General features: G+C 41.4%; 2 protein-coding genes, 2 long non-coding RNA genes and 1 pseudogene across 9 annotated transcripts in view; all 5 read right to left on the bottom strand.

Moving 5' to 3' along the window:
- Positions 1-46,922, bottom strand: part of LOC106731227 (transport and Golgi organization protein 1 homolog) — a 48,395-nt gene extending 1,473 nt beyond the window's left edge. Inside the window, exons 1-13 of one of the 6 annotated variants that reach the window (XR_004325136.1) lie at positions 44,794-45,770; positions 38,715-38,909; positions 36,784-36,883; positions 35,946-36,075; positions 35,241-35,363; positions 34,666-34,799; positions 8,217-8,348; positions 6,836-6,857; positions 5,248-5,336; positions 4,724-4,801; positions 4,529-4,636; positions 2,791-2,863; positions 573-709 (exon numbers count right to left, since the gene is read on the bottom strand). Coding sequence is in view for 1 of the 6 variants with exons in the window: in XM_032494514.1 (XP_032350405.1) it covers positions 705-709; positions 2,791-2,863; positions 4,529-4,636; positions 4,724-4,801; positions 5,248-5,336; positions 6,836-6,857; positions 8,217-8,348; positions 12,643-12,705 (570 nt within the window). In the remaining 5 variants the exon portion in view is untranslated. Of the gene's footprint in view, positions 710-2,790; positions 2,864-4,528; positions 4,637-4,723; positions 4,802-5,247; positions 5,337-6,835; positions 6,858-8,216; positions 8,349-12,642; positions 12,771-34,665; positions 34,800-35,240; positions 35,364-35,945; positions 36,076-36,783; positions 36,884-38,714; positions 38,910-44,793; positions 45,771-45,849; positions 45,986-46,799 lie in introns of those variants that run through there. The other 5 variants (XR_004325135.1, XR_004325138.1, XR_004325137.1 and 2 more) reach the window with 5 other exon arrangements.
- On the bottom strand, positions 16,965-32,916 carry LOC116668061. The gene is made up of 3 exons (XR_004325139.1): positions 32,906-32,916; positions 25,470-25,478; positions 16,965-19,153 (listed from the first exon to the last, which is right to left on the bottom strand). It is a non-coding gene; the product is annotated as an uncharacterized LOC116668061 (long non-coding RNA).
- Positions 46,923-65,708: 18,786 nt separating the features above from the next.
- On the bottom strand, positions 65,709-110,445 carry LOC106730144. Its single transcript, XR_004325133.1, has 6 exons — positions 108,300-110,445; positions 106,988-107,108; positions 92,882-93,745; positions 90,600-90,642; positions 89,942-90,252; positions 65,709-67,743 (listed from the first exon to the last, which is right to left on the bottom strand). It is a non-coding gene; the product is annotated as an uncharacterized LOC106730144 (long non-coding RNA).
- Positions 110,446-112,531: 2,086 nt separating this feature from the next.
- Positions 112,532-117,650, bottom strand: LOC116668099 (annotated as a pseudogene).
- A 4,083-nt stretch (positions 117,651-121,733) lies between these two features.
- LOC116668098 (saccharopine dehydrogenase-like oxidoreductase) lies at positions 121,734-126,342 on the bottom strand. Its single transcript, XM_032494654.1, has 3 exons — positions 126,033-126,342; positions 125,110-125,222; positions 121,734-121,850 (listed from the first exon to the last, which is right to left on the bottom strand). The coding sequence occupies exons 1-3, from the start codon at positions 126,136-126,138 to the stop codon at positions 121,734-121,736; spliced, it is 336 nt and encodes a 111-aa protein (XP_032350545.1). The 5' UTR covers positions 126,139-126,342.
- Between the last annotated feature and the right edge of the window lie 17,837 nt (positions 126,343-144,179).

The following is a 144,179-nucleotide window of genomic DNA, read 5'->3' as shown; positions in this document are numbered from 1 at the left end:
TTAGCTGGGATCCACGAGAGCTATATGCCAGAAACAAAGGTGGACAGGAGACACACGGGCCTCACGAAAGCTGGCTGCACTGACTGATCTCAGCTGCTAACCGGGTTAACAGGATGTAGCGCTGCTGGCGCCCTGACCACCTGCCAGCTGTAATGCCCACCTTCTCTGCAGCAAGTTAACCTCACACGAGGCCTCAAATTTTCTCTATTTTCTACCCAATGTCTAGAGTTTATTAAAAATGATAGACACATGGCAGGTCATGACACTTTGATGTGGTTGAAACCTAAGGACAATAAAAATGGACCTAGGGGGATCCAGATAATGAAGTGACTAAATCTGGTCCAAGAACCCGCTAAAATCTCAAACTAAATACAAACAAGACTCTGGTAACCAGTTAGAATGAACAGAAGCAGCAGATTACAGAAATCAAGGTCGAAAAATAAATGCACATCTGTACTGATTGAATATGGTAAAGAAAATATGGTGGTAAGTATTCTGAAACGTATTACAATATCCACATAACTCCACACATTCATTCACACATTGTCATAATTAACACGGGAATGTCTTACCCTTCAGTGTCCATAGATCTCTGTCCACTGATTTCATCAAGGACACTTACTTTCTTCACCTGCCTTTGGAAACCGTCTTCCTCACGTTCTTTCAGAGATCCCGATGCAGCATGGTGGTCTTGCATTTTCTTTTTACCCTCTATAAACATAAAACAACTGGCTTTGTGTGTGCACATGTGCACTCAAGAGCTTGGCTGTGCTGGGGAGTGGAGAAAGGAGAGAATTCTGAAGGCAGGAATCCCCTTTTTACCTTCCCAGTGCAAATTCATTGCTATTACAGGCATGTTTCATTTTATTGCCCTCCCTGGTAATGCATATTTTTAAACAATTGAAGATTTGTAACAACCCTGAGTACAGCAATTCCATTGGTGACATTTTTTTCTGGCAGCATTTGCTCATTTCTTATCTCTGTGTCACATTTTTGTAGTTTCTGAAATATTTGGTTCTTTATCATTTTAATTAAAACAGGCATGACATTCCTTTAAGGCAAAGCCTAATCCAGCGGAAGTCCCTAGTTCTCAGCAATTCTATAAACCCTGAGAGAGGTGAAGAGGCTTCAGAATAAAAGTGTGAAGCCAGCAGGGGTTGGCCCATGAAGTTTAAGGCAAGATTCCATCTCCACTGCATACCTGTGCAAGGTAAGGCGGGAAGAGCTGACCCAGAGGCTGCTGCAAGTGCTCCAGGAGATGAAGCTAAGGCAGCTAATGAAGGTGGCTGCACTAAACAACAGGTTTTCAATGCAGAGAACTGCAAGGGGAGGCCACCCAGCACCATCACAGCTGGAGAGAAGTCAGCGCCTGGCATCAAGGCTTCAATGGACAGGCTGATTTTCCCGTTAGCGGCTAACGAAGCCAATATTCATTTAACATTATGAAAATCCTATGTCCCATGAGAATCAAGTGAAATCTACTCTGTGCTCTATAAATAGAACAAAGCCTGAATGACAGCACATCTATTTACAACATGAATATTTTAGCCCATTGTTGAGACCTACTGCTCAGAAAACAAAACAAAACACACAAAAAAAATTCTTTCAAAATATTACTGCTCATGGACAATGCACAAGTCATCCAGGAGCTCTGATGGAGATGCATGAGATGAATGCTGTTTCCATGCTTAACACGACATCTATTCTGCAGCCCATGAATCAGGAGTAATTATGACTTTCAAGTCTTATTATTTAAGAAATACATTTTGGAAGGCTTTAGCTGCCATAGACAGTGACACCAATGATGGGTCTGGGCAAATGAATGGAAAATTTTCTGGAAAGGATTCACCATTTTACATGCCATTAAGAACATTCGTGATTCATGGGAAGAAGTCAAAATATCAACATGAACTGGGGTTTGGAAGGAATTGATTCCAATCCTGATGTGTGACTTTGAGGGGCTCAAGAATTCAGTGCAGGAAGGAGCTGCAGATGTGCTGAAAATAGCAGGAGAACTAGAGTTACAAGTGGAGCCTGAAGATATGACTGATTGGCTGCAACCTCATGATAAAATGTGCATGAATGAGGAGCTGCTTCTTATGGACAAGCAAAGAAATTGGTTTCTTGAGATGGAATCTACTGGTGAAGATGCTGTGAAGAAGGTTGAAATAACAAAGGACTTAGAAGAGCGTATGAACTTAGCTGATAAATTACCACAGGGTTTGAGAGGACTGACTCCAATTTGGAAAGAAGTTCTACTGTGTGTAAAATGTGTCAAATTGCCTGCGACAGAGGACTTGTTCCTGAAAGGAAGAGAGAATCCTGTCACAAACTTCACTGTGGTCTTATGTTAAGAAATTGCAAAAGCCACACCGATCTTCAGCAACTGCCACAATGACCAGTCAGCAGCCACCAACATTAATTCAAGACCATCCACCAAAATGACTGTAACTCAATAAAAAAAAAGTTAAAAAAAAAGACCATCCACCAACAAAAAGATTACACCTCACTAAAGGCTCCAATGATGGCTAGCAGTTTTTAGTAATAAAGAGTATTTTCATTAAGTTATGAACATTGGGGTTTTTAGACACAGTGGTATTGCTCACTTAATAGACTACAGTATAGTGTAAACTTAACTGTTATTTGCACTGGAAAACCAAAAAAAAAAAAACCCAAAAAATTATTTGACTCTCTTTATTATATTTATTTTATTCTAGGGGTCTAGAACTGAAGCCACAACATCTCCCAGGAAGCCTGCATATGAGGCTTTCTTCCCAACAAGCAACATACCTTCCAAGCTGCAGTCCACAGTCATCACAGCACTCTGCATCGAACCCTCAGATCTGGTTTTCAAAACACGTGGCTGCAAGACAGATGTGAGAAAAGATGTTCAAGAAGTACTGCTCCACAGCAATGTGAATGTACTTAAGAGGATCGTACACTTGGAATCGGCTAAGACAGGCCATCTGCTTTATGTGCGCTACAGCACAATTAGACACTGACACAGTGACGCTCAGCTTTCTGCTGTAAGGATCTCTGGGGTGAGTAACATTTCTTACTCTCTTCTTGCTGCTCAGCTGGACGTCCTCCCGCACATGCACTTCTTCAGGTTTCATTGCAGCTTCATGGACACGAGCTTTATTAAGAGCAATTTCAACCTAAAACATTCTCACTGATGACTAAATTCCCAAGTAAAATAATCTGAACAGATATCAACATTTAACCTTCTAAGACATGAAATTGTTGTTCCTTGTGAAAGCTAACGTGTACAGTGAAAATCCTGCTGCTAATGGAGGCATTTCCCTCTGAAATTCCTGAAGTGTTCATTGAAATAGTGTCTTTCAAGGTCTCTGGAGATGTTCCTTTTTCCCGTATCTTCACACAGGACAGAAACAAAGCATGTGCTAAGATTTCAATGAAAACTCAGGGTGATATGCTTAAAAAGTGTGTAACTTTTTTTAAAAAACAAATTATTTTGTTAAGTACAAAACAAACCATAGAAAATAAATATATCAGCCCTGGTACATGTCCAAAGACTTTGGTGAGCATTCTCTCCAGAAGATATTAAGGCAGTGAAATGGTTCTGAACATACAAATTTTAAAAAGAAAGGAAAACAAGTGTCATACGTCCCCTTATACATGCTTGAAAGCATCTGGGACTTTCCCTGAATTTCAGTTTGGGGTCGTAGACAGTGTCTGCTCCATTTGAGAGTTTACAGCAGACGGGGCCTCTTCCTTCAGGTTCTAGCACTGGGCATCCTAGCAGCTCGTTCTGACCCCCTGCGTCTTGCATTTCCTTCTTCAGCTGGTCCTCTTCCATTGCCAGCCTGTCAAGCTCTTCCAGCAAGTCTTGGTTGTTCTGATGGGCAGTTGCTTCTCTTCAACCCAAGTGGAATCCTGTCCCTTCTCAGCCAGTACCCACAGCCACCCCTAAGTTTCCTGTGATGGCAGCTGATCCAGGCTGGGCCCAGGACAAATGTCAAGCCCATGAAGAAATGCAGAACAAAGAGAGACCTTCAGGCACAGGTATTCCCTAGCCTCCACAGACTTCTTCCTCACTGGACAATGGAAGACATGGCTGGACGACAAGCGGAAAGCAAGGGTGGGAAACTGCTCATGTCAAAGAGCTCACAAATCAGTGTCCCTGGTGGAACATAAAGTTTACCCAAATTCACATGGAAAATTCTGTTTAACCTAAACAGGGCAAGGGCCTGTACAGCTCAGCTAGTAACTTCCTTCACCTCTCCGGTGTTTCCTGGCATTTTCTATTTATCTTGGAGGGCAGTGTGAGTGGAGAGAAAACTCCCTAGGTTGTGAAAATAAGACATATTTCCTAGCCTCTGAAGTTAAAAAGTCACGGAGGTTTTAGTCCGTGAAATTCTGGATCGTTGTTCACAGGGAGGTTCTGCTCCCAGGCTCCCACACTCTACTGTGGCCAAAAGCAAGAGGAGCGGGAGCGCGCAGCTCGCCCAGGGCACAAGAAGCCTCAGGAGCCCAGCTGTGGTCAGCACAGCAGCCAAACTCTTACCGAGCGCAGACGCTTGGCGTTCTGGTCCCTCGCTGCCTGCAGTTTAGCTCGAGCAATTTGAATCATGTCATTCAAATATTCATTATCCTTCTCAATAGTTTTCAAGTTCTTCAAAAAAACATATTTAATCAGTAACAATTACTCATTACTTTCATTTGTTTTCAGAATGTAATCTAGGTAAGAAGAGGTTTGTACCTTAAACTTCAGTGCTTCCTCAGAGAGCACCTTCTTTTGCCTAATGGTCTTCTCTAAGCATTTCTTTGCATCATTGGTCTATGAAAATATGTAAGAAAGGAAACAGAATTACAAATATTAATCACACCGCTAGCCTAACCTATCTTGTGTGTGACCCCTTCCACTAATACAGAAAGTGGTGCTTTACAACTACGACACTTGCTTTATTTATTTTTTTTACTGAAATACAGTTACAATGTGTTGGTTTCTCATGTACAGCATCATGTTTCAGTCACACATATATATACCTGTATTTGTCTTCACATTCTTTTTCATTATAGATTACAAGATATCAAGTAGAGTTCCCTGTGCTCTACAGAAAACGTTTTTTTATCTAGGGCACTTGCTTTGAACCTAGACCTCTTATAGAACATATGGAACAGGACAGTAGGATGAAAAAAAAGAGAGCCAAATAACTGAACTACCAAAGGGGGAAGGAACTGAAGGTGAAATCACAAAAAAAAATATCAAAAGGACAACAATACCTTCTGCTTCCAAGCAGATATATTTTCTGCAAGTTCTCTGTTTTCTTTCTCAAGACTCTTGATCTTTCCAGTTATCTGCTTTAAAGTAACTAAAAGGAGATGAAGAAATTTCTCATATTGTCAGGAAAACCCAGTAGAATAGAATTATCCCGACTTAGCAGCAGCAGAGACATATCTCTGGCTGGCACTATGAGTATAATTAACTTTTTAGCTTTACTACTGTGCCTAAAGGAAGCAAATCTTAGTGGCATTCTAAATGTGAGATCATTGAGATTCCTAGTTTAATTTTTTTCAAAGATGCAGAAACACAATAAAAAGTCTTCCCCTAAATTCTCTCCCAGCTATAAGCACCATTCTTAGAAAATTCAATCATTCAAATACTTCTGACATCACCAGAGATGAAAAAGAAAAACCAAGCATCCTGTCCCCTTAACATTCTCTCCTCCAATTACTAAGGTAAGTAAACATGCCCCTGCTTAAAAAAAAAAGAAAAAAAATAGAACCCTTATCCCATGCAGGTTCACCCCACAGCCAGGCCCTATCTGCAGCACCACAGAAGGCAAGTTCAAAACGTCGCCTGACTGGGCCTGCACAGGCCTCCAGTGTCTTCCTGCTGCCTGGCAGATCGTCTTCATGAAAACCATGCTGGGGGCCCTGGAGGACAAGGTCACTGGAATTAAGCACTTTGGTACCATGTGGGCTTCCCCACCTAGTCACTGGAGAACCTGGATAACACACAATCCCTAAATGACAAGCTTTTCCACCCCCAGGATGAGAATATTCCCATCACTGATTCAGGAAAACAGCACACATAAAGCAGCCAGCCACAGGCGACTCCACGTGTGATGCTCTACAACGCAGCCCTCAGCTCCAGGCTCCTCTCTCGGGCATCTAAGTCCCTCATCTGACCGCACAGCGCACACGCATCTTCTCTTTGCCCAGCGGGGACGCTCTGATGCTGAGATCCCTCCGCTCAGCACCAGCCCTTCTGCATCCACCGTCACCAACAGCAGCCCTCGAGGGCCTACTGAGCACAGGGCAGCCACCCTGCCCACCACACACAGCCCTACTCGATCAGCAGAGCCTATGAAGCCTGCACAGAAAGCAGCATCCTCAGGCTGAATCACTTCCGTTAAGTCCCCACTGCCATGAATGGCCCCCTTCACTTCTGAGTCACAGCCCACGGTTTCCCCTCGGCTGTGACACACACACCTGGCCACACCTCAGCCTAGAGAGTCCTGACAGGCTCCAGTGGTGTTTCAGCATCTTTCCTTTTCACCAAGAGCCAGGTCACGTCAGGTAGTCACTCTGAACATTAGACTCTTTTCATCACCTGCTTCCAAAAGGCTTTATGCAAAATTAAACTCATCCTAGTCTCCCTACTCCTCAGACCCTCCTGGTCTCTTACCTCAATAGATGCCAACTTCCTCTACAGTGTCATTTAGACACCATCCCAGGAGTAAAATTTTCAAGAGTTAAGAAGTCTGACATCGGAAGTCATTGTGTTTACTCTTAGTTGAATGAAAACCCACATCGGATCCCAGTATTGAGAAAATATTACAAAGGAAACTAAACCCTAGTACCTTACCTTGAGTCACTGGAGGCTCTACCTAGGAGAGGAAGAGATATTACATTTGAAGTCAAAACATATAATGAGTAAATCTATAATTTCTAATAAACTATCAAAACAGTAATCATTGAAATCACAATTATCATTTTGGTTCAGCATAACAATATGATTAAAAATCAGGAAAAATCAGAATTTCCTACTTAAGGCATGGTCTTTCACTCACCATTTCTGATAGCACAATGGTAAATAACTTATTTTAGAACAAAAGATCTGTTTACATTCTATTAAATAATCACCACTCTATTCAATTTTCATAATGCATATTCATATTTAACAACACTGAACTATATTATTTTCATAATATGTTGTTGTAATGCATCATTTATCTAATTTTTTTTTTGTCAAACCAATCATCCACACTTAAGTCCAGAACCTGGATTGTTGTATAATCTTCAAAAGAGAGAGAGAGACAGAGAGGAGAAAACTAAAAGAAAAATAAAGGCAAAATCTTTATACTAAGGTTAAGATGCACCCCTTTCATTCACTGAAAGGTTTTCTGAAATCTTTTACAGAGTTGACTGTTGAATTGATAAGCAATTGTAACATATGAGGTCGTAAGATTTGTCAAGACCACTAAAAACAAATGGACATCAGATGAGACATCAGATGAGAATGAAAGTGAGCAATGGCTGTAGTAAAAGCACATGCAGCAGCAGGACGGACAGCGACCATTTTCAAGAAGCGAACGTGCTTCTTGACTCAGACACAAGTCATCATCTGAGGAGTAATAACTCAGTAAAACCCAGGCAGGACTCCACTGTAATACCATGTAGACACATTTCCCTGACCCTTAACACATATTTTCTTCATTCAAAACTTTAAGTGATGATCAGAGACTGAGGCCAGCCCCTAACCTTGCCAAGATATTGGAGCATCATCACAGTGTCGAAGCTCCAGTGGCAATAATGTGGCAATAGAAGAATGCATACATGGAGGGCAAACAGAAAACCACAGATGTTCCCTTAACTTCACACTTGCTCAGGAACACTGAGCTTCCCTGTCCCCTGTCACCCAACACACAGGCAGGGGCAGGTGGAGAGATAGATGGGCTCACCAAATACTTAACCTTCCTGTTTTGTTATTGAAGAGAAGATTTTATGAATTGCCATTGTCTCATTGAGAATATACTGTTGTCTTGCTCAATGAGTTCTTACTATAAAGATTTTGCAACAAATTTCCATTTCAAAACTAATTTCTGTTCAAGTTAGTAATCTAAAAGGAAACAAAGAAAAGACTCCTGGATTCTGGCCCAGGCAGGCAAATAAAATGTCCAGTGACTATAAAAATTCCTGTTAGGTGTGATTAAAAGGACACTGTCAGGTACTTTAGTAATACTCACAGAACGGATGGTCCTCCAGACAAACAAGAGGAAACTGGAAACATCCCAGGCGACAACAAGAAGAAGAAGCTTCCACAGAAGTTCATAAACATCAGACCCAGGATGGATAAGGAGAATCAGAGTGTGGAGGATCTGAAAAGATATTGGAGATAATGAGGAACCTCAAAGACATTAGCAGTTTATCTGTCACAGGGAATCATCTTTAGAAACCCTCAACCACATCCTCAAATAGCTCCACCGAGAGGCGAGAAGGGACACTTGAGTTCAAAGGAGCTCTTGGGAGTGTGGACATGTTTACTGCCTTCATTTGGTAATAGTTTCACTGCTGCACACATACGTCAAATACCTGATAAACAAAATGTTAGAGATTTGACTTTGCTGACAGGCACATTGCAAATATTTTTAAAATAGTTAACAGAACTTAACTTATGAATGTAGAAGCCAACTTGAAATTGAAAATAAACAAACACAAACCTACATGGCATGGGACACCTCCATCTTCTATTGGATGTTCATGAAGTACCTGGACAAACCCCTATGTAGTGTCCCCAAAAATACACCCAACATGTATGGGGAAAGAGCAATGAAGGTATGTGTTAAAATACAGAGAGATGTACAGAGATGTATTTCTACATTTATAGACTGGACATGAGTGAGAAAGCAGACCAGCTCTTAGAATAATGTCAAAATTACTATTCCAGCAAAAATTAATGATATATTTTAGCCCAACTATCTAAAAACCATGGAGGTTTTCTTCAATATTCACTTTGGTTCTGAACCAGAGCACGTAATGTCAGACTTCTGAAATAAAAAAGGATTTGTATAATAAGAGTTTTAATCATATTGTACAAGATTACTCAAAGAATGAAGTTATATAAAAAGAGAACTCAAAATAATCAGTACAAATAATTTACATGCATATTTCACAGTACTGTACCTACATCCATTAACAGCCACCAAGAAAATTAATTTGTATTTCTGGAATGTACAGTCACCAAAACAAAAGTCAAACACATAGTTTTGTAAAAACTAGATTTATAAGTATTATAGGAGGGAATAAATGCGCAATGTAATTTGTACTTATCTAGATACCAAGTTTCAGTCTTGTGCAAATAAAGTCTCTCTAGAAAGCAGCCTCTGAATCAGTAACACTGTCATTGTCAGCTCTCACAGTTGGGGTCAGTAAAATGTGTGCTGGTGGAAAACGTGCACCGTCTTTGCATAGCTGCCGTCTGAGAGAGCAGTGGGTCTCAGCACAAAGGAGAGACACGCAGATCAAAGACACAAAAACAAACACCATCTAGTTGCTAACTGGTAAAACCCCCTCCACCGTGGGCATGCTTGTTACACACGGCACTGTCTGAGCGCTGACGTCAGCAGCTGCCTCCTACCTAGAGTCTATCCACCAGGGCCGATGGACTCAGGTTCTGTCAGCGGCCATGAGCAATGGTGGAGAAGGACAAGTTAGTTTATCCAAATGCTCAAAGATGTGGTAGGGAAAGAGGGCTGACTAACCTGTGAGAACTCAGCCTCATTCCCTTTGAGGGAAAAAATCCAAACAAAGATGACCTATAAATGCCCTACTTAGTAGGCTCAAAAGAAACAGAACAGACTCTTCTTTGGGTGGAGTGTTCATGTGGCGTTGATTCTGCTTCAGTGCAAAGATTGTTCCTGACACTCGGTTTTTCCAGGTCTGTAAGAATCTGGTGGAAGCCTATCACAACAAACCCACTTAAATCCATGAGGTGTTCTCAGTCTTTCTTTTTTAGGGTGTGGAGGTGATTTTTCCTGACACAGTAAAAATTTTACAACATGTATCTGAATTTTCTTTATATTTGGACAATTCTAAGGACATGAAGGACACTTTCTGCTTTGGGAAAATCAACATTCTTCACAAGGACACGTCACTAAAAAAAAAAAAAAGACAACTCGTCCACTTCCTGGTCACATCCCTCCTGAGTATTTCCTCATTATAAACATCACAGCAGGTTGCAGCCACTGATTTTCACATCAGCTCAGTTCTCAGGGCTCCTCCATCAACCTAGCTGGACACAGAGTCCCTGGGGGCAGCCTCCAAGATGAAAAGGAAAGTGATAACTAAGAATTTGCTAGAAGTCCAATAAAAATAAAAGCAAAAATAAACAAATGGGACCTAATTAAACTTAGAAGCTTTTGCATAGCAATGGAAACCATAAGCAAAACAAAAAGACAACCTACAGAATGGGAGAAAATCTTTGCAAAAGATGAAACTGATGAGGGCTTAATTGCCAGAATATATAAACAGCTCATACAACTAAATAAGAAAAAAAAACCTCAATCCAAAAATGGGCAGAAGACCTAAACAAGCAACTGTCCAGTGAAGACATACAAATGGCTAACAGGCACATGAAAAAATGCTCATTATCACTAATTATCAGAGAAATGCAAATCAAAACTACAATGAGGTATCACCTCACACCAGTCAGAATGGCCACCATTCAAAAGTCCACAAATGACAAATGTTGGAGAGGCTGTGTAGAAAAGGGAACTCTCCTACACTGCTGGTGGGAATGCAGGTTGGTGCAGCCACTGTGCAAAACAGTTTGGAGATTCCTCAAAAGACTAGGAATAGACTTACCATATGACCTAATAATCCCACTCCTGGGCATATGTCCAGAAGGAACCCCACTTCAAAAAGACACCTGCACCCCAATGTTCATAGCAGCACTATTTACAATAGCCAAGACATGGAAACAGCCTAAATGTCCATCAACAGATGACTGGATATAGAAGAGGTGGTATATTTATACAATGCAATACTATTCGGCCATAAAAAAACAATATAATGCCATTTGCAGCAACATGGATGTCCCTAGAGAATGTCATTCTAAGTGAAGTAAGCCAAAAAGAGAAAGAAAAATACCATGAGATTGCTCATATGTGGAATCCAAACAAAAAAAAAAAAGAGCATAAATACAAAACAGAAACAGACTCACAGACATAGAATACAAACTTGTGGTTGCCAAGGGGCTGGGGGGTGGGAAGGGACAGACTGGGAGTTTGAAATTTGTAGATACCAACAGGCATATGCAGAATAGATAAACAAGATTATACTGTATAGCACAGGGAAATATATACAAGATCTGGTGGTAGTTCACAGAGAAAAAAAATTGTGATAATGAATATATGTATGTTCATATATAACTGAAAAACTGTGCTCTACACTAGAATTTGACACAATATTGTAAAATGACTATAACTCAATAAAAAATGTAAAAAAAAAAGCAGCTGTGGTATATTTCATACAATGGACTACTACTCAGCCATAAAAATGGTAAAATGATGCCATTTGCAGTAACAGGGAATGGATGGACCTGGAGAATGTCATTCTAAGTGAAGTAGTCAGAAAGCAAAAGAAAAATACCATATGATATCACTTATATGTGGAATCAAAAAAAAAAAAAGACAAACTTATTTACAAAACGGAAACAGACTTACAGCATAGAAAACAAACTTATGGATACCAGAGGAGAAGGGAGTGGGAAGAGAAAAATTGGAAGTTTGAGATGCATGGATACTAATCTATATAAAGTAGACAACAACTAGTTTACACTGTACAGCACAGGGAACTCTATTTAATATCTTGTAGTAATTTATGGTAAAAAAAATATGGAAATGAATATATGTATTTTCCCATATGACTGAAGCATTCTGTTGTACACGAGAAATGGACAACATGGTAAACTGACTATACTTCAGTAAAAATATTTTAAAATTTATAGGGCTATTGAGTATTTTTGTTACATTAAAATTTCTGAAAAGAATACACTTCAAAGAAAACAAAGTTGCTGTAAGTTAACAAACCAGAAAGCACAGAGCACAGATGACATTTCCCTGTTTAACAGACCAGCACCAATCTAGTGCTGAGACCCCACTGCTCCCAGGACTGCCAGACGTCACCACCAGGAAGGGCGCACGCACAGGAGAGCGCACCGCACGGGGACGGCACCAGAACACGCACAACTTGAAGCAGGATCCTGACAAGCTTTCCAGGAGCCAGTCTCACTATGACTTCTAGTAAATAGGAGTTTCTCGCTTTTTAAAAAACTGCTTTACTGAGATATAATTCCCCCATTCCCTCATTTGAGGCATACAACTCAATGGCTTTTAGGATGTTCACACTTCCTTCTTTGATGCAATAAAGTAACTATTTCAGGTTTCATCCTGTCAACCTGCTGTTTGGTCCAAGAGGTCCTGACAGGACTCAGATCTTGAGGACTGCCGGTGGCCAGGGCCGCTCTAGGCTGGTCAAGAAACCTGTCCTGAGAGCCTCGGGCTTCACCAATGATGCGTTCCCATCAAGGACCCCATGAGAAAGCAGCTAGTTAACCGCAGTGTGAAAGAGCCCAGGAAAAAGGAGGACACCTGATGCCCGATGTTTACTCACATTTGAATTTTCATATCCAGTGCACCCCAGCATGTGGGACCAGAACATCCTCATCACCTCCATGTCCTGGTCCTCTCAGGGCCTTGAGGTCCCCAGGCAGGAGGAGGGGAGGGGAGGGAGGGGAGGGGAGGGTTGGGAAGGGGAGGGGAGGGGGTGGGGGATGGGTGGGGAGGGAGTGTGACAGGTAGAGGGGTTGGGCACTTGAGAGGAGAAGAAGGGGGGTCACAGAAAGGATGAGGGCCAATCAAGCTCTTGAGGGGAGGAAGGAGGGTTCAGTCAGGTCAGGAGGTCAGCAGGTCAGGAAAACAAACAGCAGGCAAGCCGACTCTCAGGAGCAGCTGGAGGGGACGAGACGCCTCCCTCCAAGCCTTCTCCTGTCTGAACGCTGCCTTAGCAACGCCAGTGCTTTATGACCTCTCTTGACCAATCACCTGCCTTTGCCCCTGGCACCTCACAGTGGACATTTTGGGTGACCTCACTTTTACAATGCGCCCCGCCTAACTGATCCCCCACCACCAACTGCCAGCCAACCCTGGGTCCTCTCTGAAAACTTTTCTGACCATATGCTTTCTGGTCCTGCACAACCGATGTCCCCTGCCCTCTACTTCCGGGCTGCTCCCTCCTCCTTTTCCAAATTCCCAGGATTTCCCTTGGGCAGTGGCTGAAAAACATATTAGGTAGACAATGACAGAACCAAGAGGAATCAAATATACAGGCAGGGTGGGAGGTCCTCACTCCCCTTCGCTCAGCACTGCACACAAAATGCAGAGAGAACGTCCACAAGACGGAGATCTTAACAGCACACCATCTTAATCACATCGCCACACCCATGTGGCTGTCCTTATCTGTAGTACACCTGTAGGTGACACATTAATTTTAAGTACGTATGTCACATGCATAAAAATAAGCCCTATGATTTTTGCCAAAAATATATAAAACTATAAAAAATAATTATATATTGTCACACCCCCTACACTGCACTTGGGTGATTCACTTACACCCAGGTTCAAGGAGGCAGAAACTACCCGGGTGGGACAGAAGCAAAGTTGTGCTTTGGGGCAGTACTGGCTGTGAGGGGGCCTGAGAAACCCTTTTGGGGCGGTGGGAAGACTTGGTGTCTAGATATGGGGGGTGGTTGTGTTCACTCAATCAAGAAATACTGAGCATATGGGGCCTGCCAGTCTCAAGAGTCGGAGAGACCCTCGTGTCTGTCCCCGTGAAGTGGCCAACTGCTGACAGTGAGGAAGGGATGAGGTGCCTGCAGTGGCCACCAGAGTCCAGTGAGAGGGCCCCGCACTCATCCAGGCTTTGGGCCCCAGCCCTGCCAGCTGCCCCCAGGAGCCCCAATTCCAGGCAAACTCTGAGGGGGGCCGAGGGCAGCAGCTCGCTCCTAAGTCTCAGGAGCTCCCACAGTCTGCCCAGTGCTCTAAGTGAGAAAAGGGCAGGGGGGCAGTCAGTGGTTTGGGACGCTCTGCCATTGACAAAGAGGAGTTGGGTGAAAATACCTGGCTCCTTACACGTCCCTCAATCCAATCCCCCAGGAGCCCCTTAAGCCCACAGGGCCCTCCCTCCTTCCAGCTGGGGCAAGTGGCCAGCTCTGCAGCAGCTCTGGGGCCCAGGCTGGGCCAACTGGTCAAGGGCCACCAACAGGTCAAGGTATGACTGTGCTGCCCAGGAAGAGGGGGGACAGCAGTGAAGCAGTAAGTACCAGCAGGAGCAGCCTCTGTAACCGGGCTCCTCCACTGTGAGCAGGGCCGGGGCCAAAATGTGGCAGTGAGGGTGGGAGGGCTGGGAGAGGTGCGGCCCTATGGCCCTGGACAGGGCTGGACCAGAGCCCAGGGCCTGAGGGCCTGGGGGGAGAGACAGAGAGAGACGGGCAGGGAGAGAGACAGTGCATGACAGAGAGAGGTGGGAGTCAAGTCCTAGAGAGTGACAGACAGTGACAGGGGGGAACAGGGTAGGGAGAGCAGATAAAAGACAAGGCAAGAAGGAAAGAGGGAGCCAGCCCACAGTGCATGGTGGGGGACAAAGGGCCAGGGTGGCCTGACTCTGGGAAGGGGCCCAGAGTGGAGGGGGCAGAAAAGGCAGGAATCCTGGCATCACAGTCTCTCCCACGCTAAGGCTCTCACCTCCCTGGAGCTGAGCTCCCCAGGGGTCACTGTACTTGCAAAGACTGGTACGTCCCATTTTCCTTGGGACTGCTGGTACCAGCCTCTGTGTCTGTCCCTGTCGGGGCTGACATCCAGGAGAATGGGCTGCCCCTTGGGAGGAAACTCCAGAGCCTGCCCTGTGGGGAGTTGACCCCGACTCCTCACAGACCCAGTGGGGCTGCGTTTCCAACCGCACTGCTGGGCCTTCCTGGTCCCACAGCCAGGCTTCAGGTGCTATGCTGGCTCCAGGATCCCCTGGCCTAGAGGGACTGAGTCCCATCCAGGGTGAGCAGGCTTCAGGGACCCTGGGTCTTCTCCTACTGTCAACCAGAATTCCTTCCAACTCTCAGGAGTCGGGACCCCCTATAAATCAATTAACATCAGGTCAAAGGTATTGAGGTCTCAAACTAAGCAATAAAATGTGCCATCTGACCAAATTCAAAGTGCAGTGTTCCAACTACACAACATTCTCAATAATCCATTTTATGGATGAGAAGACAGAAGGGATGTGAATCACCTAAGGGTCTCGGGGCTGGAAAGCACTGTAACTTTACCCTGAACCAAGGTCTACCTTGGAAAGGGATCCACCTGGAGCCCATCCTGTGACCTGCTCCCTGAGGTTCTGAGGAAGACTGTTGGCTTTTCCTTGGGAAATTCCTCTTGCAATGACATTAAGTCATGCATCAGTCAGGACAAACGGTGAGGATGTGTTCACGAGGGATCCTGACTCTTAACAGCAAGTCAACTTTGTCTCAGGAAATGGGTCTTCTATCATTAATTCAGGCACCAAGGTAAATAAGAGTAAAAACATAAAATCCATTCATACATGTGAGTATTTAATTTAAAATATAAATAACTTAATGAACTATATAAATGGATGCACTGCATTGGTCCATGACAAACAGGACATTACGTACATTCATTACAAAGAAGTGCTGTCATGGGTGGGGATGTGGTGACAAGAGCAGGGTCATTTTTAGCAGGGAAGGGGGTCCTACAGCTCTCAGTACAGGGTGGGTAAGTTCACAGTGCTTCTCCTCATGACCAAACTCTCAACACACACACACATGCAAACACACATCACACACATGCACACACACACACACAAAGGCAAATAAATGCACATAGATCCTAAAATGACCATCTTACCTTCTGATCAGAAAAAAAGACAAAGATATGTGCTCACACCACCTAACAACACACTGAGCACACACACAGTCCCATAATAACTTCTTAATACTTCAGTTCTATGAGCCTCTGAAGTTCCCCTCACTTGTGCTCACCATCATCTAACAGAAAGAAATCATAAACAATACTTCAAGTCTGATTCATTACAGTTCTTCTAGGAACTTATATTATTGCAAGTGTCAGAAGAATATACAATTCACAATTTCAGATGGAATTTTTGGCTCAGTAGTTTTCATGGTTAAATGCTTCCACTGACTACACAAAATTATTGGCTCTACTTTTCTTGTTCTGTGCTTTCTATGCCAACTAAAATTTCCCTATACATCTAATTATTTTGGATTTCAGTCAGTGGCCTGATAGTGCATTTTGTAGGTAAGGTAAAGTGTGATTTTGTTCCTATAGATCGCTATCTATCGATGAGCATTTTATTCTTTTAGTATTAAGTAGAACAACTGACTTCCAATCTACAGCTTTTCCTGTAGCTGGAGAAACACTAATAAAGCTTACACTGATGTCACTCACCAATACACTACCAGACTCACAGCTTGTCCTGACCGCACTCTGACCTCCTCTAGTCAGTGTCCAGGAAAATCAAGCCCACACACGTGCGGGTGTGACTCTATAGGGACAGCATGCCCACCTTCTCCATTTACTTACTCTTAGTTGTCACTACTTTCCTATTATTTGACCTAGAAGTTGCCCTCCTCCTACCCCTACCCTGAGCCTCTCAAAAGAGTAACCTAAAAACTAAACTCTTCACATGGCACAAACTGTAATCTCATTACTAGTAGCCATAAGGTTAGCCTATGAATGAATTTAAAAGGATTAGAATGAATGTATAATTAGTTTAAACAAAAACATTTTGACTCATAAAATTATAATTAACTTCATAATTATCAAATGGCATTAGTCTATATTACTATTCTCTTTGCATTTACAGTATCCTATATATGGATACTAATATATATCACACTTAACATCCCCATTACTATGCTCAGATGGCACAATATCATCATTTTTCATTACAGCCGCTGTCACCACACTCAGCACCCATTCTACGTGAGCTGGCATAACACCTGCCATCAGTGCTCCCCGCCTGTGCGGCTGCACCGGGACCGTCACTAACAGCTGTGGGATCCAGCGCCTGCGGTACTGATTATGTACAAAATCTTAACCTTCTTCAAGGCTAAAACTCATTATTCCAAACATTATAGTAATACAATTAACATGATTATCAAAAATTATATCCTCTGAATTAACACTAAACCTTATGGCCTATTAACCAGACTTATCAGCTTATTGTTCCTGAATCAACTGACACAGCCTCTACTTTTCACTAGCCTCCTCTCTGTTAGTGCCTCCACTTGCATCAACAACGTCTCTTCTTCCACCAGCACACACAGCCAGCCGATTTCATCCATCCCAGCAATCATTAACCCCCGAAACTGTATCATCACAAGTACCCTTACTACAAACATCCTTAGACTTTCACACTTCACAACTGACCACATTCTAGAGTTTTAATCAAAACAACATGAGTCAAAACCCTAATTATTTACTACCCACTGAGAAAATCAGACAAGATGATTAAATTCAGGACTCTGTTTCTTACTGTATGTACTCCTTGGATCACTTCCACTTGTCACTGCACTAATTTTTACCCAGAATCTTGTAGGTTCCTTAACACTTTATAATAATTCAACACTAAACTCAGGCAGCATCCATTTCCTAATCTGGTGTTTCCCTATGACTGACACGTGTAAGAACATTTACAGTAAGCAGACCCCTTTAGGACCTGCTCCTTTGGTTCCCAAGGGCATAACTGGAGTTTGCATTCCTGGACCCAGAGCACCTGCAGTCATGCTGCTCACACTAGGCAGCTGGGGCACATCACACATTATAATATTCAATCCCTTGGAAAACCAGATGGTATATCCTGTCCTTATACTATCTTTATGAGGAATGATCATAACGAGCCCCATCTGTCTGTGCCAGACAGACGTACAGCCGCTCCCTGCAGGGCTCCCCACCAGCCACACACAGCAGGAGCTGTGGGCATCTGTGCTCAGACAGCATGATGTCACAGCGGTGCTCCAGCCCTGACAACCACCCATGCCTTACGTCATGGTCTGAACCACGTGTCAGGCACCCAGGCACGGGGTTCAGCACCGGGACGAGGAGTCCCCTCAGCTGGGGTGAAAACCAGCGAGCTTGCTGGGGCGCTGTAAGACGCGGAGCCACTGCTCTTGAAGAGCCTGTGCAGAGACCCGCTGACTCCCCGTCACGGCAGGGACACAGCAGGCTGAACACTGCCTGGGGCTCCGGCCGGCTGGCAGGGGTGGCTCAGGGGGACCCCCGGACTCCCCCAGGCTCCTGCTCCCGCCCTCCGTGTTCTGGTGCTGCTCCCCACTCAGGCGGAGGCCTCCACTGCCAGTGAGCGTGCACACCGTGGGAGAAAGTGGCGCTGGCCTGGGTGCGGCCCTGCCTCTGAAAGACGGCCGGCAGTCACGGCCAGCTAGAGTGTCCCTGCACACCCTCTGCAGGGAACAGTACTAGCACAGGACAGGGGCTGCCAGCACCAGAACTCACTTTCCTGTGCACACCTGATGGGGTGGGGCCAGCTCAGTGGTGCGGCCCCAATCTCTCTGGCCCCGACCCACTCTCTAGCCAAGGTGTGCACACTGGGGAAAAGGTAAAACCAGTACAGAAGGGCCACTGCAAGCCCTCAGGCCTCAGCCACATTCCAAACCAAAGCAGAGACTGCCCTCACACCCAGGAGAACCCAACTCCCACAGAGATCCTGCTCCAGCCCAACGGGACCCTGTGCCACCGCTGATAGGGCTGGTAACAGTCATGGAGCAGAGGAGAAGCCCCTGCTCGAACCTGGAACTGGCTCCAGTCCCTCTGACTCCAGCCCTGCTGCCCCACTGCAGCGGCTGCCAGCACGTCCCGGGGGAAGAGAGCAGCCCAGGATCACTTCAGGTCCAGCTCTTCCCAACAAATCCCCTGGGCACAAAAGACTGCACAGGAGTGCTCTCACACAAGGACACCTTTCATTCTGGGGCAGGTTAACTGTTTCGCCTAATTTCACAGAGATACAGAAAGTTAAAATGAGAAGACACAAGAACACGTTTTAAATGAAAGAATAACAAAATAACCATAATGAAAAGAAACTTACCTGACAAAGAGGTCAAAGCAATAGCAATAAGAATGATAACTGAACTGGGAGAAAGAACAGATGAGCACAGGGAGAACTTTTTAAAAAATATAAAAAAGAACCAATCAGAGAACTGCAGGTAATACAGAAGCTCAGGCAATGCAGATGACCCATTAGCAATCCAGAAGACAGAATGAAAAACACCCAATCAAAAAAGCAAGAAGAAAAGGCCTGTTACATGAGTTTAAGGCACTTCTGAGACAGCATCAAGCATAGTAACACTCACATTACAGGGGCCCCTGCAGGGAGAGAGAGAAAGGCTGAGAAAACATTGGATAAAATTAAGGCTGAAAACTTCCCTAATCTGAAGAAGGAAACGAATATCCAGGCACAGGAATCAGAGAGTCTCAAACAGGATCAGCTGAGACAGACCTACATCAAGACATATCATCATTCAAAAAGCAAAATTTAAAGACAATGACAGAATTCTGAAGGCAGCAAGAAAAAAGGAGTGTCACAGAAAGGAAATCCCTCATGAGCCTATCAGCTGTTTTTTCTACTGCACATATTTTTCAAATTTATGTACCTGCACTGTTCATTGTCTCTAAAAAGCTTTAGCTTTTTAAACTTAAGTAGTTATTAAAGGAATAAATCCAAACACAAAATAAAAATTCAAAAAGATACACACACCCCACTATTAACAGGAACACTATTTACAACTGCCAAGACATGAAAGCATCCCAAGTGCACGTCAACAGATGAATGGATAAAGGAGATGCACCGTATGTAGGTAATGGAATACAATTCGCCCATAAGACAGGAGGGTATTTTTCCATTTGTGGTCTTTTATTCATTTATTTTTTTCACTTCAAAACCCAGAATTTTAGAACTGGCATAAACATATCCATTGCATCAAAACCAACAAAATACCTAGAAATAAACTTAACCAAGGAGGTTACCTATATTCTGAAAACTGTAAAACACTAATGAAGGAAACTGAAAATGATACAAACAAATGGAAAGATATCTTGTGCTCTTGGATTGGAAGCAACAACATTATCAAAACGGCCATCTACCCAAAGGAATCTACAGATCCAATGCAACCCCTGTCAACACTCATGGCATTTTTCACAGAACTAGAATAGACAATTCCAAAATTTATGTATAACAATAAAAGACCCCTAACAGCCAAAGCAATCTTGTATGTTTTTTTTTTTCCTGCTCTCTTCTTTTTTGTTCCTTTCCTGCGGTTTGATGACTAGAGAAGTTCCTTTAACATTTGTTGTAAAGCTGGTTTGGAGGTGCTGAATTCTTTTAGCTTTTGTCTATCTGTGAAGCTTTTGATTTCTGCATCAAGTCTGAACATGAGCCTTTCTGGATAGAGTATTCTTCACTGTAAATTTTTCTCTTTTATCACTTTAAATATGTCGTGCCACCCCCTTCTGGTCTGTAGATTTTCTGCTGAGAAATCAGCTGATAACCTTACGTGAGTTCCCTTGTGTGTTGTTTTGTTGCTTTTCTCATGCTGATTTTAACATTTTCTCCTTATTTTTAATTTTTGTCACTTTGATGACTATGTGCCTTGGTGTGTTCCTCTCTGTGTTGATCCAGGACTTGGGTGACTGTTTCCTTTCCCAAGCTGGGAAAGTTTTTGGTTATTATCTCATAAAAATCTTTCTCAGGTCCTTTCTCTCTCTCTTCTCTTTCAGGGAACCCTATAATGCGAATATTAGTGTGCTCCATGTTGTCCCAGAGTTCTCTTAAACTGTCTTCATTCCTTTTCATTTTTTTTTCTGTTCTGCAGTAGTGATTTCCACTAATCTGTCTTCTAGCTCACTGATCAGTTCTGCTTCATTTAGTCTATTCTTGGTTCCTTCTAGTGTGTTAGATCATTAAAATCATTTCAGTGATTTTATTCTTCAACTGTTTGGGTATTCTTTATATTTTCCAACTTTTTGCTAAAAATTTTGCTCTGTGCATCTGTACTCCTCTTCAGTTCTCTAAACATCTTCACCATCATCACTTTAAAACTTTCTCAGATAAATTGCCTATCTCCTCATCACTCATTTCTTCTTCTGGGATTTTATCTTGTGCCTTGGCCTGGGAGATACTGTCTGCTGCCTCATTCTGTCTTTCTATATGTATTTTTAGGTAGGTTAAGTTACATTTCTTGACCTTGAAGAAGCAGCCCTCTGTGTGAGATGTCCTATGTGTCTCAGCAGTACGCTCCTCTCTTGTCACCCAAGGGCCAAGGTCCAGCCAGTTCCAGCGTGGAACCTGGCTTGTGTGTGGACTCCTTCCACAGGTTTTGGGACTGCTGTTTTCTTCTTTCTAGTATCTTCTCCCTGGTGGATAAGGCTGGACTAGAGGCTTGTGCAGGTTTCCTGGCTGGAGAAACCAGTGCCTGCCCACTGCTGGGTGATGCTCGGTCCTGGACTTCTGGTGGGTAGGGCTGTGTCTAGAGGCCTTTGTGGCTCAGGAAGTCTGATGGGTGGGGCTGGTCTTGGTTCTAATGATCCAATCAAGATGTCAGCCTCCAGGAAAGCTCATGTAGATGAACACTCCCAGAATGTCTTCTACCAGCTTTTATGTCCCCTGGGTGAGCCACAGGTGTCCTCCATGTCCCCAGGAGACCTTCCAAAGCCAACAGGCAGGTCTGGCTCAGGTTCCTATGAAATCACTACCGCTGCCCTTGAACCTGACACACATGAGGTTGTGTGTATGCGTCCCAAGAGAATGAAGTCTGTTTCCCCCAGTCCCATGGAACTCCTAGAGCTAAGCCCCAATGGCCTTCAAAACCAGATGTCCTGGGGTCTCCTCCTCCCAAAGCGGGAATCCTGGGCTGCAGAACCTGACGTGGAGTTTAGAACTCTCAATCCGGTGGAAGGTCTCTGTGATTTATTCTTCAGCTTCTGGTTCAGCCACCCTGAAGTGTATGGGGCCTGATTATATCATGAGAATGCCTCTTGTACCGTCCTGCTGTGGTTCCCTTCTTATATTTCCAGTTGAAGATTTTTTTGCTAGGTTCCAGTCTTTTATTTGATGCTTGTTTAGCAGTCAGTTGTGGTTTCACTGCGGTTGCGAGGAGAGGTCATGGAGGCCTATCAGCTGTTTTTCAACAGTCATTGCAGGCCAGAAGGAACAGTCATGATATATTTAAATTACTTAAAGGGAAAAACCTAGAACCTAGGCTACTCTACTCAGCAAAGTTATTAATCACAATTGAAAGACAGTTAAAGAGCTTCTCAGATGAGCAAAAACTAAGAGTTCATCAATCCTAAACTGACCTTACAAGATGTATTAAAGGGTTTTCTTTATGTGAAACAGAGTAAGAAATAAGAACTTGTGTGAAGGGGAAAATCCCACTTTAAGGGCAAAAATGGAGCAATGGCTGTGAATTAACCACTTAAACAAGCTATTACAAAGACTAAAAGACAAAAATTGTAAAAGCAACTATAATTACAGTAAACACTTATATGAGGCATATGAAGATGTAAAAAATGAAATCAAAAACAAAGAAAAAGGGTGGGAGAGTAAAACAGTAGATCATTTAGAATTTATATGACCTTAAATGACAATCACTTTAAGACAATCAGATATTGTAATGGAGCAAAGTATATGAACTTCATGGTAACCATAAATCAAAAACCTACATTAGATGCATAAAAACAAACTACAGAAACACAAATATAACAACAAAGAAAATCAACTAACCATAAGAGAATAGTATGAAGGAAGAAAGAGAACTACAAAAACACTTGGCAAGGCAGAAGGATAGACGATTAACACTACACAAATAAGCTTGCATTTCTTGACACTAACAATGAAATGGTAGGAAAATAAAGTAAAAAAAAAAAATCACATCCAAAACAATAAAATACTTAGGAAAAAATTTGGCCAAGCAGGTGAGACTATACATGAAGAACTACAAAACATTGATTCAAGAAATGAAAGATGACTTAAAGAAATGGAAAGATATCCTATATTCTTGGATTGGAAGAATTAATATTGTTAAAATGGCCATACTGTCCAAGGCAATCTACAGATTTAATGCAATCTCTATCAAGTTACCAAGGACATTTTTCACAGAACTACAGCAAATAATCGTAAAATTTATATGGAATCATAAAAGATGCAGACTTGCCAAAGCATTATTGAAGAAAAAGAATAAAGCTAGAGGAATGACCCTCCAAACTTCAGACAATACGGCAGAGCTACAGTAATCAAAACAGTGTGGTGCTGGCATAAAAACAGACATATGGATCAATGGAACAGAATAGAGAGCCCAGAAATAAACACACAGACCTACAGTTCATCTTCGGCAAAGGAGGGAAGATATACAGTGGAGAAAAGACAGTCTCTTCAGCAAGTGGTGTTGGGAAAACTGGACAGTAGCATGTAAATGAATGAAGTTAGGACCCTCCCTCACACCATACATAAAAATAAACTCAAAATGGCTTAAAGATTGAAATATAAGACATAACACCATAAAACTCCTAGAATAGAACATAGGCAAAACATTCTCTGACATAAATTACAGCAATGTGTTCTTAGGTCAGTCTCCCAAGGCAAGAAATAAAAGTACAAATAAACAGATGGGACCTAATCAAACTTCTAAAGTTTTTGCACAGCAAACCATAAAGAAAATGAAAAGACAAACTATGACACTAAAGAAAACATCTGCAATCAATGTGACCAAAAAGGGCTTAATTTCCAAAATATACAAACAGCACATAAAACTCAGTAACAACAACAAAACAGATGACTCAAACCCCAAAATAGGCTTAAGACCTAGTCATTTCTCCAAAGAAAACTACTAATGGCCAACAGGCACATGAAAAGATGCTGAACATTGCTAATTATTAGAGAAATTCACATCAAAACTACAATGAGATATCACCTCACACCAGTCAGAATGGCCATCATTAAAATGTCTACAAATAACAAATGCTGGAGACATTGGGCAAAGGAAACTCTCCTACACTGCTGGTGGTACTGCAAATTGGTACAACTACTATGAAAAACAGTATGGATGTTCCTTAAAAAACTAAAAGTAGAGCTACCATGTGACCCAACAATCCCATTCTTGGGCTTATCCAGAGAAAGCACTCAATTAGAATGATATATGCATCCCAATGTTCAAGCAGCATTATTTACAGTGGCCAAGACAGGGAAGCAACCTACATGTTCCTTGTCAGATAAATGGATAAAGAAGTGTTTTATATATACATATATTTTATACACACACACACTAGAATACTACTCAGCCATTAAAAAAAAGAATGAAATGATACTATTTGCAGCAACGTGCATGGACCTAGAGATTACACTAAGTAAGCAGGTTACAGAAAGATAAATACCACGTGATATTTATATGTGGAATTTAAAACATGCCACAAGTGAACTTATTTACAAAACAGAACAGACTCAGAGACATAAAAAACAAACTTATGATTACCAAGTGGAAAGCAAGAAGGAAGATACATTAGATGTTTGGGATAAGCAGATACAAACAACAACAGATAAAAACTACTACATATGAAACAAATAAAAAACAAGGTCTTCCTGTACAGCACAGGAAAACCTTTCCAAAATCCTGTAATAAACCACAATAAAAAAGAATACGAAAAGGAATATATACATATATTATACACACAACTAAAGGACTATGCTGTACATATTCAAACAAAGTATTATTATATGAATTAAGCCATTATGTAAACATAACAGAATAACAGTAGACTATACTGGAAAATACAGTACTGGTCAAGATTCAAAAATAACTGTAAATTATCCCATTAGCAGAAAAGCAATGATAAAATAATGATTAAGTAGGATAAATGTAAAAAGGTATTTAATAAACTTCATCAACCAGTCATGAAAATAACTCTTAGCAAAACTGTAAAAGAAAGCAACTTCCATGACAAAGTGAAAATAATCAAAACAGTCTGGTGTTGGCTTGGAAACAGACACGTGTATCAATGGAACAGAATAAAGCTCATCAATAAACCAGTGCATATATCATCAATAATTTACAACAAGGGAGTCAAAAATATACAATGGGGAAAGGACAGTTTCTTCACTAAGTGGTGTGGGGAAACCTGTATAGCTACGTGCAAAAGAACGAAAATGGACCCCTATCTTATTACCATACCCAAAATTCAACTCCAAATGCATGAAGGACTTGAATGTAAGACCTGAAACCATAAAACTACTATAAGAAATCATAGGCAGTAAGCTCCCTGACATCAATCTTGGTGATGAGCTTTTGGATTTGACACCAAAAGCAAAGGAAACAAAAATAAAGATAAGCAAGTGGGATTATATCAAACTAAAAACTTCTGCGCAGCAAAGGAAATTAACAAAAACATGAAAAAGTACCTTACTAAGTGGGAGAAGAGAACTGCTAATAATATATCCGAAAAGGAGCTAATATACAAAATATATTAAAAAGCTCCTACAACTCAGTAACAACAACAAAACAAAAAACCCCAATCTGATTAAAACATGAAAAGGATCAATATCACTAGTCAACAGGGAAACAGGAATCAATACCACAACAAGGTATCACCTCCCATGTGTTAGGATGGCTGTTATCAAAAAGACAAGACAGTAACAAGTGTTGGCAAGACATGGAGAAAAGGGAAACCTGTGACTGTTGGGAATATAAATTAGTGGAGCCACAATATAAAATCACATGGAGGTTTCCCAAAATATTAAACATAGGGCTACAATATGATCCAGCAATTCCATTCTTATTTCTCTGAAAGAAATGAAAACACTAATTTGAGAGGAGATCTGCATGCCCATCTTCACTGCAGCACTGATTGCAACAATCAAGATACAGAAACAACTGAAGTGTCCATCAAGGGATGAATGGAGGAAGAAAATCTGGTATGCATGTATATATCTGACAACACACTATTAAGTCACCAAAAAGAATGAAATTTTGCTATTTGCATCAACATGGATTGACCCTGAGGGCATTATGCTAAATGAAATAAATTAGACAAAGAGAAACATGCATGATTTCACTTACAGGTGGGAACTAAGACAAAACCAAAAACAAGCTCACAGATACAGAGAACAGACTGGTGGTTGCCAGGTGTGGGGAGGAGAAGAGGGGCCAATACTGGTGAACGCGGCCAATAGATATAAACTTCCACTTACAAAATAAATAACGTGGGGTCATGACACATACAATGTGGTCACTATAAGTAATAACACCACATAAAATATTTGGTATTACTAAGGGAGTAAAATCTTATCACAAGAAAAAAATGTGTAAATATATATAATGATGGAAGTTAACTAAACTCACTGTGGTTATCACTTCACAATATATATACAAATCAAATTATGATGTTGTTTACCAGAACCTAATATAAAGTTCTATGTCTACTATATCTCAATAAAAACAAACAAACCAAACTGCTATGCAATTTGTAAAAGGATATATTGGGATAATGTGAACATTTAGCAATAGTAGTAGTAGTAATAGTAGTAGTAGCAGTAGTAGTAGTAGTAGTAATAATGATGATGATGATGATGATGATGATGATGATGATGATGATGATGATGGTGGTGGTGGTGGTGATGATGATGGCAACCCAGGGCACATCCTTTGGTGATGATTGTGCTAAGGGCTTAATTCACATTATCTCACTTATAAGACAATCAATCGTAAAAAGATCTGTATCATAGGTAACTTTACAAAGAATGAAATTGTGGCTTGGAGAAGTTAAGCAATTTTCCCAAGACCGCAAGAGGCAGAGCCAGGTCTCAGACCTGTCTTGGAACCAGAACAAAAGTGCACAGACCTTCATCCTACAAGACTACGTCTTACAACTTAATCACTTCTGATTCCAGCCACTTCAAGTCTCTGAACTTCAATTTTCATTTACATATAAAACTTAGGATATGAAAACCTGCATTGCTTATCCTGAAAAGCTGTATTGAGAAAGAACGGGGTTAATGATGCTTTGAAAACTGTAATAAGATGAATAAAAACCAGGAAGACAGGCAGTGGTCACAGCGTGGTGGCAGCACCAGCCCCAGCAGCCTGGTCAGAGCATCAGCACAGGGTAGCTCTGGTCTCCACACAAGATAAAAATTGGACACTCCATTGTTCTTAGGCATCTTCCTGCTAAATAAAAATATCTAAGTGAAACTTAAATGAACTACAGCACATCCAGAATTGGCTCAGTAATAGTGTTGAGGGTTTGATGTGTGTGTTTTGTTTTGCTACATAGAAGAGGGACGCTATTATTAACTCTGAGCAACTGTCTAGTTGTGGTTCTGTAACAAAAATATACTTTGGGTCCTATTCTTGCTATTTCCGGAGTGGGTGAGGACAGGGGGGGTGGCGGGGGGTGGGCTTACTCTACCGCACAGTAACGTATGTCCGCTCTAACACCCCATCCTGATGAGTCAGCACAAGCACTTTAGGATGAGCAATGTGGGAATAAAGAGAAGGCATCCTGCACCGGGCATTAAGTTTCACAGAGTCCAGGTGCCCTAGTACAGAAATCACACACTCAGCAGTCCAAGAAAATGCAAACAGCACAGGAGAGGAACATAAAAAGACAGCAAGTTCTTGCCTTTTGTTCAGAAACAAAAGTGACAATTCTATTCTGCTTTACAGAAACCTGAAACTGTGCAGGCATGTCCTGCGGGGGGCTGCAATTACCCAGGTCACTTCAGCTGTAGTTACTCCTCCCCCTGCAGTAGAAGAACTCTAGTAAAGACTGCCATCTTTATTTCTTTACCAACATAAATTCCATTAATAGTATTGTTCAAGTTCTTTGGGAAGAAATAGACTGAAAACTGGTTTTTTACTAGACAGAAATGCAAAAAGCAAGGTGCAGAGAAAGGAAACAGAAAAATGAATCTAACATGATTGAGCATGAGTCCAGTAATGTTTAGAATCCAGACAGGAAAAAACACACTCTGAACACCATGAACCAGAAAGAAAACAAAAGGAAAGAAAGCAATTTCCTGAATCTGATTATCTAAGTGAACTAATAATGGAATAGAAAAGAACAAATCTGACTCCACCTTAGATCTGTTCCTTTGTCTTTAACCCTCTGCATTGTTTCCTAGGCTTAGTCTTGCTGGCTCTGCACCTTTTATACAACAATGTTGCCAATAGCCTGATATATATAGGAGAGCCTATTCTCAAGGGTCTGACCTTTAAGGATATTTAAGGATGTTTCCAATCATATAAAGATAGTAAGTTGCAACATAGAAAATAACATTTGTTTTGTTGGAGGTTTACAGAAACACCATGATCTGACCCAGGTGGACAGGTGAAAGAACACAGGATTCCAAGAACAAAGAATTCCTACACTAAGAAGTTTGCAACAACCAAGAACTCCCCCCCTCTTCTTAGTATAAAAGGAGCCTGAATTCTGACTTGCAGAAGATGGTTCTCCAGGACATCAGTCTACCATCTTCTGGGTCAGCCAACTATCTGAATAAAGTCACTATTTCTTGCCCCAACACCTTGTCTTCTGATTTATTGGCCTGTTGTGCAGTGAGCAGAATAAGTTTGGACTCATTAACAATAATGATATAATTAATGAGCAAATATTTAAAGAGTTTTCTCTGTAACTGGAACCAGATGCCAGCTTTCACCCCTTCTATTCAATATGTACTGAAGACACTGTCAGGATAATAATGCAGTGACAACAACAATAAAATAGGCATAAAGGTCAAATTTTAAGCAAGAAAACTGTCATTGTATGTGCATGACATTATTATATGCATGGAAAATCCACCATAATCCAAAGACACTTACAATTAGTAAGTGAATTAAAGCATGGTTACTGGATTGAGGACCAGTATAAAATCAACCAGATTTTTCTGTCTGTAAGCAAGAAACAAAGTAAAATTAACCTGTAAACAGCAGACCAGGAAATGGGTATCCACAGGAGAAAAGAATCAATAAAAGATTAACTTACACAACATTAAAAAATAACGCTTCAGGCCTTGTTGTGCCTGGTCTGCCCACTCCACAGGGGCTGTGAGGCCTCCCCAGCCAGGCTGGGTCCAGCCCGGGCTGCAGGGCACTCACTATGCACAGGCCGGGCAGGAGCCCAACATCGGCCTCCCTCTGCAGCTGGCACTCGCACAACACTGGCCCTAGTCGGATGTCCAGTGCCTCTGAGCCCAGGGGCTCTGGGTAATAGAAATTTTAAAAATAAGTCTTCAAATCAGTATGAGAAAAACACAAAGAACCAACAGGAAAGTGAGCAGACAATATGAAGAAAAATAAGCCCAGGAGGCTGACAGAACTCCTGAAAGGTAACTCTCCTGATTGCAGGGCCAGGTGAGAGGACCCCAGCAGGGCCCCAGGACAAGATGCTAGGAGGCAGGACCACCAGGGAGGTGACAGAGCCCCCTGCTGTGGGGGAGGGTCGCAGGCACAGGACTTCCAGTGGGGGCTCCAGGTCTCCTGCCTCAGTCTTGGCCCCCACTGCACTGCCAAGCATAGCCCCAAGTCATCACCCCCAAGCTGGGGAGGATTCTGATTGGCCAGGTCAGAGTCATACAAAATGTGACTGTCACATGAGAGTCACACAGGACACACTATCATACTGTCACACAAGAGACAAGACTCAACTGTCATCACAGTACTTCCTAAAGAAGAAAGCTTAATTTCACCCTCCAACCAGGCAACATGTTACAAAATGTTCAAATGAATGAGTATCAGACTCACATATTTATCGACTGGGTCACCAAAGGTAGGAGAAAAAATGATCCTGTGCAGCTGAGCTGGCCCATCAGTGTGATCCCAGGGCACGGACAGGCTGATGGTTGTCTCCCCAAAGACTCACATTCCTCGGTCCACTGCATGGTCCTAAATAAATCAACACAACAGAGTTAGTAGCCTGTCTGCAAGCATGGTGGGCATGGGGGTAGTGGAAGGGGTATAAAAGAACTGTAAGCAGGTCAGAGTAACTGTACCCAAGGGGTTTTTCACCACTCTCTGGGGTGTTTCCCCACTTGTGATAAAATCCGCATCTCCTACCTTTCTCTCGTGGACCCATAAACAGTAAAAAGTGTTCCATTCAGTACAAAAACAGACTTATGGACCAATGGAACAGAATAGAGAGCCCAGAAATGAACCCACAAACTTTTGGTCAATTAATCTTCAACAAAGGAGGCAAGAATATACAATGGAATAAAGAGAGTCTCTTCAGCAAATGGTGTTGAGAAAACTGGACAGCCACATGTAAAGCAATGAAGCTAGAACACTCCCTTACACCATACACAAAAATAAACTCAAATGGATCAAAGACTTAAATGTAAGACAAGATACAATAAACCTCCTAGAAGAAAATATAGGCAAAACATTATCTGACATACATCTCAAAAATATTCTCCTAGGGCAGTTTACTCAAGCAATAGAAATAAAAGCAAGAATAAACAAATGGGACCTAATTAAACGTACAAGCTTCTGCAAAGCAAAGGAAACCATAAACAAAACAAGACGATAACCTACGGAATGGGAGAAAGTTTTTGCAAAAGATGAAACTGACAAAGGCTCGATCCCCAGAATATATAAGCAGCTCAATATGACTTAATAAGAAAAAGGCAAACAACCCAATCCAAAATTGGGCAAAGACCTAAACAAGCAATTCTCTAAGGAAGAAATACAAATGATCAACAGGCACATGAAAAAATGCTCATTATCACTAATTATCAGAGAAATGCAAATCAAAACTACAATGAGGTATCACCTCACAGCAGCCAGAATGGCCATCATTCAAAAGTCCACAAATGACAAATGCTGGAGAGGCTGTGGAGAAAAGGGAACCCTCCTACACTGCTGCTGGGAATGCAGTTTGGTGCAGCCACTGTGGAAAACAGGATGGAGATTCCTCAAAAGACTAGGAATACACTTACCATATGACCCAATAATCCTGCTCCTGGGCAAATATCCAGAAGGAACTCTACTTCAAAATGACACCTGCACCCCAATGTTCATAGCAGCACTATTTACAATAGCCAAGACATGGAAACAGCCTAAATGTCCATCAACAGATGACTGGATAAAGAAGATGCGGTATATTTCTACAATGGAATACTATTCAGCCATAAAACATGACAACATAACGCTATTTGCAGCAACGTGGATGCTCCTTGGAGAATGTCATTCTAAGTGAACTGAGCCAGAAAGAGAAAGAAAAATACCATGAGATCGCTCATATGTGGACTCCAAATAAAGAAAAAGAACATACATACAAAACAGACTCATAAACATAGAATACAAACTTGTGGTTGCCAAAGGGGAGGGGGTTGGGAAGGGACAGACAGGGAGTTTGAAATTTGTAGATACTGACAGGCATATGCAGAATAGGTAAACAAGAGTATACTGTATAGCACAGGGAACTATATACAAGATGTTGTGGTAGCTCACAGTGAAAAAGAATGTGACAATGAATATATGTATGTTCATGTATAACTGAAAAATCGTGCTCTTCACTGGAAATTGACACTGTAAACTGACTGTAACTGAATAAAAAAATGTTTAAAAATAAAGTGCTCCATTCAGAACTATGGTTATGTGCTGATCTTTCAGGGACAGAGACTAGGTTGGAACCTAAATGTACAGACTGGGAGAGAAAGGGATTTCAACTACTCTGACCACTTCCTGTTGAATGAAACAGAGAGGCCAAGCCTTCCCATTTCAAAAGTGCCCATTTGGTGAGAAGACCCACCACAGGGCAGGAGAAGGGAAGAAACCTCCTTAACAAAGGTCCCAGATGAGAAAACGGCCCAGTGACACTCACTCAGCCCAGAGGGCCTTCAGCCTGAATGAGAACGTGGGGAACCCGGGCAGAAGTGGGTGCCAAGCCTCCTCTCACCTGCGCAAGGTGGAGGCAGCTCTCAGCACCCCTCCCTCACCACCCACCTGTCCAGCCTTCCTCACTGAGTCACAAGGGAACTGGGTGGAAAGGATTTCAGGCCCATGTGTTGGTGCCCTGGGCAGGGCTGGGATTCCCCCTCCATCCAAGTGGAGGGCAATGATGTTCCCGGAATAGGGTGTGTCTGTAATCAGCTGCTCCAAGTGCCCCGTGTGGGTGTTTCCTGGCACCACAATCTGGAAGGGAGGACCTGACAAATTCTGTCTGTCGACAACCCAAATGCTTACTGAGTCTTTTATTAGTCAGCATAATAATGTTTATAGTAAAGGGCTGAGAGTCCAGACACTGCAGAAGCCAACCTCTGTGCTACCTCGTGAGATCTGCCCAGGCCACAGCACTGGATGTAATTTACCCTCATAAATTCCCTCTCCATTAAATTTGAGCTCACACTTGACCCTTAGCAACTTCAACAACCTCCCATTTAGGTTCCTGGGGAAGGTTTTCACACACAACATCCAGGGCTTATGATAGTGACCCCAAAGCATCCCAAATGTTAGAGACATGTACACCTAAGATAACTTCTTGGGGAGAGGTTTCTCTATTAAAATAGCTACTCCAGGCAGCGGGTAAGAGCAGTGTTGTCTGAACATGTCCTGCCACAAACAGGATGCAAATCAACATTCAGACAGGCTCAACTTGTGTTTATTTTTGTTCATGGTCCCTGCTTCTTTTTATAAAGTCTTGTAAATTTACTTTCCCTCAGGTGTTCTGATACTCTTCCTACTCAAATTAGTAATTTCTGCTCTCTGTGTTATTAATCTACTTAGAAAATGGAATAGTACCAAGGTAGATTGGCAATCTGTCAAGAGCCAATGAAGGCAAACTTTCAGGTAGACTCCTAACAAAGATGTGTGTGTTATAATAAAAGCCCATACTGACAAGTCCTATTAACGATTTGCATTTACTACTGGGGATTTTTAACTCATATAGCTAAGTGCTATAACTCATATAGCATTTGAATTTTCCCCAAATTCATTTTTGTTTACTAACCCTACAATTGATACCCTTATGATTTAATTCATCAAAAGCAATCACTTAAGCATTGTACGCAGGCATGTTTGTGGCCTGCATTCTCACAGGCTGCCAAGCACAACACAAACATGAGACTAAGTTCATCAGGAAATGAGTGTGCATGTGACCCAGGGCCACATCAACTCATCTACTGCCCTGCGCCAGCAACCACAGCAGAAAGCGCTGTAAAATCTACAAAATTCTTCTGCCAGCTCTGAGATGACAACAGTACTTACAGGTTCTGGGGCCCTCGTGCCAGCCAGGGAAGCACACACACGTGGTGCTGCTGCACTGGCCAGGGGCAGGGTCCAGCCAACATCCCGGCTGTTCGGCATCGGATTGTACATTTGGACATTTCTGGCCAGTCCTCTCATCACTGAGAAAAGAAAAGCCAACACATATTTCATATGTCTACTTACACATGTCGAGCTATCACTTCCCCCGAACTTCTGCTCTGTAGTAGGAGAAATACTGACCTCCTTAAATTTTAAATTATCTACACACAAAAGCAGATGAAAACTCTCCAAATCAACATTTAGCCAAACTTAGTCAACCAGGACCTTGGGGTCTATGGAAGCTAAGTTGGTGCCAATAAAAACAGGGGAGTAAAAGTAGTAGCACTGGGTTGGCCACAAAAGGACAAGGGGCAAGAGCGAGAAACTGGAAAAGCAGCTTCAGTTTTCCAGCACAGGTCAGGAGAGAGAGACAAGAGGATTCTACCATCTCCACCTCTAAATGAGAACTGACACCACCGAGGATGACCATCTAATCCAGGCAGCTAGGTTAGCTGGTTTCAATCATTCATTTCTTTTCATTCAACAAACAGACACTGAATGTCTTCTGTGATTCAAAGAAAAGGCAAACATAGGGAGAAATCAAAGATACACTCAGTTCTCAATTAACTGCCCCAATAGGGACTTAGAAAGACATGCAAATTAAATCCATGTATTAACCCCAAACTCCAGTTTAGCCAATAACATCATTTTTGTAGACCACTAATCTTTTGCCAAAAGAAGTCATCCACACTTGCTTTCTTTTAGCCATCAGCACGTGTATTTTAAAGCCAAAAAAAATATTTAGAGGTATGCACCAAAGCCTTTAAACAATACTACAAAGAATTGTAAAACCACAATAAACTAGTTTCTCAACATATTAACAGCAAATGAAAGCACACGGGTTTTCAACGCCAAAATGCACTTCAGCAGCAGAGAAATGTGCTATCAAGCAACGTGACCAACAGATTTCAAAAACTTACACTGAAAGCCAGTGACAAAACTGCTTCACACAAATTTATCGAGCACAAAGCAAAACTCATGAACTTTTGTCAGTGACAGAGAATACTGATAACTGTATACGCATTTATAAATCCTGAACTTATCATTTCAGAAGAATGCCATTATACATTTTTGATTTCATACACGAAGATATTAACAACTGATGGGAGTTGGTAGGTAAACTATGGGCAATTGTTACATTTTTCTTCCATCATTATGAATTTCCCAAATTTTCTTTAACAGGCTTATATGGCCTTTATACTAAAAAGCAAAATGCATCATGAAAAAGCTAAATTTGTCGGCCTTCTTACTTCCATGTCCTTCTCTTGTCTGGTGTATGCCCTCCATCGCCCTCAGGATAAACGGGAACCACTGTAACAGTGTATGGGGCATCCGGCTGCAGATTCCTAAGAACAGCATAATTCGTGTTCCCAGGGATTGGCACCTAAGGATTTTAATAAAATGAAAGGACTTGATTTGAAAAACTTGTACAAGACATAATACTTCAAACAATAAAATACTCAAAACATTTTAACCCAAGACCAAGTCAAGAAGGAGGTTCTATAATATTGGGACCTAAGGACATGCCACCATACAAATTGTTATAAGAGTTGATGAACACTTCTCTGCACATGCCCTCACACCTTCTTGAAAAGTCCCTGGAATGATTCAATCCTCCAGCCCCAATCCCCCAGAAGCTTCCATCGCCCAGGCTCTAAGGCCCCAACCGACTACCCTCTGTCAAGTTCTACTGAAGGAACATGAATGAATTCCTTCAGCACTGTGGTGAATTGGTTAACTCTTGATCTCCACTTTGCAAGCTACAGCTGAAACTAACATGCACTTTTCCCTACAGGAAATAATGACCAGTTTCTTGGCAGATCACCTGCTGTTGGTGCACAGAAGAGCTTGTAGTGATCAGGATTTCCCTCCACGTGGTCCCAGCGAACGTTCAAAGTGCTGGTGGCAGGGTCATGCACTCTGTAGTTCCTCACGGTACTCAAAGGTTCTGAAAGGACACAGAAAGCACATCACGTGTGATCTGACAACCCAGCACACATGAAGCCCAGGTTTACTGAGGGGTCCCAGGAACCCTAGAACACAGCAGGACCCCTGTAGTAGGCACCCCACAAATACCTGCTAAAGTAGTGAATAAAGGAAAAAAGGTCTGTGATCATCTGGGTCATGTCTCATCCCTTCACAAGGTATTTTGGCCCCAGAGCATAGTTTGTTTTTTTGTCTGTGTTATCCCAGAAAGTAATAAACACCTTTCTCCAAGACCAGAGACAGGTAAGTCCAGTAAGGATATTAAAAACAATTAAGATCTTGGGGGGAGGGTATAGTTCAGGGGTAGAGGGTGTACTTAAAATGCACGAGGTCTTTGGTTCAATTCCCAGTACCTCCATTAAAAAATAAAATCTTACTACTACCCTCTCATAAGACAAAACAAACAAAAACAATGAAAAGCATTACTAACATGCATTTTAAAAGCTTAGCAAAACCCTGTGTCACCCCAGTGTTTACAGTGGAAGACATGATTCCATCCCCATGATGATTACTAAAAAAGCCGCAGGAGTCCAGGTTCACTTACTGGTCTTGCATCTTCCCATCATCAGACCTCCATCCGCATCAGGACACAGGGAGGACAGGGTGATGGTGTAAGGAGCATCAGGCTTCAGCTTCTGCAGGACCACACTGTTCTGTTGTCCGCTTATCCTTGTCTGGAGAAAAACAGGGTAAGTGTCAGCTTTGCTCTCTCCACCTCACTTGTCTGTTAGAAAAAGCTCTTTCTACGGGGGAGTTGTTTGAGACCTTTGCCAAGATCTGGAAACATGTCCCGCTGTGAAACTGTAAAATATATCTTAGGGTATCATTTTACATGTAAACTATGTACCTGAAATCATAAAAAGGATTTTTGAAAATATATTTCAACTGGCAAGGCAAGTAGCCAGGACTGCAGAATTTTATCCAAAACACATCTCACAGATCTCTTCTCCAAAAAGGCATTAGTCCTAAGTGAGCTGCAAAGTAACTTGAAGACAGCGAAGAGCTGCATGATAGTACAGGCCATTTGGTATTATTCCCACCTTTTTACAAATGGTTTTTATTTGCTTTAGAAGCACATTAAAGTGATTCAGTAAAAGATCTAAAGCTTTTTGGTTTCCCCCTCCAAAACTGACCCTCGACCAGCATTAGCTGTGCGGACTGTGTGACAGGACCCCCTGCGGGGCCACACTCAGTGCAGAACTGCGCTGACTCCAGCCTGCTGGTATGAAGCATTTTCAATATCCTCGGATTAGAGTTTGAAGGTTTTTGTTTGTTTTAATTCACTGCTTAAGGCCATCTAGCTAACTTGTTGAAAGAAAACTTAGATACTTTGTTAACAGCCTACTGAATTCAGATGTTTATGCCATAGGAAATAAAATCACCTGAAAATGGCAGGCTGCCTACAGCGGGTGCACACGCGGAGGGCTGGATGCACTAGCACAGTCCAGAGGTTTCCCACTGAGAACCGTCCACTCGAGCAGCCTGAGTTTCAGAGAAAACCTCAGTGAATCACTGAACTCATCCTCACGACGAGTGAGGATAATTTGGACAAACTTAATAAATTTTGAAATTTGAGATTTGCAAATGTTAAAACTAGATAAAAAACAAATCTGTTGTGTATAGCACAAGGAACTATACTCAATACCTTGTAATAACCTTTAATGAAAGAGTATAAAAATGAATATATGTGTGTGTGTATATATGTGTGTTTATATATTATATATGAATGACTGGGACATTATGCTGTACACCAGAAATTGACACATTGTAACTGACTGTACTTCAATTAAAAAAAAAACTAGAAAAAATTAGTATGTGAGGTTATGAGAGCAAAGCATCGATATATTTGTTACTTAACAAATCTGAGAGCATCCACTTAGCAGAAGTAGCCTCACGAGGAAGCAGAAGGGCGTGCGCCTACTTCTCCCATCCAACTCTCCAAAATCATTCCAGCGCCAGGGGGTTGTCACTTTGATTATTCCTTGGACTAGCAGTAAAAAGCAAATATGCCCAAGAATAACAAATCTTAAAGGATTGTCACCTAACGTACTACACAGAATAAGTTTATGAGATGCCATCTAATTACAATAAACAGCTGAGAGACAGTAAGAGAGACACAGGGCCACAGTTGGAGGGTCAGTATCACCAACAACAGAAATGCTGAGGACAAGCTTTGCCTAAATATGGCCTGACACAGACAAAAGTTCTGTTTCTGCTATTAAAATATCAATCCATCAAATGTGTCTTCTTTTATATAAAAGCCAGCTGATCACTGTTGGTCTTTAGTTTATTACTGATAACCTGTAAGACAGATCCTCAATCCAAGTATATCATACTACCTAAGTCTAGTTCCATGGAAACTGCAACAGGGCAACTCACAAGTCACACTGGGGACAGAAGGGGCGCTGATTCAGCTAAACCACTTACTGTGCAGTAGAGAGACCTGTAACCACTGCCAGCATCCACCTCTGCTAATATTCGAGCATGGTAACAGGTATGAACATTTGGTGGAGCTCAGCAAGTCAAATGATTAAAAGTGAGTAACTCATCACTCTCTCAGGCTAATTGAGAAAATATGACCAAAAAAATCGACAAATTGCTGGCCCTCATCAACAGAGGCATTTGGAATAAATCAGAAAGCATCACCCTGTCTGTGTAAAATCCTGGTGCTTCCTGACCCCAGGGGAACAGGTGTGGTTCTAGTCACACGTCTCATAAAGGCAAAGCTGGAGAAGGTTCAAGGACACACAACTAAAGCAAGCAAGGTAAAGTGGACAAGGGCTCTCTGTTAAATGGGGTGGGCTGGGAAAACAAAGGAGACAAGCTTCCAAAGGTGGAGTAAACATGTCAAACAGAAGATCCGGGAGCCAAGGGAATGCCTTACCAAGTCCAATAATAAGACACTGACCTCTGGGTTCTGCCTATTCTGGCTTTCTGGGAAAACACTGAATACTCTGCAAAGCACACCCTAGACCTAGAATAAAGGGAACTGTGAAGGAGGGACAGTGGCTGAGAGTGCCTGAGAATAGCGTGCGCATGCCCACAGTCACAGTCTGAGTGGTCTCCGAGGACACCCCTGCACTTCAGTCCCACGGACCCTGGTCTCACCCGCCTGTCTACGCGGCATCCGTCTTAGCAGTACCAGACACGCTGTAGGATGACCTCAGACCTGGTGTCTTTCGCCCTCCCCCGAGGCTGCACTCCAGTGTTCTCCTGGGGCAAGGCCAGGCATGGGTTGTCCCCTGGGGCCTCAGAACAAGACTGGGTAGGTCTGCCCAACCCAGCGCCACCCCCACCCCGGTGCCCTGCACACCTCAGGGTGGAAGAGAGCAGCCCGTGGACACTCAACCTGTTACAGCAAGGCCGGGACGGAGTGTGGAGAGGCTCCCGCAGGACCTGCCACGGGGGCTCCAACCTTCCCTCAGGACGGAGGCTGGTCCGTGTCCTTCCGGTGGATTCTGCGGTACTAGCATTAGCTGGAGTTTCTAGGAGTTGTGAGGAGAGAATCCTGATGGACAGACATGCGAATCCATCAGATGATAACCATGTGATTGATGGATCAAAGGGGGACTCGCAACACTGGGTTCAGCGGGTGCTTCTGTCCTATTCACTTTACAGTACCTTTGAAATCTTTACCAGACAGATGATGCATAAAGGTTCCTTTAAGACATTAAATTACACAAGTGTTACATGCCCTAAGCAATTTATAAATCCAGAACAGCCACGTACTAAACACTGTTGGTAAATAACCAAATAGCCACCCACTCCTGATTTCTAAGAGGAGTGAGCTTGGTCCCCAGGGCTGGGCCTCCTCCTCATGGCCTCGGGGCACCAGACACAGCTCGGCCCAAAGATGCCTTAAGATTAATCTAAACCCCAACGATGGTCCCATCCTTCCTGCTACACCTGGTCCAGCATGATGGGGCAGGAGGGAAACACTCCTGAGGAACCTCCAGGTGAGGTGTCTTCACTCCAAAAACAATACCAGGAGGGCTTCACAGAAACAGCCCATCACAAACCCCTTCTGCTTCTTCCCTGCCTCCCTTGAGGCCTTGAGGCCAGTGCGCACGGGACAGAGGCCAAGGGAGCTGGACCAGAAGAGCCCACGTGGCCCCCAGCTCGCCCTACTCTGGGCTGGATGAGGGTGACAGTGGCAAAGCCACCAGGCAGGAAGAGCCTGGTTACAGAACGACCCCTCAAGGGACCAAGAAGACCTCCCAACTTGACCTGAGCTGAGGACAACTTGTGCTCTGTTTCCGCACACATGCTCCAGAGGGTCTGATATGGCAGCTTGGGGACCTCAGGGAGGGACAAGTCCCCGTTCCACCAGTTGTCACAACTTAGAGTGATGGCTTTGAATGGTGATGGCCCTCTGCAATGTGGGGGGTCAAGCCACCACTGCGAGGGCCGCAGAGCAGGGAGGCGAGGAGAACTGGGGTTCTCGCATATTCTGCCCCAGCCTCACTAGGAGTTAACAGACAGTCCTGGTGAGGCCACTTTGTCTGGGACTTTCTGTGACCTGAGGCCAAACATTCTGATGCAAATAGAAAAAAAGGAAAAAGAAACCAAACCACCTCCAGGCTCGGCACCCCTGGATAAGGAGTGTTGGTACTTTGATTCTGTCCACTTGCTGAGCAAGCACTGCACCTGGGTCCCCGGGCCGGCACCCTGCCCTGACCCAGACACAGCACACTGCAGCCAGGGGCCCTGGGGACAACAGCTACAGATCCAGCTGGGCAAGACCCCACGCAGGACTGCCCCTCCTCCTGGTCTGGCCCCTCTTCCAAGGGGCTGGCCTCACAGGGGTGGTGCCACGAACAAGCCAGTGCACATGCCACACTCCACAGGGCACGTGACACGGAGTAAGAGCTCAGGAGATGCCAGTCACACCAGCAGAACTGGGGACCAGACACCCACATGTAAGGAGTAAATCCTGTAATACACTGGCCAGCAACTGGGAGGTAGGGAGGTAGGGGAGTGATGGAGTCCACTCACTGAGGAAGTGCCACATGGGGAGTGACCCTCAATGTCTGGGGAGCACACGTGGGCTGGTGAGGCCCATGCAAAGGCCTGACACCAGGCCTCCCAGGTGGCAGCTCAGGGAATGGCCCAGAGAGAGGCCCCCCACCCCAGCAAGGTGCAGATGCCACTGGATGAACAGCCCCTCACTCCGTGGCCCCGGGGGTCCTCCCAGACTGCCCTCTGCTCAGCAGCTTCAGGGAAAGGGGACCACACTGTGCATCCTATTTTACAACCTGCTTCCTCCACTTTGTGTAATAGGAACACCTTTCTGTAGCATCAAATACTGCACTTTCGTCTTTGTAATGGATGTGTATCTTTTTTCAAACTGCTGTATCATAATGAACTTGTCCAATCTCAGTCATTGCTAGCTTCCAATATTTTACTGTGAAACAAAATTGGAGTGAACATCTGTTTAGCTAATTTTCTGTAAATTCATGATTATTTCCTCAGGATACATTCCCAGAAGTGAAATTGCTGGGACTAGTTATATGCAAAAGGTTTTTTTTTTTAACTGAGTGCCTGCCATGACTCTTAATAAAGTATCACTAGAGAACAAGCCAGTGGATGAACTGAAGACTCAGAGGTGCCATCTGGTTGCTTTATAAAGCTGTAGAACCCCTGCTGCCCTGGGTACTGGTTTCCTTTCCAGACTGGCCACCCCGCCCCACCCTCAGAGGCTGTGCAGTGATGGCCCTACATCCTTCAGATTTACTTCCTAAACTTCCCTCAAAGGGAGGTACCATTCTTGGCTACAAAGAAATGCCACTCCTGAGCGAGGGGTGGGGTCCTGACTTCCTGAGCCCACTAGGACCCACCCTCAAGCAAAGACTGGGCTCACCACAGCCAGATCCTAAAAGTGGGCCAGGCCGGCTCTCCAGAGAAATCCCCATGCAGCTGTCCTGGGAGGCCGGATGGCACAGGTCACAGAAGCTGTCCTAATCGGACCGGTGAGCTCAACTCCTTGGAGACCCTCCAAGGAAGACGGAGCCTTCAAGAACACACACAGTCCACCCCAGCATGGAAACCATCAGCGCCAAATCCGGAGACGTGGTCCCTGAGAGCCACCCAACTGAAGCTCCTTGTGGGAAGTGTGGGAACAGCCAGAAACGGGCATCCCCCTGATGGGGGGCTGAGAGTGGGGGACCCCTCGAGGGGCTGCCTGACTGACTGTCTTATCACAGGTCAGGCCAGTGCACAGACCACACAGAAAAAAGAAGAGCTGGCTTGCACGTGGACTCCCACTGGCTTTCCCAGGAGAGCAACACCGACTCAAACCTGTTGTTTGTAGCTGGTGTTAAGCCCTGGAAGGGACTCGTGCAGTAAATGTAACCGCCCTTCTGACAGCAGGTGCAGGAGTTAAAGAGGAGTCTGCACCCCCACATCCCCACCATCCACCCGAGGCCCACAGCTTAGCTCCCAGAAACCAGTGCATTTGTCGTGAATAAACATAAAGTCACCCAGAACAGGCTTTGTGACCGAAGACAACGGCACCTACTTGAAAAGCTGGCAATCAGCTGGGAAGATGGTTATTGAATAAAAACAACTTATACATAAACCTGTGGTTGATCAGAATGATTCTTAACCACAGAAAATGCTTTGCCTGCTAACTTCCTGTTTGGTGGCCCATAAATCTTTTATAACCAACATGTGGCAATGCTTGAAATATGACTTCCATCTGGCCAAAATGATGAATCGTAGTTATTTTTATTGTGTCCAGTGAATGACCATGGCATATCCATTCCAAGGGTCGATAAATAATACATTTAATTAATTTCCCTTTAAAATCTATAATCAATGTATCATTCAACTCCTTGGAAAACTGAGAAACCATGAAGTTCTTTCTCAAATATAAAAGGATTATAGCATTTCTTCAATCTCATTGTGCAGGCACATGATGGGAGATGCTCTGTTAAAACCACAGACAAATCCTCTAACAATCTTTAAAATATTAGAATTTAGTTTCAGAATTGGTTGGATTCTGGGTGTTCAGAATCCAATGTGACTCAAATTTGGCAAAGTGCTTTTTTCTTTTATATTACGTGTGAAATTTCCGCCAATTTCAAAAATGAAGTAGACAAAAATAAGAGAAGCAACAGATTGCCACAGGAGGACATTTACATCACCGGAGAGAAATCATGCAAAGTAATCTGAACTCAATTAAAATAAACACTTTGTTATTAATTCATTTACAACTGAGGAAACCTAAAGCTCACAAAAACATTGCTAAATAAACCCGTGTTTATTTCTGTCTCCAGCAGCACCACTTAGGACAGCTATACTATAAGTGCAAACAAAGCTCTTTGGAAGGAAAGGGAGAAAATGATTAACAGCATTGAAAGCTGACTTAGATGTCATATTTCAGAAAGTATCTTTGTGGTGAGAAACCTCCAATTATGTCATCACTTTGTATGATCTGATAAAGAATTCACTGTGCTCTTGAAGCTAACCCTGATCACTGGGGTAAGTCAATGAACACCTACAGACTTCTTAACCAAGAGCAGAGAAGTTAGTGAGGGGAGGCCAGAAGAGGGAAAAGGGGCTCACAGACACAAAGCAGCCTTCCTTGACAGGTGTTCAGGGAGAATCAAGGCCCCACGTGTGGAACTCCTGACCTGGGACGAACTCGAGGTGGTGGGGGAAAGGGGCCGTGTGCTCCAGGACTGCAGTGTTTCATGCTGTTCCCATTCAGTAGGTCCACAGCCCTCCCAGCCCAGATGTGCCTGGGCAGAGTATTCCCCACAGCCTGCTGGTCATGTTGCCAGATGTGGGGTGTAAAATATTCTAAGTCAGTCCCTTCCAAGCCATGAGAAAGTAACAGTCACCCAGCTGCCTGTACCAGACAATTTGGCTACTGGAAATCCTAATTAATGACATTTTTTAAAACACCATGGTAACAACCTGACCTGCCAAAAACGACTTTTTCATCATTTCATCATTTTTTGCTTTGGTTACCTATTATCTTCTGCAGAGAATACAAAGGACGTAAAGTGAACATGGTGTTTTTAATGTACAATAACCTCAAATTAAAAGGCTGTTCCTTCCAAGGTGTGGGAAAGGGGAAAGGGTTCTGTGGTGTTAGCTTTGAGGGAATGAAAGACTCCTTTTGGATGGGGCTCTTGGGCTCCTTCAGGCCATGCTGAGACGCCAGGGGATTTTCTAATACCTAGCACAATTAATTGACATCTGCAAATCAGAATCCTCTTGAAGTCACAGATCACCAGGCCTGCGAGTTACAATCAGACACACTGTCCACCAGGACGCATCGTTACTGTGAGCAAAGTCCCAAGACTCCCGGGGCTGAGGCCCCTCAGGAAAGCCATTGTCTGAAGTCCTCCGCAGACAACAGAAAACCCAGGTGAGCTTTACATTTCCGGCTCCAAAACCACCCACAGCACAAGAACAAATTCTTGCAGACAACTTTATTTTTGCTCCATTGGAGACAGTAGCGGAGTTAAGTCCCGAATCCGGAGACCTGCCAAGTCGCCATTCATGGGGGAAGCGACACGCAGTTGGCCAGAATACTTTAGGGAGGAGAGAGCGAGCCAAGGGAGACGCTCCTGAGTTTCTGACGCAAGTCGACCCCGGGGGCTGGTTCTCGCTGTTCTCCCCCTGCAAACCGGTTAGGCCCCGGGGCACTCCGCCCTGTTGCCCCTCTCCAACCCCGACTCTTTCCCAGTCTCCACCGAATCCCATGTACTCCGCTCCATCTCTTTCCACGCAGCACGCCCAACTGGGGTGCCAGGAGCCAGGCACTCCCCTGGCCCGGCACGGGGCCACCATGTCTGCCGCCTCTACCCGTCACTGGGAAGACTGTAATAATTACATCTTCCAGCTGCCCTTAGACAGCCAGGCCAGAATGGCAACAGCTTCCAGGGGAAGTTTCTAATAGAATCCTTAGCCTCGCTCAGCAACCGCTCCTAAAAAAAGCCTCCAGGCTCCCCTTCCACTTGGAGAACTCGTGGCCACCTACCCGGTGCAATCCATCAGTCCCCTGGTAGCCACGGACGTCAAACCCTGCACGAATGACACCTCCCGCCTCCCAGCCGCGCCCTCCACCCTCTGCGCACTCCGCGCCCTCTACGCGCAACCCAGGCTCCCGGCGCCTTCCATCCATTCCCAGAGACGGTCGGTCTACCCGCCTGCGCTGGGCAGAGAAATGGGGTGCAGTTTGCTGCCACTACCATCCCCTTGCGGTGCCTAGCCTGAGTGGGGTGCGCAGCCCCTTGCCAAACAGCGCCCCCTCCCGGGTGTCCGCGGGTCCCTCAGCTTGCCTGGCCAAGAGAAGAATTTCACATCTCCTCAAAGCCACGCTCGGTGCTTGCTCCCGCACCCTTGGGAACCTCCCGCAAGGCTACATCTGTGTACCTTACCTCTAACTAGCCGTCGAGGAGCCCCAGATGTCCGTCTGACTGCGCAGTCCTCTTTCCTCCAACCCCCAGTGACTCCCACGTGGCTTCGGCCCGACAGCTCGCACCTTCTTCAGCGAAGACAGCCTCAGGAACTCCAGTTCAGCAGGTGACCAGGAACAAGGCCCAACCGCTCTTCAATCAGGCGACCCAGGGATCCTCGCCGCTGCCACTGCTCTGACCAATGGGAGCTCCTTGCCCCGGCCGGCTTTATGGATGGCGCCTGTGCGCTGGGAGCGCAGGGTGGCACCACGAGCGGCGCACAGCAGCGGTGGCCAGCGCTAGGACTCCGGAGAGGAGAGGGGCGGGGATCGCGTCTGCGGGAGCGCCAAACCTCGGACCTGTTACCCCGGCACGCGCATCATGTTGACCGCCCAGCCCGCTTGGCACTAAGGACCTGGGGAGCGCGCGCACATCCCAGGCCACCTACTGTTGCGTCGAAAACGGCGGGTAAGGCACGGGAAAGCGGGGGTTTCCAGACGCCCGAGGATGACGCCGCGTGAAGGCCGCAACCGGTGCGCGGCGCTTACAGTGGCGCGCAGTGCGCAGGCACCAGCCATAAGGCCTCAGACTGCAAAAAACTTTGAGCAGGTCGGAGCGGCGGCAGCGGTGAATACCCCTGGCCAGGCGGACTGAAAAGCGACCTCCAAAGTCGCCAATCACCTGCTGCCCTCATCCCTTCGCGGTGCCTAATCTAAGCGGAGCGCGGAGCCCCTCGGCAGCCGGCGCTTCCTCCCGGGTTTCCTCGCTCCCACCCCGCCCCCCCGACGCGCAAGGCGAAGCTGACAATGTGTCCTCTCCGCGAAGCCCGGCTTGGTGCTCGCTCCCATACCCACGGGGGCTCGGATGCCGGCTCCCCAAGCAAGTCTGCCCCTGGGTCCCTGCCACGCCCCAGCCGCCCTCCAGGCGCCCCAGCTGTCCCTCTCGCCGCGCAGCACTCGTACCCCCCAACCCCAATGGCTCCCACGTTCCGCGCCGGACCCCGCGTGGCTTTGGCCCGCTGGCTTGCACCTTCCTCACCGGAGACATCCTCGGGCGCTCCGTGCAGCAGGTGCCCAGGAACAAGGCCCAACCGCTCGTCAGTCAGCCGGCCCAGGGATCCTCGCCGCTGCCGCCGCTCTGACCAACGGGAGCCCCTTGCCCAGACAGGCTTTATGGATGGCGCCTGCGCAGTGGTCGCGCGGGGAGGCACCGCTCGCGGTGCACAGAATTGGTGACCACCGCGAGGCCTCCGGAGAGGAGAGGGGCGGGGCTCGCGCCGGTGGGAGCGCCAGGCCTCGGACCCGTTACACCGGCACGCGCATCACGCTGGCCTCCCAGCCCGCTTGGCAATCAGGACCTGGGGAGCGCGCGCACCCCCCGGGCCACCAACTGTGGCGTGGGGAACGGCGGGTAAGGCACGGGAAAGCGGGGGCTAGGAGACGCCCGAGGTTGCCGACGCATGAACGCCGCCCCTCGTGCGCAGTGCCTACAGTGGCGCGCAGTGCGCAGGCGCCAGCCATAAAGCCCCAGAGTGCAAAAAACCTTGAGCAGGTCGGAGAGGTGGCAGCGGTGAAGACCCCTGGCCGTGCGACTGAAAAGCTGACGGCCAAAGTCGCCGATCACCTGCTGCCCTCATCCCTTCGACGTGCCTAACCTAAGCGGAGCGCGGAGCCCCTCGGCAGCCAGCGCTTCCTCCCGGGTTTCCTCGCTCCCCCCCCCTGCCCCCCCCCACCCCGGCTCGCGAGGCCAAGTTGAGTATGTTACCTCTCCGCGAAGCCCGGCTTGGTCCTAGCTCCCATACCCCAGGGGGCCTCGGGTGCCAGGGCCTCGCGCAAGGCTGCCCATGGTTCCCTGCCCCGCCCCCAGGCGCCCTCCAGGCGCCCCAGCTGTCTGTCTCGCCGAAGCACTCGTCACCCCAACACCAATGGCTCCCCCATCTCGCGCCGGTCCCCGCGTAGCTTTGGCCCGGTGGCTCACACCTTACTCACCGGAGACAGCTTCGGGCACTCCCTGCAGCAGGTGCCCAGGAAAAAGACCCAACCGCTCCTCAGTCAGCTGGCCCAGGAATCCTCGCCGCTGCCGCTGCTCTGACCAATGGGAGCTCCTTGTCCCGGCGGGCTTCATGCCTTGCGCCTGCGTACTGGTCGCCTGGGGGAGGCACCGCGCGTGGCGCACAGAAAGGGTGGCCAGCGCGAGGCCTCCTGAGAGGGGCGGGGCTCGCGCCTGCGGGAGCGCCAGGCCTCGGACCCGTTACCCCGGCACGTGCAATCATTCTGGCCGCCCAGCCCGCTTGGTAGGCACGACCTGTGGAGCGCGTGCACCCCCGGGCCCACCAAGTGTTGCGTAGGGAACGGCGGGTAAGGCGCGGGAAAGCGGGTGTCTCGAGGCACCCAAGGGCCTCCGTGCCGGCATTCTGGGAATGGAAAGGTTCGTCCTGATGTGAGACAAGCATGGTATGTCAGTCAGGATAGTGATAATCCCAGTTTACATGACTTTAATGCCACTGTCAATCACACTTCGTTCCCAGAAGCATCTGGTTTGGGCACTAAATTACATGCTCGGTCTGAACTTAAATCCCCATTACATTTGCAGAGCACAGATCAAGTTGCAAGTGTTTCATGTTCTACACCTTTAAGAATTATACCTGTACCCAGTGTTTGTCCCATAAATAGCCTTTATCCTAATACCTTGGGAAATATACTTGTATATAAACAATGTAGATATAAAATCATGATTCTTAGAAAGTTAAAGTTGGCACAATATAAAAGATGGCTGGTTCTACTTTTCACTGGGCAGCTTGATTGTCCAGAGATCCTTAGTAGGATAATAAAATAAAGACATGTATGACTCATAAATTACTACTAAACTCATAAATATAATAAGGTGTTATTTATTCTTGTCATAAATTCATTTTTCTTACTTTCATTTCTGTTAAATCACTAGTTATATTGAGATCAACAAAATGTTTACATGGTTTATGTACTAGTGATTATAATACCAAATCAGATGACCTTTCTTAAAGAATTGTCCTTCTGTGTTTTTCTTAATTTCACTTTGGGGGAACTTCACTCTCTTGAGGCAGTCACATTAGGCCTGTTGGTAAAACTCTTAGAGTAAAGTTAGGCTCAGAATTTAGTTTTCAGGGCACATCAGAGTGAAGTCATAGTGGTTCTGAAGTGTATACAGATCAGAAGAAAAACAAACGGATCACACAGTATCCTTAGAAACAAAGACTATTCCACTCTTCAAATTGCCTGTAGTGCATTATCTAGAAAGAGTCCTCCCTGAGCTCCTCTGTCAAGCCCTGGCAGACAGAAGTCCTGAAAAGCCGTCCCAAAGGAGACAAGGGACTTTTTTGGGTAAAGGTCTTTCCCATGGATGGAAGTAAAAATACCCCAAGATTCCAGAGAAAGAAAAAATGCAGAAAGGGTCCTAGGGGGTCCAAACACTACGGAGAAGGACTGAGTACTGCAGGGAGCAGGATGGGAAGGCGCTGAGGGAGAGAGGAATGTAGGTGGTGAGGACCCGCCTTTGGTGAGGAGGGGCAGGAGACTCCTGGGACCCTGGAAACACGGGGGCACAGGTGATACACAGAGCAGCTCCCCACATCACTCACATCTTTTGCTGCCCACTGGGAAGAACTTCCAGAGACAGGACTCTCAACACAATGAACAGATACCTGTCCACAGGAAACACACCTGGAAGCAGTGCCCATCAGTCCTCATCCATACAGATCTGCTAGCAGAGGGACAGACTGAAAATCAACACATTGCAGGTAATTAAAAGTCCCTCTCCCAATTTCCTCTCTTCAAAAAGAAAAAAGTGTAACTCAATTACTCCAAGATCAACTAAATAGCCTCAAAAACATGTTGTGATTTTTTTTAATGAATTAGAACAGCAAGCATTAAAAACAAAAATGGATCAGTAACAGAAGAAAGGAAAAATTGTTGATTGGACTCAACAAATAAAAGAAAAACACAAATTCAGTAATTTAGTCTCAGAAATGAAGGCTAAATTACTAGATAACAGGAAAGAACATTAAAATAAAAATGTAATGAGACAGTGAAGGAAGGCAGAAAAGCAAACAAAAAATAAAATGAGGCAAAAAGTAAAAAGTGTCAGAGAGGAATAGGCTGAAATGGAGAAAGGGGCTACTGAAGAACAAAACCCAAACAAAAGAGCAGGATTCATCTGTCCAGCTGTCATAGAACATTCCAGAAATAAACTGAAGATGGACAGGTCCACCAGGTGCCTGGCATAATTGACCCAGAATGATGTTCTTAGAGACATATCCTGTTAAAACTCTCAGATTTTGAAGACAAAACTTTCCCTGGAGCTTCAAAGCAGAAAGATCAAACACTTTCCAAGGGCAAGAGAGTTAACTGTGCATCAGACCTCTTAAAAGCAACATGCAAGCAAAATAAAAATAGCAGCAATAAAGCAGTATTTTCAGGAAAATCAAGGGAAAAAACCAAACCAAGGATTTGTAAACAGGATTTTTGGCAGAATTTTGTAAACAGCCAAAGTGCTGTTTGGCTTTCAGGCCAGAGAAAAACAGTCTTATGGGGACTCCTACACACCGTCTCTGGCTTCACTACAAGCTGCCTCTGTCTACAAAGTGGCTGCAGGGAATCAGAAAATCCTGCAGTGAGAAATTAACATCCTACCCTGCACAAGTAGGACTAGGACAGGAAGGGACTGGTGACGGGGAAACACCCTGTGTCCCACCACTTACACCTGTGTCTCTTGTTCATGTCTTTTACACATTTTGCTATTCTAATCCTAATGATTTGTACTAGCTTTTAAAAAATATGTAAATAGTAACACTTTGTTTATCATCTAAAGTTTGTGCTTATCTTCTTTGTAATCTCCACGTTTCTGATGATGTTTGTGGCAAGGATTTTAAACTGACTGCAGCTACATGAGGTACCCTGTTGCTTTCATACTCTTTTCCACACTGTGTGTTTAAAACTCTTCCCTATTTACTTGCACATCAGATATTTTTCTCTTTTTCTGCATATTACTATTTTTCACCCTTGATTTTTAATCTGCAATGACATTATTTCAGAGTATGATGTGAGGTAAGGATTTAACTTTTATTTTCATGAAGGTAACCAATTTGATCTGAAATAGCTGAGGAACAAACTTCCCTTCCACTGATTTGCATTGCTAATTAATTATGCAGGCAGTGCTTACACACAGGGAGACCAGGTTTGGAATTGTCTGTTTCCTTTTAACTGATTTGTCTTTTGTCGTTGTTGCTGCCAGGACTGTGTCGTTTTAAATGTTGGGATTTTTACATTCCTTTCACACTTTTTCTTACGAAAGTGATCCAATGAGTGCATTTGTTGAAAATGTAGAAAATAGAGAAGCCAAGGAAGAAAATGGAAACCACCTATAACTTGCCATCAAGAGACAACCACATCTATTGTTTTGGTTTATAGCCTTTCAGGCATTTTTCCACATACACATTCTATGTATTTACTTACATATTTAGTTTCTCTTAAATTGAGGTCGATCTATATATGGAGTCTGACTTGCTCCCAAGTGCTGCCCCTCGTCCTCCCTCTCTTCTCCCCTCCCACCCTTCCTCCAGAAGCCCTTCTGGCTTTTGATGGGAAGACCTTGGTGAAACCACCGACTCCGTTCTGCTCTGAGTCACAAACATTCTGCCCCAGAACTTTTCTGCTTGATGATCCCTGCCTCCCAACCAGTGTCCTCCAGGAGGACATTTTTCTCGTGCCGGATGGAGTCTGGTTGGAACAGATGCATCGTCCTGTTCAAGGACTCCTTTCATGTGTACAGTGGTCCAGTCAACTTGATGCATTATCTTTTCCAAGCCAGAGGAGAATGGCAAAATGGGTCATCACATTTAATTGTAAATTAACTTTGAAAATCTGAGTTGTCTCCAGATACCAGGGCGTGAACAAGGGAATATCAGTAGTCATGGAAACGGGAAATTCCTGTAAGTCCTGCAGACGAACACGTTTCCCCATTAGCAGGCCCGGAGCTCCACAAAGGTCAGGAAGCTCGTTTTCTCCTAGACTCGGGCCATAAAAGGGAAGCAGCCATCACACACCTAGTCAGCTCCCACAGTCATTTTTGCAAGGATGGCAACACTGGGACTGAAATGCAAGTGTTGGGGATTTATTGTGGAGGAAGAAAGCTGCTTCAGCTTGTCAAGGACCTGCCTCCTGATGGAGGTGGGGCACTTAGACCAACATCTCAGCTTCTGTGATGAGCCTCCCGGCTGAGGGTTAAACAGGTTATCCCTCCAGCCGCCATGTGCACACTCACAGTGAGTTTAAAACCTTCTCCAAAGGAATCCTGCTGGGAGTGTTGAGGCCCACAATTACAGTAAATGAAGATTCAGAATTAGCAGAAGCGTTTCACTAACTAGAAGCGTTGAATAAGTACCAGCACATGGATGGTGCTGCGGTATTCCAAAGGGAGAGAAGCAGCTGACCCCAGGAAACGTTTTATTTATTTGCTTTTTAAATGGTTTACTTTTCTTTTGTTTAAAAAAGTAATAAAACAGCCTCCAGCTCAAAGATTAGGATGCAGATAAGGAGAGCAAATACTTTTGTCTTAAAATGTATATACACACACATGCAAATACACACATTACAGCTATCTATGTACAGACATACAGATAAAGCTACATTAATATCTGTAACATCTATCCACCTGTCTATCAAATACCTGCAGATGGATACCCAGCAAGAATTAAAGGAATCTGTGTGTGTGTGTGTGTGTGTGTGTGTGTGTGTGTAGGATCTTATAACTTTTTTCCTTCAATTTCCCCCATTCAACATGATTTTTAAACTGTTATTTATCAACTCTGATGATTTTCATTATGAATCATAATTTTTTGAGTTGGAGTTTGGTAAAGGGCTGGCAGAATCCCTAATCAAACGTCCAGAAAGAGAGACTGAGGAGAAGACTGGAACGAGAAAAGGAAGCGGGGAGAGGCACAGGGAGGGGAGAAACTGACGGGGAAGGTCTTTCCAGAAACACTCTCTCGCCGGCAGGAGTGGCCCTGTTCTGCACCCGCACAGCCAGTATGGGAGGTGGTGCTCTGCATCTGAAGCATTGGACTGAAATTTCTCATATGCAAGGCTTGTTCAGACACAGGTTCATTTCAGAGACAAATCTGCCAGTGTTTCTAAAACTCTACCACTGTGCTTTGTGACCTCAGCAAATCTGCGGTAGGAATTCAAATCCCTGAGGTCTCCATCAGCATCCATGACCCCAAAAGTGATCACACAGAAGGGTCCGCACCGTTGCCACTTAAATCAGTTTGGTCTCTCATTCTTTAGTCACAAATTTCGACCCATCAGACGTAGGGCAATGGAACGTGAACAAGAAAAAGAGGTGTTATACACGTGGGAAAAAATTTTAAAGCTAAGAATTTCCATTTCTCTCTCCAAATCTGTGCTCAATGTTTTCCTTACCTCCAAGTTTATTCAGGAGTTCTCCTTCATGGGAAAAAAAATACAAACATGAGGATGGTTATGGAAATGTTTTCTATAATTCTGGTGAGCATGTTTTCCAAAGCACAAATCAAGACACTAAATCTGATGAACTGAGATCAGTTATTCTTTTTTGGGAAGGGAGGTAATTAGGGGCTTTTATTTATTATTTTACAGCGGGACCGGGGATTGAACCCAGGACCTCATGCATGCTAAGCACAAGCTCTACCACTGAGCTCTACCCTCCCCTGGATCGATTATTCTGAGCGGGGCAGGTGGGCTCTGTCCCTGAAGCCAAGTCTGGCCCCTCAACCCCACCTTCAGCACAGAGAGTCACTGGAACCAGCCATCTCTCTCATCAGCAGGGGTCCGGGGAAGCTTTCATTTCACAGGGGCTGCAATGAGCAGCGGTGACAGAGGCCACGTGGCCTGTGAGCCCTGAACTACTTCGTGTCCAGCCCTTTACACAGGACATTTGCCAAGTCCTGTTTTGGGGTGTGGACCAACATGAGGCTCAAGACCCCGAGTTGCCACAAGGGAAGCCCCAGTCCAGAAATAAACATCTCTTTCTCAAGCACAGCGAGCTCAGAAGCTAATGAGGCTGCCCACCATAGAGACCCTGCCTGGACCACAGCTCCTAGGAGGCTCTCTCAACCCCCTCAAGATCCCTTCACTGCCAGCTTCTGAATCGGGCCGGCCCGGGAGACTGGGTCTCCCTTCCCTTGGTCCACGACCAGGCTGGGTCTTTGTGTGGATGCTGGTTCTCACGGCCCTTGAAATATAAAAGAAAACAAAGTCACACTCTTTGATCACACACAACAGCTAAATTGGATGAGAGGAAAATTGGGATTTGAATCTCTTTTTGGGCAACACGCAAACAAAAATGGATTCCTTGGCCATCAAAATACGAGGCAGGGAGTTTGAATGGCTGAGAGGTCTGCTGGATTTTTACTCTTAACTAAGTATGCAAGATAAGTACCAAAATCATTACATTTGTGTGTTTTTAATGGCTTGTCTGGGTTGTGTTTGGTCCGTAGCTTGTGACTGGGCTGGGCACCAGCCAAGATTTTTAGAATTCACACAGTTCTGTTTCCACATAATTATTTGACAATTCCTAGGGCTTCTGCCATCCACGTAGGTTATTTTTTTGAGTCTAACAGCACATCGGCTTATCAATCACCTGGCTAGGTTACACTCTGAGCCCTTTCCTCATGGAGGCATGAAGTGCCCACCAAGGTCATGGCTACCCCTGTGAGTTGGGGGTGGTCACAAGACTTCCTCTTACCTGTGATTTGGGGGGGCCCATCAAGCTGGCTGCTGCCTGAGGCTCTCTGATGAAGCCCCTTGGCAAGGATCAGGCCAGCAGGGCTGTTAACAGAATGAAAACACTGGTGAGGGCATCCCTCACCAAATCAGCCCTTACGTCGGCAGAACTGAGACCTTCATAACACGTCCCATTTCACAGAAAATACACTTCTTGGTCACAAATACCAGTCAGTGATTCCTTCTTTCAACAGCTCTCTGACTTTCATCTGATTTTTATTATCCATGATGTTTCTGCTATAGATCTTTATAATCTCGGATTCACTTTTCCTGAAAATTGAAAATTAAATAAGCTTTGCTTAGTAATTGCAAAATATGAATGGCCTTGTCTTTTAAAGAGAAGTGGGCAGAAAATATGAAATTTTGTGGAAAATAACAAAATAAATTATAAGAAATATTTTGTGCTTTTAGTACTGAGATACAATACAGTTTATGAAGCATACATTTATTTGATATATTTAATAAGCATACTTGTATTTGACATTTCAATGTCAACAATACAAAATGAATTCTTCCTTTCAAAAGGTGAATTACTGTTTTAAATGTGTACAAGATATATTTAAATGTGAAAAACAGAAACAGGCTGACAGACATAGAAAACAAACTTACGGTTACCAAAGGGGAAAGGGCAGGAGGGGTAAATTAGGAGCTTGGGATTAGCAGATACACACTACTATATACAAAACAGATAAGCAACAAGGCTCTACTGTGCAGCACAGGGAAGGATATTCAGTGTCTTGTAATAAGCTATAAGGAAAAAGAATATGATAAAGAAGATAAATAATACATATGACTGAATTGCTTTGTTGGACACCAGAAACTAACACAACATTGTAAATCAATTAGACTTCAATAAAAAAAGAGGTATCAAAAGCCAAAAAAAAAAAATATATATATATATGCACAAAGAAAGAAATCACACACAAGAAGGTAGGGATGTGTGGTTGTTCCCCATGGAGGTGGTGGTTTCTCTGTGCTGAATCCTGTCAACAGCCTGTCACCCTGACAGGCAGAGAGGGGCTGCTTTGTGTCCTTTCTCTCTGCAGCCTTAGCGGCCGGGGTGTGCCATCCTGACCACAGAGAAGGCTGCTTCTTTCGGCCTGGGTTCCGAGCCTGCAGCTGTGCTAAGACTGCCCCGGCCCCTCACCGGGCTCTCCCACAGGCTGGGACCTGATCACAGACACAGTCCTGGCCAGACCCACTGGTGAAGACCCACCGGTGATGACCCACCTTGGCAAAGTAAGGCCCTAAGCCCACAAATGCCCTGGGGGCCCAAGATCTCAGAATTCCGGGCAGAAGGCTGGGGCCGCTGGGCTGGGTTGGCTGCCCATGGCCACTATACATGACAGTCGGTCCCTTAAGATCCAGGCAGCTCCTGGCGGAGAGAATGCCCCAGCCAGCTGTCACAGGGCTGTGCCAGGGTCAGACGGGTCCTTGAGGGCTGGGGGTCCCCGGGGGCACTCAGGGCCTCTGCTCCTCTCAGGTGCACCCCGGAGTCGCAGGAGTAGCTACTGGATTTTGGTTTTAGTTCCAAGTGATAGAAGCCTGTATTTTAGCCACTCAGAGTGAATGAAAAGGCCATTCCTTTTGCGGATAGCTGTTTCTGACAATGTTGGTATCTCACTGAGGGAAACCACGCTGTATTCACACGAAGCCCAGAATCCTGGGGGCAGTGCGGCCCTGTCTCCCCATGATGTGGGTTTGGAATAGGGAACCATTTGTATTTGGGGGTGATGAGGGGATTTGTCCTTAGATTTTTATTGGGAGCCATTGGCTGCTTATTCTCTTAATTTATTTCTGGAAAATAACTGTTTAGATTAAAAGAAATTTTACTTAAAATAATTTGAGAAGCTCGTACTGTATTTTGTACTATTTATTTTCTTCTGAAGAATAGGGTTAGACAAAATGGTTTTTAAACATACATATATCAATATATATAATATTTATATTTGTATGGTATACACATATACACATATATACTTACATAAAATATACAATATTTTATATAGTATATGTTTATGTATGTATATATAACTTAAAGGTAGTTACTCACATTTTATGGGTAGCATAATAGAAATAATTAGAAGATTGATTTTAAAAACTTTAAGGTGTTTGCATATTATATTTAGTAAAATGTGCTAAGTATTTTTTACTTTGATACCATCTTAGAAATTTATCAATCCAAAGGACTCTCAGTGTTTCACATTATTAAATTTATTAAAAAGGTACCCTTTGATGACTTTTAAAAGAAAGTTGCTAAAATTTCATGAATAGCATGCTTAGGTGCCAACTATTCAGCGCTCGTAATTGTATGAAGAATATGCAAGAGTCACGTTTCTCGACACACGTCAATATCACTGAGAAACCCAGCCGTTTGTAGATCATAATACTGTAAATGAAGTGCTGTCTAACACGTGACATTAAGGTAGTCATTAGAACACCATATGCAGTTATACTTCACGCGAAATATACGGTTGTAGTTTACCACGAAGCTAATCCAAGAACCTAAAACAATTTACTATTAAGAGAGGCTTTTAAATCCCACACTTTTTATGCTTCTCACCGTTCAGGACCCAAAAAACACGTTCAATCAATGAAAACTGTTCATCAAGTGGCTATCTGACTAACTGCCTTCCTGGAGTTTTTGATCTGAGCAATTGCACAAGTTGTACAATCATTCTTCTCAAAAACGTAAACTGTATGCTATATATGTTATCTTCAGTGACTTATTTAAAATATGAGAGCCTCATGGGTCTTATTTGTTATAACCGTGAAAATGTATAGAGAATAATTCTGAGCTGAAACGTCGATTGTGTGACCGGTGCGCCTTGTCCCCATTCTTCACGTTGTGAGAACTCCAAGCCAAAGCTCCCCAAAGTGGCCCCCTGTGGCTTTGCCAAACATAAACACAACTCTGTGTGTGCAAACATGTGCATCTGTTACCAGTGCATTGCTCACGTCTTGGTATCTCCTCGGAGTTTCTCAGCAAAAATATAAAATAACACAATTTTTCTTTCCTAGTTCATCTTTTCAAAAAATGTTCCTATCCAAACCTTTGATAGCATGTTCTGAGTAGTGTTAGCTTTTAAAAAAATGCCTCTAATCACACCCAAATAGATGGCTCCCGAGGTTTAAATTGTGGGTATTTAAGGTTACTGCAAATATAATTTTTCTCAGACCTAAATCTTTCTCAGACTTCGACCTTTCAGAGGAAAATACCCACACTGGTTTACTTGACATGTAAACGTTCACAATGTATGTGGCGGTCTCACTGTAGGTTTAAAGGGACTCCCCATAGGTCCTGGCTGCATGGAGACACCATCTGTGTGTAGGACTAAAGACCTGCTCCTCCCCTATGATCCCCTGCCCTGCTCCCTGCAGCTGCCTGTCCTCTAGGCCTGCATTATCTTCTGAGGTTTTGCAACCTGCAAGATCGAAGGACCAGATGATTCTGAAGAGCGATTGTTTAACCTTTGCTAACATTTCCCCTCAACCACGTGGTTCTCCCCAAGCGCTGTTGGCACAGCTGATGGGTGAGCTGCTTGCACAGAGATGGCTGTTATCCGGGTGTCAGAGGAGATAATCAGGGCCTTGGTGGTGGTCAGTGTGAACCCTGACAGACAGTCCCTCCACTCATTCAAACCTCAGCCCTCACTCACCTCCGCCTGCCAGGACTGGCTGCGGGCTCCAGCTGGGGGATCTGTGAAATCATGAGTGTCAACAAAATCCGTGTAACAGGTGTGCATGCTGTGCTCTGTAACCGGTGCATTTGCCATAAGTCTGCAGTAATCCCACAGTCCTGGCTCTGGGACCGTCTGTGTCTGCATGGGGGGCAGCAGCGACACGAAGACAGTGGTGTGTCATTGAATGTCCCCTTAGGCTGGAGTCAATGTGAGAGTCGAGGACTTTGCAGAGGACAGTGCTGGTTGGGGTGGGGTGGGGTCAGAGAGCTTCTGGGTGGAGCCCCGGTGCGGTGCTATAAGTCCCACAGCTCCTGCTGTCTTGAAAGAAGTCGTATTGTGAACGCTGTGAGCATGGCCTTAAGGAATTTGAGGATTCTGTCTGATCTGATCTTACTGTGCTTCAGACACTCAGCCCCTGAAATGTCTGACATGGCTGGGCTATCAAGTGTGGACTCTGCTGTCTGAGACACCACTGCTCCAGGGTTCAGCACCGAGCTGGGCACCAGACGCAGATTCTCCATTCTCAGTGGTGTTAAAGTTGTTAGAATACATCTAAAATATAACTAATATCGATCTTAGGTCATCAATCATGAGTGGATTTTAATTGGAAACCATTCAAGCACACTTTCTCCTTCACTTTCTACTATAATTCAGTTCTGTTAGTGAAAAGTTTTCAGAAACATGAGAATTATCTTCATTAAGTGGAGGTATTTGAAGGTATACATCTCAGAATACTTTCCCAGCGAGTCTAGGATGAAACAAGAACCAGCAGTAACCATGGTGATAACTCTCTTCCTTGTCTGGTGATGTGAAGTCTCGGGTCTGCAGGACGTGATGCTGAGAGCCTTGCTCTCCAGGAACCATCCTTAGCTTGTGCTGAAATGTGGGATCCTGTTCCCTGATTAATGGACACCTAAGAACTTAGAAGAGCCCCATGTGGTTGATGGAGCCAGTTCACCTGCACACAGTTACACAGGTGGTCTGTTTATTCAATACTTATGTACAAATCTGTAGAACTTGGATTTTTTTTTTCTTTTTTTTTCTTTTTTTTTTTTTTTTGCATTTTCACACTGTCATTTCTCTTCTTGCGCTCCCTCCTCAGGTGAAGTCACACTTACTGTAAGTCACGAGTTTCAGTACCCAGTACTGGCACATCTGAGGCTGTGTTGCTGGGGGGCCGAACATTAACCAGGAGACAAGCACGCTGTTGGTTTTCCTCCACCACAAGCATGATCTTCACCCTCTCTCTAGCCCAGGACTCTTCTGCTCTTGATTCTCTATCTTAAAATACCTAATTTTCATATCGTCCTTTACAAATAAATCACTCGTCTTGGTCTTGGGTCTCCATGGCCTCATTGCCGAGTGAAGACATTGGACCAGCTGTTCCTAAGCTTTGCCCAGTTCCTTATGCATGCGATTCTCTCTGGGAATGTCCTGTGGTTCCCTCCTGAGACCAGGAGCCTGTGCGGACACCTGGGTGAAGCAGGCCCTTTATGAGTAGAATTTTACCTTTTGTACATTTTCCAGAGAAAGAAATATTAAATGATAGGTGTTTCCAAATATGCCCACAGTAGACCTCTTGGACTACAGAGTTTACAGGTGGATTTATGATGGGGGAGTAATTAGGAGCATAAAGTGGGGTGGTGATGAACTGGGCAAGGAGGTATAGAAAGCAAAGAAGATGCTACCGAAAAAACAAAATGAGTGGATAGGCTGGGGGACACGGGAGTGATACCTGTGGCTAGTAAATGGATGCACATGACAGGGTTGGTTTAAAGACAAGTTTCAGAACTGAAAACGCCATTGTGGGCTCAACAGCCCAGTTTACAGCTGGTGAAGATGCAGCGTCCAGCCGAGCCCGGGAATGCTGCCGCGTCCAGCCCTACTCACCGGCGCGGGCACCACTCCAGTGGACAACCGGCTGCCTTGAGCTGGCTCCCTGTGGCTGTGGCCTGTAGTAAAGCCTTTTTTCACGCCTGTTATCTTGCTCAGAATTTACAGAATTAGAAATACAAGACATAATGGCAAGAAGGCTAATTCCCTGACATACTAAATCTGTGCGTTAGCACTGAGATAAATAGTCCGCTTCCTGACTCTCATTTCATCACTTTCTCTTCTGTTGCTCCAGAGGCTTCTCCAGGCTTATAGTTTTTATCATATTTATTTTATTGAGATACAATTCATGCACCATAGAATTCACCCATTTAAAGTGTCCGATTCAATGTTTTTAGCATATTCACAGCTATGTAACCGTCACCATAATAAAAACATTTCCATCACCCCCCAAAATAAACCCCGCCCCCCAGTCCCAGCATGGTCTTAATCTGTCTATGGATTTACATGTCCTGGACTTTTCCTCCAAGTGGAATCTTGAGTGACTTTTACGTTGTTTCTGCTATTGCTCTATTTCCCAGGAACATCTAGTTTGATTTTCCACACGGTTTTTTTTTCCCCCCAGATCTTCACTCTCTGGCCCATGAGAAGCTGGCGTGGTGACTTTCCCTTATTGGTTTGGGGTTTCTCCAGAGCTGTTGCCCTCCGAGTCTCAGCCCCTCCCAGCGGTTTGCGGTGTTCCCTTGACAATCTGCCTTTTCTGCTCCAGACAAGCTCCCCCTGAAGTTTGGGTCTGGTTGGCTCTGAAAAGCTACACGCTTTGGGGCTGAGATGCGGATGCCCTGCCTGGGCGGTAGGGACCCCAGGAACTCCAGGGCATCCCTCGGGCAAGGCTGCTCTCCAGCGTCCTTAGAAAACCACTCACCTATTCCAGGTCCATCCTTCCCGTAGAAGAGGCTGTAAAAGAAAGTCACCTTTCCATCCAAACATCCTCTGCAACAGATAACATTTCAAAGATCGAGGGGATATGAAGAAGAAAGAACATTTCTTCTCCTCACAGAGGAAGGTAACCAAATTGAAAGCGCAGGCCACTTACTTAGCGTGGCTTCAGGGCGTTTTGAGTGGTGGAGCTGGCCACATCTCTGCGAAACAAAGGCTCCTTTCTCCTGCTTCCTCCAAAGGAAGAGGACATGAGGACATTGTACATGCGCTGTGCTCAGCAAACCGCCATCGATACTCATTTACTAATATCAGTAATAATGTCTCCTGGGGGACCAGTGTTCCTCGAGCTCTTCAGCGTAGGTGTCAGTAAAAGTGACTGCTGCTCTCAACCTACTGACAGTTATTAGAAATGACTTTGATGTAATTTCATGCCTATCAAAGACCATACACTAAGATTCTGAGAGCTCGGGTGAAGCAGGGAGAGACACCCAGAGCCAGCAGCAGGGGCTGCGTCTCCACTGATTACAAGTTCTGCCGGCCTCGCCTTCCTTCTTTCACTGGAATACCATCCTCTCCTGGGTGAAGCCATCTGCTCTCCTTAATCAGAGCTCTTGGAGCCCTCCTGTAATAGGCAGAGAGCCGTCTTCACACCTTACCTTGACAGGTAATGTACTGGAAAATATGACGAGCATTGATGAAGACCCTGGACACCCAGAGCCCGGCTGGTCTGGGGGTCCTGATGGACACCTTCGCTCCCGGTCCTCAGAGGGTGACAGATCAGAAGCGCCCTTCCCAATCTCTCCCCCCGGGTCAGTGCAATGATCTGGCCCATTTCTAAAAGCCTGCTTTTCTCTCTAGCCTCATAGTAGGACTTCATGGCCATTTTAACACGTGGGCCATGTGTGCACACTTGAAAAGCCAGACAGCATGAATATTTAATAGACAAATAGTATATTGATAATGGTAACTAATACCAAAACGCAGCCCCTACCTCTCTAAATTATGCACAGCAGAACAGTGCGGAGCAAATGCATAACGATAACCTACTGCAACGTTAAACAAGACTTGCTGCTTTCAGGTGGACTAAATTGTCTGTCCTTCCATCGGGTGACCGATATGCGGGCTCTAAGGCCACTCTGTGAGCTCCTGGGACGTCCTGCTGTGCTAAGTCCCCACGGCCTTGATGGGGTGTTCAGGGGCCAGATACATGCCTTTCATTTTCAAAGGGAACATACTCTTTCTGAGATGAAGTAACTGAAGCTCTTGCTTCAGCTAAATCCTGAGCCACTCAGACGCAATCTCCTCCTTCTCAGTAAGTCTCCCTAAAGTCGCCTGTAGGGTCCCAGGAATCTCCCCCAGTTTTATCAAACAATGATTTGCTCTGCTGTAACTTGTGTGGTCGATAACAATGATGATCTGGAGAAAATCCAAAACAATTTCTTACTGATGAAGTTTATGACTAATCCTGTCTAAGAGACAAAACAAACAAAACAAACCCCGCTCTGTACTAGAAATGCACACCAACCACGTCTACACATGGCAAAGGCTTGGCTTTTACTTTGTCTTTTTCTTTCGACAAAGGTCAGTCTTAATAAAATTTGAAATTTCTTGGATTTTGATTTTTTTTTTAATTGGGGGAGGAGGGTGGATCCCAACTGGTATCTCACTTCTGGGATTAAATCAGATATTTAAGAAACATCTGATAATTAGGCTTATGTGCAAGGAATGAAATACACTGGGCTGAAAGAATAGCTGTGTGTGTGTGTGTGTGTGTGTGCGTGTGTGTGTGTGTGTAAAAAGCCCAGAGACAGGCAGGCTAAGGCACACATCCCATCCTGAAGGTGGATTCGTTAATTCAAGATCTGTCGGCTTCTCTGCTCGTGTGCTCTGAGCATGGTACTCCAGTCTTAGTGGTTACCTCTTGATCAAAGGACCGCTGCTGTGGCAGTAGCAATTGGTCCATTTTCCAGGAAAAAAGAATAAAAGGGCAAGAGGGTAAAGTTATGTGATCCAACACTCTCTTCTAAAGACTTTTCCCGGAAGCCACAGAAGGAAAAAAAGAAGGTAGGGACAAAGAAGGACATTCACCCAGCAACCTAACAAGCTTTCAGTTCTCTGTTAAAGGCGGACTACCCCCTTCCTGAATCCCCTTCCTGACTCCCCTTCCTCACCATGCCCTCTCTGGAAGCCACTGAATCATGTTTTCTGCGACTACAGTCTCCCATCTGACTTGGCCAAATCTCAACACTCACCAGAAGCTGTCTCAGGGGCTTTGACAAAGTGAGTCCCTCCTTGAAATTTGCACTGGGGACCCGCACCCTCCTCGCAGCCTTCCTGACTCACAGACCTCTCCCTCCTCTGGGCCTCCTCTTCTCAATCCGACATCTGCAGTGCCCAGGTCCTGCCCTCACATCTCTTCCAAATCTGTCTTTGTTTCCTCTCACCATCAACAATATGCTTACAGTTCCCAAATTTATATTGCTAGCCCTCCTTTCTGCTCTGAATTCCATTTATCAGCTGCCTGCTCACCAGCTCCCCTCCTGAGTCGACCATTCATCCCAGCTTAACATGCGTGAAACATGGCTCTGGATTCCCTCCCAGCCCCCCAAATCCATTTCCATCTAAATGTTTAATGTCTTAATTAATGACACCACCATTCACCAATTCTCTCAAAAAGGCATTTAAATTTTTTTCTCTTAAACAACAACACATCCAGTGCAGGTCCTTTCAGTTCTGCCTTGAGAATACAGGGCAAGTCTGCCCTCTGCCCTCAGCCCGTCTCAGTGCCCTGGTCTGAGCTCCTCAGCCCGTCTCAGTGCCCCGGTCTGAGCCCCTCGGCCCATCTCAGTGCCCCGGTCTGAGCTCCTCAGCCCGTCTCAGTGCCCTGGTCTGAGCCCCTCAGCCCGTCTCAGTGCCCCGGTCTGAGCCCCTCGGCCCATCTCAGTGCCCCGGTCTGAGCAGTGGTCGCTCTTGGTCCATGGATGCTCGCCCTGCTTCTCCACAGGGTGGTCGTGCCCATGGCCAAGTCTCTGGTGCATTTCCAGTCAACCAAGGACAGAATGACATGTCCTTACCCCACCTTACCAAGCACCAAGCGGTCTGGGCCATGCCTGGCTCTTGGACCACTATCTGCTGCCTCCTGGAGTGGAGCGGGGAGGACTCAAGGTTTCAGATAGACATCAGGAGAGGCGGGTGGGGCAGAGCTTGGAACAGAAACCGTGTAGAGTTAGGATGTGTTGGGTGAGCAGCTCATGAATAGGCCCTTTTGAGAGTCTTGAGTGTGTGGGGAATTAGAAACCATCTCTGGGGAAGGCGCTCTGGGGAGTGAAGGTTCGTTGTGTACCTGCAGGGTGACGGGGCCAGGTGGCATCACACAGCACTGCAGGGAGGCAGAACTGAGCTCACCTGGTCTTGTCCCTGTGGTTTTCCCAATAAAAGAACTAGCATTTCCTGCATGCTCACTCCGCCTGCTGCTCCCTGTGAAACATATGCCCCACATCTTGCAACAACACAGTTACTACCTCATTTTCTCAGAAGAGGGTTTGACCCTCAGAGAGGCTGAATTTCTGTCCCAAATCTGCAGTGTGTGCTGGTTACCGTGGGTGACCTGCTCTCTGGGAGAGAAACCATCCTTTTCTGTGGACTGTGCCAATTACACCATGTAAATACTCACAACAGGGCTGATTTCAAGTTACCAGCATGGCCCCAAGCATCCCTCAGAATCCTAAAAAACAAACACTCAGCTTGCCTGAGCCAGTGAAGTACCCCCAACCCAGCCCACCACCACCAACCCGGCCCCCAAGCCCCTAAGATCAACTATTTTTCTCCAGTTTTACCCAGTTATTTTAAATCCAGTTTACTAATTTTCCATCTTTCTTCAGATTTCATTTGAGAACATTCTGTAACAAAAATAAAACAAAATAAAATACTATCCTTTTATTCCCAAATTATGTTAGCATTTATATTCAAGTTTGGGGTCTTGACATTGATTCTCTTCTTATTTCCATGATTTTACCTCCAGAACCTACTGGTATTAAAAGAGGACTTCTTCATGTTTTTGTGGGTGTCTTACTTAATCGGTGGTATGCTGGGCATTGGCTCTTAAAACCCAGGCTTTCACTGAGTCATGAGGATCAGGCTTGACACAGATTTTAGGGATTCAAAGATAGCAAGAATCCAGGTTATTATTAGGATATACTTAGCAAAAACTAGTTGTAGTTACCTGCTGAGAAAGACATATAAAATAAAATGCTATTAAAAATGCTGTTTATATTGACATTAAGCTGATTTACAATATTATATTAGTTTCAGGTGTGCAGCAAGGAGATTCAGTATTTTTGCAGATTACACTCCATTAAAAGTTATCACAAGATAAGGGCTATAATCCTCTGTGCCGACAATATGTCCTTGTTGCTCATCATTTCATACGCAGTAGTTTGTGTCTGTGAATCCCACACCCCTGACCTTTCCCTCCCTCTTCCATCTCCCCGCTGGTAACCGCTAGTTTGTTTTCTGTCTGTGAGTCTGTGTTTGTTTTCTGTATACTTCCATTAGTATTATTTCTTAGATTCCACATATAAGTGATATCATAAGGTATTTGTCTGTCCCTGTCTGGTTTATTTCACTAAGCATGACACTCTCTAGGTCCACGCATGTTGCTACAAATGGCAGACTTTCATTCTTCTTTAGAGCTGAATAAATTACGCTGTACTGAGGATTTGCTTTGGCTAAGTGATATTTAACAATGATTTTTTTTACCTTTGAACAGAGAACCTTCACACATGGGAACGGTAAGGCATTGAGATGTAACATGATGAGAAACCATCTGGTATCAGACTTGGGACTCAAACAGGAATTTCTGAATTAAAACCCCTTTTTTCTGCATGATCTTCCAAAAGGGACCTCATCGTCCCCATTACATTCAGTTGCACATCTACCCCAGGAGACACTCCTGTTCTTTGGGCTCCGCTCTCCCCGGAGAGCACTGACTGCACCCTCAATGATCACCCCACCTTATCTGCTGTTCAACATGGATTTATTTTGAGCACCTACCATGTGCCAGAAGCTGTTCTAAAATGAAGTGCAAGACAGCAAAGAAAAAAAAACACAAATTTAGGAGGGAAATACAAAATAGCGGAGCCACTCAAACAACAAAATACAAGTAAACACTATATTATGTTTTCTCTAGAATAAGAGTCCTTTAAGGGCAGGGACAATTTCTAGCTTGTTTCCCACTAGGATTGCCCACCTAAAATGGGACACAGGACAGGTACATACTAACTAACACTTAATGGGTATAATTTTCATAATGAAGGACAAAAATGAGATGTAAAATTTGAATGCTCTTTAGAATACAAATACAATCACTTAGGGTATTTTATTTAGCATATAATGGCTTTATATTAAAGAAATATGTTTACTAAAATGTATTCAATGATCCTGTTTAATATTAATTACCTTTTGCAAATAAACATTAACATATTAGACAACAGTAGACTTTTCTAATCTTTATTTATTTTTGTATATATATATATTTATTGAAGTATAGTCAGTTTACAATGTTGTGTCAATTTCTGGTGTCCAGCATAATGCTTCAGTCATACATTAACATACATATATTCATTTTCACATTCTTTTTCACCACAGGTTACTACAAGATGTTGAACACATATAAAGTAGATAAACAGTTGACTTTCATTGTCTTTTCTCTTTACAGAGAATTCATATATATATGCACAGACACATATATACGAATATATAATCATATACCAAAAATGTCACTTTTGTTACTGAAAGTAGATGGCATATATTAAAAATTCTAATCAGCTTGTCAAATATTATCCATTAGTAAACAAAAGAAGGACCTTTTAGGCGTAACAACATGGTATCTGTTTTCCAAGCTTGTGGATTAAAAGCCAGGGTCTTGGGAGCTGAGATTGGGTTCTTGATGCTCGTCCACCCATCACGTCAGTAATGAAAGGTACCAGCGCCTGACTCCTGTTTCAGAATCCACTTTGTTACCTTTGTTTGCATCCACCCAGTACTTCTTGAATGATTAAGCAAGATGTCTGATCTCAAGTGTGACTGATAATTTACCTACACATGACTAATTTCCAGATATATCTTAACAGAAGCCTCACTCTGCCTGCTAGGTCTCGATTTCATCCCCCATATCATGAAGTGGAGAAACCCATTTGCACTTTGCACTTCAGATATTGGAGCCCTCCTCCTCGATCCCGAGTGCCCGAGAGGAAACGTCAGCACAGCGTTCGGTCATCTCCACACACACCCAGGTGCACAATTTCAGTTTATGGAAACACCAAACACCCCTGGTAATGCAACCCAGTCTTCTGAGAACGGACCAAGCTGAAGCAGTATGAGCATTAATACTGGGATCTGGGGTAACTAGACTCTGCGACATACCACAAAGGCAGAGTTTTCATGCCCAAAACCAAATTCTAAGTTAAAAAAAAAACAAAACTCCATGGAACCATTTTCTCTTAAGTAGTCATTGTTGTCAATACCTTGTGTTTATTGTAGTTACTCAAGTTTTTCTTAAGATGTCAATTTAAAAGCAGCATTATATTATTATGATCTCATACTTATTTTTAATTCTCAGATAAAATTTAAGCACTAATCAAATGGTGATGGCATAAACAGAAAATCTTACATCTTAATATGGATAAAATAACCCCATTCACTTTCTATAACAACCTCCACAGGGAATAGCCTCAAAGTATTTTTATTCAAGTAGGTTCTAGAGAATCCATGATTAAAGTACTTATAACAGTTCTCTGCTTTGATTCATACGTTATTTGTCACCACATTCTCTGGTCTGTTCTGAGTATCCGCTTGACACGACAGTCACATTACATTAAATACAACTCATTATTCTTAACTTTAGCCTCTGAACTTGGCTGTTTCATTTTAGTCATTTATATTGTGTACTTTTTGCATGTATCACTTCGGGTTTGTTCATTTTTTTCCTTCTTTTCTGCAAATTTCCAATTAGTGATTTTTCACAACAAAAGGCACACGTTCCCTGGAATGCGGGGGGTTGGATCTTGACTGCTTCTGGCGATCCCAGTTTAGATCCGCAGCCTGGGGGGAATCGTAGCCCTTCACCACCTGCTGCTGTCTTTCCCGTTCACCATTTCTCCCACCGCATTGCTCTTGGTCTGTCCTTGAACAGACTGAAAGATTAAGTAAGCCTTCTGACACGTGTATTTTTGCCTCTGGGAGAAAAAGAACAGCAGGGCGGGGCTGTAAAGGCGCTGGACTAACGATGAGCAAAGATGAGACGTGGGTCAATCTGACCCTGGCACTGAGTGGCCAGGTAGCTCAGAAAAGTCACTTTCAAATCTCTCAGCTGCTCACCTGCCAAAGGAGGGCTGTGTGTTGACAACTGTTTAGTTCTCTTCACTCACCTGTCAAGATGTTAACATCCCACAAACAGTGGCTCCACCCACTCCATTTGTCTGACGGTGTAAGGAACTCCCTGGAGGTCCCGCAGCACGTCATGGACACAGTCATGTAAACCCGTGAGTCTCCCCACTGCAAGCTGAACCATGATGTCTCCCACCCAAGGCGCCATATACCTTCAGTTTCTCCTGTCAGCCACAGCACTTCTGAAACTACCTCTGCAACTCTCCAGAATCTCTCCCAGACAAAGCAATCACCTGTTTAAGAAAGTGGGCTTGTTTTAGACCACACTTTATGACTGCTGGAAGTACTCCCACATACAGCCAACCACTGGCTCTAAAACCCCACTCCACTGAGAAGTTATACACAGCCGTTTAACATGCCATCAAAAACTAAATCCTAACAATTTTAGCCTCTAGGTTCTCGCTGGCCTGGTTCTTTAGAAACCATAATGACTCAATTGCAGAATGCTGATTAAATGCACAGTTCATTGCAAGTATAATGCTCACACATTTACCTCATAAGTAACCAGTGTTAAATGAAGTATTTTACCTTCTTTGGGTCATTGCTGACTAACACCTGATTTTGAATACACACACACACACACACACACACAAGAATTTCCCAGGTCCTCTCTTAAATCTTTAGCCGGTTGTGAAAATCTGAAAAATGTCTCAGAACCTCTTTCATGCACGTTAGTGTAAGTGACTTCATGGAGTCAACACACGCAAACGTGTTTAGCACACATAAACATGGTAGACTTCAGAAACCAAAGCCTCACCTGGTTCCTGCCAAATTACTTTGACAATGTAAGCTGACTACACTTCAATAAAAAAAAATTACTTTGACATCCGATTATAGGTGACTTGTTCTAACTTCTGGCATTTGCACCTTCACCATATCAGGCAGCTGGAATCGCAGACAATGGAATTAACTGGTTGGTTTTCACAGGTTTTAACAAAAACAAACAAACAAAAAACAGCTGGGTGTTGTGTTGTAACCCTCCTGCACAGTCTGATTTCAGGTTTGTAGATGTGGCTGTATTTGTCATCAGGACACTTAAAAAATCTATTTGGCTTTTTTAAAAAGCTCCAATAATTTCTAGATATATTTGTTTTTAAATAATCCACATGGTGCAATGGGACTACTAATGGATTAGTTATTTTAGATAATTTATAGAAGTCACCCGGACAACAATTTTCATCTTTAAACCAGTTATACAAATAAGAAAAATTGTGTGCTTTGTAAATTGTGGCATTATAAAAAGTATATATTGGGAAGGAGGTAACTGGTTTTGGGCACTTCTAAGAGAACGTTTTTCATCTAAAGCTGGATTATTATTAGTCTCACAAATTGAGGGTCATTCCCAAAGACATGGAACTATGGAAAGTTCACTCAGTTTTCCTGATTCTCCAGCTTGCAGACTTTAGATCTTGGATCTTTTTGGCGTTCAAAACATGTTAGCCAATTCCAATCATAAATTTTCTCTTACATGTCTATATCTGTGTCTATATCTATCTTCTATTGGTTATTTCTCACTTTAGAACCCTAATACACAGTGCAGTTGCTCAATCACGTGTTGAGTATGTTTTGTTTTCTAAGAAACTACCAAACTGCCTTCCAAAGTGGTTATGCCATTTTTTAACTCTCACCAACAATGAATGAAAAGTTCCTATTGCTCCACATCCTTGTCAGCATTTGGTGTTGTCGGTGTTTTGGATTTTTGCCTTTCTTATAGATGCGTAGTGGAATCTCAATGTTATTTTAATTTCCATTTCCCTGAGGACATGTGATGTGGAACATTTTATCATGTGCTTATTTGTTGTCCAAGTGTCTTTAATGAGGTGTCTATTAAGGTCTTTGACCAGTTTTTAATCAAGTTGTTTGTTATTGTTGAGTTTAAAGAGCTCTTTACGTATTTGGGATAACAGTCCCTTATTAGATGTGTCTTTTGCAAATACTTTCTCTCAGTCTGTGGCTTTTCTTCTCATTCTCTTAATATTATAATTTACAGGGCAGAAGTTTTTGATTTTAATGAAGTCCAGATTATCCTTTTTTTTTTATGAATTGTGTCTTTGCTGTTGAATCTAAAATGTCATTGTCACACACAAAGTCATCTAGGTTTTCTCCTATGTTATCTTCTATGAGTTTGTAGTTCTGCATTTTGCATTTAGGTTTGTGATTGATTCTGAGTTAATTTTTGTGAAAGGTGTAAGGTCTGTGTCTGTATTCATTTTTTGCATGAGAATGCCCAGTGATTTCTGTACCATTTGTTGCAAAGACTATCTCTGCTTTATGGCATTGACTTTGCTCCTTTGTCAAAGATCAATTGATTATATTTATATGGGCCTATTTCTGGGTTCCCTATTCTGTCCATCAATCTGTTTGTCTATTCTTTTGCCAATATCACACTGTCTTGGTTACTGTAGCTTTATAGTAAGTCATGATATTGGTAGTGTCAGTCCTCCTGAAGTGGAATTTTATTTAATAAAAAAAAAACTAAATAGGGGTATTTAAAAACTAGAATTAATCCCAATTTGGTGTGTGAAGAAATGTAGTATAAAGAAGGAAGTAGAATATTCAACAAAAGTAGTCTCATTTTAGGTGCATATTCAAACTACTTTGAAGTAAGTAAAAACTGGGGTATTCTAGATGTTAAGTATCCAAATTTTAAATGATTATACTTAAATACATTATCAGAAGGAACTACAATGTCTCCCCATGCAAAAAAAGAATAATATTTGCTCTTATCTCTATCACAAGAATATTATGATAAAAGAAGATAAAACATGCTTGAAAGTACTTTGAGTACATGTGTTTGTGTATGTAAGTCCCTCTTCCTCCTGAGGAGCTATGATATTATTTCGATTATTTCTTCAAGTGGTGTTCTAGAACAGGCTCTCTCGGCTACTCATTATCACTCTACTAATGTCATTGTTGGAAATTACTCCTTAGGTCTGGTGCTCCAGCAGAAACGACTGAATAGCTCACATAATTCAAAATCATGAATTTTGATATTTTATTTTGGTCTCTATCCTTGTGCAGAAACTTAAATGAATGGCACCCAAAATAACTGTTTATAATAAATTGCCTTTACCCAGTAGAGTCAAATTATTCTCCTTGCAGCATTATCTTAAATACACTTAAATTCAAGGCAATAAATTAGTTAAAGAATTAACTAAATCATGGATGACTTTTCCCCCCCTTTCATCCATTTATTCAATTAAGGTCATGCATCATTTTTAAAAATCATACTTTAGAAGTTTTATGAGCACATTTGACCATGTCACACTCAGATTTTTTGCCAAAGGTGAACCACACCCAAAATTTAAGCATGGAAGCAGAGAACATTAATCATTGCTTTAGTAGATAATAATCAGACTCAGGAAAAAGGCATAGAGTAAAAGAATATAGCCTTCTTGATACTAAAATCAGGACAACCTCCCTTCCTTTTGGTTTGGACTGTTATGAGACCAGAACTTTTCCTTTTAAGATACAAGATGCTCTTAAGTGCTTTGCAATGGGGTATATTAAAATATCAATTCCCCAAATATAGAAAAAAATAACTTGAATGAACACAAACATTAGCAATCTTTCTTTTATTTATAGCTTCGATAATCAGATAATCAGATCAGTGTCTCAACAGAACTGTACTGACATTCTTTTTTGCACTGTTTTTGATCCAGAAAATAGTATCCCCAGAAATCCCCTGGTATTATTTACCATCATCTTAACATATTGCAACTTCTACAGGTTAGAAATATTTGCATCATTGACATACATCCCCGTAGATTTGACAGCTTACTTCATTTGACATTGTAACATCATGTCTATGGATTTACATTATAAAAATCTCATGAGCATGTCAATGACATAAAACCACATTACAGTGCAGGGGAATTAGTGACATTAGAAAGACACTGTGAAAAGTGACTAGACTGTCTCATTTCTGGGAGCTTTGTTTCATTAAAATGGAAAACCTCTTGACTTAATTATTAAAATAAATTTATATGTCACTTTTTACAAAAATATTATTACCACAAAAGAGAAACTTTAAAGAAACTAAGAAAATAGGTTGAACAAAAGAGTGGATACTTTCTGTTTCACTATTATAATTTGTTTCATGTAGTTAATGGCAATGCTACTCAGGCCAGAAAAGTGATGGGGAGGGAGAGGCCCCACTCACTTGTCACTTACTGTTTGAGCATACACAACTCTACAGCATGAGTACAGAAAGATCTGGCAGCGATTAAGTCAGGGTATTGAAAACTTAAGCCAAATACTATTTATGGTACTAATAATTCAGAATTCACCAGGTTGATTTAAAAGCTGCCTGGGGATAAAACTCAACTATTTCAAATTTTCTAGTACATAAAAGCATCCCTTTGTTTATATTTTTATCCTATTTTTACTTTAATTTCACTTTGAGGTATGACATCCTGTCCCATCCCTTGGTTACACCACGAGACAAGTTATTTGGTGACAGCTAGAGGAATAGCCTCCACTGCAGTTACTCTCATTCACAGCATGAAGGAAAATAAGTTGGACACTTTTCAGTTAATAGGGCAGAAATACGAATCTTTCAGATGTCCCCAATTTTGTATGCTTCTAGCCAAATCACTTTTATTCCCCTTACTGACATGGGTATTAATGTATAAGGTTCCCTAGAGTCTCTTGCTTTTATGCAAAGGAAGGCTGGGTGTTGTGTGGAAAAGGGACTCTGAGTTTCCTTTTTGAATTTACGGAGTTTAGGAGTAGCACGTAGTCATGTGTAGCTGGGCTGACAGGGAGCACAGCGCACAGTGCCACTTGTCTGCTCAGGGATTTAACATGACCTCCTGGAGACTATTGCTGATATTAGCTCAGTGACTTTTTATCAGATGCTTTAATTATAAAATAAATGTATCATGAAGACAGCAAACTTTTGTAAATTTCTAGTCTTCTTAAATCTTAAAAAAAATTTGGAAATGTGCATTCAGATGACACATAGATGACAGATATGCTATTTTGATAACAAATTGTTATTTGGGCCCTTCTAGTGGAAAGAGGTTAGCTTTTGTGGTCAGAAATGGCATGGAGCTGTGGTCTTCTATATATTAGCTGAGGGATGTCAAACAATGGAGGAATAGTATCAATTTTCAGGATAATTTTGAGACTTAAATGAAATAGTGCATATACAGTACCCAGCAGGGGCCGGACAGACATGAGCATGTGGCTCTCCATTCATGGAATTTGCATTACATTTTTTTCACAATAGTTCCAAGAAGAGCACATATTCATTTTTGCAACTAGCGGTTTTCTCAATAAGGAAAAGAAAAGAAGCCTCCAACTTTAAAATATCTAAATACATCTAGAAACCACAGCCTATCTCTATTGTGACTCAGAATTTGAGTAGGACTCAAGCACCAAGATCAATATTTTAGATGTATTTCAAAGATTCATTTATTCTCCCTTGAGAGTGATATACTAATAAGAAAATTAATGGTGTTTGGTTTATTTATAAATGTTTATTTTATGAATTATTTGAAAAATGGTTATAATTTTGGAGGACTGGGAACAAATGATAATATTCTCACCTAAGTCAATGGTCTCACTAAATACGTGTTACCTTGAAATTTATTAACAGTGTTAAGTGGTAAAGATTAAGTGCATAATGTATAAAAAACAGGGTAGAGAGAATGATTATACATGTTGTATTGACATATAATATATATTATATATTATATACATTATACACACACACACACACACATATAGCGGGGGAGAGAGAAAGACAATGTCTTCCAGTCACCATGAGGAAACTTTGAAATGAAGTTTGCAGTTCAATTTGAAAGTGTTCTTTCTATGTCATTCAGGATAACCAAGATTATACAGCTGTATCCAAGATTCCTCCATACCTCAGCAACTTAAAAAACAAAACGTCATCTCTTCTCACACCAAATTCCTATCATTTATAAACTGTGGGCTCTCCTCTGTGTTTTCAGTGTCCTCACTCTAAGAACCAGGCTGATGACACAGACCCTACCTACTTAAGAGCATTGCTGGTTCAGCAGCAGGGAGAAGGAGATACTGCCTAGTCTCACAACAAAAAAGCAACCTGAGGTGACACTTGTACTTCAACTTACTGGACCAAACTGGTCTCACACCAGACAAGGATGAGAGAGACAGGAGGTGAAATTCTGACACACTCCTGGAAGAAATGGACTGTCTGGAAAATGGCACTAGCTACTATTGAGCTACTGATCCATAAACCAAGTTGTCACTGGCTCCAGAGTATCTAGGACACCTGCACGTGCTCAGCAGCTGGCAGAGTCCGGCACTGAGAAGGGGCCCAGAAAAGAGTTACTGAGCGAAGAAGTGTATTGTTAGAGATGAAGCTGAATGGCAGTAATTTTAACAGGCTATCCTCTTAGTAAACTTAAACTATCTGCTGAGGAAAGGCTGAGATTTGCAGTCTATGGAATCAAATGAAATTAGCCTGCACTGCATGGCAACTTATAATCAATACCCTCTAATACCTTATTTTAAAAATGTAAATGAAGCCATCTACCCTAAAGTAGAATGCAAAAAATTTTTAAGCTGCAATATTGTTATAATACTAAATCGATCTCATTTCAACCATTGAGAATGAAGCCACACAAGAAAACCCAGCTGGGATAGGTTTATAATCCAAATAAAAAATCAAAATTGCAATTATTAGCACAGATGGAAATATATGGCTCTGGAAAGTGTCACTGTGTATAAATTCAGGAGCAATTTTAAAGCAAAGGGTACTGATTGAGTAACACAAGTCTCCTCAACTGAACAATCTAGAATGCCCACCCATAATCCCTTGACTTTTCCCATGCCTTGCCTGCCAGCATTACATGTGTCATCTTGCAGTCAGTTTACTGACACCCTGTAGCTCAGCTGGATAAATGAATCAGTAAACAATGAAAAATATGCTGAGGCATGCTGTCATTTAAGGAATAAATGTTAAGCTGGCTAGAATTATAGAGAGGAGGAAACAGGATATGGAAATAGAAAAAGGAGGAATGTGTGAGTGATTAAATATGAGGTCACGTACAAGGGATCACAGAACAAGTCAAGGAAGGATTGTTACAATGGAGACATTCAGAGTAAGATGGATGAGATTTATGTTCAAAGTACAAACACATGTAAAATTTTAATAAGTCAAGTGTTGTTTCAAGCAATTCATTAGGTTCTTTAAAGGTGATGATCAAACCAAACTCCAAAACAGATGCAACTAGAAATACATGTATATGAGGCACTGAGGTTCAGCCATTTGGTTGCTACACTGTAAACTGGCATTATTCCTTGGGTAGTTGGATTGCATTGCCTGCTGCTTTTATATCTCATCTCACTTGAGCATGTATTTGATATTCAGAGAAAATGTAGGGTAATTAGTGAATGCTGCAAGCACAAATGAATATTATTTCTATGCAGACTTTTTGGCAACTGAGAGTTGCCAAAACATCTGGAGAGAGTAACCCAGCATCAGAAACATGGATGGAGAATGGAGGCTTTGCATTCTAATCACATGCCTGCCTCTAGCTCCACACTTCATCTACTTGGGTCTTCCCTCTGTCTCCTGGCCGCACCATCTGGCTAACCGAACTGAGAGTTCTCCTGGTATATGTCATAGGACAACAGAACAGGGATCATTGAAAATTCCAATAAAGAACCAGCAAAGAACTGACTCATAAATCAAAGCCCCTGTCTTTGTCTTTAAAACATTCTGAACTTCTAAGTGGCTGCTGGGCATCCCATTTACATTCTAGGTCTTTTTAGGAAGCAGCAAGATATAGATAAGATGCGCAGAGAATAAAGCCAGAAAGTATTAGGCTTTGTTCTCACACTTGTTACCAAGACCTCACAGGATCACTTCATGCCTCTTAAAGAATGTTAGTTACATCAAATTTTAAAAGAGTATAAAGTTTACTCTGAGCTGTCTGCAGGATTATATGGTTAATTCATGTAAATTATTTTTATACACTCTACAGCAATACAAACACATAAGAAGTTACAAAATTTTAGCACAATGTTTCTAAGAAATAGTTCTAAGAAATCACAGAAGTGCTGGAAATAGTAAGATTTTTTTGATATTTCCAAGTCAATGGAAATCTTACATCTAACCAGGATACAGATGCATGGTCACTGTATAGCAAATGCTTTGACAAATATACTGAGGGTCAGGTCCACTAAGGCAGGCAGATTTTGATGCCAAAACAATTAGAAGTCAGCAGTGCAAGGGTGCTTTCTTGTGTATATTTTAAAGTTAACTTCTTACTGAAAAATATGAATGATCTGTGAAATAATTTAGACAGTAACTCTAAAACTCTGCCATTCTGATTTTTTATCTTACTACCTAATGTTTACACCCTCTTTTTTGATGTATTTAATTTCCCAATGGAGTTTTCAGTTTCATATTTCACTTGAGAGATAGTTTGTGTTAATAGGAAAATAGCACAAATTATAACAATTTGTCTCAATTATGAAAGCAACCACAGAGATAATCTAGTCTTTATGTAAGATCTGCCATAAAAACACTATAGTTAACACTTACCGAGTACTTATTATGCTCCATGAACAGGGTTAAGACTGTGTGTATGTGTGTCTGTGTGTGTGTGTTGTGTTCATTTAATCTTCACACAGCTCCCTAATTAGATAAACAGAGACTTGTTTAAGGTCACTCAATTCAGATCTGTCTTCAGAACTTTGGTTGACTAAGAAATTCTCTGTGTATCACACATATTTTTTGGTGGCTAGCCAACAGAACATTGGCATATGACAGTGGTTTAAAGAAAATAAAAAGACAGAATGATCTTCTATGTGTGGGTGTGATGCAAATAAAACACAATAAATTGCCAAATGGAAGGTGAATGTTCATTTTGTGGAATAGTTTTTAAACAAAGGACAAAGGGACTCAATTCATATTCACAGCAAAGCACATTATTTTAGGAACAGTTAAATGCTCATCACTCTTCTGTAATTCTGTTTTAATTAAATATTACCATTAAAGACCATACTAAATAATGTGCTAACATTTCAGTTTGTGGATAAGACATTAATCTGAGGTTCTCTATCATCAAAGTGTTAAAGTGTTAGCACTAAGTTACCTGATCTCTGAGAACCCTGGGTTTTTTGTATTTTAAAAAGAGAGAGAGAGAGAGAGAGAGAGAGAGAGAGAGAGAGTGTGTGTGTGTGTGTGTGTGTGTGTGTGTGTGTGTGTCTGTGTCCTTCTACTATGTGTGATGTATTAGGAGGCTCACAGAATACAAAATATGTGGATGTATTATTTGATTCCCTCATCAGTGTCTCAACAGATCTTTGGTAGTGTGAACTTAATATGCTTAAGATGTATCATTTCTTCAGAAGATAGCTATCTTCAGTCATAATATAAAACTTTACAGAGATATTAAGTCAGTGTTAATGCATATTTACCATGGAAGTCAATCCATTCTATTTTCTTGGCTTGGAATAAGTAGTTACCAGACTTACAGGATACAGCATACTTAAGGGAGAGTGAAAGTCTTCAAATGCTTAAGAGTCACATGAGTGCCAAGCAGGCATAAATGTGATTATAAATTCTGGGTTGTTCTGTAATATTAGAATGTTAACCTTCTATTAACTAGTTACTTTATATATAATATGTATATATATACATATATAATATATATACACACACACATATGTAAGTTATATGTATGTGTGAGTATATATATATAATTATTAAATCTCTGAAATAATCAGTTTCTTTGTCTGCAAAATTGTAATAATAATAAAACCCTGTCAGTGTTTCTTGTGAAAATAAAAGGAAATAGTATATTAAAAAGTACTTAGGATAATGCTTTCTGCATGGTAAAACAAACTTAAATATTACTTTTATTAATAGCTATATATTGAAACATGACATTATCAGTTTGTTTCATTATAATTTGAGTGAAACATAAGATGTGGATAAATGATTTGTTCTCTTAATCTATTTCACATTAGTACAATCAAAATTCCTAATAGTAATATAGATGTTAAAAAACAGTAATATTGAACAAAAATTTTATCCCAGAAAAAAAGTCAGAATCAAAATGTATATATACCTTTATCAGGCAGATGATATAGTTTTGAAAGAAGAGTAAAGAGTCAAAAACACAAAAATAAAGAAGGTAAAGATACCATCTTATTTGCTGTCTTCTATTTCCTACAAAGATAAGTAAGAATTGTTTTGCTCTAGGAATGTTAAGTTGTTCCCCAAAATTCCTCTCATTTATCTTCTAAATTCAATACCATCATGGTGTGCAATGACAGACTTGTTCTCAAAAGTCTGTATTACTATTATGTCTTGCTCTCAATTTCTGAGGGAAGGAAAAACAAAATAAGCTATAGTTCTACAAGGACAGCCTTTGTGTATGTGCTCAAACATGAGCCAACAAAAATGACAGTCTTACTGAAAAAAAAAAAAAAAAAAAAAGCAACTAAGGGTAGAAGAAAAAGGCAATCATGTCCCAAAATGGAATATAGTTTTTAAGACTCAAAATTTAGTATTGTAAAGAGGTTGTTAATTATTAGATCCACTTCATAAAAAAAAACAAACTGTTTCAATATTGTCTTTTCAATTCTATTCAGATGAATATAAACAAATGAAAACTCTATTTGTTAAAAGTGTCCATTATTTCAATGCATGTGTAAATTGGGTGTTGGAAAAGAGCCTGCAACAGAATTTCAAGAATTGAGTCATTTGCATTCTTATATTCAGGGAAAGTTGGTTTAAGCAATATATTACTTTGACAAGTAACCATGAGCTTCAAAGTAGAGGAGCATATTAATGCACTGATCTGATTTCACTGAAGGAATACACTTTTGGACAGCTCAAGAGATTGGCTGCAATATACGGAAAGAAAGGTGATTACTGGAGCCACCCTGTGCTGTTCTGTGAGCTCAAGTCACAGCAGACATTAAAAAGTCACTATTTTCACATGCTTGTCATAACCTTTGTGTCACAATTTCAGGACAGAGAGAATATAAGACAAAGAACATCATGGAGAGAAAGTTAAAGCAAGTCTGTCAAAGATTTTTGATCTGCCTTCTGTTTTTCTCACTGTTTCCTGAAAAGCTTGTGTCAATCTCACTTGGCCAAGTTTCAAACACAGCAACTAATTTGGGAAATATTTGAACACAATCAAGTTGTCATCAGCCTATCTTGTGGGCATTCAGGCTTCCTGGTAATGATACTTATTTGGAAAGCCAAATTTAGATCACTGTGCTTACACTGGCCTCTATAAAATCAGAATTTAAATTCTGCCTTTTAAAGTTGTAAACATAAGGCATCTCAGGAAGAGTCCCGAGTTAGCAAGCCCCTAAATGCAACATTTTTGTATATGACACTGTGATGCTCTAGGAATGACTAATGAGTGGCTTGCCCAGGGACTCTTAAGTTACATATTAATAATCAATAGCATGATTAAAAGGGAGGAAGCCCAACATGCTATACAACATTTTGGGATAAAGACAATTTAACTGAGTAACTATTACTGTGAACATCAATGATGTTAGTTCTATGCAAAAGTTTACATACACCAACTACAAATTTTTTTTTCAAAAATATAAAGAGAAAGAAACTTAAACAAGTCATTATAATGGTTAATATTTCTTATTCATGCTTATTTGGAAATCTAAAGTTAGAGCTAAAATTCAAGTTAATGTTATTAAGGCATACTTAGATATGTATATCATCTTCATGCTTTTAAATAAAATTCTACTTGGAATCTAACAGGCAATTAACCATAACTTCAAGCCTAGACATTTAGAGAAAGGCATTGTTTTTCTGAGGGCTACATAACACTACACAAAAAGAGAACAGTCAACAAACTTTTAGAGTTAGTAATTTTTAATCTATTTATGTTTCCCACAACAAAGGGGTCTATACTGAAGCACTTTCCATTAAAAAAAGGAAACAGGCCACGGCCACTCTCCCTCTTTGGAGACAGACCACGCTCTGTCTATGGAGTGTGTATCTACTTTTATTCTGAGAGCCCAACCCCCACACCTCGTGGCCTTTCTCTTGCCTTTCAATGTAACTCTCTGAATAAATCTACCTTTACTCAAAAAAAAAAAAGAAAAGAAAAGAAAGAAAGAAAGAAAAACTAATTAGTTTGAAAAAGAATCACGTCTACCTTCCTTGATAATCCCTTGCCTAATTGTATCACCTTCTTACAAATACAAGAATTTCTTCTACCCTTAATTTAACACAAAACCCATTATCTAAGCTATGAGCCAGCATATTTTTATATATACACAGGTATGCATATGTACATATCCATATGCATTTGTTTTAATTTGATTATTTAGTAAATCAAAAATGATTATGAAAAAGATATAAAATATAGGTATCCCTTCAAATTGTATTTCTCTGCATGTTTCAGTCCCAATTTATGTGGATCACCTTGTCCACATATGTTCTAAGGACCCAGGTTTCTTCTGACTTTTTACTTTGGCATCCTATTGTCCCATCTACAAGTTTGTAGCTAACTTACTCTATCAACCCCAAGAAAGAAGATAAGAAACAGAGAGGAAGCAGTGTTGCCTTAAGAAACTGGCATGAGACTTGTCTTTATGACTGCTGCTTATTCTGCATTAGTGAGAACTCAGTCATGTGGAAACAGACAAGAAAGCTGAGAAGTGTACCCTCCACCTGGACTTCCATGGACCCTACAGAACAAGTGCGGAAAGAGAGTTAGTGTGAGAATGGATACTGGGGAAAGTTAGTAAGCTCTGTTATATTGATTCATTTCTATTTTAATAATTTTAAATAATAATTTTAATAATTTAAAAATATTCATCATCTAAGAAAACCCATTAGTATTTTGAAATTGAGAGTTCCCTAGTCACTGTCACTCTTTTAAATTAGTATGGTATAAACATGAATTTGGTGAAGAATTTCCCTCTCCCAGGGCCACCAGCTTTGTCAGAGTCAGAGTGGTTGTGAGTTACAATTCGCTGTGTGTGCTCTGCAGTTTATGATGCAATGGCACACTCATTTTTGAAAGGAAATGGTCAATGGCATGCTCCTTTCTGAACATTATGTGGCAAGTAAAGGTCTCAAGATGATTTATAATTAGTAGATTTTTAAAATGTAACTTTATGACAGAATGAAGATTAGAATTCAGGATATACTTGATAAAATCACAGAAAATAACACAAAATAGTTTCATAATATGAAAATGTACGTTTTCATTTAATTCACACAAGATGAAAAACTCCAAGGAATGCAACTAAATCTTTCAAATGTAATAATTTCTGACTTGTTCTGGATATAAAAGTCTTACTTATATATCTACTGTCATTTATTTAAAAAAAATTAAAAACACTAAGTGGAATCAGTGTGGGCTATGTAGATGTGACCTCAATTTATGAGGTTTAAAATTTGTGATTTGATTTCTGAAATCTTTAGGTTTTAGATATATATTTTCTGTCCAATTTAATTTCATGAATTTTAATAATATTTGGCAAATAATTTTTAACATCTAAGCTTGCTACCAAGGAAATAAAATTTGCTTTTTAGAACAGTCCCAATTCTTCAAAGTCAAATTTATCACTAACTGAATGACAGGATCAAAAGAAGGCTCCTAACTGACCCAAGGTCAAGGAAAGTTTTTGGCCCTGGCTAGATTCTATATTGCACTAGGACTTGAATATAAATGTATAAAAAATATATTTGCCCACAAAGTAAATGGCATGATGGTTTCAGAAATGGATAGCACTGTGGGCAAATAATCAAGAATCAAAATGATATTCACTTCCTCAATAAATACTCATATGCTCATTGCATTCAGTCTTTGTCAGTCAGTGTTCTACGATAGATATACAAATTCAGCAGAGGAAATAAAATGGTCTATGCCCTAATGAAGTTTAAATTCTAAAGGGAAAGATAGGCAATAAACATATAATTACAATTTTGATGAGTGTCATAAAAGGCGATGCAGAGAGATCATTTACTGAGGCACCTAATCAGCTCTGAGGAGATTAGCAAAGAAGTGACATGTTAGTTAATACATAAAGGATGTTGTAAACTTATGTATGTGAAGATGTAGTGGTGAAGAAGAGGAGCTCCTGGAAGAAGCAATTTCCTGTTGTAATGCCTAAATGTGAAAAAAGCAAGCATGTGTAGAACCAACTGATGTCCCACTGACCTGAAGCACTCACAGATGTAGAAGTAGAGGGGGATGAGAGATGAACTTCAAGAGATGGCCAGAGACAATATCTTAACAATACTTGTTATCTGTATGAAGCATTTGGAACTTACTGTAAACAGCAATAGAAATTAGGAAGGATGGTCAAAATGCTCTATCTCTAGTCTCAGGAATAAAAGGCAGTGGTTCTCTGGTCTACAGCAATAGCAGTGGTGGTAAAAATGTGACAGACTGAAGAAGGGGTTAGATCAATAATATTTGGTGATAGAGCTGAAGGAGGAGTGAGAAAGAGAGAGGAGTGAAGACTGATTCCGAAATTATTGCCTTCAGAAACTGGATACATCATTTTATCACTGAATAAGAAAGAAAACAACTGAAGGAGGGGCTAGTTTGAGAGTTTAGATAAGGGTCATGAGTCTCTTAGTCTAAGTCATCTTTCACACATCTAAGTAGAGAGATTAGTGGGGAACTGGCTATGTAATCTGCAGGTCAGGACAGTTTCTAGGTTGGACATGGAAATTCAACAGTTCTCAGCTTTTTCTGGTAGAGGAATCCTTTAGAGAGGATATTAAAAGACAACAAATACATGTTAAGACAGGTTAAATCAAGACACAGAATTGAAATGAATGATATTCTTTCACTTTACTAAATGATCTAAATGGAGTGATTCACAAAATTATCAAATACCTAGGAACAAAAAGAGCAACATTCTTTTCTAAAAAAAAACCAGTTTTTAACAATAGGTGCTGATTTAAAGAACAGAAGTGGTCAATTTAAAACAGCCTAAAGAATTATAGAATATAAAAATTAAGTAATTTTAAATTACTAAGTAATATAAGCAACTAATTCCAATAGAAATGACCTAAGTAAGACACTGACTATAACAGCCTAGGACTAGGACAGTGACGTTATGCATCCCAGTAACAGACTGTCAGTGGATGAAACTGTGTGTCTCTTATCAGATTACAAATAAAAGACTCTTTGTCTAAAACAACGTTTTCTTCAATATAATCTCTAGTTGTGCTCAAGAAAAGGTAAGGTGAAAAGTTAAAATAAAGTTTCATTTCTACCATAATGTTTTATTTGGAACAACGGCTTTTATAACAAGAAAAAATAACAACGCACATGTGCACAGTTTTGTAGGAATTAACTTTCTCTCTTGAGGACTCATCCTTATTACTCTTATTAACACTTAGAGATACTTTAGCTATTAAGTTCATGGTCCTAAGAAAAGTTGGTGACTATGTCTTTAAAGTAATTTGAGCTAACTTTGTGAGGCGGAAAAGCCCACTAGAGTTACAAGACCTATGTTAATATCCTGATTTTACCATTTACTTAAATTTTCTGAACCTCAGGGTTTTCACCTGGAAAACAGATTAAAAACACTTTGATCACCTTAAAAACCAATTTGTGAAGAACAAAATGAGACAAGGTAAGTGACAGATTTTATTACAATGTCTAAAGCAGCTTAAGTGCCGTTTGGAATTTGGTCATGTAAATAAAGAATATTACTATCACACAAATCAAGGAGAAAATAAAAAGACTTCTGTATCATAACATATTTTGCAGAGCACATAGAGCAAAGGAGAAAGATCACATCTATGAATGCACTGATGATATTTCTTGAAGAAAGCCACAATGACATCAAAGAATACTATTCACCTCCATCTATGACACCTCCATGAAGGAGGAACACATGAAGACAGGAACAACAATGTGAACATAATGGAGCTGCATAATCCAAAACTAAAGATTAAAAAGCTACATGAATGTCCTTGAAATGCTGAAATTCTTTGAAAACCTAGGAAGGGAAGTTCATAGCAAATAAGAGCCTTGGAAATCTCACATCCTATATAAAAATGGAAGAACAAAGTGAATTTCCTTAAGTAAAAGTTGTGAATTGAATTAGCCTTTTGTTTTCATTAAATTTATAAATGTAGTAAATAAAGCTGACTTGCTTTCCTAGGAAGATGACTTAACATAATCAGTACTTTTAAAGTGGCTTTCCCCCATTTGACTTATTTGCTCACACTGGTCTTCATTTTACATTTATATCTTAGGCACACTGGCAGTCACAGAAGTTGACAGTTTAAGTAACTAGCTTTCCTGAAACTTTTGCTATAGTTTCACATCAATATCTATTCTACGTTACAGACAAGTAGCCTTACAAGAGCTATGAGCAATGTGTGACAAGTGTCTGCAGTACCTGCAAACACAAGTGAAATTAGCTCTCATTTCTCCAAAGTCATTAAACAGTAGATGTGAACAATGTAAATTACTTCTTTTCATATTTTTCCATGTGATCAGTTGAAGGATCCCTTTGTAAAATGTGGGGAAGAGGATAAGTACTGGCAATATGACACCCCTTTATGCTCAGTTTGAAAATTTGTTACAATTTTATGTTCACACTACTCCACTCTCTGATGGTCTCTTTTCAAAATGGGATTCCTTTGACAGTCAGGCATCTTAAATCTTATTCCTCCAACTAAGATCTCTATTTTTGCTGCTTCCTTGGAAAATCAGAATTTCTGTCTTCCACAATATTAAATAGAGGCTTTTTAAAAGAGTTTATGACTTGGCAAAAAATGCATTAGCTGTGAACACTGATGAGAATTTGTGCTTGTGGAGACTGCAATGCGGAGCAAAGTCTCTTACTAACTTATTGCTTTTTATTATAAAATATGACTCCCATTAGTTTTGGGCTACAGCCAAGTCTCTTCTCACGGTTTAAAAAGGAGTTACCTTGACAACATTCAACTTAGATCACATCTTGATCTATATTATGAACACAAAAGAACCCTTTCTGCATTAAAAGTGACAATAAGAGTCTGATTTATAATCCTAAAGCAAAGAAATTCAGAGTTAAATAAATCAAATGACTTAGCACGTGTCCCTAGATTTTTTGCAAGGGTGTGAAATCTATGAGGAAAAAAGAATAAATGCTGTAGCAAGTATTTCATCTGTAAACTCAAAGTATCATATGGGTGTATTAAGTGTGCATTTTCACTTTGGTGAATTTCAAAAAGAGAATTAGAAATAAGGCAACTGTCTCCTCAGAACTGCAATGCAATTTGTGATGTTTCTGGACTCATAATAATTGTTTTGTTTTTCTTTTCTCTCTCTGTTTTTAATAGGAGCATGATACAGGTTTACAACTAGTTCACATATTTCATAATCTTAAACACCCCCAGGAAAATTTACTTCTGGTAAACTCAGAAAGTTAAACCACCTAGTATTTGTCTAAAGCCTCCAAGCCTAACAACTCCATAGTATATAAAAGAAAATATCTCCACAGAAAACAGAGCACAACCTCAAGGAAAAGAGACAAACACTTACTCATTTAAAAAATCCAATCAGCATCAAGCACTATTCTGAATGATGGCAAATTTAACAAAATCCATACCCTCATGGAGCTTAAGTTTAAGGATGACTCCAACACAAATATAACAATTATCTAGTAGTTATCTCCTGGGATGGAGGGCAGGCTAGAAAATGGAAGGGACAGGTGGGGTCAGGATATTGCAGGAAAACTTTCAAAAGAAAGTAACATTAAATTGTTTTACATGTGACTAGAGGGGAGGAATATGCTCTGAGCAGAAGGCACACCGTGAAAGAAAGCATGCACTTGAAGTGTGTGCTTGAGGGATCCTGAAAAGAGCAGCTGAAAGGAGATGAAGAAGAGACGTCAGAGTCCTGAGTCGTGTGTTCGGGATCTCTGGGGTAGGAGTCTCCCACACACGGCTTTGAAAACGTAATTCGAGATTTAGGATGAGATTTCTTCATAAAGAAAACCAACCAAATGAGAAATGCTGAGCACAGACAGCTAGGACAGCTCCATCCCCTTCAGAGAGGATGTTCCACCGGCTAAAGGAGAAATAAAACTCCATTCACTTTCCTTTTTGATTTGAAATGCTTCCCAATCTCTATCACATCTACATGGATAATAACTCTCTAAAGAGTGACCCAGTTAGAAATAATTACAAATAATCCTGCAAACTAAATTAAACACTTTTGATATTTACATGCAATTAAGTTTTTCCTATTAATAAAATCAGTAAATATTTTTGGAAAATGTTTTAACACTAAGATGTATTAGACACTAAGAAGAAGTGTTAAGAGGATGACTTCTTGGTCAGCACTCTACTATAAATCCAGTTCAATTTAAAAGTGCTTAGTTTCATAAGCAATATACTTTCTAAATTATTAATGCTGTTTCTATGTCTTTCTAAAACGAACACAGTGTAAGTTAGTACTTGAATTAACCTTTCAACATTACTTGCTTTTTGATTAATTGAAATCTAATATAATATATTTATTCTAAATTGCCAAGGTATATCGAAAGTTGCATATTACTCACACACACCCAAGTTGAAATATTAGGCCTTTACTTTGCCACAGTATAGTTACTCTTGCAAGGAAATACGTTAAAGTTAGTAAAAAAAAAAAAAAAAAAAAAAAGAAAAGAAAAGAAATCAAATCAGCAGTCCTTTATACTACTGCTACCAATGAAAGTGTACATTTTAATTAACACAAAACAAAGGAGCTAATTACTATCGGACTTAAATTCACACTGCAGGGATTGGAACTAACATTTGTTTTACAAGTTTTTAAACAACATACAGGAAGCAATTGCCATATTTACACTAATTCAATATTTTGTACTTAAGTAAACAATTCTAAAATGAAAGAACAGTTGAGGTGGAAAATGATCTTTGGACCACAAAATTCCACTCCATATTTTTCAAAAATTGTGCTTTATAGACTGAGAAGCTAACACTCTCTCACAACTTGCTAGTATCAGAGTTCAGACTGGATCCAGCTCTTACTTGTAACCAAGGAATCTGTCCACGAGGTCACACTGAGTCATTACACTGTGGGACTGCAGAACACTTATGATGATGACTATAAATTGTAGCCTTAACCAAGGACAGCCCAAAATGGTAAACCATCTCTCTGCCATCAAACTTTTAATGCAACCCAGTGAAGGATTCTGCATTACTTCACACAGACCACTTACGTATTATGAAGAACTGGACAAATAAACAAATACACAGTTAAATAATTTCCTCAAAATGTTACCATAACTATAATGACTAAGTTAGACCATATTTCAGAAATAAATTCTCTAGAATTATACAAGAAGATAAAGGAGATTCTTTTGGATCCCAGACTTCTTTTGTCTCTCAGTTTAACACTACTAAAACTGAGTCTATAAGCCATAAGCTTAATTGATTAATAGTCAATTATGTTCAAGTAGTTTAACCAAAATGGTTACTTGACTTCATGTACCACTCAGTTGACTGACTGAGGGCAGATGCTTAAGGTTGTCAAAAAAAAAAAAATCATTTACTGTTTTATGGGAAGAAAATAAATACTCTGAAATATTTTGAATAATTGGAACCTAATAAAAATAATACACTAGGCTTAAAAGTAGAAGGTGACTTTGAATCCAAGTTGTAACACTTCCTACCTATGTTTTTTGCTAATCCATTTAATCATTTCATGAGATCAGTATTACCTTCTTTCTATTCTACAGGAAGTTTAAGGGATTAATACAATAATATACTCTAAATTGTCTTGTAAATCAAGGCATGTTATATTTGCATTGGAGACTATGAGAGTTGGTTTAAAAATATAGAAATAATTTTAAAGAGTCCATCAAAAATTACTGTGTATAGACTTTCTTCAGTGTTTTCCCATGCCTCTCTGCTTTCCTAACCTTCCAAACCCTGCTTGTTTAACAAACTTCCTTGTTGTCTGGCTACTAGTTGGATCCAGCCAAGAACGCCAGCAGAAGCTTAGAGAGAGGAAGAAAATTGTGGAACCCATCCTCACAGCTTTTTCACCACCCGACTATGTGCTTCAGTTGAAGATGATCACAGATCTTGTCAAGGTGCTTTCTCTCCTGATTCCTGTAACTTCATCTTTCCCTTACTTTTCTAGTTTAAGGGTAGTAACAGTGTCCCATATTACTACAACATCCCTTTAAATTTTGCTATAACTTGCTACCCCTTTGTAATCACTTTTACTAAACTCTCTTCAAATTCCCAACTTGCCAATGCAATCTGTTCCCTACTGGGAACATGACTGATACAAAACTTTAGCATTTGATAAGAATCCAGAACTGCAGGGTAAGACATCCTGGTGGTGGTGTTTGCTTGCTTTTTTCCCGCATAGTAATGCCTACTCGTTTGCTCAATTCTATCTCCATTTTCTCACACACTCCATTTTAAAATTAATAACTCATGTTTTCAAGTAAGGGCTCTCTCTTAGGCTCTACTATGGACCAAATAAAGCTAAGTGCCATATACCTTAAACTCAATCCCCATGACTTACAAATGTTAAGAAGATGAATGATAGTGTTCAATAAAGCAATCCACAATGCCTCTTGACAAGCTGTCACCGCCAATTTTTCACCAGTCTTTGACGTAGATTTTATAAGTGATCAAGAAACCAATATATAGGATAATGGGACAATTATCATGAAAGCCTTCCTTCTAGCATGTAGAGTACAGTGAAACCAAATGGCAGCTAGGAGCGATATCCTGGGGAAACTAAGCTGCCTGAAAGTTCTGTTTCTCCATTGAATTAGGAGTTTGACTGCACAGGTCAGTATTTTGATAAAATAAATAGCAACATGAATTCTAGTGCTGACTCTATGGCCACCTGTACTTTTGTGAAAAATACTGTAATGCATTTTTTTGGTTAAGCTTGATTTTTTATTTTATATTTTTTTTTACTCATTTGATATAGAAAATACATGATCATATCAAGTAATGACTCTGAGAAAGTAACATTATCAGCACCTAAACTACTCCCCCATCTTAGAAAATTGTGTGGCATTTCCATACTGCTAGAATACAGTGAGCCAAATTACTTAGAAACAGAATATAGGTTTTGGAGTGTTTGTATATACAAGTTGGCATTCATGTGGATAGTTACACGTTGTAGGTCAGTATTTGATGTTATTCTCTACTTTAAGTTATCCTAAATCTCAAATGAAAATCCAACAAATGCCTTTCTTAGTAAAGGAACCAGAATTGGGTCCTGATCTCTATTTACCAAAAATTTACTCCATTGGTGGGGGAAGTAATCTTGTATTTTAATATGGCTCTGAAAACAGAGTTAAATTCTCAAAGCATGTAAGTGAATCCTAAGGAATAGCTTCTAAACTAAGCCAATCCAAATCATTAAAAATGATAGATTTCATCTGCTGTGCTATTAAAAAGCTAGTATGGTATTATACAGAGTAGAAACTTAAAATCATCATGTATAGAAGGCAACTCTGGGAACAAAAGAGTTCCATCTATAGAAAATCTTTTCATCAGAACTACATTAGAGATTCTTAAAGTTTTTCAAAGGAATGAGCTTTATTTATCATTTTCAAATTAATGGTTTATAATTATGGCTTTAATATAGTGACTCATCAACTTTCTTTCCATGTAAATATATCACCTTACAATTCATAAAGTGACAAGTATTGAAATAGGCACTAGGCAAATTTTACTCCTTAAATTACATACATAAATAAGAAAAATATCTCAAGATTGGATTACTGAGCCACAAATGTAACTGATGAAATAAATGATGGAGGAAAGTGTTGCTGTTTTGATATAAATATTTCATTCCATGATATTTTTTATATGAGAGCCAAGAAAATGCATAATTTCAATATTATAGCTAATTACCTTTTTCTTTGCATATATATACATTTTTATCACTTTATATTAAACTTTAAAAGAAGAAAATATCCTAAAGTTTAATTAAGAGTTTTAAATCACAGGGATTTACTAATTTATATCTATGAACAGTGATAAACATTTGGTAGAAAAAAATACATATAATTCTTTTAGTTCAATGTGCAAGGGACATTACTAACAAAAATTACTTTAATGTTTAATTTTTAATGTAATTGTTACGTTACGTGTTTACATAAGGATAAATTGGTTCATCTTATTTACATTTCTTGGCCATAAAACTGTTTTTAATATGTTTACAAGATCATTAAAAACAATTTGTCAAAACCATGTAGTTTCTGCATGATTGGCATTAAAGCTTTTCCTGCTGGTATTTAATGAGAGCTTTGGATCGAATGTGTCAGAAGTACCTTCTAATTAAACAACAAAAAATAAGAGTTTGTAGCAGAATGAACTTTGATAAGACTTAAGACTTTGCTTTCCAAAGAGTTATCTGAAAATGTATATAATTTCATAAGGGTAGGTCTAGTACAAAGTAGAAAGGAGCCCAAAACAGAAAAGCACCTTCTCACCTTCGCAGGCTCAGCGCATCCTCCCCGACGGGCCGTCTGAGTTTCGGCTCCTTTGAAACGTCGGTGCCTTCTCCTCGCTCCTCCTGCGTGCTGTTTCTTCACGGAAAGAAAGTACATTTTTTTCCCCAGTCCTTCACAACATTTCATTAAAGTCATATTGGAATCACAGTACTCTGCGGAGACATCTTTAAAAGGGAAGAGGTCCCTGTCTGCTCCGGCGCTCCACACTTTCCCCAGCGGGTTCTCAATTCCACATGGAGTCGCTCGCTTGGCGGGTGGGATGAAAGTTTCCAGAAGCTGGGGCGGCGCGCCTGCGCAGGCGGGACAGCGGGGGAGAGAGTTCGCGCGCATGCGCTCAGGCGGTGGCGCCCGCCGCCCCCGCCGCCGCCCCGCCTCCGAAGCCCCCCGCCCCAGCTTGTAGCGCTAAATTCGGCGGGAAAAGGGAACTCGAATGTAGCATAGACAAGGAAGAAAGTATTTTCTTGTTGGTCTATTTATTCTCAAATTCTTAGGGAAATTTAGAAAAAATGACAGACGACTAATCTAGTCTTTATCTAGTTCCAATAGTAGATGCAGATGGCCTTCTATTTATTTATTCATTAACAAGTTTAATTTAGTGAGGACCTATTTCAAAGTATGCATTTTACGAGATACTTACGATTTGGGAAATGGCAATGCTTCCTTATTTCTGGTCTGGTTCCCTAAATAGATGTGGTAACATTAACCAAAAAAGGGAATATAAGAAGGAGATTTAAGATTATAAAGGAATGTATTACTATTTTTCTTTGATTTCATATCAGATTTATAACAAGTTGCTTGAAATCTGAGGAAGTATAATGAATTAAACTTCTTCAGTTGATTTAGAAGACCTAATTATGTATTTTTCTTGACTTTGTTTCATAAATTTTTAATTACCAAAAGAATTATGTATTTTCCTCTTTCTGTTACTTGTAAATTCCTGTGGTTTTGAATGAATCTGAAACCTCAAAATTAAAACCCACATATTACAGGTTAATATTTTGCCTGACCTTGTTCCAAATAAATTGAAGAATCTACCAAGAAAGATATTTTTCCCCACAGGTACTTTTGATTTCCTCTCTCCTCTTACTTTATTTCAATTGGCATTATCAGATTCTAGATCTCAGAAAAAGTTTTATTTATTCTATTCAGGCTTGGAATTTTTCAAATTTAACAGGATAATACTTGGTGAAATCATTTAAATGTTCTAGGTAATGTCTAAATATACAGTAGATTCACATAAAACTAAATTTCTTTTTCCTTCATTTGACTGTTAAAATCATTAAAGAAGACAATTTGATGATATAAACAAATTTTATGTAACACTTCATGAAGTGGACTGTCTTATCTCAGAGAACTGCAAAATGGCAGAAGGCAAGAAATTTTTACAGGATAAAGAATAAAGAGCAAGGAAGAGGAAAGTAGAAAATATCTGATGGGCTGAGGCCACATAGTCAACTTTTAGGGTGAGAAGACCCAGAGGTGACTTGGCCTGTGGGGACTGGCAGACTGGATAGGCTGTGCTTCTGGTTAAAAGAAGCATTTACAGGAACACAAAAGCTACCTAAGTTTCAGTTTGCTGACTTGGTACTCGAGGCAGGTGTGGGTCTGTCTGGGACCTAGAAAGTTATTTCAACTTCACCCTCTTTTGATCAGACCATTCAAGAGATGTGATAGCAAATATTGGTCTCAGCATGAGTCTCAGTTACCGGTGCCTCTTCAGGTCTCAGTGTGGTCACCACAGAGATCTGGGAGAACCGACTCTGGTGAGAAGTGTCACCTTTCTGCCAGTTATCCCAGGATCTCGTCTGCAGGATCCCAGGAGAAAGGGGTTCAGAGTATGGAGCACAGTCCTGGTATATACCAGAATTTGGCAACGTTTTCTATTAATTTTTATTTCAATTTTAGTTTCCCTTGGCTGTTTAAGGGAATAATGGATAGCAGGTTACTGGAGAATCCCTCAGGGTCCTGTCAGCCCTGGGAGGGGCCTCTATGGGGACCCTCCTTTGAGGTGAATCGGTAAAGCCACTAACTTGGCAGGCTTTTGTTTACAGTCTGGTAGTCTCTTCAGAGAAGAAAGGCAATTCAGATAAAGGATTAGTAGACTGAGTACTCAAGCAAAGGAGGATAGAAGGAAGTAATCATCAGTCTTATTGTCCTGTTTTAGGTACCTCTTGTGTCTTTGATTTTTCATTAGCCTTTTGCAATGAATCATTCAGTGAAGTGTTTTTTGTTTGTTTTGAATTTTGAAGCCTTTTGGAGTCTTCTGCATTCTAATTAAAATAGCTATCCTATTCTGTTTATTTCATTTAGGAGCCCCTGCATTTAAGCGCACTTCTTAAGTGAACCATCTTGCCTACTTCGAACGTTTTCCATGATGTTCATTGTAGTTCTGGGTGTCTTACTAAAGATTTTGCCATTTTTGCAGATATCTACAACTTCGGGACCACAGTTCTTAGACATAAAATAAGTAGGTGTGCCAGAGGTACACCCTCAATTCTTTGAAGGCTGTGGATCCCATTTCTTTAGCTAAGCCTTGGGTCTCTTAGAGCCAAATTATTACCTCAGAGGGAGGTGCCCCTGGGTTGGGGATTTTGTGGTGGTTTATAGTGTACCTCATTGCATGGAAATTCTCTTGAGGTTGGTGGGTGATCAGTGTCAATCTAACTCATTCTGTGACCAAGGTATCATAGGTTAGGGGTTTGAAAGTCAGGTGGTGAGTGTTCTAACAGCTTTTAAGTGCTTGATCCAGGCCCACCAATTTTTTATCTTTGGCTTTCAAGATTCCCATTAGCAACAGATCTATTATTCCTTTCATAAGAATATTTATTTACAGTGTTGGACACCCTAATGGCTTCTAGTAGTATAACTTGTGCTTACTTAGATTTTGACCTCTACCAGTGGTTTATGCTGTGGACTTACCTCAAGGCTTTGTGAGTCCCTTGGTGGCTGCTACACACTGCAGACTCCCAATACAACTATCCTGGAATCCTTCTGGGGCTCCAGAAACTTTCTGCGGAGTTTGTTTTGATCACGGAGCAGCATGCTAAAGAACAGAGCTAAAGTCCAAGACTGACTTACCCCTGGCCCTTCCTTAGTAACAATGAGAGAAACAGTGAACTCAAAGGGATCAGCAGGAGCCATGCCTGTGTACCTCCTGATCCCATCAGCCATTAGCATTCAGCTTTGGGTCTCACTCCTGGTCACTAAAAACTGTTTAAAAAGGATGAAAAAGCAACATAAGTGATACAAACAAACTTTATATAAAACTTCATGAAGTGAATCTTCTTTTGGAGAACTTCAGAATGGGGCAGAAGGCAAGAAACTTTTATAGAATAAAGAATAAAGAACAAGAAAGAGAGAAGAAATAAAATATCTGATTGACTGAGGCTACACAGTCAACCTGATTTTGGGTGAGAAGACTCAATAGTTGACTTGTCATCTGGGGTGGGCAAGGAGTGCAAACAGGGGAGAGTCCAGCCGGAGTCCAAGCTGTAAGTCCTTGGCTTGAGGATGGGGAGGGATTCATGCTACATATTCATTGGTCAGGAGGTAACTCTTAGTCTTCTGTAAATCAGGAGACTCAATTCTTAAAGCCGATTTTTCTGAGGGTGCATGCCTGAGATTCTCCATTTCAAACCCTCTGGTTCCATTTTAGATTGAAATCCTTTCACTCTTGATCATGAGGAACATTTGCACAGACACAAAGTTATCTAAGTTTCGGTTTGCTGACATGGATCCCCGGCAGAAGCAGTACCATGTTGTGCCTAGAAAGTTATTTCAACACTGGAAATGTAATTAAAGACATACTTGAGGCTGGAATATCTGGATTTGACAGTAGCATCAGATGCTCTCCCACAGTGTCTTCTGCGTGTAAAACTACAAAAATAATTTCTCTCTCCCAGTTGGTGATAGACTTCAACACTAGCAGGTACTGAATGCCCCTGACCCTCCCATCACTCCAAGAATAATGATAATGATATGGCTCAAGGGCACTACGAGGCCACAGCACTGTGGGGGTAGATGCTTCAGGTGCAAGTGAAAGATTAATTCCCTCTGAATTCACATAATGGGTTCATTTTGGATTCTCCCCATTGTTTTCTTTTGACTGCCACCCCTGCAAGCAAGAGAAGTGAGCCTGACTCCTGTATTGCCTGGGAAGTGGAAGTGACACAGATTCCCTCTTATAAACTGTTTTTGAACACTCTGTCCTTTATAGGTAGTAAAATAATAATAAAGTGAGCATTTTAAATTTCTAAGTTATTTGTATGTATCATTTTATTTAATCCTCATTAAATAATAATGATTACTAATCTATACTGAATATTTACTATAGGCTAAGCACTTCTATAAACTTTACATATGTTAACTGAATGCATCTTTAAAATAATTCTAGGAGTAAGCACTATTGTTATTCTCAATACTAGTTATCAAAAAGCAGTGTTTCATGGTGGTCATGAAAAATGTGGACGCTGGACCCAGACTAGGTTTCAAAACAGGCTTTAAGTCACTTACAAGTTATGTGACCTAGGCAAGTTACTTAAGCTGCCTTTTCTTTTGTTTTTTGTTTTTTTTTTCATCTGTAAGATGAGGAAAAAAATAATATCCTTTTTGTTCCATTGCTTTATGCATTAAGTGAAGGAATATCTATAGAATCCTCTAAACAATGACTGCCATATAGTAAGTGCTTAATAAGTATTATTTATTAGCTATAAAAGAAGAAACTGAAGGGCAGGAGGGTAAACAACTTTTTCAAGCTCAAACAAGCAGAATTGGCCTTAGAATCCAGATCTCTCCATCTTCAAAGTGATAATGGCAACCACTAAGCTGTGCTATGTTGTGGTTCTAAGGCTTTTCCTGCTCTGGGAGGGCCTGGGGTTGAATGAATGTACCAACTTTGTTCTGATCTCAGGGAAAAACACTTCTTTTTCCCTGTGTTCAGAATTAGGGTATGGGCTTGGGGGAAAGAGACCAAAGACTCAAGATAGAGTGTTAGAAAGAATCATCATAGCCCACACACTGTCCATCCCAGACTGGTTCAGTAGGGATGAGAGCTTTACATTGGAGTTCAGGGTGAAAACATTTATGTAATTTGAGATAGCATCTCCAGGTACCCTTCTGCATGTCACTCTTTGAACCCCAGCATGGCAGTTTGTGGTTGGTTGGTTACTTTAGAATTTAGATCCTGTTAAGTCTCCTCTTTCTGGTAATAATATATATATATATCTATATGTATATTATATATATATACACACACATACACACATGTATATTATATATCATAATGATTATAACACTAACATAATGAGCCTATTAGAGTATATAAATTGTGTGAGTTGGGAATCAATGTGGGTTTATCGAAAAAAGAACAAAAGGAAGGAAGATAAAGAGACAAAGACAGAGATGCTGAATGTTTTTCTATACAAGGTAGAGAAACTTGGATTTGGCATTATCGTAATATTCAATGAAACCTATACTCTATCAAACTGAAATATATTTCATTTCTTAAATAATTCACACACTTCCACACTTTACTACTACAACCCATTTGTCCAGCGTGGAATCACCTCCCCTCATACAGGCATCCTCTTCACCATTCATGACCACCAGTCTAAGCTCCTTAAGGGTGACAACTGTGTTACCTTCCAGGTATTCATAATACCTAGTAAGTGGCTGGCAAATAGAAGAAACATAATGCTCATTTACTGAATGAATGCTTAGATCAACTACCATTTCATCTGTGAATTGTGTTCTAGAAGTCCGAATTGAAATGACCTTAATTAGGTTCCACTGCATTTTTTCCCCCAAATTTTATTTAGGTACATTATAAACATAATGTTTTAAGTGACTAATTTTAAGTTGCAGCTCAAGTAGAAGTTTGAACATATACATCCCCACTTAATCGCCCAGACCAAGATATAGAATATTTCCATTACCCCATAAATTTCCCTTGGGTCCTTTCCCAGTCCATGTGTCTTCCAGGGCAATCACTATTCTAAATTTTATCACAATTGATAACTTTTGCCCCGTCTTGAACTTCATATAACTGAAATCATTTAGTAGATTCCCATTTGTCTTGGCTTTTTTCCTTTTTCATTCACTATAACATCTGTGAGATTTATCCATGTATATCTAGGGTTAGCAGATATTGCCAGTGTTCCAAAGTGATTGTACTTGTATACTCTGTCTAGAGTATGGCAATGTTCCAGTTTCTCCACCAGCTTGGCAAAACTTGGTATTATCTCTTTTTAGTTTCCAGAATTTGGGTGAGTGTAGTGCTATTTCACTGTGGCTTAATTTGCATGACCTTGATGATTAATATTTTTTGAGGCCCTTTTTCATTTGCTTTTTTTGTTTGTTTTGGTTACCCTTCCTTGTGAAATGAATTCAACTGTGTCTGTGTGTTTTTTTAATATGATGATTTATCTTTCTTATTGATTTCTGGTAGTTCCTTATATATTCTAAATGTATTTGTCAAACATTTGTAACTTTTTTTCTATTCTATATTTTACAATTACCTCTATTGTGTCATTTTATAAAAAGACACTTGGTGGGTTTTTTTAAGTCCAAGTTATCCTTTGTCTTCCTTACATGGTTAGTACTTTTTTTATGCTACTTAAGAAATCTGTGTCTATAGAAAAGTAAGAAAGACAATCTCCTGTGTTTTCTTCTTAAGGCTATGTTGATTTACTTTTTTCATTTAGGACCATGATTCATCTTGAATTGATTTTTGTGTATGATATGAGGTAGAGGTCGAAGTCCATTTTTCCACACAGATATTCAGTTGTTTCAGCACCACTTCCCCAACTAAATTGCAGTATCTCACCACATTTTTTCTTCTACTGTTGCCATAGAAAATTTTTCCCCTTTACTTTTTTTTTCCCTTTTACTTTTTGTTTGTTTGTTTACAAGAGGTGATAATGGCATGAAGAGTTGAATTCAGTCCTTTTATCATTCATTTACTGGCTGCATGATTTTAAACAAAATAATTTATTTCCTTGGCCAGCAGTTTCTTGTGCTAAAAACAAGGGCTCATGACTGAAGCTCTAACTACCTTCCAGCTCTAATATTTTGTTTTTCTCTATGACCTTCAATAACAAATTGGTGATGTACAAATACACTAAGATATGCAACTTCAGACAGAAGGATTTAAAGTCTCACCTTGGTTTAAATAACACAAGTTCCAGTTATTCATCTAAAACCCTTGGGGCTAGATGTGCTTCATAATTTAGAATTTATCAAGTTTTGTAAGGTTAATTTGATGCAAATATTGTGTATTGTGTATTGTGTAATTCTCACAGAGCGGTTGGCACTCTGCACTGTAATCAAAACTTAATGTCTATGCAGTGAAATGTGTGAAGAGAGATGAACACTGTAAATAGTGATATCCATTTGGGAAACATTCTATTAAAAATTAGTTCCAAAATATTTTTAGTTTTCATATTTCTGCATTGCAGCACTTGTAGACAATGGATTGTGGACCTGCAGTATTGTAGATTCATGACACAGTCAATGAAACATTAACGGCATTAGTTCTGGGCAAAATCTTAGCTAATTTTCTTCAAATTTTACAGTGAAATTTTGTTACAGTTGGTAAAATGTTTTCTCTTTGCCTATATAAAATATGCATTAGCAAATGCAGAATGAAAGCTATAAAAATATCAAACAATATACGTACAATGACTTTTAAAATGAATAATGTAAATTTAAACAGTAATAATGAAATCATAATGTAACTATTGGATGTGAAATGCAGATATAAATAAGATATGAATATCAATAATGGTATGGTATTTATACTCATACATATATTAAAAAATCTATGGCCATTTCAGACATAAAACAGTAAACAATTTCCAAAACCATGATGTTTTCCTCTCTTGCTTAAAATGTTCCTTTCCAGTACTTCCTTGTCTACCATGCCACTGCTGCTTCCCTGTGTGCACTGTGTATCAGTTAGTTTCTCCAAGACAAACACCTGTACATGAGGACTTTTCCCACTCAACCTTGCAAAAGGATACAATTGTGTTTAATTACTCCTAAGCTTTGGACATAATAGGAATCTAGCGATTCCTACTAATCTCCAATTGTTATTTTAGATAGAAAAGATATTAAACAGTTTTTAAAAACTGCTTAAAGCCCTTCCCAGCAGAGCACTGTGGGTATTATAACAAACTCAGGAGCTAGCACCATGGGCTCTAAGTAATCCCCACAATGGAGTTCACAGCACATAAAAATACTAGTAACTTTTTAGTTTGGTCAATCTAACTTCTTTTCTATTTTGTTATGGATGGTATGAAAGTAAGTTAGGTAGCTGTAAATAATTATTTCACTATTCATAGCATGTTGATGACATATGAAACCAAGTTGGCCTCCCTGAGCAGAACATAAAATCTAGTTGAAGATGTTATAGAAAAATTGGGTACTTAACCAGAGTAAGAGTAATTATTAAATATCTGAAGTCTTATATAACAATTATGCATTTAAAAGTACTAGTTGTGAAATATGTGGATCCAACCTTTACTAAATGAAAAATATTTTGCTCCCTAAAATCTCTTAATTTAGAGAATTTAGAAATAAACATCTAATCACTAAAGTACACTTAGTTTACTAAAAAAAAATTAAATATGAGGACAAGCTTTAATAAGCACTGTTTATTCCTTTTAGAAAAGAACTCTTTAAGTCAAAAAAAGGGAAATTTAAAAAAAATTATATGACTTCCCTAGAAATGCAATATACCTCCCTGATGATTAGAATTCAAGACATTATTTCAAAATTAAGATATGTGTTGAAAAATAAATTAAGCATATTTATCTTCCAATGACTAAAATAATGGAAATAAAAGAATTTGCTTAGTCAAATAGGAAAGTCACAAGCTGACAGCTATAATCCAATAACTCTCAGACTACATGAAAAAAGCTTTCAAAACATTCTACTCCATGTAAGAGATTATAAGTGAAAAACAGTTTCTTGTGTAACAAATTCAACTATATGAACAAATTCCTTAGACTCAAGGTTGCTACACACTAGGATGGATGGTTATTCTTGAAAATAGTCTTGGAAGTACTCTCACATACCTGAAATAATGTAGTTATGACTGAAGGAAGAAACCAGCTAAATTTCTTAGGATCCTTCCAACTCTATAGGACTACCATTCCAGTTGGCCTTCAAATTGATAACTCAGCATGGTATCAAAGCTAAATCTAAAAATCTGAGTATGTAAATCAGAGTATATTGATGAATGAAGAAGTTCTTATTTTCAATAGTAGAACCTGACACAAACTTAACTTAGCACTTATACCTGGTTCAATTGTTAGAACACAAATTTCATAAATTAAGCTTGATTCCATGTAAAAAGTATACTTGGAATAAGTCAAATCAGTGTTCACATGTCAATCTTCTAGAAGTACTAAGTTTCATAATCAATTCTTCGTGGAATTTTCCAGAAGAAATAAGAATAGAAAATTTGCTGTATACTTCTCCTCAAACAAGGGAGGTAAATGATGTTTAATGCAACTTGAATGTCTTCCTTTAACCTTAGAGATTCTTATAAAATGACATCTCTTCTGAAGACAGATTTATAATAACTTATGGCTCTGAGGTCTGAGGCCAGTCTCGATACTATTGCCAGTCCAAGGACAATTGTCTTTTGAATAACATCCGATCTAGCCTTCAGCACCTGATCACTTAGAAGGCTCAGAAACCCTAAAGTGCAGATATTAAAATAACTCAGATTATATATGCTATTCTTAGAAGGAAAGAAATAATAAGATAAGAGCAGAAATAAATGAACTAGAGACTACAACAATAGAAAAGATCAATGAGCTGCTTCTTTGGATAGATAAATAAAACTGATAAACTTTTCACCAGACTTATCAAGAAAGAGTCCCCAGATAAATAAAATCAGAACTGAAAAAGAAGTTACAACCAATACAACAGAAATACAAAGGATCATGAAAGACCACTACAGTTATATGTGAATAAAGTAGACAACATAGAATAGATGAACTTTTATAAATGTAAAATCTCTCAAGATGTAATCAGGAAAAAATAGAAATATGAACAGATTGGTTACCAGGAATGAAACTGAAACCACAATTAAAAAAAAAATACCCAATAAACAAGAGTCCAGTACCAGATGGCATCATAGGTAAATTCTACCAAACATTTAAAGAAGAGTTAATGCCTACCTTTCTCAAAATATTCCAAAAACTGCAGAAGAAATACTTCCAGACTTGTTCTATGAACCTGAATCACCATTATCAAAACCACTCAAAGATACTACACACAAACACGAGTGCACGACGCGCACACGACAGGCAAAGTCACTGATGAACACAGATGCAAAACCTGACACTGAAACCAATCAAAGATATCACACAGACATGACAGGCAAAGTCACTGATAAGAACAGATGCAAAAATCCTCAACAAAATATTAGCAAACTGAATTGATCATAAACCATGATCAAGTGGGATTTATCCCCAGTATGTAAAGATAATTCAATAACCACAAATTAATCACTGTGATACACATTAACAAACTGAGGAATAAAAACCATCTGATCATCTCAACAGATACAGAAAAAGCTTTTGACAAAATTCAAAATCCACTTATGATAAAAAAAAAACTCTCCAAAATGTGGGTATACAGGAAGTATACTTAAACATAACAAAGGCAATATATGATGAACTACAGCTAACATCATAGTCAATGATGAAAAGCTGAATGTATTTCCTCTAAGATCTGGAACAAGACAAGATTGTCCACTCTTGCCATTTTTATTCAACATAGTATTCGAAGTCCTAGCCACAACAATCAGACCAAAAAAAGAAACAAAAGGAATCTAAATTGGAAAGGAAGAAGTAAAACTGTCACTGTTTGCAGAGGTCATGATACTACATACAGAAAATCTTAAAGATGTCACCAAAAAACTATTACAACTAATAAATGAGTTCAGCACAGTTGCAGGATACAATACAAAGTTAATACACAGACATTTGTTGTATATCTATGCACTAACAACAAACTATCAGAAAGAGAATCAAGAAAACAATCTCATTTTCAATCATGTCAAAAGGAATAAAATACATGGGAATAGATCTAACCAAGGAGGTAAAAGACATACTCAAAAAATTATAAGACACTGATGAAAGAAATTGAAGATGACACAAATGGAATACCATGCTCTTGGACTGGAAGAATTAATATTGTTAAAATGATCATACTACTACTCAAGTCAATCTACAGAGTCAATGAAATCTCTATCAAAACAGCAATGGAATTTTCCCACAATGAGACCAAATAACTCTTAAATTTGAGGTCAAAACAGAGAAGGACAAATATATGATATCACTTACATTTCCACCAACAGTGTAGAGGGGTTCCCTTTTCTCCACACCTCTCCAGCATTTATTATCTGTAGACTTTTTGATGATGGCCATTCTGAGGGGTGTGAGGTGATACCTCATTGTGGTTTCTATGATTTGTATTTCTCTAACAATTAGCGATGTTGAGCATCTTTTCATATGCCTGTTGACCATCTATCTGTATGTCTTCCTTGGAGAAATGTCTATTTAGGTCTTCTGCCCATTTTTTGATTGGGTTGTTTGTTTTTTTTCGATACTGAGTTGTATGAGCTACTTATATATTTTGCATATTAACCCCTTTTTGGTTGCATTGTTTGCAAATATTTTCTCCCATTCCATACACTGTCTTTTCATTTTATTGATGGTTTCGTTTTCTGTGCAAAAGATTTTAAATTTAATTTGGTCCCATTTTTTAATTTTTGCTTTTATATCTTTTGCCTTGTGATACAGATCTAAGAAAATATTGCTACAATTTACACCGAAGAATGTTTTGGCTATGTTCTCTTGTAGGAGTTTCATGGAATCATGTATTATATTTAGGTCTTTAAACCATTTTGAGTTTATTTTGATATACGACGTGAGGGAGTGTTCTGGTTTCATGATTTACATAAAGCTGTCCAGCTTTCCAAATACCACTTGTGAAGAGGCTGTCTTTTCTCCACTGTATATTCTTGCCTCCTTTGTCATAGACTACTTGATTGTATATTTGTGGTTTCATTTCTCGGCTCTCTATTCTGTTCACTGATCTATATGTCTGTTTTTGTGCCAATACCATGCTGTTTTGATAACTGTAGCTTTGTGGTATTGTCTGAAGTCTGGGTGGGTTATGCCTCCAGCTTTGTTCTTTTTTCTTAGGATTACTTCAGCAATTCTGGGTCTTTTGTAGTTCCATATAAATTTTAAAATGATTTGTTCTAGTTCTATGGAAAATGTCCTGGGTAATTTGACAGGATGGCATTAAATCTGTACATTGCTTTGGATACTATGGCCATTTTAGCAATATTCTTCCAATCCGAGAGCATGGGATACCTTTCCATTTTTGTGAATCATCTTCAGTTTCTTTTTTCAATGTTTTACAGTTTTCAGCTTAAAGGTCTTTCACCTCTTGGTTAAGTTTATTCCTAGGTTGGTTTGTTTGTTGTTTGTTGATGCAATTTTAAATGGGATTTTTTGTTTTGCTTTTTCTTTCTGATATTTCATTGTCAGTGTAAAGGAATACAACAGATCTTTGTATATTAGTCTTGTATCCTGCTATCTTGCTGAATTCATGTATTAGTTGTAACAGTTCTTGTGTACAGCCTTTAGAGTTTTCTATATAGAGTATCATGTCATCTGCAAATAATGACCGTTTTACCTCTTCTCTTCCAGTATTGACGCCTTTAATTTCTTTCTCTTATCTGACTGGAGGGCCTAGGACTTCTAATACCATGTTGAATAGAAGTGGGAAGAGTAGGTATCCTTCTCCTTCTCCTCCTGAATTTAGCGGGAAGGCTTTCAGTTTCTGATCACAGAATATTATGTTGGCTGTGGGTTTGTAGTAAAAGGCTTTTATTATGTTGAGATATGTTCCATCAATATCCACTTTGGTGAGAGTTTTTATCATGAATGGATGTTGAATTTTATAAAATGCTTTTTCTGCATCTTATTGAGATGATAATATGGGTTTTGTCTTTTCTTTTGTTGATTTGTATATCTTTGAACCATCTTTTTGAACAGGATCAGATTTGCATCATAGTTCTCTTGTACAGCAGTGGGAAGATGAATTAGAAAGAACTCACAGGAAGGCCACGAAAGTTCAGCTGGGAGATAAGGCCCTGCACTACTAACAGAGTGAAAAGACAGCCCACAAATGGGGAGAAAATATTTGCAAATCACGTAACTGATAAGGGATTAATATGCAGAATATATAGAGAAGCCCTCCAACTCATCAATACAATTTTAGAAACGGGCAAAAGACTTGAGTAAACATTTACCTAAAGAAGTTATAAAGATGGACAATAAACATATGAAAAGTGCAACATTGCTAATCATCAGGAAAATGCAAATATCAAAAGCATAATGAGAAACCACCTCACACCTATTAGGATGGCTACTATAAATAACAGGCAATAACAAGTGTTGGTAAGGATGTGGAGAAATTAGAAACTCTGTGCACAGTTGGTGGGAATGTAAATTGGTGCAGCTGCAGTGGAAAACTTGCATAACTTAGCAAGTTTGAGGAGTTGCATAACTCCTCAAAAAATTAAAAACAGAATTAACACAGGATCCAGCAATTGCACCTCTGGGTATATACCCCACGGAATTGAAAGCAGGATCTCAAAGATAAATTTGCACACCCAATTTCATAAAGGCATTATTCAAAACAGACAAAAGGTGGAAGGAACCCAAGTGTCCATGGACAGGTGAATTGATAAGCATAATATGGTATATACAGTCAGCTCTCAGTATCCATGGTTTCACATCCACAGATTCAGTCAATTGTGAATCAAAATTATTTGAAAAAAACTCCAGAAAGTTCCAAAGAGCAAAACTTGAATTTGCCTCATGCCAGCACTATATACATAGCATTTATAATTATTTACATGGCATTTACACTGTATCAGGTGTGATAAAGTAATCCAGAGGTGATCTGAAGGATATAAAACAGTGTCCACAGGTTATATGCAAATACCATGCCATGTTATGTAAGGAACGTGAGTACCATGGGTCTTGGCATCTGTGGGGGATCCTGGAACCAATCACCTACAGATACCAAGGGACAAGTGTATATACAAGGGAATGTTATTCAGCCTCAAAAAGAAAGGAAATTCTGACACATGCTGCAACATGGATGAACTCTGAGGACATCATGCTATGTAAAATAAACCAATCACAGAAGGACAAATACTGCATGATTCCACTCATGAGGTACTAGTGTGCTCAAACCCATAGAGACAAAGTAGAATGATGTCTGCCAAGAACTGGGGAAAAGGGGTAAAGGAGAGTTCTTCTTTCATGGGTATAGAATTTTAGTTTTGTAAGATGGAAAGAATTCTGGAAATGGATGATGGTGGTGGCGGCTGTATAACAATATGGGTAAACTTGATGAACACTTAAAATGGTTAAGATGGTAAATTTTATGTCATATGTATTTTACCACAATTAGAAGGTAAAAGAGAGAGAGAGTTAAGAGCCTGAACTAAGGTAGTTGTGATAGATCTAGAGAAAAATCTAGAATGTTGCTTATGTTCATGACTGGGCAGATGATAGTGTCACCATCTGAGATGGGAAACAGAGAAGGCAGAAGAGGGTTTGGGGGAAAGAAGGTCAGATTTTGATGTGTTAATTCTGAAGTGCCTGAAGCAGTCACATCATGGAGGATACTGGACAGGTGGTGATTCAATCTGTCTACCATGGGGATCCAGGGTGTGGGGAAGAGGAAGGGAAAGGGAAGCATGGGGGAGAGGGAGAGAGGAGGTGAGAAGGAGGAGATAACAAAAGAGAAAAACAGAAGAATAAAAATATTTGAAATCTCTGTGAAGTAAAGAGAATACAATTCCTGCAGCCAGATGGCTGGGTTCTTATCCTAGCTTGGTCATTTACACACTATAGGGTTTTGGCAAAGTTCTTAGCCTCCCTGTGATTTGCTTTCCTCATCTGTAAAATGAAGATAACACCTACCTCAAGGAATATTTGAAAAGATTAAGTAACCTAATTTATGTAAAGAACATAAAGCAGTATCTGTAACACAGTAAGTGCTCCAGCAAGTCTTAGCTATAATTGTCACTGCACTGAGGAAACGTACAAACAAAATTAAGAGAAGTATTACTTCAGAGACCTGGATACAAAGAAAAAGGTTACCTAGTTTTGTATTGGACCTTGTTTTGAAAAATAACCAAAGGAGAAGGGCCATGGGAACTAAAGGAAGAAAAAAAAATCTTAGGTGATATTTTTTAAAATTCATGGAAAATACTTCTAAAGGTCTAATTTCATTAAAATATTACTTTTATGAGAAGTTGCCTTCCAATGCCAAACCTCATAAAGAATAAAAAGAAAAGTGCAGCAAACATCACCTTAATAACAGAGGTGATGCCTGAATGATAAACACTGGAGAGGGTGTGGAGAAAAGGGAACCCTCCTACACTGCTGGTGGGAATGTAGTTTGGTGCAGCCATTGTGGAAAACAGTATGGAGATTCCTCAAAAGACTAAAAGTAGACTTACTATATGACCCAGCAATCCCACTCCTGGGTATATATCTGGAGGGAACTCTAAATTGAAAAGACATCTGCATACCAATGTTCATAGCAGCACTATTTACAATAGCCAAGATATGGAAATAACCTAAATATCCTTCAACAGATGACTGGGTAAAGAAGATGTGGTATATTTATACAGTGGAATACTACTCTGCCATAAGAAAATAATAAAATAATGCCATTTGCAGCAACATGGATGGACCTGGAGATCATCATTCTAAGTGAAGTAAGCCAGAAAGAGAAAGAAAAACACCGTATGATATCACTCATATGTGGTATCTAAAAAAAAAAAAAGACACTGTGAACTCATCTATAAAACAGACTCACAGACTTAAAAATCTTATGGTTACTGGGGAAAGAGAGTGGGAGGGGATAAATTTGGAGTTTGAGATTTACAAATGTTAGCCACTATATATAAAAATTGATTTTTAAAAAAGTTTCTTTTGTATAGCACAGGGAACCATGTTCAATATCTTGTAATAACCTTTAATGGAAAAAATATGAAAACAAATCTATGTATGTATATGCATGACTGGCACATTGTGATGTGCACCAGAGACAGACACTTTGTCACTGACTGCGCTTCAACTGAGAAAATAAAATAACAGAAGTGCCGCCTCCCACAGTCACAGCAGCAGCACACTGAGCCTAAGTAAAGCACATAAAGCCAGGACGTCACTCCCTCCTTTCTTAGACTAAGTAAAACAAGAATGTTACCTACTTAGAACTTACTCTATAGTCATAAATATCACACAAAAGCAGTTTCCACTTTATTAACGTGTTATGTTCTAAAAGCTAGCTGAGAAACCAGATACTAGAAAGCCATTTTTGAAAAGAAATTGTTGCAAATGCTAATTAGCTTCCCCTACTCGAACACAAAAGTCCATATAATCCATCTATAAAAAGTCCATAATATACCAGAGTTTAGCAACTATACATTCTAGAATGTAGGCTCCACTTAAAACCTCTTCAATGAGAAAATACTATTTTTTAACATGAGATAGCTTCCTCTTCAAGTCTCGGCAGTGCGAGTAATTACTTCCCTCACCAAAAGGAGTAGGAGGACACTTCAGAGGCAGTAAGGAGAGAAGAGAGAAGGCAGACAGCTCTATAAGCCACAGGCAGGGGATTCCAGCAGCTGAAATTCTCAAGTTTACAGCACCAGGATTTCCCAACTGAACTTGCTGCCTGAACAGGTATTCAGCAGGCCAGATATGAATTACGGGAGGAGGCTATCACCACCCCCATAGAATGCAAAATGCTCTATGCTACTAATTCTTTATGCTTCTGGAAACTAAAACATGCATTATTTAGCTCTTTCTTTTATTGCTTCATAAACATTACAATCCTACATTAAACAGATAGGGGAACTGAAATAAACATAGAATACTCTTTGGTAAAAAATGAATCATATACACTTACAGGTGATTGCTCTAAATTTTCACGCAAGTAACACTGAGTCCACTTCACAACACATACATCTGCTCCCAAGAAAGGAATGGAATAACCAGTGAGTTCTCTGCAGTAAGAGCTTGGCGGCCACCTGCAAGACAGACCCACGTTACACCTTCTCTCCTTACAGTGACCACAGCTTTAACTGTAAGTTTCTGAATAAAAATCTTAACTCTTCTTGAGTCAGTAATAGCAATGAAGATGGCAGATCTACTCTTAATTAAAATTTACTTCAGTATTTGTCCTTTGTTCTCTACACTTACACTCACACCTGAGCAAGTGACAAGTTGGAACAATGTAGTACCCTTCACACCATGGGCACTTAACACATACAGTTTAACCATTTTACACCCCATCAATTTCCCTAGATAATGACAAAAAGGACACTCATTTCAATAGCCAAACTCTGATTTCAGAGCTCTCACGCATAAATACTATTACGAGATTGATTGATTAATCTACATAAGATCATCACATTTTTATTGCATAAAATTTAACTGTTTAATTTTGATCTTGATAGTGAAAATTCATAAAATTAATTTTTCCCAGAGTCCAAATATATTATGACAGATGAAATACTTAAGCTTAGGGTAACATATTAATTATATTTTATTTACCTTTGAAAACAATCCTGACCTCACTATGAAAGTCTCCCATGAAAGAGCCAGCTCACCAGCTCCCCTCTGGGCTTGAGGCTCCAGTGGGTGCACCTGCACCCTGCAGAGGTGTGGCCCCAGCACTGGGGGTCCAGTAGGGGCCATGTCACTGGCCAGACCCCTCATGCTCCCCATGGTGGTTGATGCTGTTGATGAGACGGATGCCCACCTGAGTGTGGTTGTTGGTCACAAAGACGATGTCCAAGACAACCTCACTCTTGGGGTACAGCTCCCACAGCCACCTATTCACAGCCTCCAGAGCCTGGACGGGAGGGTGGACCCTCCAGCTCAGACCCCCAGGGACTGATACCTAGAGGGGGTAGCCAGGGCTGGGGAGGTGGGGTGAGCTGGGATCCAACAGCGGGGAGAAGAGGGGAGGCCAGGGGCCAGGTTCACAGGTTCAGGGTAAGAGCTCTGCCTTTGTGGGGGTTAATTCTTGCCCAGGGCTGCAACACTAGAAGGGTGAGGGGCAGCCGAACCCAGCCCATGTTCCATGCACCAAGCTGGCCACCTGGAGTGGGGCTGCATCAGTCCAGAGGATGGTGACCTCTTATCCCCACAGCAGCTGTCCCCTCACCAAGCTGTGCTCCTGTGACATGTGCCCAGCGGGGACCCCTTGTCCTTACCCACACATCCATGGGAGTGCTTTCATCTAATGCTCATGAAGGCGCCGTGCGGCCAGGGCTGGGGCTGCCCCCTCCTTCACGAAGGGGAAGGCTGCCAGGGCTCCAGGGCTCGTTCTCGTGTTCCAGCTGGCAGCGCACAGCGCACAGTCTCCTCCTGCCCTGCTCCTGATGTGCTGCTCCCATTTGCACGGAACAAGGCTCAGGACCCGACCATGGTAACTGAGTTTTGAGGCTGGGGCTGCAGGGGTGCAGGAGAAGGGGCCGTCCCTCAGACTCCCCTGGAGGCAGGTCTCATGTGCCAGTCCCTCTGGGGACTTGGGACAGGGAGAAGGCCAGATCCATCCTCTGCCCTCAGGAGCTCAGCCCTGGGTCCCACTCAGTGCAGGCCCCAGCTGGGGAGTGAGGAAGATGCTGGCTCCCCTCTGAGGAGGACAATCTGATGGGAGGCACATGCCCTTGGGGCATCTGCAATCTCCTGGGCCATCTGGACACAACAGAAAAATGAACACAGTGTATGTAGCCAACGTGGGACTGATGCTCAACACAGCCTCAAGATGGTTTCCATTGTAAAAGGAGAGCTACGTGCCCTTAGGGAGAAGTGGTGCCTAGAAACACGACCGTTATATAAGAAAAAAAAGTCTCTCAGCTTTTCTTAGCAGCGTACGTTATTAACAGCCTGATCAACAACAATATGCTTAGATTAGATAAACCAAAGAACAGATTTTGAGATAACATACTTTCTTTTCAATTTGGGGCCAACAACTGGGACAGGCTTCAGATTTGACTCATTTCATAGTTTTCTGAAATTACTCTGATCTCCAAAACCATAAACTGCTGACTTACAGGTACCATCATGAATGCATAACCCCTGATGAAATAATTCAAGACTTAAACATATCTTAAGGGATAATTACTAAAATGTAAAACCAAGTAACTTATAATTAATACAAACAACATTTCACCTCTATTTGAGCAAGGCACAATCCCTTATTTAACAAGCCTGAGGTGAATGTCCACGACCAGCGAGGCAGCAGTAACACTCATTATTTTGATCATATTCACTATTTACACCCCATTTACATATTACATATTTACAACACATGCCCTTTTTTCTTTCCTCATACCATTATTTATGCTTCTTTTAATAAGACAGTGAGTTTCCTGTCATCATTTTCACTCAACTAATTGACCATGCACCTTTAAAATTAGCTTCTCTAGTCCCTTTCCCAATGTTGATTCTTCAAAATTTCAAGCTATGTTCATGAGCACAATTACGCATGCATAAATAACGTACTGTCCATCAGGTCCTTCCCTGTGTATCTGGTGCCCTACCTGTCCCCAACACCCCTCATTCTAGACCCAAGTTATATGAATGTGTTCCACAGAAGGCTTTTTAAAACTTTTTTTAAAATTTTACAGCTTACTAATATGATTTATATTTTAATTTCTTTCTCCACTTCAATTTCTTTCTGGTACTGTATCCAGCATCGAATCCTTGTTGGATCTTAACTGGACCCTCATTCATCCACTGAATTTCATCCAGATGAAAAATATTTCATCTCTTTGATGAGATTCTTAGCTCTTTGTGCCTTCCATTCCTTCCCATACTATTACACCTTCCACAACCCATACCTGCAACTCTAATTAGGAATGACTGGCAGGGGGGTTAGGGGGTTAGCTCAGTGGTAGTTTGAATGCTTACCATGCACGAGGTCCTGGGTTCAATCCCCAGTACCTCCATTAATTAAAAAAAAAAAAAACAGCCAAAAAAAAAAAAAAAAGATATGACTGGCAGAAAGGACAGCACAGGGGAGGTTGTAATCTCAGAAAGTACTGCCTTACTACTGTCCCTTCTTTACCTAATTTTAATTCTCTATTATGTAAATATTTTAAACTTCGTTTATAATTTTGATTGTACATGACTGTGTTATGTCCTGCCTTATATACCATCTACCTTGTTTGAATGAACTAAGTCATTTAGAAAGATCCAAAACCAACTTCATCACAAGGCGTTGAAAGAGGAGTACCAGTAAGGCAGATGTGAAGATATCACTGATTGCTTTAAGCAGAATAAAAGAAACAATAAAACCATCAAAAGAGTCAGGATTTCATTTCACAGCTTTGGTGACACTGAAAGGTAGGGAGATACCAACCTGATTTCCATTTTGGTGAAGATTAACTTCCTCTGTTTTGTTAAAACTAAAACAGAGCTAAAAGTCTTTAAGAGTTTATGAAACTATCCTAAATCTCTGCCTAGCCAATGTGACCTATTTGCAAAGACTTTCAAAAATCAGGAGAAAAGTTTTTGAAAACCTAAGGATATCTTCTTATAAATATAAGCCATCAAAAAGGCAAAAATTACATTTCATTTAAAAAGTTTTTACTTGATTTCATTGAAAAATAGAAAAAGTATTTAAAATACAAATGTATAATTTAATGAAATTATGAAGCAAACATCTATGTAAGCCCAGAGGGCCTTTGTGGTAATCAAGAAAAATCCTTGCTTTTCTTTAGAGTTTTACTACCTAAGTAAGTATTCATTCCTAAACAGCACAGTGAGCTTTGCTTGTTTCAGAATTTTACCAAAATGGAAGCATACAGTGTATATTCTTTGAGTTTGGCTTCTTTTGCTCAAAATTGTGCTGTTAGGATTCATCACATGTTAGAAGTACCTCCTACTCTGCAGCTGAACTTTCCATTTTCTTAGTGGTGTTTTTTGATAAACAGACACTCTCAATTTTAAATTTATACAAATGTATCACTGTGTCTTTGTATTTAATGCCTCTGTGTCTTTTTTAAGCAGTCATTCCCTGTACAGCCTGGTGACTACAGTTAATACTATACAGCATATTAGAAATTTGCTAAGAGAGAAGATTTTTAAAGTTCATCTCAAGAAAAGCAATTTGTAACCAATTTGTGGTGATGGGTGCTAACTAGCAGTGATCATTTTGTAATATATACAAATATGGAATCATTATGTTGTACACCTGAATAGTACACTGTTGTCTGTCAAGGATACCTCAAGAAAAATAAACTAATAAAATAAAAGTTACTTCTGGAAAATGGAAGCCATTCCCCATTCCTGACCTTGAGGCCATGAAATATGTCATCTTCTCAAAGCTTACTGTTTTCCCTTATGCCTCTAGGTCTATAATCCACCTAAAGTTGACTTGTGTACATAGTGCAAAGTATGAGTCCAATTTCATTTTTTCTCCATATGGACGCCCATCATCTCCTGAAAAGCCCCTATACCATAAGTCAAGTACTCACACATGCATGAAATACTCTGAGCTCTTCATCCTGTTCCCCTGGGCTAGCAGTGCGCCACTGCCAACACACTGACTTAATAAGAAGTCTTGATATTTGAGAGCATCTTTCTACCTTATTCTCCTTTAAGAACATCTTGGCTATTCTGGGCCCTCTGCATCTCCATATACATTTTAGAATTAGCTTGTCAAGTTGCACACCAGAATAAAACAAACAAGGAAAAATTTAAAAATCTGCTTGAGATTCTGATTGAAATTATGTGGGATTATAAGCCAATTTAAGGAAAACTTGACAGTTTAACAAAATCAAGTCTTCCAATCCATGAATAATGGTGAATTTTTCCATTTGTCTTCTTTAAGGTCTCTGTATAACATTTTATAGTTTTCTTCATAGAAATCTTATATATTTTATATCACTTATTCTTAAGTACTTGATTTTTTTAAATTGAAGTAGTCAGTTATAATGTGTCAATTTTTGGTGTACAGCATAATGTTTCAGTCATACATATACATACATATATTTGTCTTCATATTCTTTTTCATTATAGGTTATTACAAGGTACTAACTATAGTTCCTGTGCTATACAAAATAAACTTGTTTTTACCTATTTCATATATAGTAGTTAATATTTGCAAATCTTGAGTTTATCCCTTACCCTTGGTTACCATAAGATTGCTTACTTAAGTACTTAATTTTTAAAAACTCCAATAAATAGTCTCTATTTTTAAGAAACTCATTTTCTAATGGGGGCTGGTATACAGAAATGCAACTGATTTTTAAATTATTGGTGTAACCAGCAACAGTAAAGACTAGAGCAGAAATAAACAAAAGAGAGAACAGAAAAACAACAGAGAAATCAAAACCAAAAATTGGTTCTCTGAAGAAATCAACCAAATTTCAAAACCTTTAGCTAGACAGAGAGACAGAAAGAGAAAGAGAGAGAGAGAGAGAGAGAGAGAGAGAGAGAAGTCAAACCACTAAAACCAGGGGTGAAAGAGGCACTACCAACCTTCCAGACATAGAAAAGGGACGTAAGGCAATACTACAAACAACTGTATGCCAACAAGTTAGACGACCTAGGTGAAACGGACCAATTCCTAAAAGACACTGTTATGGATTAACCTGCGTGCTCCCTCAAACTCGTATGTTGAAGATCCAACCCCCAGTACCCCAGAACATAACATTATTTGGAAACAGGGTTGCTGTAGATGTAAGCTGAAGCCATACTGGAGTAGGTGGGCCCCTAATCCAAAACCACTGGTGTCCTTACAGAAAGGGGAAATTTGCACGCACACACACATCTTGGGAAGATGAGAGAGAGGTCAGAGTGATGCGTCTGCAGACTAAGGAATGCCAAAGACCGCCAGCAAACCACCAGAAGCCAGGAAGGATACATGGACAGATGCTCCCTCACAGCCCTGGGAAGAAACCAACCTGCCAACACCTTGATTTTGGACTTCCAGCCTCCAGAACTGCGAGAACAATAAACATGTGTTGTTTCAGCAACCCAGGTTGTGGTCCCCTATTACGGCAGCCCTAGAGAGCTAATGCGGACACAAACTAACAAAACTGACTTAAGAAGAAGCAGAAAACAGGAACCTGTGAGAAGTGAAGAGGCTGAATTCTTGTTATCTTCTCACTGATCTCTAGCAGAACTGCATTATAGTTTAAAACATACTCTAGAAGAGGGGTTGGCAAACTGTTTCTGTGAAAGGTCAAACTAAGATTTTCAGGCTGTGCGGGCCACTGTGTGGTCTCTGCTCCACACCCCTGTCTAAGTGTAAGCCACCCCTTCCCTGAAGCCATGTTAAGTGCGGGCCGCGGGCTGAGCCCGCTCTCCAGCTACACCGCGAAGCATGGAAGCCATCACACAGCAGGCGCGGAGCACCTTCGTCACCGTGGGGACCGCTACTGCACAGCACTATTCCTGACTACATGATTTCAAACCATGAATTTTTGAGTCTTGTTTCATGGTCTAACAGATAGTCTATGGTTCAATTTTTCATGTAAAATTAAAAAGCTTAAGGCGAAAAGGAGGATAAGAAGGGGCAGGAGAGCAACGCAGTGCCAAGGGATGCAGAGAATCAAGGGCGTATTTCCGCCCCACCCTTGTGAGATGAAGGCTCTGCACCTTGCTTTACAGGGAATCAGAGGGAGCTGCACTGATGTGGATGCTTCAACCACCTGGCCCTGAGGTAAGCCCCAACTTTGAGCCCTTATAATAATAATACGTACTGACACTTGCTGAGTGATTATTAAGTGCCAGCCACTGTCCTGATTTGTATTCATTGACTACTTGAATCCTCAACAACTGTATGCAGTGGGCATGGCCACCATCTCCTGTCGTAGAGCACCTCCTGCTGCTCTTTCCAGGAAGCCCCTCTCCGGCTCCACCTGTTTTCTCCGTCTCCCCGGGGTGGGCATCTGTTTTTTGTCAGTCCTGCACTAATCCCCTATAACCCCTGCCCCATCTTCTGCTTACAAAACACTTTTCTATTTGGAATTTGTTCCCTGTTGTTCAGAAGAGCTTGGCCCTATGATCCCCCTTCCAGAGGCCCACAACTCAGGCCAGGGCAATCTGATTACTCCGTCACCCCAGGTCGCACTGACAGGTTTGAGAAGCACCAGAGGACCTGGTGCTTGACTCATCTCCCCATCATCTGATATATACAAACTCTGGCAGCTGTTCCCAGGAAATCGTGAACCTTAAGGACAATGGGGCTACCAGCACCTTCTCTGTCACTGCGAGAGCCCACAGACCCAGAGGAACACAGAAGACATGAAGAGACAGGAAGAGAAAAGGGACAAAAAAAAGAAAAAAAAAAAGAGTTCCAATAATACCACTTACACATCTAGATCCAGCCACGCTGTTTACTTGTAGACATCTGGTTATGTGAATCAACACACTCCTTTTTGTTTTGTTGGTTTAAACCAGGTGAGTTTCTTTTTGTTGTTGTTTGTTTGTTTGTTTGCTTTTTGAGGGGGAGGTATTAATGTGTATTTACTCACTTACATTTAGAGGAAGTGCTGGGACGGGAACCCAGACCCTCACGCGTGTTGAGCACGCTCTGCGGCTCGAGCTACACCTCCCCCCCACCCCCGGGGAGCTGAGCTGCTAACACGCGCTGCCCAGGGCTCCATGCACGTCTCTCAGACTTACTTTGAAGCTGCTGTTTAGGCTGCTGCCTCTGCCCTTCCAGACGCTGGTCACTGTTCAAGGTCAAACTTAACAAGGAATCTGTGAGACACTCCCAGCGTCTCCCTTTATTCTGACACTCCTGGCATTTTAGCACGGTTTACAGAGTTCTCTGTGTTCATTAATCTGAACCCACAACCCAGACAAACGGAACCATACTTCAACACGCTCCACACCATCCCAGTTTCATCTTTATTAAACCATGTCCTCTCCCTAACTCACAGCTCACCTTTAACCCACCAACCTTTAAAATTCAGTCTATACCCCAGCTCCTACCAAACACCCTTCGCCTCTAGCCTCCCCCCCGGGATGTTCTCTCCATTCTCAGAATCCCACAGTGGTTCACCTGCCGCTCTAATCACAAGCCTGCTCATCTCCTGCTGAGCCAAATTATTACCCCTTTAAGGGCAGGGTTTGCATCTTATTCATTATGTGCCACACTACCTTGCACTACTACACAATATTTGAAATACTGAATGTATTTAAAGACAGCAAATACTTATGGAGCCTCAATTACAGACACAAATTGGGTTAGACAGTACTGGCCATAAAAGTGCTATCATAAAGCATGGTCCTTTCCCAGAAGTGCAACTGTCTTATGGTCTCTCATAGACCACATATTCAGTAAGGTTTCATTTACATCATACATTTCTTGTGTGGTCACAGGAGCACCTAACTCCAAGTCAGGCACGTAATAAAAATGCACTGATTTGCACAAAGGTGACAATGCTCTTGGCTGACCACATTCATCACAAAACAAAGGGTGATCTTTAGTGTTAGGATGATGGTAATTCATTCTAATAGAATGAACTGTGCAGCTCTTGTAAACAAAGTCTATTTTATGTTTTCTTCTGGGGGAAATTGCACTGGGGGCCTCTACTGGCTGGTACACATCTACCTCCTGGTGTCTGTCACAAGTGTTTCTGCGAGCAGGGGGCCCCCTCCCTCTCCATATACCCCCCCTACCTGGCCACGGGAGGGACTGAGGGCTCAGGGGTCAGAACTGAGACTGAATGAGACTAGGAGCCCTGAAGGTCCAGTCAGATCAGGTCACTTGACCTCAGGGGAATGAGCACCGGAAAACAAGGAGAGGCGAGGTAAAGGCGCACCCCCAGGTTTGGCTGGGAAGAAGAGGGAGCTGCCATTGCCCTCCCTCATCACCCCTGCCTATGCTGGAGGGAGTTCTGACTCCCTCAGTTGCTTGGAGCTTGGAGGGCCAGGCAGTGGATAAGAAGACAGAAGCTCCACACCCGCCATCCCCACCCCGCAGGCCTGCATCACACCTCTGCAGAAGGAAACTGAGGCCTAGGCCCTGAGCCAGGCCTCACATCTCACTTGGGCCACGCCTCCCTCTCGGGCCCCAGTCCCCGCTCAGTCCCATGGGAGACAGACATACACAGGGTGCCAGAACCAAGACCTGCCCACCACAAAGGCCTAGACGGCAGAAGGGACCCTGAGAATATTGATAAATATGGACAGTAGCACACTGGAGGCAGCTGGCCAAGCCCAGGCTGGGCAGGGAAGCCAGGTCCAGCCAACCCCGAGGAACCACCACCACTCTCAGTCACTCTTGTTTTGGCTCCTGGGGGCCACGATTGGCCACATGTTCTCCCCTCTTGCCCAGCAGGAGGCTGGGGGTGCCTGTGCCAGCAGGGCCTGCCCCGACACCTCTGTTTTGTAGAGCCCAATCATTGCTCCCAAGATTAAAAACCTCTCAGCTAAAATCCTCAAAGCCTCACATAGCTGGTGCAACCCCTCTCCCCAGTGGCTCTTCTCACCACGGTCTCCTTTGGGGCCGGGTTCTCCCCACTGTCCCATGGAGCCTTGAGGAGCCAGCTCCCCACACAGTCCTCTCTCGCCCTTCTCTCCTGGGTGGCCGAAGATTCCTTTGGGTCCAGAGGGACCTGGGGGTCCCATGTGTGCAAAACTCCCAGGGATGCCCATGGGACCAGGAGGTCCAGGAGGACCCATGAGCCAGTGGCTGATGGTCTCAGTGAAGGTGTTGGACAGAAATGGATCCTCATGGCTGGCAGATCCAGGCGGATCATGGTCCAAGAGGGGTTGGGGGTCCAGGGGCCTAGGTGGCCCTGGAGGGCCTGGAGGTCCCCTCTCTCTAGGGGCACCCATAGCTCCGGGCTGGCCAGGGCTCCTTCGGGGCCCTGCAGACCTGGCAGGTCCCTCATCCCCATTGGCCCCAGCTGCCAGGGTCTCCTTTTGGGCCAGTGGGCCCAGGAAGCCCCTAGGTGCCAACTCAGTCATCTCCATGAACAGTGAGGCCTTCACATTTTCTCTGGAAGCTTCCATCCCCAGGGCTGCCCTGGGCAGCTGGGGAGCCCCAGATCAGGGTGGGGTTCTTGGGAGCAACTGGGGTCGGGGCAACTGGGGTCAGGGGCACTGCCCACTTGGTGGCAGTCAGCACTGCCACCTTGGCCTCCAGCAGCTTCAGCCGCTCCATCCGCTCTGACACTTTGCTGCAGTTGAGACAACCTGAGAAGGCTATGGGCCAAAGTGCCATCCGCCACACAGTGCTGCCCAGCCACCCGGGCTCCATGGGGCCAGAGGAGCTTGAAACTTCCCCACAGCTTGCCCCCAAGTGCCCGGGGCAACACCTCCACTCATGGGCTATCACTGTCTTGTATGTTGCCTTGTGTGCGGGTCTCACCACAGTTCTGTAGCTGTTCCCAGGGCAGCTCAGAGTCCAGGGGCAATTCTGCAGCACTCGCTGAAGGTAGGTGCCATTCTGCACATGGCACGAGACGGCGCAGGTCACCATGAATGAGCACCAGTTCCTGCGTTCAGAGAATGGGATCCCCGACGCGCCACGCGATGCTGCCCCCAGCAAGCAGCAGCCTGAAGCAGAGCAGCATCCAGCGCCCCCAGCCTGGCATCTCCACCCTTGTCCCTGGGATGCACAGATCCCGGTTTCAGGCCCCCAGTGCAGCAGCAGGAAAGCGGCCAGGAGGCGGGGGCAGGGCCCAACAAAGTCTATTTTAAATCAAAATAATTCTCAGCCATCTTTTAAAAATTAGGCACAGTGACTTTCATACACTAAAAATTAAAACTATATATAAAATTTAATCTAAATCCTATTTAACAGGTATGTGTCATTTCCAAAATATTTTTAATATTAACATAGAAAACATGGGACAAACCAAAACTAACCTTAGGTCCTGAATGTAAGGTCAGAAAACTTTCCATAACAGTCAATGTACCTAAAATAGGAAGAAAATGGTAAAGTAAAATCAAATAAAAATCTACTGACCCAGGACAAATAATAATAATCTATTCTTATTTATTTAAGGAACATTTTTATTAAGCCTACAGCTGATATAATCATAAAATCTGCACTTACAACAGTATTAATAGGTTATTGTAAACAGACTTAAGAAAGAACTAAAACCAGGTAAATTGTCAAAAAGAGAGTAGTTTAGCATAAACTGACTGTCGGTACTGACAAAAGCTTTTCTAGTATTCAAACTGACAGTGCTGAAAGTATCTTCCAATAAGGCAACACTTCAGCTCACTCATTCTGGAAGGCCATAGGTTCTCAAACCCACAACCATGGGAATTATTCTATTTTCCAGTATGAGAGTTTTCAAGAAGACTTATTAGTAGTGACTTACAATGAATGTACAGAAAACCTACCAAAATGGGCCTTTGTGATGACTTATAAAATGCTACAGGAAGGCTGTTTTAATTAAATAAAAATATAATGAGTGAAAAATAAAAATAGAAAACCAAGACCAGAAAAAAGCTGAGAAATCAATTAACCATGGGGACTAATATATAGAGATAGTGGTTTAAGTATTTAATTAATAATTTTTGAGCGTATCAAGAGCAGTAAGACATGAAGAAAAACGTAACAGACCAGCTAATTCTCAAAATCTGGTAAAACGAAATGTATTAATTTCTTAAGAGACAATGTTACTAGTTTTTTTAAGTCCAAGAGAAAATTAAAGCATGGGGCCTTAGGAAGTTCACGCTGAGCCAGGTAATGAATGACCACATCATCAACAATGACGTGACAGTAGAAGAGAACCAAAGCCACATAAATGCTGCTAGCCTGACCACTGAGGAAAACTAAGCCTAGATCATTAAAATCAACTCCCTAGAGATGATTCTGAGGGTTCAGAGAACGTTGCCTGGGAATATGGCTCTGTGAGATAAGGCTCTCCACAGAAAGAACCTGCGCCACCTAAAGCAGTGATAATAAAGATGGGAACTACCTGCAGCAGACATCAGCTAGGGGGCGCCGGGCCGCGGGGCCCCCCCCAAACCCGGGCTAGAAGCTCACATGGCCTGCCGCCCCCAGGACGTGTTTCTCATGATCTGGTGCCACAAGACCGCCATCTTCACTGGCTCTAGGCAGTCAAGCATCGTGTTCCAGCTGAAGTGCAGTGTCCAGGGCATCCTCAAGCGGCCAGTGGATGACCAGCTATTGGATGACAGCAAGACATTGGGCGAAGTGTGGCTTCACCAGCCAGACAGCATGGCTGCAGGCAGGCCCCAATAAAAGAGATCTGGATGTCTGCCCTGTTGCTGCCTCTTTCTGCGCACCCTCACTGGGATGGGGCCCACTCCAGCCCACTCCTCAGGCCTACCAGGCTGGCCTGCTGGACAAGCCCTCTGGATCCAGCTATCCCTCAGGCCAGCCTTCAGGCTCCTCCCCCAAAATCAGCTGGGGTAGTTAAAATGTTTTCAGTATCTGGAAACAAAGTTTTAAATCTGCCATCTTGCTTCTCTGAGGGAAAACAAATCTTAAAGTAATATTTCTCCCTTAAAAAGAAAATGACATATTCAAAATAAAAACTATCAAATATTTAAGAATAACCTCTATTAAGAAATACGCAGGCCCATCATGAAAAAAAGCTAAACTTTTTAGTAATTGGAGATTTTTAATAAATGGAAATATACCAGATTCATGGATTGGAAGACTACATAAACATTTTAAAGATGTTCACTTCATGCCCTTCTCTTTGCTGGGCATGATGGTTCCAGCGTTCCAGCATTAAGTACGATGACTACTACGTTCTGGCATTGACTGTGTTAGGCAAGTGTTCTATTGCTCAATTTCTAAAAGTCAAAAGTTAGTAAATGGCATGAATTTTCAAATCATTTATTGAAATGTGCATGTAGCTTTTTGCCTTTGATATTCTGATGTGATTATGTAACTTCCTAATAAACCTTGGCCTTGATATATTATTATTTTAAAATGACATTGGAATTTTAGTATTTTCTTTTTACTATTAATTTCACAAGCAAGACTGATTTGTAGCTTTCTTCTTTGTGCGTTTGTGTGTGTGTGTGTGTGTGTGTGTGTGTGTGTGTGCGCGCGCGTGCGCACACGCGTACTGTGCTATCTTTGCTGGTCTTTTCAATATAAAATGGAACAGTTTCCATCTTTTTAAGCTCTAGTATGCTTTATACAAAACTGGACTTACTTGCTTCAAGTCATTTTCTAGATGGACACTTTTTATATATGCACATTACTAATACCCATTATTTTACTGTAAGAGTAATTTTTCCAGTCTTTTTGTTCTGATTTTTTCCATTTTTAAATTGTCTCCATTTTATAAATGAGGAAAAAAGATGTCAAAAACTTTGTTCAATACTTTCTAGCTTTGTTGGTTAAAAAAAACTAAAACTTCTAATTATAGTATCTATATAAAGTATACTTTAAGATGTATTAATTCCTAAACAAAGCAAGCTAGAATTCATAATGCCTGCTGAATTTTTTTCCAGAAAGTTTATAGCTGTAACCACAACCAAACTGAAACAATGGATAATTCCTTAATTGGAACACTTACAGGACTAACCATATCTCAAAAAACAACAGTGTCAATAGCATTTCTAATAAGTATAGCTATATTAAAAACAGAGCATGTGTTTAACACTCCCCTTTTATAGTTGTGTTTCTTTTCCCAAGCAGATTTTAGTTCATCACAGTTACAAACGTGAAGTCTTTCTATTTCAAATTCCGTGACTGCTTATTAATAAATAATTACCATCCATTCTATTTTTGGGATCTATTACTCCCAGATCTGCTGGAATGCAGTCAGAGCCACTGCTTCCAATGACATAAACTTCCTTTTCTACAGCTTTCTCATGATACTTTCAATATGTTAGTTCCAGAAACTAAACATTCAAGAAAAAAAATCTGAATCAGAGCTTTACAGAAACATCTAGACCAAAATTAAAATATTTAAGAACAAAGCAATTAAACTTTTAAAATGCTAACCAAAATGGCTCTACAGCAAAAAAAATAAGGGCTTTCAAGGTAGTAAGACTCAAGTTCACACCTTAAATCCATCACCTACTAAACTATAGAATTTATTTACAAATCACTTACATGGGCTACTATATTAATATACATTAAACATACATAAAATGGAAACAAAGTTGAGATTAAAATAAATACAACTCAAAATTCTATTTCCTTCCTGTACCCAATAAATCCCTTTGGGTAATCTTTACACAGAACCATCTGAAATTCATTTAGAGGTTTCCTTGTCCTTTCTCTTGGTCATTTTACCTCCAAATATTCCAAACTGGCCAGCAGTCCCCTGTGCTAGAATCACCTGTGCCACTCATTAAACATGCTGGTTACTCAGTCCCTCCCCAAATTCCCCAGTAACAGGTTTTCTGGGGTAGATGCCAGTAACCTGCATGTGCAGTGAGCCCCACAGGTGCTTCTTTGTCCATTAAAGGAGGAGACTCACCCCCCCAGACATGCTCCCTGGAAAATCTCACTTGCTGTCCTGACTCCAGCTACATCATGCCAATGGCTTCCAGCTTCTCTCTCCAGAGCTGCACACTGATGAAGGTGCCATATCTGTGGCCTCTGTTACAAAAGTCAGAGGACTCACAAGAGTACAGGACCTGGGGCAAAATCAATTTCACTTTGGCTTCATTTTCCCTCCACTATTTTCTCTTCAGCCAAGTTTCCTCACTTACTTAAAAAAATAATTCCACTATTTTGTATGCATTTCCTGTCTTAATTCAAAAATATCTAGCAGACACCTCAGTTTCAGCATGTCCAAAATCAGAATCATCTTTCTCTTAAAACCAGCTTTTTTCTCCTCCAGTTCCTGGCATAGGAGACAATAAATAATGTTTAAAAGCAATCATTCAGTCGTTTCTGTATTTTATGATAGAATGCTTGTTTACATATGCCTGACCAGGTTTACAGATATCATCTGATTCTCACTAAATAAACTGTCACAGATCAGAGAAACGAGTGAAAAAACAAAACAAAACAAAACAAAAACCCTGCAAAAAACCAAATTATGACCCCCACCTGGCAAAGTTAGCACATCTACCCCTGGGAGTATAACTCATATCACAAAGTGAAAACAGACATGCATGTAGCGCTTAGGGGTGAGCAGGTTTTGGGGGCAAAAGCTAGAGATGCCCATGAATCATCCACATGGAACCAGCCAGATGAAGGTAGCTAGATCCACCAGCCCGGAGTTTAAGGGGCAGGTTCTCACTGGGAATAACTTAATGTGGCATCACTGACATATAGTATTTATAGCCAAGGCTTTCGGATCTTTCTGACATAATCCCAAGAAATGCATTTCACATAGCAGCTCCATGCACGAATATATCTAGCTGGAACAAAGTGTTCATGAACTGGTCATTTACCAGTATTATGTGTAATTCACCCTATTTTCTATTTCAGTTTATCTGATACTTCCTTTTTAATGCCTGGTCTCAACCCACTGAATTGATTTCACAGTTTAAAAAATACTGGCTCGTGGGGGAGGGTACAGCTCAGTGATAGAGCATGTGCTTAGCATGCATGAGGTCCTGGGTTCAATCCCCAGTGCCTCCATTCAGGAAAAAGACGTATAAAAATTTTTAAAAAATACTGGCCCAGTTACAGTTTCTGTGTGTGATGATGAAAAAGTTCTGGAAATAAAGTGCTGACAGTTAACACAGCATTGTGAATGCACTTAATGTCACTGAAGTATATACTCAAAAATGCTTGAAAAGGTAATTTTATTTTATGTATATTTTACTGCAATAATAATAATAATAATATTAAAAAGTGGTCAGGAAGTATAAACAGAGAAGAGATTCTAAGGCTTAAGCTCTGAAGTCTCTGGCATTTGGAGGAGGATAAAAGATCCAAAAGAGGAGACGGAGGCAAAGCTGGTGGATAAAAAATAGCTAGGAGAGGGCAAGAATTCAGGGCCATGTGAGGAAAGGAGAGAGTGATGGACTGGGCTCAATGCGGGGAGACAGGACTCAGAAGAGGACTGAGAACTGCTGATGGGATGTGACAGGGGTACCTGGGCAGAGCAGTTTCATTTGAGGAGGAAGGATAAAAGCATCTTAAAAGACTCCTTTGAGATAGAGGAGGAGGTGGGGAAGGAGAGACAGTAAGTAAAGGGAGCCCTTTCCAGGAGTTTGCTAGATGGCAGTAGTGGGAGGAGTGTGGAGAACTAAGGGAGGTTTTTCTTACAATGGGAGAGATAATCCCATGTTTGTATGTTGAGGGAAATAACCCAATTGAGAGGGAGAACATGATGATAATTGTAAAGCTGTAAACATGAAGGCTTTGAGTCCCATGCCCAGTAGAAGCGGGTTCAGCGCCCTGCGATGAGAGGTGAGAGGAGTCAGGGTGCGATGCAGGTGGGCGGGTAGGAAGACCTGGGGTAGGAAGAGGAGGTCTCTTCTGACAGCTTCTACTGTCACAGTGAAAAGTAAGAAAGAAAATCACCGGATAAGAGTGCGGAAAAAGAAACGGGATGCTAAAAGTGTGGGGAAAAGAAGTTATAAAACTGCTGCTTCAGAGAGTAGGAGAGAATCGCCTAGAGAAACAGACCAGGACTGCTGGAGGTGCTGAGGCCCTGGGGGAGGCTTGTCCCCACGTATTTAAAGTGGGACCAGTCAGCAGGGGGATATGCAGGTACAGAGTGAGCAGGGAGCTGGAATAACCAGGGCTGGGGTTTTTCCAGGGCACTGGGAAGGGAAGGACTAGGGAGCTGGCTGAGAAGGTACGTAAGATAGTGATTCAAGCAACGAACTACAGAACCACATCCTAAGCTAGTTAAGAATGAAATAAATCTAAGTAAACAACAATTTAAATACATTTTTACTTGATAACAATCATAAAGACCTTTCTGCTTACATTTTTCAAATTATCAATAACTTTCAGATGCTTAGTTTTCAAATGTTTTGCCACTTGTGGTAGCCTCCTCAGAGAAGTAAACGTCACCAACATTCACCCTGTTCCACGGACCAAAAGTGTGCCCCTCGCATCCAGTCCAATAGCAGAAGCTATAATTCTCCTCTCAAAACACCTGAACTCAGCCACTTCTCAGCACCTCTAACACTCCTGCCCTGTGCTTGGCTTACTTTGACCATCCACTCTTGGTCCTCTACCATCTACTTTTCTTCTCAAAAGCCAAAGAATCTCAAAACTGTAGATCAGATCATGCCCTTGCTTTCAACCATTCAATGAGTCTGTCACATTTAGAAGACAGTTCAAACCCTGATCTTGACCTTTCAGACCTAATGACCTAGCTCCAGAGTACCTCTCCATCTAACTTCCCACCTCTCTGCCCAGCTCACCCAACCACACTGGCCTCTGGCACATTCCTCGGTCTTGCCAAGCAAATGCTTACCTCAGGACCTTTGTATCTGCTCTTTCCTGGAAGACCCTTCTCTTCAAATACTCAGGTGGTTTTCTCCCTCACTTCATTCTGGTCTACATGCAAATTTCAATTCCTCACAGAGACCTTCCCCGACCATCCATCTAACAGAGACTGATGTGCCAATCTCTTTACCTCCTTTCCCTGTTTTATTTTTCTCCAAAGCACTTGTCACTACCTACTGCTTCAACCTTATTTCTCTGTCTCTCCCACTGACTGAAGGCTCTGTGAGGGATTTTTGGTTTTAGGCACATTATGTTCCTAGACTAGTGCAGTGTACATATAATAAACATTCAAGAAATATTTTTTGCATAAATGAACAAGTCCTTTTTTAACCTCTGTACATATTTTAACATATATACTGGTACAGTAATACAGAATGTAATTAGAAATAAATAAATTTAGATTAGGGATATATGCTCAAACTTTTTTAAAAAAGTCTGGCAATTATAGCTGTAGCCACTAAATAAACCAGCATGCATTCCTTGAGTCTGGTGTCATTCTCTCTCTCAGGAGACCTTGGTCATATTCATTTGCTTGTCACAAGAAGTGAGAATTCCCCATATGGGATTAAGGCGCTGAATCAACTCTTCTGTCCCCTGCCCTTATGTTTCTCTGGAATATAAAATACCAGATTCTGCTAGAAATGAATAGGTTGTTCTGATAAAAAGAGAGGCTGATTACTTACCTGTCCTACACAATTGAGGACAACTGTTGCCGGTGTAGCCATTTCATCAAGTGAGGCTAGACTGGTGATATCACAAATTATTATTCCAACTTCAGATGACAGTATTGGTCTTCCTAAAATAAGAAATAAATTGTCTTAAGCAAATCCTGATACAGTATTAGATTTCCCAGATCTTCTTTTCATAGTAACCAGTGATGGTAAATTTACTAAATATATCGAAAGCTAACTCTCCCTCTCAAACAAAAGACGAAAGGGTTTTTAACCAGGTAATAAAAAAGGAAAAGACTATGAGGAAAATGGAGTTAATTCTAAGGATTGCTAAAAAACATTACTAACCTTTAAAAGAAAATCTAACATAAGGAACATGTAAATGGCGGGCCTTCTAATTTAGAGGTCTCGCTATCGGCTAACGGGACTGCTGGAGAATTCTTACAAGCAAAAAATAAATTAAAAATAAAGCTTCAGGAATGTTATCAGTAAAACTCTGAAGCATTCTCTCCCATCTCCAAAACACAAGGCAAAGTACAAACAATTCCAAAGAAACCAGCGCTCCACTTTCGTTTCCATCAAATAACGAGTGAACTCCAGCCCCACCAGCTACTAAATGGGATGGAGCTGGGAAAGGAAAACCTGAAGTTCTCACTATTTCCCCAGCGGGGCTCCCCAAGTAAAGGAAAAACTCAAGCTGCGAGATTCAATCTGTTTTTCTGTTTGATGTAGGGAGCGAAACAAAGCTGACACTACTGAAGCACCGCTCCCCTCCTCCCGGCCTCCAGCAGGGCTGGGGAGACGGAGGGGCGCTGCGGGAGGAGGGACGCCCATTTCCGGCGCCCTGAACCCCTCAGTCCCGAGAAGGGGGCTCCTGGGGGCGAGCGGCGGCGGTGGCGGCGGGGCCGAGCCCGGGCCCAGCCCGCCCCCCTCACCCGGCTTCACGGCAACCTCTCCGGCACTCGCCGCAGCTTCTCCGGGGAGCGGCCCGCGCGGCCCACGGCAGGTGGGAGGTCCGCTCCGGGACACCTGCTCTGTCATGAGCTGGCCGGTAAAGTCAGAGGCGCCGAGCACCGCCAGGCGGAAAGGCCTCTGCTGCGTCGTCAGGGTAAGCCCACAGCGATGCGAGGCCCGGGCAGACTGCGACCACGCGCCTGCGCCTCAGGCAGCGACCCGGGTACCGGGAGCAGCAGCCCCTCCGCCTGCGCGCCGCCGCGCCAGAGCCTCGCCCACGGCCACGCCCACTCCGCCGGGCGCCCACGCCCACCTTCAGGCAGCCACCCGGTACCGGGTGCAACAGCCCGTAAGCCGTGGGCGCCGCGGTCTCCCCCGCCCGCGCTGCCGCGCCAGAGCCCCGCCCACGGACGCGCCCACCCCGCCTGGCGCCCGCTCCGTCCCCGCGCCTCCTCTCGGGGGCTTCCCGTACTGGTGTCTGCGGTCTTGGCTCCGCGGCTGGTGCGTGTCCGGGGCAGGCAGGACCTGACAGCGGCCCATCGTCGCCCGGTCGTGGTTCAGGCACAGTTCTGCCGGCCCCAGGCATCGCATCTTCCCGCCTGCCTGAAGGCTGGAGCGGGCGGCAGCTGTAGCCAGTTAATGTGGTTGCAAGAGGGGGTTGCGCAACCAAAGAATTCATGAAAACCTCTGATGGCCGAAGAGTCTACACCCGGAACCCCATCCCTTTTAAAATTTTTATTTGGACTTTAGAATTACGTTGTCCAAGGAGTGTCTACGGAGCCTGATGGAGGTGGTGGGTGGACGTGGGGTCTGGGGTTTCCATGGATCGCCTCCGCGCTCTCTCCAGGCCCCTGCTTCCACCGCCCTCTTCATGGCCTGTGACAGTTATTGGTGAAGCTCCGTGGGGAAGTAACCCCCAGAGCTAATTTTTATTTTGCAAATTATATAAAAGAACATTTAATGTTCATACGTGTTATTCTTTTTACAGTGCCTTGTAATAAAGTACAATGAGAACAAAGATCAGTTTTTAAAGCTGATGACTGAACAAGTACTAAACGGGAATATTCAGTCTAACAACAATGTGGTGGAAAAAATTAAGGCGTTCACTGAACAGTATTTTAAATCTGAGTTGATTTTGCGGTGTGGTTGCAAACAAAACTAACACAATCTAGGCTGCCTTGGCAAGAATTTACTGGCCAGGTCAAGGAGGTAATGGTTATACAGATTCTGCGCAAAGCAGGTCACCTAAAATATTCAACTTACTTGTGAATTTCTGTTTTCATCGGGGTTAAGATACATTACAAAGTCATCAGCTAACCAAGATAAACCAACTAGTAAGAGAGTCATGACTGGAATTCAGATGTTTCTAGCTCTTTCTTATTCATTTTTTCATTTAATTATGTTTTTAGTTCTTGTAAGGCATTTAGCTTTGGAATAGAGACCCTTGAACAACTTAGCCAGAAGAAAGCATAAGACAGACATCAACAAAGACATGAATTTCTACATATGCAAATTAAGAAAACCTAAAATGAGTATCAATACAGAGAACTTGAAACCAAAAACTTGGTTTCATAAAGATTACAGGCTCTGGCAAGATTAACAGAGAAAAAAAGTGGATACAGTTACACATAATTTTAGAAGTACAAATTTGAATATAACTAAAATTACTCCAGAAAATTAAAAAATAAGAAAAATTATGAAAACTTTACACACAATAAATATAGAAATAAGTAAATTCTAGAATAATGAAAATTAATAAAATTGACTCCAAGGAGAAAAAATCTAAAAGTCACATGAACTTTAAGAGCAATTGAATCAGTAGTCCAAAAAAAAAATCTTCTCATAAAGATAACATTAGGTCTATTTTACTTACAGTTGAGTTCAATTGATATTTAAACCTTAAAAAATGCTACAATCTTACACAAGCTTTCCAGAGAACAGAATCATGAGGACTACTAAAGTAATTTTATGTGGCTTGATATGCATGAAATCAGGGAGCTATGAAAAAGGAAATCTCCATCCAAACTAACTTGTGAAAATAGATGCAAACTTCCCATCCAAAGCACAAACAATCAGAATCCATAATGTAGAAAAATGGTAAAACTAAACTGGCCACTTTGCTTTTATGACAAGAGTTCAATGGTGGTTTAATATTTAAAAATCAGTTTAAGTAATTGACAATATTGACTGATTAAAGGAGAGGGGGAAAAGCTATCTCAGTAAGAGTCGGGAAAAAACTATCGCAATAAGAGTCAGGAAAGAAATAGATAAAATTAAGTAATGATGCATGATGTTTTAAAAAATATTAAATTAAGATTGGAAAAGCACCACTTTATCTATTAAGAGTATCTACACAGAAATGAATAGTGTATATATCTTATTTAATATAAAATATTGAAAGAATCCTTTAAGCTCACAAACAATTTTCACTGTGACCACTTTTATTTAACATCATACTGGAAGATTTGGTCAGATATAGAGATTGAAAAGAAAGGAACAAATCTGCCATTTATAGGTGATATGATTATCTGCTTTGTGAACTGAGATGATAAATTATTAACAGGTGAACCTAGAAAGGAACTGTATACAAAATTAATATTAAAAAGTATTTTTTTACATCAGCAAAAATCAGTTAAAACAGCACTTTAAAAATAAGTCCTTTAGTAATAAATAATAAAAGTACCATAGATAGACTCTATATGGAAAAACAAAGGGCCAAAATAATCAAAGGAAATCCTAAAAGAAAGATGGAGATGGAGTTTTAATCAAAACTTATCTGATACAAAGACTTAGGACTCATTTTAAAAAAGAAATGATGACTGAGACAAAATGCTATTGGTATGAAAATAGATTTTGAAAGATTGATGGAATCTTGATGGAAAAATTGATGGAAAACATAGCCTAGAAATATCCCATGCATGTATGGAAACTTGACTTTGAACAAAATAAATATTGCAGATCAATGACAATAGAATAGACCATATGATAAATGCTACTGGTACCACTGGTTATCTAAAGAGAAAAAAGCAAACATCTCTGTACCCCGACTTCATATTATACATCAAAATAAATTCTAGCTGAGACAAAGTCTACAATTTTAAAAATCATACTAAAAAAACTTCAAAGGCATTATCTTGGAATTTTTGCTTTTGACTGTGATTGAATAAACCTTTCTGAAACAACAAGAAAACGTGAGAAAGAGTGTGAAACAGTAGTTTCACTGCACAACAGATAGTGTATGGCTGTGATCCCTGAGAAAAGAGAAACCAATGAGGCGAGGCTTACAGTAGCCCAGAGTGTTGCCTGGGTGCAGTTTCTGAAGTGATGTGCACTGAGGGAAAACCCAGACAGCACTGTCTGAAAGAGGAGGACTGGAGCTCAGGAAGTCCCAAGAAGCTAGAGACTGTGGACCAGAATATTAGAGAAGAGGAAGCTGAACAGAGACAGAGACAGAGAGAGAATCAATGCAGATATCTGTGAAGGTGTAAAAGGGAACATCTAGCCTAGCTAAGTACTGAGTTGGATGGAGAACACTACCTACCTAAGGCTGGTGGAAAACCACCAAAAAGCAGGAAGAGAAGCAGTTCCTGGAGCTAACACTGAGCTGGTAACAGCGTGTTTTCCCACCACCTAATGGGGAACGGCTTCATAACAGAGAGGACCGCAGTAAAGCACCCGGAGAGCTCTGCCCTAGTGGAGGGGCTAGGTTAGCCCCAGACTCCAGCCTGTATACGTTCACCTTCGCAGATCTTAAAAGCAAGCCTTAAAAGAAACCAATTTATTCCAAAACTGCAAGTTAGAACAAAATCTGATACTCCTTAATTAATTACAACAAAACTCGGCACCCAACGATGTAAAACCCATCATGTCTGGCATCGAATAAAAAATGACCAGCCATGTAAACCAGCAGGGCTGTATGAAGCATAACCAGGAGGAAAATCCTGGTCGATGAGAAAAACATACCAAGGTACATCAAAATCAAATTATTAAAAAAAAAACAACAGTGATAGAGATAAAGAGAAAATCTTAAAAGCAGCCAGAGATAAAAAGACACAACATGTACAGCAGAACAAAAATATGAAAGATAGAAGATTCTTGTCGGGCATCACACAAGCCCAAATGAAGCACAGAGATATTTTAAAGTACTGGGGGAAAGAAACGACAACAATAACAAACAAACAAAAAGCATTAGTCTCGACTATTTCCCAGACCAAATCACCTTTTAAAAAGTGAAGGCAAAACAGTTTCTCAGAGCAATAAAAGCTGAGATACTTTTTCACCAACACATGTAGACTAGTAGAAATATGGAGTTCTGATAAAAGGAATATGACAGCAGATGGAAAGTTGTCCCTACAAAAAGACGTTAAGAGTAACAAAAAAGGTAAATAATAATGCTTTCTCCACGGACTGCCACCTACAGCAGGACCTCAGGCTTGTCACCTCTTCAGCCCTAGGACTTAACACAATGACTACTTGAGTGACCAACAAAACAAACAAAGTTAAAATAGAAATTTGGATACTCTGTATGAACCTTTATTTGGAATTGTAGAACAGAAGACCATGCAACCCCCATTCCTTATCTCAGAACTAAAGAAAGCAAAATTGACATCACTTTGAAAGAGTTTTAATCAAATCTTAATGTAAGACTTTGCATTTTCACTATATCCTTTTCAGTAAAAATTTACACCCATGTTCCATGCACAGCTCAGAGGAGAACTACAGGGAAGCAATGGAACTCTGGAACTGAAAAAACAGCCTAGTTACTAGCCCGAGTCCTTGTGGGACAAACCCCCAGGGTGCTGGCCTCTGCCACTTGGAGGGGACCAGGCCCACCAGCTGTTGTCACTGTAGTTTACTGGGGTAGTACTATGCCATTTCTGAACCTGTTGTGGCCAGAGTGTTCTTTCTGTAGCGGGTTTTTATATCTCACCCAGTGTATATGTTGTGCCATTGTTGTTGGCAGTGGGAAAAGGGCAGGATGGTGGGGAAGGATGGGACGCAGACATGGAGAGAAGGAAGGTGGCCACTGGGGAGCCCAGGAGAGAGGCCCGGGACAGATCCCTCTCTCACCCTCAGAAGAGACCAATCCTGTGGCTTCAATAGCAAACAAACACTTTATTTCCTCTTCTCATTTTCATGAGAAGAGACTGAAAGCTGCTGTTATGCAAGGGGCTGCCCTGGTCAGTTGTTTTCAGTGTTTTGGTCCTTATGCCTTTCGCAGATCTGATTGAGATGGTGGATCTCTTCCTTATTAGTTTTGTAGTCTTAGACACGTACCATAATTTAGTTGAGACTTGTTTTCATTATCTGCAAATTGAGAGTTCCAGCACCTCCTTAGCATTGTGCAAAGCCCTCAAAACTGCCCTTAGCACACAGAACTATTCAGTAAATGTCAATTGCTTTGTGAATTTCTGTGCTCCCATGCTGCAGTAATTTACATCAGAGGTAATCTTTGTATCAGTTGAAAGACATTTGTTAAAGAGCACTTTGTCCCCTGCTTGTTATTGCTATCTCATAGAGCATCTAGAGGTTGTAAAGACAAGGTAGCATTCAAAATAAAAATGGACAATACAGAAGGTAATTTTAGCACATAAGTGGATTATGTGACTTAAACAGCAGCTTTGCAGCAACGTGAATATTTTAAATCAGTTATCGAGCTTCCTGGGAAACCTGCAGAGTGTTTTGCACTTTATCTTGAAGGCACCAAAATAAAGCTAAGAAGTATCACTGCAAGTCTTTCCACGCATGTGACATAAATGTCTAACCATTGCTGCTTCACTAAAGACCTAGTATTTACAGGGATTTAAGATTTCTGCCTGGGGAGAGGGGGAGGGTATAGCTCAGTGTTAGAGTGTGTGCTTAGCGTGCACGAGGTTCTGGGTTCAATCCCCAGTACCCCCATTAAAATAAACAAAGAAACAAACCTAATTACCCCTTCCAAAAAAGAAAAAAACAAACAAAAAATAGTAAATTAAAAAAAAGTTCTTCCTATCAATAGCTGATGAGAGAAGTACATTTTTTAGGCATAATAAACAGCATCAATGTCCTGCAGCTGTAATGGAACAAGTTAAAACTGAGGTTGTTAAGGTGGACCCCAACTTGATACCAGTGGTATCCTTATAAAAAGGGGGAATTTAGGGACAGACACCTCTACAGGGAGAGCACCCTGGGAGCATGAAGACAGCCATCTACAAGCGAAGAAGAGAGGCCTAGAACAGATAATTTTCTCCCAGCTTTCACAAGGAACCAACCCTGCCAACACTTGACTTTGGACTTGCAGCTTCTAGAACTGTGAGCCAATGAATTTCTGTTTTTTAAGATATTCAGTTTATAGTATTTTGTTATGGCAGCCCTAGCAAACTAATAAAACCCTTATTTTTAAAATACCATAATTTTCATTTTGTTTTAATTTATCATAAACAAAAGGCTAATCTAATATCTAAAGAAGTTATAGAAACTGATAAAAGACTAACAGTTCAACCAAAAGTGAGAAACAGATGTGAACAGTTCATAGAAAAGGAAATACAAATGGTTCCTAAGAGAATGGAACAGTATGCAATCTGACTCATAGTACAACTACACTGAGAAATCACTTTTCATTCAGCTTAGGAAAATAACAAAATAGCAAAATGGGTAGCACACAATTACTGATATTTTATTTATTTATTTATTTTAACATTTTTTATTGATTTATAATCATTTTACAATGTTGTGTCAAATTCCAGTGTAGAGCACAATTTTTCAGTTATACATGAACATACATATATTCCTTGTCACATTTTTTTCTCCATGAGCTACCAGAAGATCTTGTGTATATTTCCCTGTGCTATACAGTATAATCTTGTTTATCTATTCTACAATTTTGAAATCCCGTCTATCCATTCCCACCCCCCGACAGCTTGGCAACCAAAGGTTTCTATTCTGTCTATGAGTCTGTTTCTATTTTGTCTTTATGCTTTGTTTTTTTTTTTTGTTTTTTTTTTTTTCACATTCCACATATGAGCGATGTCATATGGTATTTTTCTTTCTCCTTCTGGCTTACTTCACTTAGAATGACATTCTCCAGGAGCATCCATGCTGCTGCAAACGGCATTATGTTGTCGGTTTTTATGGCTGAGTAGTATTCCATTGTATAAATATACCACATCTTCTTTATCTGGTCATCTGTTGATGGACATTTAGGCTGTCTCCATGTCTTGGCTATTGTAAATAGTGCTGCTATGAACATTGGGGTGCAGGTGTCATTTTGAAGCAGGGTTCCTTCTGGATACATGCCCAGGAGTGGGATTCCTGGGTCATATGGTAAGTCTATTCCTAGTGTTCTGAGGAATCTCCATCCTGTTTTCCACAGTGGCTGCACCAAACTGCATTCCCACCAGCAGTGTAGGAGGGTTCCCCTTTCTCCACAGCCTCTCCAGAATTTGTCATTTGTGGATTTTTGAATGATGGCCATTCTGACTGGTGTGAGGTGATACCTCATTGTAGTTTTGATTTGCATTTCTCTGCTAATTAGTGATATTGAGCATTTTCTCGTGTGCTTATTGATCATTTGTATGTCTTCCTTGGAGAATTGCTTGTTTAGATCTTCTGCCCATTTTTGGATTGGGTTGTTTGGTTGTTTCTTATTAAGTTGTATGAGCTGCTTATATGTTCTGGAGATCAAGCCTTTGTCGGTTTCACTTGCAAAAATTTTCTCCCATTCCGTAGGTTGTCTTTCTGTTTTACTTATGGTGTCCTTTGCTGTGCAGAAGCTTGTAAGTTTCATTAGTCCCATTTGTTTGTTCTTGCTTTTATTTCTATTGCTTGTGTAGACTGCCCTAGGAGAGCATTTTTGAGATGTATGTGAGATAATGTTTTACCTATATTTTCTTCTAGGAGGTTTATTGTATCTTGTCTTATGTTTAAGTCTTTGATCCATTTTGAGTTTATTGTTGTGTATGGTGTAAGGGAGTGTTCCAGCTTCATTGCTTTACATGCTGCTGTCCAGTTTTCCCAACACCATTTGCTGAAGAGACTGTCTTTATTCCATTGTATATTCTTGCCTCCTTTGTCGAAGATGAGTTGACCAAAAGTTTGTGGGTTCATTTCTGGGCTCTCTGTTCTGTTCCATTGGTCCATATGTCTGTTCTTGTACCAGTACCATGCTGTCTTGATGACTGGAGCTCCCTAGTATTGTCTGAAGTCTGGGAGAGTTATTCCTCCAGACTCTTTCTTTCTCTTCAGTAATGCTTTGGTAATTCTAGGTCTTTGATGGTTCCATATAAATTTTATGATTTGTCCTAGTTCTGTGAAATATGTCCTGGGTAATTTGATAGGGATTGCATTAAATCTGTAGATTGCCTTGGGCAGTGTGACCATTTTAACAATATTGATTCTTCCAATCCAGGAGCATGGGCTATCTTTCCATTTTTTAAAGTCTTCCTTAATTTCCTTCATCAGTGGTTTATAGTTCTCTGTGTATAATTCTTTCACCTCCTTGGTTAGATTTATTCCTAGGTATTTTATTACTTTGGGTGCTATTTTAAAGGGGATTGTTTCTTTACTTTCTTTTTTGTTGATTCATCGTTAGTGTAAAATGCAGCTGATTTTTGAACGTTAATTTTGTAACCTGCTACCTTGCTGAATTCTTCGATCAGCTCTAGTAGTTTTTGTGTGGACCTTTTAGGGTTTTCTATATATAGTATCATGTCATCGGCATATAGTGACACTTTTACCTCTTCTTTTCCAATTTGCATCCCTTTTATTTCTCTCTCTTGCCTGATTGCTGTGGCTAGGACTTCCAGGACTATGTTGAATAGGAGTGGTGATAGTGGGCAGCCTTGCCTTGTCCCAGATTTTAGTGGGAAGCTTTTGAGTTTTCCACCGTTGAGTACTATGCTGGGTGTAGGTTTGTCATATATAGCTTTTATTATGTTGAGATATGTTCCCTCTGTACCCACTTTGGTGAGAGTTTTTATCATAAATGGGTGTTGGATTTTATCAAATGTTTTTCTGCATCTATTGAGATGATCATGTGGCTTTTGTCCTTTCTCTTGTTGATGTGATGTATTACATTGGTTGATTTGTGTATGTTGAACCAGCCTTGTGTCCCTGGGATGAACCCACTTGGTCATGATGTATACTCTTTTTTATGTGTTGTTGGATTCTGTTTGCTGATATTTTGGTGAGGATTTTGGCATCTATGTTCATCAGTGATATTGGTCTATAATTCTCTTTTTTGGTAGTGTCTTTGCCTGATTTTGGTATCAGGGTGATGGTGGCTTCATAGAATGAAGAGTTTGAGAAGGACTGGTATGAGTTCTTCTTCGTATGTTTGGTAGATTTCCCGGTGAAGCCGTCCTGTCCTGGACTTTTATTTGTAGGGAGGTTTTTTATTGCTAATTCGATTTCATTTCTAGTGATTGGTTTGTTCAAGTGGTCAGTTTCTTCTTGATTCAGTCTTGGTGAACTGTATGTTTCCAGAAACTTGTCCATCTTCTCTAGTTTATCCAGTTTGTTTCCATATAGTTTTTCATAATATTCTCGTATGCTATTCTGTATTTCTATTTTATTTGTTGTAATTTCTCCATTTTCCTTTCTTATTTTATTAATCTGTGCTCTTTCATTTTTCTTCTTTGTGAGTTTGGCCAGAGGTTTGTTGATTTTATTTACTTTTTCAAAAAACCAGCTTTTGGTTTGATTAATTTTTTCTATGGTTTTTTAAATCTCTATTTTATTTATTTTCTCCCTGATCTTTATAATTTCCTTCCTTCTGCTGCCTTTTGGGTTTTTTGTTCTTCTTTTTCTAGTTCTTTTAGATGGTGGGTTAAATTGTTTATTTGAGATTGTTCTTTTTTGAGGAAGGCCTGCATCACTATAAGCTTCCCTCTTAGCACTGCCTTTGCTGTGTCCCATAAATGTTGTGTGGTTGTGCTTTCATTTTCATTTGCCTCAAGGTATTTTTTAATTTCAGCTTTGATTTCCTCATTGACCCATTGTTTTTTTAAATAACATATTGTTTAATCTCCATGCTTTCCTTTTTTTCTCCTTTGTTTCTCTGTTGTTGATTTCTAGTTTCATGACATTGTGGTCGTAAAGATGCTTGAGATAATTTCTTATCTTCTTAAAATTGTTCAGGCTTCTTTTGTGCCCAAGTACATGATCAATCCTAGAAAATGTTCCATGTGCACTCGAAAAGAATGTATATCCTATTTTGGGGGGGTGTGATGCTCTGAAAATATCCACCAAACCTAATTTTTCTATTGTATTATTTAGTTTCTCTGTTGCCTTATTTATTTTCTGTCTGGAAGAGCTGTCTAGTGATGTTAATGCGGTGTTAAAATCTCCAACTATAATTGTATTCCCATCAATATCCCCCTTTATCTCTGTTAGTAATTGTTCTATGTACTTAGGTGCTCCCATTGCATTTGGTGAGTACACAAATGATAGGTGAGCAAAGTGATAGGAAATTTGGCATGGCAACACCTTCAACATTTTCATTCAACTTAAATTATTTTTGTTGTTTTTTTAAACTCCTTATTGTGGAGTTTTTCAAACATTCACAAAAACAGAGAGTATAGTATAATGAAACCTCAGGTATCCATCAACCAGCTTCAACCAACATCAGTATTTAGCCATTGTTATTACCCCCCACAATGTACACACACACACACACACACACACACACACCACACACTATGTTTTTTTCCTTTGGCTGGATTATATTAAGGCAAATCCCAGATATTGCATCATTTCACTATAAATACCTCACTATATATGACTTTAACATCAGCACAATACCATTATATCAAATACAGTTTTTTCAAATCTTCAACGTCATGTAATTCCCAACCTGTCTGATTTTTCCTAATAATCTAAAAATTTTTTTTTATAATTGAAAGTCCACATGTTGAATTTTATTAATATGTTCCTTAGATTTTTTTTAATATGTAGAAGTTCTTCCTCCTTTGTTTTCATACCATGTCTCTGTGGAAGAAAACAAGGCATTTGTTTTGTAGACTTGCCCACATTCTGGATTTGACTGATTGCAATTTCATGTGTTACTTGACATCTTCCTCTGTGCTCTGTAATTCTTGGTTATTTGCGGTTAAATCTAAAGCAGAAAAGTCAGCAAACTGTAGGCCAAAGCTATGGGCCAGCTGCTTGTTTTTGTAAATAACTTTTTTGGGGAACATAGCCATGCTCGTCTGTGACTGCTGTATCAGTAGAGTTAAACAGTTATGACAGAGACCGTACTGGCTGCAAAGCCAAAAATATTTACTATCTGGCCCTTTAGGAAAATGTTTGCCAATTCCTGCTCTAGAGGTTGGAATAAATTCAATGAATTCTCTGACTTCTAAACACAGTCCTTCCTCGTCTCCTACTGTGTAGGAGCAATACTAACACCTTACAATAATTGGGATCTGCCATGTCAACCAACAGAGTAATTCCTTTATTTACTGGGTGGGTTACATGCGGGGCGAGCCCAAAGCGGCCATGTGGCAGTCACAGCTTCCAATTCAGAAAACTGTGCCGAGCCACACGTCAGAAGGGGCATCGCCCACTCCCACGGGCGTCAGGACCTCTCACACAGCAGAACTTAAGGTTGCGAGATCAAAAGGCGCCAGACTCTACTTGAGTCACTGGAAGTAACAATGTCAGACTCAGTTCCATCTATGGCCTCCTGGGTCCATCTGTTCAAGCTCTTGAGGGCACAGCACCACATTAGCCACAGGTTTGTCTGGCTCCTCCTGGGTGACGGCGTATCACTTGTGAACGGTGCTATCCCAGGGTTAGTTAAGCCCTCAAAACCCTGTTGCAGTACTGTTGGGACGTCAGCTTCCTGGTGTCAGAGTAAATAGCATGACTCAGGAATTGTGTGCCTGTTGGCCCATTGTTGCACTTTCTTTTCAGTAATTTCTTCCCGTATCTGAAGCACTACCCTGTCAGATATCATGTCAGATATCATTTCAATGGGTCATGATTTCCGCAAGCCCTCAGATGGCAGTGCTGACAGAGACACCACAGGCAACAAAGCCAAATGTGCCCTTACAACTGCTGTAAGGACACAGTGCTCCCCACTCCGTATTAGAAGGTATCCCATGTGAAGGCTTCACCAGGCAGATGGCTGGCCAGGGCCAGGGCAGTCACACAGAGTCCCATGTTCAGAAGGGCCCATACTTGGTTTGATGTTCTGCTGTTGCTGCCTTGACATTCTTAATAATTTCTAAACGTGAGACCCTACATTTTCATTTTTGTACTTGGCCTTGCAAATTATGTCGCCGGTTCTACGGCTGGTCTTAGAAGTCCATACAGTTGGCCCCAAGAATATCATCTATCCCTGAAAAAAAAATGGCCCAAATGTGCACGGTCCCATTGCACACACACTAATGTGGCTGAGGAGAGAAGCTGGCTTGACAGCCACAGGAGGAGTCATTCCAGCCTCCGGCTTGTCCCACGTCTCCTGGGAGTTAACACCCGCTCGGAAACCTGGTCTGCCTCCTCGTCAGCACAGGGCCCTTACGCTTCTCCCGCGTGGTCTTTGCAGGAGCTACCAGCAATTCACCAAAGAGTTTCTAGTGACTTTGAAACTCAATAGGGAAGAGGTCAAATTTGTCCCCTGTGTTGCCAGAAAGCACAGTGACCTCTATTGACCTCCTCCCTGGAGACCAGTCACGTGCCTTCCGAGAGGGAGCCATGCCTAGTTTCAGACTCCTATTATTCCTTCCCTCAGAGCCATGGGTACAAGGTTGCCTGACATTTACGTAAGTGAGACTAGCCATCCACCCAAGTGACCCTTCCCAAAGCAGTATCCGCTCGTGAGGACACCTTCCATCTACGACTCCAGGCATGTTAGAACTGGAAGCCTTTAAATGACAAGTTTTTTTTTTTTTTTTTTTTGGCCTAAAAAAAAAAAGAGCCCTCACTTGGATGCGCTCCATTACCAGATGCCTTATGAGGGAATGATCAACTGGTTTAGGCACTTTGTACTTTATTCTAACAGTCAAATTGGAACGTAAGGATTTTAAGTAGAAGAAAAACTCTGATTAGATTTTTATTGGGGAAAAAATATTACTCTAAGTGCAACATGGAAGTTGAATTTTAACATAGTACAATTAGAAGCTGAGATACCTGTAGGAAGGTTATTGCAAGTTCTGGTAGGACTCACTAGAGCAGTGACAGAGATGATGGAAATAAATAAACTGAGTGAAGAGATTTAATCTATAAGACTTATCTGCACATAGGACAGGAGGGAGAAGCAGGGATCAAAATAGACACCCAGGCTCTCGGCTTGGAAAACTGGACAAACTCTAGTCACTCACACTAGGAGCACAGAAGGAGTCAAGGGCTGGTGGGAGAAAGGGTTGTGGATCATTTCAGTTGGGGATGCTTGGGTTTAATGCAGAACAGGCCGGCTTTCTAGCCATATTCTGGATTGAAACCGGCTCTCCCCCCATCACATTCCAGGCTGTCAAATGCTAATCAGAGAAGCAGTCAAAGAGACGTGTCCAGAGGGATAGATGGGTCTATAAACCAAGGAGAAACATCTGGGCTGGAGACCAGAATCTATGCCCCATCAAAAGACAGATAGCAACTAAGGTTATGGGAACAGACGAGCTATTCCAGGGAAAGGAGTAGATGGAAGAAATAAAAGGGCTATTCTCATAGCCCTAAAAACACCAGGATAAAGAAAGAAGAGTCTTCGTCAAAGACTGAGGAAGAGTGGCCAGAGAGCTGGGGGCTGAGGCAGGGGCGACCAGGATAGTACAACATTACAGAAGCCAAGATGATGTGATGTTTAAAGGAAAGAGAAATTATCAACAGAGCCAAATGCTGCCAAAGATGAAATAAAATAAGATCTGCAGTGAGGAGTCAGTTTCCCGCCTAAATGCCTTCAAAGATTCTCCTTTCCCTACAGAGACATAGTCATGAACAGGACCCAGCTGTTGGGGTCTGCTCGTGCTCAGGACACGAGAAGGTTTTTAAAGAGAGAGCACTTAGTACCAGGAGCTGGTCGGGCGAGTCCTGCAAGGCTGAAAGTGCAAAAGGGGAAACGGGCAATAATCCAGAGACTAGGAACTGTGGGGAGCAAACCACAGCTCCTTGGAATGGGGAACCTAAGGGAAAGTTGGTATTTCCAGAACTGGAGAGCTTGGAGAAGGAGCTCTGAGTGCCTGGAATTCAGACTTCTTGGAGGAAGCTCTGGAAAACTGGTACTCAGACCACTGAGGATGGAGAATCCACCAGAGGCTTAGGGTTAATTATCAAAGAATTTTAAGGTCCATCTGGTGAAGGATCAGTGGGGTTGGTTCACTAATTGTCAAGAGGGTCACCACTCAGCTGCTATTGTCACTCGTGGGGCGTGGAAAAGCTGGAGCCAATTGCCCGCGACTCGTGAGAAACATGGACAGCGGGAAAAGTCAGCTTCCTCCTTCGCTCACTCTCCAACTCTTTCCAGTGCCTCCTGTTGGCAAAACCTAACAGGTGAGCAGCTGTTGTTCTAAACTGTTTGTAGTCATTCTAAACCTGCCATGTGTTCACGCAATTCCATGCATCTGGGTGGCTGTTGTCTCTGCCTGAAGGGCCCACTGATTCCCCAGCCCCTTTACCACCCCAAGTTGGCTGGCTAACCCCCATTCCTTATCTGTCCCCAGCCCAACACTCTCCTGCCTGGGCTCCCCGAGAGCCTTGGGCATCCCTCTGGAGCACTTCTTACACTGCCGGCTATATCTCTAACAAGACTTGGAGCTGCCGGTGGGCGTGCACTGTGTCTCACTCACGTCAGTAGCCCCAGCATCAGTTGCAGTGCCTGGAACATAACAGTCAAATTTGGCTGCTAAGTTCCAAGGAAGGAAGTAGGAGAGGACAAGCCTGGGATTGGACTGTGGAGGGACTTAGATGCCCAGCTTTGGAATTCATATTTCGTTTGGTCACTGCTAGGTACCTTGTGAATGCTTTTTGGTCACATAGTGAAACTGACCCTCGCCTTAGTCAGATGGCCTGGACAAGAGCGACTGGGAGTGTGAAGCCTCTGAGGAAGTTGGTGCTGTGGGTGAGCAGGGGAAACGGGATGGGGCAGGAGAACCACAGTGGGAAGCAGAGGCGATACAGACATCCGGGAGATGGGACTTCAGGACCGAAACCTTGTTTAGATGGGAGAGGAGGCAAAAGTAACACTAGGATTTTATGCTTAGGCTTCTGGAAGGGTGACGGCCCTGTTTTCAGAAAGGAGAGGTGGGGAAGAAAGAGTTTCTTGAGAGGAAGGAGAAGCTAAGTTTGATTTCACTCATGTGGTGTTTCAGTTGCTAATGGGGAGAGCCTAGATTTTAGCTCCTCTTGGCCCATGTTAAACTGTATACATTAATAAGCCTTAAACTTTGACATTCACAAACATCTGCAGGGTCCAAAAGTAAAGTCCTTGTGGTCCCCTCCCTCTCTCCCTTGACTTAATCCTGAATGAACAATGTCTGTCTCTCACCACTTGCTTGTAATCATTTCGCCCAAGGCAGTGGAAAGAGGGGTCATGGTGAGGAAGGGACAGTTACCTGAGCAGGGAGGGCTGGGGACAGAGGAGGTGGCAGCAGATCGTGGGTGAGGCAGGAATGAAAACAAGTGGGGATGCAAGGCCGGTGCCAGGTCTCTGGACTCCAGAGTCCAGCAGCGTGCCATCCAGGTCAAGCTAGCGGAGGCCTAAGAGAAGCAAAATCACTGTCCACCATCTTCAAACTGCCACTGAGCGAGCCCCAGTTGTGAAACAGAGCCACCCTGTCTTTTCTGCTTCCCCATCTCCTCTCTGGGAGACCCGCCTCCAACCAACCCACAACAAAAAAGCCCCAGGCACCCAGGTCTCTGGTTAAGAAACATTCTTGTTTTTTTAAGTTAAAAACTGTTACCTCAGTAATAAATGTTCATTGCAGAGGAAAAAAATGAGAAAATACAGTCAGGGAGAATAATAATTTCATCGCCCTCAGATGAGTACTGTTGGTATTTGGTCTTTTATCCGAAATTTTACATTTTTGTATATGTGCGAATCTATGCATTCACATATTGTTTCTTAATGTTTCTCCCAGATTTTAGGTGGGAAAAATAATGGGCAGTCTTCTAAAGTCACTAATGGATGTTGTTCAGTCCTACTGCACCACTTGGAGTCTGAATCCCCTGCTGACCTCAACAACCCACGTGGCTGAAGCCCTGGCATAACCAGGTCAGCCTCCGGCCGACTCGGTAGTGCTTCACGCACCCCAGATGAGGGCGCTCTCTCTTGCATAAGTCCGTGGGTGGATTTTTTTTAGCCAAGGCAGTCCTAAATGTCAACAAGAAGGCGCCACATGCTTGGGACTATCTCAGTGTGCTCCAAAGGGGAGGGGTGCTGGGCCCAAGCATTTCTTTGTGGGAGTGGGGAATGGGGGGGAGGCATTCTGGTGAAGAGAGAAGAAGGAAGAACTCTCATTTGGAAAATGCCCATTACACGCCAGTTAAGCACTGCTGGGTGAACCATCCATCACCCTTGTATCAAAAGTTCAGGGGACCCAGGGGAGAAGCCTCTGCCTGCATCCTGTTTGAAGGTGGGGATAGTCAGGCTTTTGGGAGATGGTTCTTCACTCAGAACTTTTCAGAGATGCCTGAAAAATAGAGGCAAGTCAAGGGTCTCAAAACTAGCTCCTTGAGAACAACTGCAGGTGACGCTGCGGTCACTCTCTAGGGCTGGGCAGGTACAGGTGGCAGAGCCAGGACCATCTGAAGCTTCCGCCTGCCTTCCCAAAGATGACCAGCAGGTGGTAGCAGAGCACAGTGCAAATCAGGACCTGGGAAAGACAAGTTGGAACCCTCATACTTTTTTTGATTGATTGATCCTTTTTTTTTTTTTTCTTTTCCACTTCATGGATAACTTAATGAGTCCCACCTCAGGGGGCTAGCCCATGATTGTCTCCTAACCCTTTGGAGATTTGGAGTCTAGGGATCGTATGTCCTCACTCACCACCATTCTGGTTTTCACACTCCCAAGTTAGAACACCTTTCCCATGAGAAGCGCACTATTTGACAAGCTGGCTTCCATCTTTGTGTACCTTCAGGCCTGGACGCCTTTTCTTACTTGAACACTTACTAGTTCTGAATTGTTGGAAAAGTTACCAAGCCCCCTTTTTCTAGTGAGGATATTAACCATTATGATGAGGATTAAAATCAGCACCCAGCTTGAAATGTGGTAAGGAGCCCAGTGATGCTGAGATTGTGATTAGGCTTCTAGTAATTCAATGTGTATTTATTTGGGGAAAAAATGACAGCTGTACTTTGTTTCACGCACTGTTCTAGGCATTAGGGATATAGAGTGGAAAACAGAATTCCACGCCCTCCTGAAGCTTATAAGCTTATATTTTAGTGAAATGTACAGGCAACAAAAAGTGAATAAAATAAATATTAATATACCTTTAGTTAGTGGTTTTATTTAAAAAAGAAAAAGAATGACTTGGGAAGTCTCTTGGTCTCGGATGGTGTCTCTGAGGTGAGGAAATCAGTTTGAGCAGAGACCTGCCTGCAGTGGGGCAATGACCCATGCACATGTTGAAGTGTTTCAAGTTGACAGGTACTAAGCGAAATTGTCAGTGTTCTGACAGTCTGACTCTAAAATGTTTTTATCCAGGTTAATTTATCTGACCTCTTGACAAGGATTTTGGTAGGCCTTCCTTATTTGTGGGTTTTTTTTTTCTTTTAAAGCTTCCTTCCCTTTTTAGGAAGAGCAAAAAATCCTAGTGCATCTTAACAGTTATCTATTATGCCATGTTGGAAGAACTTCTTTTTATTTCTACAAAGACACTTAACTTTCTTTACTAAAAATCTCTCTGCCTTTCCTTGCCCACACCCCCCTCTTGTCCACACTCCTCTTTGCCCCAGGAGGCTGATCTGTGTGGACTAAGGCCTCTAAGTCGTCTCCCTCTGGTTGGGTTGGGCTCGGTGGAACTCTGGGAGGAAACTGGAGGAAGGTGAGAAGAGAGATGGTGAGGCGGTTATTCTGGGGCTCTGCCCTTGACTGGAGCTGCAAGGCCTCCAGCTTTCTGTGTCCCTCAACCAAACTGCTCCTCGCTGCTCCTCTCAAGGTAGCTGACTCTCTCTCATTATGTTCTCGGGTGGTGCTCCATCCTCTCATCTTTTGG

The sequence above is a fragment of the Camelus ferus genome, chromosome 13 (assembly GCF_009834535.1).
Source record: "Camelus ferus isolate YT-003-E chromosome 13, BCGSAC_Cfer_1.0, whole genome shotgun sequence".
Taxonomy (NCBI): Eukaryota; Metazoa; Chordata; class Mammalia; order Artiodactyla; family Camelidae; genus Camelus; species Camelus ferus.
Note: the sequence above shows the minus strand (reverse complement) of the source record. Positions and strands in the feature narration are given on the sequence as shown.

What these genes read in the sequence shown, in the direction of transcription:
- LOC116668098 (XM_032494654.1), bottom strand. Translation starts at nt 126,138, where the DNA reads ATGACAGAGCAGGTGTCCCGGAGCGGACCTCCCACCTGCCGTGGGCCG. An exon ending in AGAGGTTGCCGTGAAGCCGG is followed by an intron (nt 125,223 to 126,032) that starts GTGAGGGGGGCG and finishes TTCTTATTTTAG; the next exon opens with GAAGACCAATACTGTCATCT. An exon ending in TCCTCAATTGTGTAGGACAG is followed by an intron (nt 121,851 to 125,109) that starts GTAAGTAATCAG and finishes CTCCTATGCCAG; the next exon opens with GAACTGGAGGAGAAAAAAGC.